We start from the raw sequence: 144179 nt of genomic DNA, 5'->3' as shown, positions 1-144179 counted from the left end.
TGAAAAAAAATATTGAATCATGTATATACATGATTAAATAGTAAATTTAAGATATCATTGTACTTAGAACGTTAACATGATAAGAACTAGAATTGCAAACGTTGTCAGGAACTTTAACATGATCAAATAATTGCTGAGAAAACACAACTATACTAAATAAATAAAAATCAGGGACTATAATGTTTGCTCTCGACATTGAAGAACATGGCAGTGTTGATTGAATAAACTAATTAAAGCTTATTCATCAAAATTATAGATAACACAAACCATGTGAACCTTGATAACAACTCATGATCAGATAGGGGGAATAGGGAGACACCGCCCCCCCCCCCCCCAAAAAAAAAAAAACAATAATAATAAATAAATAAAATAAGAAATAAATAAATAAATAAAATAAATAAGAATAACAATAAAATGGAAATAACAATGTCAATTAAAAATGAAATGAAAATATAAATAAAAGGGAAATGATTTCGCAAATAGAAAGAAATGTACATCAATTAATCAATAAATTAATAAATAAGTAAATTAATCAATTAATTAATAGATGAATAAATGAATTAGGCAAGCTATCTGATCTAAATCCAAGAAGTTCAACAGGAAGAAATGGGTAAAGATAAAGAAAAAGGGAACAAAAAAGCGGAATCGGTTAGAATATGGAATTGTATTCTCGATACAATGTAAAAATTAATCAGAAAATAAGAGTTAATTTTGAAAAACGTTTAATTTTTCGCTCGATCAAAACTTTCAAGAAAAAAAATCTTTAAAAATAAGAAGAAAATTTGCCCCATCATCTTCCCCTTCTGTTCTTTCTTTATCACTTGTGCCATTGAGCCCACTCAAACTTCAAAGTCATCTTCATAATGTTTAATTGCTTTATTATCTCCTATAGCAGACACAGACCCAGCCGTTGGAGAAAGAGGTGCATGGGGTTGAACGCAACTAAAAAAAAAATCAAATTTAAAAATCCCAATCGCCCGCTTATGACTGGTTGAAAATGAAGTTGCGGATGATCTAGTCTCACTACTTCAGACTCTGTATTATGCACGATGCGAACTGCGAACATCAAAGGTCTTTGCCTGCAGACTAATAGCCACCGCACATCAGATTTTATGACTGGTCTACGATCCAATTTTGGAACAAATCTCACTTTGATCAACTTCTTGAAAATATGAATGAAAAGTATCTTTTTAGTTGAGGTTCAAATTGATTACAAGAATACTCATAAAACAATTTTGGATTATTACAAGCCTTTATTTTTAGTGAAGGGCAAACGAGTTCCAAATCGTTGCCAATCGTAGTAGTATGACGTCATTGTACGACTACATATTAAATTCGCTTTTATTCTAATACGGATGATAGCATATTCAAAAATTTAAACGTACATTGTTAAAAATGATTTAAACAACGCTGTTACCTATGTGAATCGCAAAGTGATTTTTTTTCAACATTTTAAACAAGTGTTTAAAACAAGTGGTTAAAATATCAAAGTTTATTCCAATATTTAATTATCAATAATGTAAGCATGGTTGTTTAAGATTTCATACATTTGTTTAAACTGTTTGAACAACTATTGTGCTGTTCACATATCGGACAGCGTTGTGTTAAATTATTCTTAACAGTGTAGATATCCGTAAGATGATTTAGAACATTACACAGTGAGATATTCCATGTCTTAATATTAGCGTCAAAATCCTGGTGCCGCGAAACGGTTTTCAAGGGGGGGGGGGGGCTGAGCAAAAAGTGTGGGGGCTGACCATGCAAACATCACAATCATACGGTCATTTTTTTTTATGTCAAGTCAATGCATAACATTATACATAATATACAAACAAATCTCCAATGTTTGGGTATAAAACAGATCAATGAAAATTAAAATATATACACGCAATTCAAATTATTTGAAAAAAAAAAAATAATAATAATAACAATACGGTCATTTTTTACGTTTTTGTACACGGTTTTGGAAAAAAAAGTGGGGCTGCAGCCCCTCCAGCCCCCGCATTGCAAAAACTGCGGTGTTGATTTAACACCAGCCCGGAATCTATATTATGTCCACATCAGAGAAGTGTTAAACAACACCAGTTTCGTTTTGGTCTAACACCAGAAAGTTGTTTACACAACACCAATTAGTATTAAAACAGCATCGGTTTGATTCCAAACTGGTGTTGTTTCAATACTTCTCTGGTGTGGACATAAATATAGATTCCGAACTGGTGTTAAATCAATACCGGAGTTTTTGCAGTGCGGCGGCTTCCGCGGCCCTTCAATTCTATATACATTTTATGCTCGAATCGGGTCGCAGACCCATCGTATAAGGTGTGCGGTGGGCTTTATTTGCATAGATCGCATTATTGCACATTTGTTATTTGTCTTTGTGAAACTATTACGGAACTTCCGTATCTCCTGAAACCACAACTCCCTCTGCTGTAAAACCATATATTCCCACCATAGAGAGATACAAAGTGTGTCCCACAAAAAGGAACCCAGTTTTCAGAGATAGATTTCACAATTATAAAATGTGTTTTTACTATGAATTTGCTACGTATATGCCTATGGTAAAAATCTCATCTTTAATTTGAGACCAACAGCTCATGCAGCAAATCATTCATGCATGTCAGATTACAAACAAATATTGAGGCCTATCAGAAACGAGTTGTGCAGAAGCCCACATGTTAATCTGAATCAACTCTCATTTCAGATTTCAGTGAGAGAAACTTAACCAACAAATCAAAAGAAATGCTGATGAGCCAATCGTCGAATAAGCACAGGTGTTGTATCAAGAACCAATCTTGTCCTATTTGTCTGCGCAACCTTCTTCTTCTCATAAAGTACTGCAGTCCATCGACTGGTGTATTTTCGTACTATATTTGGCAGGTCTTGCTCATTAATACATGAAGTGTTCGTCACAGATTACATGTATTAGATATCAAAATGTAGAGGAATATTTTTTGTTGATGGTGTAAATGAAATATCATAATTAATTTGCCTTTGAAGAAAAAATGTGGGAATCCCGGTTTCCTTTTTTCTGGGACGCTCTGTATAGGCCTATTTGTCATAATTATATCATAACAAACAACCCCACACGTGATATTCATTATAATTGTTCAATATACACCCGATGAGTCGTGATCATTGAACTGTACTCTGCAGACCTCCCAAATGAATAGCATTCAAACTTATTGTATCAATATACGAATTCGGGGTTATTGTGCATCCAGCGACCACAACAGTTACAGATCAAACTGGATTCTAAACTGACTGAAAATGGCGTTATTGGTCCCACATGTGTTGTTTTCGTGTATGGTCTTGATATTGAGTTTGTCGGCGTCTGTTGACGGGGTTGATTATTTCAGGAGACGTCCCCCATGCCACTGTTCTGATGCGACATTGTGTGATCCAATCAAAACTACTCCGAAGAAAGAGGTAAAGTCTTAGCTACGCAGGACGATTTGTCAACATATGAAAGAGAATATAGTAAAATTGAAGCCTAAATGTACCACCCAGATCTTCAGATGATCATCTTGTTTATGTCTAGGCCTATAGCTACATCCTTTAAAAATGACCCGATGACGAGATTTCGGATCTTGTCATGTGTACATCGTTTTAGAGTGTGTCGCCAAGATCTCGGATCTCGTCCTGTTTACATCATGTGGGAGAGAATTCAATTCAATTCAATTCAAAATGGTTTATTAAAAATACTTTCTTTGCGGCAAAAGCCGAATTACAAAAGTTTACATTTCAAACAAAATCATCAATAACAAGGTAAAAATAACTTATAGTACTACGGACAAATCTCAATATAGACATATATGTAACAAAGTATATAATAAATAAATTTAAATCGATGCTCACTGATCAAATAGGAAAATATGCAAAGTACATGTAAATATACCAGATGTGTTACAATGATCATTTTAGATTTTCTCGTTTGTAAGAAATATGTCAATTTAAACCTGATATTAGATTGTAAAAAATAATACAAGAATATGGGTTTAAGTGGGTGTGTTTGTAAAGAGAGACAGATAGAGCTGATAAATGGAATGTGAGATGTAGAAGAAAAAGAGAAAAGCAAGAAAAAGGAAGGAAGAGGGAGAGAGAGAGGGAGGATCACACCTGGTTATGCTGAACAATGTCTTAATGATTTGTGTGACAAATGGCAAGATGTCACACTGAGAAGACTGAGAAGATCTCGGATCCATGATTGTGTCATCTGATCATCTATTTTAAAAGATGTAGACATGACGAGATACGAGATCATGGTATGTCGAGATCCAAGATCTTGTCATCTCACCATATCTCAATTTTAATCGACAGTTATGTATATACAAACAAATAAATTGAATCGCTATAATAATACTGACCAGATGATGCGAGTAGCGCTTAATCACCATCATCATTATCATCATCACCATAATGGTAGATTGGAGATTAGTTAGATAGTAGACCATGACACAACGTTGATAAAGCTGGAAACTAGTTAGATGGAAAGTTGTTGAACAACTGACACGGGCACAACGTTGGAAACTGGTAGGTTGGAGATCAGTAGGATAGTCGACGATGACACAACGTTGATAAAGCTGGAAACTAGTTAGATGGAAAGTTGTTGAACAACTGACAATGGCACAACGTTGGAAACTGGTAGGTTGGAGATCAGTAGGATAGTCGACGATGACACAACGTTGATAAAGCTGGAAACTAGTTAGATGGAAAGTTGTTGAACAACTGACAATGGCACAACGTTGGAAACTGGTAGGTTGGAGATCAGTAGGATAGTCGACGATGACATTCTTTTAAGCCTATATGTATTTCTTGGTCACTATGTCTGCGCAAGCCATGTTTAAAAATAATTAGAAAGGTGTGATATTTCAAGTTTTGCTGAGGCCTGTTATCACAAAATGATTAAGCGCTACTCGCATCATCTGGTCAGTATTATTATTCAGAGAAGCTATGCTGTTGCAAACGCAATGTTACAAAATTAATGTAAATTTAATTGTGACCAATCACCAATTTATAAAGAGTGGACCCTTTGTCTTTTTAGATTCACGTATTTTCTGTCGATGGCCCGAACTGGAAAGACTACTTCTGGGACAATATCACAACAGTAGCTGTCCAAGAAGGCTTCGACCCTGAGTTGTTATGCCACGCCCATTCCAAAGGTGTTCGGGTCACCGTATGGGGTAAATACAATATTGGGTGTGGTAAGACTGACCACGCCCATTCCAAATGTGTTGGTTTACTGCATGGGGGAAATACAATATTGGGTGAGGGAAGAATGACTCCACCTATTTTAACGGTGTTCTAACGCTGTATGGGGTAAATACCAGTTGGGTGTGGTAAGAATGACCACGCCCATGTTAAGGATGTTCTTACACTGTATGGGGGTAAATACTATGTTTGGTGTGGTAAGAATAACCACGCCCATTTCAAGGATGTTCTCACACTGTTTGGGGTAAATACAACGTTGGGTGAGGGAAGAAGGACTCCACCTATTTTAACGGTGTTCTAACACTGTATGGGGTAAATACTGTGTTGGGTATTAGTTATGACCACGCCCATTTGAGGGTGTTCAGATCACTGTATGGGGTAAATACGAAGTTGGGTGTGGTAAGAATGACCACGCCCATTCCAAATGTGTTTGGTTCACTGTATGGGGTAAATACGAAGTTGGGTGAGGCAAGAATGACCACCGTCAATTTTAACGTTGTTCTAACACTGTATGGGGTAAATACTATTTGGGTGTGGTAAGAATTACCACGCCCATTTTAAGGATGTTCTTACACTGTATGGGGTAAATACTATGTTGGGTATAAGTGATGACCACGCCCATTTTGAGGGCGTTCAGATCACTGTATCGGGTAATACGAAGTTGGGTGAGGCATGAATGACCACCGTCAATTTTAACGTTGTTCTAACACTGTATATGGTGTAAGTACTATTTGGGTGAGGGAAGAATGACCACGCCCATTCTAACTGTGTTCGAATCACTGAATGCGGTAAATACAAGGTAGGATATGATAAGAATGACCACGCCCATTCTCAGGCAGTATGGATCGCTGAAAGAGGGTAAAATTATGTTGGGGCTACACACTTATGGATGCGCTGGTAAATACAGCCTATATACCATATCTTTAGCCAATGATTATCTCTTTGTGGTAACTCCGCACATGCTCAGCTATGAATGTAATTTGCAATACTTTTTTTTCATGACTTACATCTTATTTCGGGTTTTTTTCGTTGACATCAATCCCACGTTTAGGATACTTTTCCGTGCAAACCCTTTTCAACGAGAGCGCCCGCAATCGGTGGGTCGAGGATACCGTGAACTACGCAGTGAATAATTTCATCGATGGGTACAATATCGACTTTGAATTCCCTTTGCTGACGTCACAGGCACCAACTCTGACCGCAATGATCAAACAGACAAAAGATGCCTTCAAGAAAGCCCTGCCATACTCAGTAGTAAGTCATTCTTACCATCAACCCTCATCTGTTTGGCTAGTTTCGAATCAAATAAATGACAGGGGCGATACGAGGGTATTTTCGATATTATACCAACCAATCCGAAGTATTGAACAAGTACATTTCAGCCTTTTTATTTTCTAATCGCTGAAGGGGCAAAGTCAGGATATTTTGTTGGGGAGGGGGTCTTGTCGACGTGAATGTGACGTCATAGAAGCCTGGGTTGTAGTCTTGCAAAAAAAAATCCAAAAGAATGGTGTGCAATTATACTGTATTGTATTTTGTTTTGCCACATACTTTTCATGCTGCTTACACTACCACCGCCAGTACATCATCACAAATAATATTAGCATCATTAACATCATCATAATAATCAATATCAGGATCATCATCATCATCATCAGCATCATCATCACCATTATCATTATCATCATCACCATCACCGTCACCATTATCATCATTAGGCCTATCATCATCATCACCGTCGTCATTATAATAATCATCATCACCGCCATAATCATCACCATTATCATCATCAGAATCATCATCACCATCATTATCATCGTCATTATCACTATCGATCATCAACATCATCATCATTATCATCATCATCATCATCATCATCATCATCATCATCATCATGAACAGCATCATCATTATCGTCATCATCTTCATCATTTTCTCATCATAATCTCATCATCATCTCATCATCATCTCATCATCAACATCACCACAATCATCACCATCATTATCACTATCGATCATCAACATCATCTTCATTATCATTATTCATCATCATCATCATAATCCTCATCATCATCCTCCACCTCTTCCTCCTCCTCCTCATCGTCATCATTAATCACTTTTTGATACTCCGATTTCCTCACTTTAGGTTACGCTAGATTCGTCCTACTCCTCGAACTGCACCTTGTTTGGACGGTGCTACGACTACCTCGCCATCAGCAAGATCGTTGACTACATCGTAATCATGGCGTATGATGAGCTGGACCTCATTGGACTGAAAGGCATGGCCAATGCACCGCTGAATAGAACAAGACAAGGTGACAAGAAATAATGCAGTGTAATAAATGAATATTGTGTGTGTGTGTGTGTGGGTGTGTGTGAGGGGGTGTGTGAAGGTGTGTGTGTTTTTTCTTGTATTCTCAATATTGGTCAAGCTCTGCCGAGAGAGGGAGTATACGCAAAAAATATTAACTTGAAAGGTATACTGCTCAAGGTAATTAAAATCAAGAGAGAAAACAAACAGTTTCCAGTTTTTAATAGGACTATGTTTGAAGCATCAAAATTCCGTTCGAAAACCAAACTTCTTGCGGAGAAAGAATGTTAATACTGTACTTTTAAACAAATGCAATTAAAGGGGTGCTCCGGGCTGACAATATTTTTATCTAAATAAATGGAGTAAACTTCACAAAGCAAAATGCTGAAAATCTCATCAAAATCAGATAACAAATAACGAGGTAATTGGATTTGAAAGTTTAGTAATATATTTGAAAACATTTATATGCAAGTCGTCATGAATATTCATTAGATGGGCTGATGATGTCACATCCCATCTTTCCTGTTTCTTATGTTATTACATGAAATCATTATTGTTTCATTTTGTCATGTCATGTGTAAATGATGTGTCTTCATTATGATGAAACAAGTTGCAGCAATAAATAACTAAAGCACGTAATCAGTTGTCAATCCAATTGTTTTAGTTCTTTGTAGAAAAATGGTGAATAATCCTAATTTCATATAATAAAATACAGAAGAACAAGTGGGGATATGATATCATCAGCCCACCTAATATATATTCATGAAGATATGCCTGAACTGTTTCACCGGAATAATGCAATTCTTTTAAAATTTTGTAACCTTATTTTTTATCCAATATTGATCAAGTTTTAAGCATTTTGCTCTGTGAATTTTACTCTATTTATTAAAGTATTATTATCTTCAGCCTGGATCATCCCTTTAATCTTCAGTTTTCATTCATTCATGAATTGGGTATGTTTGAAGCATTAAGTATAAAAGCTCACAACTCCTATATACAAAATCAAACTTCGAGACGAAATTAAAAAAAAGCTTACTTCTAAAGCATTCCACATTTTAGTGATGATTTTGTTTATACTTTCAAAAACATATATTTTGCAGGTATTGATGACTTCCTGAAAGCCGGTGTTTCCCCTAGTAAGCTCGTTGTTGCCGTGCCCTGGTACGGATACGACTTTACTTGTGCAGTTTTAAATGAGGTGGGTTGAAAATAGGTTCCCCCCCCCCCGCCCCTCCCCAAGTTTGCTGTGTGATTACTCGAGGACTTGTGTGAATATGCAGCCTATCTTTCCTTGCAGCAGAAGGTCCCTCCCATTCAGTCAGCTCTATTTATTGTTAGCCTTGTGTGAAACTCCACTTTTTTATGTTTCAATCAGGGTCTGTGCCTACAGAATACCTCTTCCCGCTTCCATATCATCACCCGGTGGGTGTTTCATTAAGCTGTTCGTAAGTTAAGAGTGACTTTAAGAACGACTGGTGATCCTTTCTTGTGGGAAATGATATTGATCATTAATGTTCGTTGGTGATTATAGCGCGTAAGAAAGGTTCACCAATCGTTTTTAAAGTCGCTCTCAACTTACGAACGGTAATAAACGGTAGTAAACGGCCCCCTGGTCCCATGTATCGTATTTTCCTTTTAGTACATGATTTATTTGGCCAGCTTTATCATCTTAATTGGCATTTAATTTCAATATCTCCGATGTGTTTCATGAAGGTCTTTCACATCACAAATTTCGTGGTTTCTGTTCATTATTTTTGTACACTATACACTTTTACTGGTTTTATGCTCGCTGTTGCTATTTGAAGTGATAAAAGAGTTTTATTATTTGATCTTTACTGCTTATAATAAGGCGTAGTTGGAGTCTACATTCTACGCAAGCTCCCCCAATTTATGTTATCATAATCAATTTAATCATGATCATAGTAACCGGGAAATCTGAATCCTCATCACGTGATGTCATTGGTAGAATACTGGGTTACACTTCGTAATTCCGATGGTTCGTAATTCCGAAACACGTAAATTGCCTATACCTCGATGTTCGTTAATCCGAAAACATAAAAGGGTTCGTTAATCCGAACATTTGTGGCGTTATTCCGAAGGTTCGATAATCCGAAAACGAAATAAGGTTCGATGTTCCGAAGGTTCGATAATCCGAAAACGAAATAAGGTTCGTTGTTCCGAAGGTTCATTAATCCGAAAACGAAATAAGGTTCGTTGTTCCGAAGGTTCATTAATCCGAAAACGAAATCAGGTTTGTTAATCATTTCGTTTTCGGACTAACGAACCTTCGGAATTACGAACCTCATTTCGTTTTCGGACTAACGAATCTTCGGAATTACGAACCTTCGGAAATACGAACCTTCGGAATAACGAACCTTCGGAATATCCGAACCTTCGGAATAACGAAGCTTCGGAATTACGGATGTATGCGGAATAATGATGTGTTTTAGTTTACTTTGAATGTCTTTGGAATATAGGAGTCTACACTCTACAAGCTATCCCTTTCTAGGCAGCCCCTCCAATCCCAGCCTAGTTCATGATATATCTGCATTACAATCGTGATTAAATGTTAGACGTAAAAAACATGCAATATGTTTATTCTTTATTCATATGCACGTATCAAGATGCACGAAACCAAATGAAACTACATAATTGTTGGAAATGGAATTAAACCAAATCAGATGAAATTAGATATTTTTGAAGGCAGTAAAAGGTGACATCGTTTGTTTTTTACTGTTCATCTCAGGACGATATTTGTTACTACAAGTTGGGCGGTTGGAGAGAGCTGCAATACCGTAATATTATGAAACTCCTGGCAAATAATTCTACTACCGGTCGGAAGTGGAGCAAGGAATACGAGTCGCCGTATTTTGATTATAAGGTAAATATAGAAGCATGGCGTTGCGCATTTTTGTTCTTCTTCGGGGGGGGGGGGGTGCGAAAAAGCGAGGGAACGAGTAAGCATGTAGCTTGTTTTTGTCTTTGTTTTTTTTGTTTTTTTTTTGCTTTAGGTTTATGTAAGGTTAAGTTAAAGGACTGTGTGCACTCTTTTGGTGAATTTTGTGAAAATTTTCAGTGAAAAAATATAAGTTTGCCAAAATTCGGGGGGGGGGGGCAGTTTTGTCCTAATTATCAGCTACAGCTGACGAAAAATGACAAATAATCATGTCGTTTGTTCAGAACCAAGGATTTAACTGCTGCTTTATATTCACCAATTTTATACGAAGACTTATTTGTTGTTTATTGTCATGACGGGCATTCGACAAAATATTTTCTATGTTTTATTTTCGCTGAGTGAAAATTCTCTCTATAATGAATACACGGCGTTTTGTGGAAGGCACATCGCTCTTTTATCATTTATTCATAAGCGAGGATGCTTTAAGCATCATTCACATCAACATGTGCACGTGATTGAAACAAAATATATAAGAATATTAAAAAACCTATAGGCCTAATAGATTTTGCCTGTAGGGAGTGTGTTTTGCCGCAGTATGACTGTAAAATGAGCTGTTTATCACCTTTTCATCTCTTTCTCTTTTTTCAGGATATGGGTTCTGGCGAGACCCACCAGTTATGGTACGATGACCCGACTAGTCTCGCTCTACGGTACCAATTGGCAGCTGAAAAGCAGCTCTATGGCGTGTCTGTGTACCATGCGGATAATCTGGATTACAGCACCAACAAAACGGCTGTCAATGAGACTAATGCAATGTGGGATGCTTTTGTGAGAGAATATTAAGTCATTTCAAAGTCGACCGGCAAGCTGAACCGAAACTGTTAATTAAACATTCAAATTATGTTCCAATATCTGCAAGAACCGCCCAAACACAAAGATAAAAACTTTGAAGGCATATTGATTACTTTTCGATATTCAAACGAAAACACAGAACTATGGCAAATATTGTCTCTTTTTTTCCAAGACTCGAACTCAGTTGTTATATAGAGCACGATAGTGTTACGTGATATAAACATTGCTAATGGGCGTCGTAGCATTCATCGCCTTCCGGTGAACAATGGTACAATTTTAAACAAGGATATCTTAACGCATATCCGTGACATGAGTTATAAACCGAATTATCCGCGGACCCGGGACCGAGTTGGCTCACGGCTTCTGGATCGTGACACGTGTGTGGTGTAAATCTTTGTGTGCACTTGACCCTTTGGAGTACTTTTAAGTGCTTCCGGTGGTCTCAAAAGAGCGCGTTGTTCCTCTTTCCATTTATTTTTAAATCTCGATGGCTAAATCATCCGACAGTGTCTTTAAAGAAAAAAAATGTTTTATTAAAAGCTCCTGAGAGCATTTCATGAAACGTGATTTTCACTGATTATTTGTTATAAACTACTGAAATACCTATATCTGATTGGCTAAGAGGACACCTCTTGTTATCGTGACTGTTTGGTAATGCTTCTGCAATTATTCTTGTCTCGAGATAGAAGATCTACCATGTTTGCAAAGTGCAATCTATATATAGATGAATATTTTGTATTAGGTTGATTTATATATACTAAATCAGCGAATCTTTTCAATAAAATTAAACCATTATAAACAAAATTATACTTGTCATTTGGCTTTTGTTTGTTTAATATTTGTAATGATACATTATAGTTTTGGTCATGTTACCCGGCATCATAATCATCATGATCCTGAACAAGAATATATTGGTTAACATTTTGCTAAATTTTCGTGACTTCTTTAAAATAAGATAAAGAAACCAAAATAGCACATAATGTGACATCCTCAGTCATTGTTATGTCACCAACTTAAGACGATCGAAAGAGGGAATCCGGGAATTTGCAAATCTTGAGGATCGAACAACTTCCTCAGTTTCAGCCCAATGCTCTGGAGATGGCACATACATTGCTTTTAGACTGCAGGCGTGTAAGTCACGTTTTTTTTTATTCTTTTGAATGTATGGGTTATCACGTTCCCTTGGTAACAAACTGATATGGCAATAATTCAAGAAAACTTGGGCGAACTTCTTCCTCAGTTTTGACCCAATACCCTGGGACACTCATACACAGCAAAAACTGTGGTGTTAACCGGTGTACATAGAGGACCACACCAGTTATTTTACTCCAGTTTTAAATTGATGGTGTTAGTTTAACACCTATAGGTGTTATTACAACACCTTTGGTTGTTACATTTACACTCTTTGGTGTTATGTTCAATCTCTAGGGTGTAATTTTAACACCTCGGGGTGTGGTCCTCTATTAACACCAACTGGTGTCAGTTTTAACACCCCAGTTTTTACAGTGTACCCTTTTTACACACGCTAAAATTTCCTTAACCCCGTACTATAGGTGGGGCTAAATTGCCATTTAGCCCCACCATTTGGCCCCACCTATAGTACGGGGTTAAGCTTAGCCCACTTTCTTTTTACACAGCATTTTTGCAAAGTGGGCTAACCCCACCTTTAGTACGGGATTATTTGGCCCTGCAAAAAAGCAGGGTTATCCCAGCAATTGCGGCGCGAAGAGCGATAGTACGGGGTTAAGATCGCTAGTGTAAAACGAAAGTGGGCTAAGCGCTCCCATTCATGCCCCGCAACAGTGCCGGCCCTGTTGTCCAATCAGAGGTAAGCATAATAAATATTCATGAACAGCGAACACGGCGATGAGAATCAAGCAAATAACGTAATTAGGTCTATCGTATAGCCGGTAAACAATTCCGAGTGAAGTACTTGTACTACGAATGATCGACAAATGTATGACCCCTCAGTGCGCTCGTGAATATTCATGAGCTACCACTAGTCCGGGGTTAGCGAGTTTCGTGTGTGAAAAGCAAGCATTCCTTATCCGGGGTTAGCAATAACAATTTGGCATGTGTGAAAAGGAAAAAAAATAGTACGGGGTTAAGGATAGTACGGGGTTATCGATTGTCCGTCCGGGGCTAAGAAAATCCTGTGTAAAAAGGGTATCATAGGTCATGATGTGCCGACATTCCAGACACGTTATTAATTATCGAAAGTGGCCGGTACTGCATTGTTATGATATTGACATTATGGTAATAATTAAGGAAATTCTATTTTCTTGTATATGTATGATCCTCATATACTTGAATCCGTGGTGTGAAGACGTGGTGTTTCGCTAATCATGTTAATCACCTTCTTTTTAAACACTGATAAGTTTATTAAATCGAAATTCGATTTTCGACTGATACCTTGATACAGCCGGTCTTTATTTCAAATCCTTGAAATTGACGGAAGAGTGTATGTCGGTTTCTTTTTACAAAAAACAAAACAAAGAAGGCATGAAGGCACTTGACCAAGTTAATTTCAATTTGATTTCCGCGTCAATAATGGGCAATATCCATTGACAGCATCTCATTAATCAAACTATAGGCAACTGAAACTTTCAGGGTGCCATATTCTCCAATTAAGAATATATTTTGAAAGATAACAAATACATTCCTTCATCTTCCCCTATATCGTCCAATGCCAATTCGTCTACCATCATTTGGTCTACCATCGGTTCGTCCACTATCCACATGGTCTAATTGCCAATTTTGCACACTAATTCGTCTAATAACCAGTTATGTTTTGAAATATAACAATAACATTCTTTCATCTTCCCCTATATCGTCCAATGCCGATTCGTCTACCATCATTTGGTCTACCATCGGTTCGTCCACTATCCACATGGTCTAATTGCCAATTTTGTCCACTAATTCGTCTAATAACCAGTTGGCCCAATAGCCATTTAGTCCATATACCATTTGGTCTAATTGGACTAAGTGTTAAATCTGCAAAATGAATGAAAATGAAATGGATATTAGACCAACTGGTTATGAGACGAATTGGTCATAGACGAAATGGTGATTAGACGAAGTGATGATTGGACCAAATGATTGTTAGACGAAATACTGATGGGAGAAATGGCATTAGACCAAATTAAAGTAGACCATGTGATGAGTGGACGACTTGGCAATTTACCCTCCAAATCCCTTCTCATGACATCGTGTAAATTAATTGTGTGTGGAGGGGGTCAAAGATCACATCTTGAGCGGACACGCATCTCAATTGTTATCTATCGATAAAGAACTATTTAGTAGTAATTAGTAGACTCGCTTCCAGGCTTTGGATAAGACAAACAAATATTTAAACAATGTCAAGTGCCTCAGATCCATATTACTATGATAACCAATGCCTTGGATCACCATTTACAGTGACTAAATTTGAAGTGGGATCATTCAGACTGATATACACGATTTCATATATTTAGAGCGATCGAGCGAATCAATCAGTCAAATCAATCAGATGTAAATAGGATTGAAATCATGTTAGAATGAATTCAGTTAATCAATCAGTACAACTAATTCATTCAAGAATAAAGGAATTAAGGAAAGACGGACTGAATGAAAAAAAGTTTAATGCAATGGTGTACAGATGGGGGTGGGGCTTGAGGGCACTCACCCCAACAATTTCTCATGACCAAAATGGTGAAAATATATTACTTTTTATATGTCAAAATATATCACAAAATTTGATTTTTGTAATAAAAAGTGTTGAAATTGTGGTTCGCTCGCTTCGCTCCCTCACCCTCACAACTTCTTTTCTTTTATAGATTTCGCCCGATACGACAAAGATATATAGGGACGTTCACCCCTATGTAACGCTGCCCATATTTGATATTTCCGTTTTTAAGATATATATAATCAGGTAGACCCGAGCACATATCCTTCATGTCCTATACCAGATTGAAAATGAATACAAGTATCCGGTTGATCTTAATTATACCAGGGCCCCTTCTTACAAAGAGTTACGATTGATCAAATCAATTGTAACTCTATGGAAATCCACCAGTGTCATAATTTTTTTCTGCAGGACATTTGCACAGAGTCCTTTGTAAACCAGGAGAAGCACAGTGAATTTTCAAGAAAACAATGAATGCATGAATAGACATCATAGTTAGAAAATATTTTGAACAAACATGCATGATAAATGTTGACATTGCTGGCCGTCCATAGTTGTGATTGATCGGATCAATTGTAACTCTTTGTAGATGGGGCCCAGATCCTAAAGTGATTGTAAGCATGTATTCACCTGGTAATTAGATATATAACAATCGTAGCCTCGTGAGTAGATTAAATCGAGTTTAAAGTTGATAATCACAGCGTTTGATCTCTATTTAAGAGGTACCTAGTTGTATGGTTGACCTTACTCAAGTTTGGAACAAGGTTATCGAACAATATACGATATCGAGATAACTAGACATTCAGACATCGACAGAATTGCCCTCCGTGAGCTTGGCAAAGGAAGCTAGCAAATACAAAAGAGATACAGTATCAACGCTTCAGATAATATAATTGTCAACACTTTAGCTTCGATGTAGCTACAAGTACACATAATAGTGGAACGAGTTAGCATTAATCACAACCACTGAGACAACTAGTTCTCTAGTATCGACAAGTGTCCTGTGTACGCGCGATAGGGCTAAGGGGATCAAGTTTGAATTCTGGAGACGATCGCCTACATCTATATACATTTTGAACTTTGGTATAACTTTTTGTGTTTAGTGCAGGCTTATCGAAAACCATAATCCAACTAAGGCAGACTATCCTGGCGTAGACAAAACTGAAATCTGCCAAGTAAAACAAAAAAAAAAGAGATAAAGTGAATACCAATCGTCGTCTTTTGGTTTCCATTGCAGGAATCTCGACTCTTGAGAAAACAAGGACATTATACTGACATCGGCAAAATTTTTATGTATGCACGTCGAGTGTAGCCAAAAGAGATAACGTTTGAAATTTGTTGATCACCTCGATATGAGCTTTGATCTGTGAGATAGATCTCAGCGTTCATGCGAAAAAAAAACATAAGGCTACTGTATGCAGTATCGAATTTGGATGTGAATCTGAACGTAACCGCGACCTAGAATCATAGCGCAGCACTGCCAGAGAGAACAGTTCAACCTTGTGTCTTCGTCGTTCTTGCGTCTACATTGGTTTATCACGCGGTCGAGTGTTTCACAGGAGGTGAAGGGTTTGGGAGACGTTCCTGAAGATGACGGAGAAGATGGATATAGTGATTGTGAGAGACTGCTTCAAGGCAGCCAAGAAGGAGGATGGGACCATCAATATTGAAGACATCATGAGGGGATACGAAGAGATTGCAAGGTAAAAATAAGGGGATCTTTCCACGAAACAATTGGTCAGTAATTTTTCTCTGTCTGTTATAAGCTACTCAAATCGCTGCATCTGATTGGCTCAGAATAAATCAAGTGAAAATCATCATTTGTTTCGTGGAAAACTCCGCAGTGTTGCTGTAATGATTATATCATTGTATTAATTAGCTTTTGCATAATTATTTACGATTAGCGAAATTTAAATGATGTATTGCCGAAGTTTAAATAGGACTGTAGGCCTAGTGGTTGTGGTTGTAGAAATCTTATGGGCGGAATAATTATTTGTAGAGGTGGCAGATGCCTTAGTGGTGCCATGGGATTGCCCCCATCCCCTCAACTGTATCATTAAAGTGATTGAAAATTAACAAGAGATAAGTGGAGAAGAAAGATAAGTATCAAAAAGAGAAATATTCTCTTTCCTTTGAGAAAAATAAACGAAGACACTCAAACTACAATGTAACCGTAACCTTTATTGCCCCTTACCATTGCAGTTTTAGGTCAACACTCGAAGTTAGTGGAAGCAAAGGGGGGAGAAAACTGACAAAATTGGGGAAAAAACATAAAAACCTGGTTTTGGGGTCGTTTAACTTTATGTAACCCTTAAATATTAATTGAATATCTATGGTTAAAATCTAGTATTGGGTCGGTTAATTCTATGTTACCCTTAAATGTTTATAGAGGGAAAAATGACATCAACTTTATGTTGTTTTCGCCCCCCTCCCCCTCTATTCAAGGACCGTGGCATTGAGGATTGGGGGAAAAACCCTTAAAATCAACATCAGAAAGAGTTTTCATGGTCAGTCCCAACCGCGTTTAAAACAATTATGCGGCCCCTGTTGTGGCAACATTCCCTGGCGCCATCCCTGATGGTAGTGTCCCTTCCAAGTGTGGCGCTCTATGTTCACTCCAAGATATTTCAAATGCAAAATGGTACATGCATGCTAACAAGTAGGGCGATATATGTAGGTCCAAGACATGCCAGATGCAGACAGACGTACGACGTATCGGATGTATAAGCCATTTCGTAGTTCCATTCTGCGCATGATCATATGAAGGTCATTGGTACTAAAGTTACATGGTGGTTTAATATTTAATGAGATAAGCACCAACTTTGATGTCTTGATTATTCATATATTCTTTTATATTGTGCTGTTCTAGTCACCTGATCTATTCAATTTCTTCATCCTGCTATGTTTGGCATGGTTACATATATCTTGCTTTAAAATCTGCCTATCATAATGAACGAAATGAAAGGTCATTTGACCAAAATTGCCCATGAATGAACTACGAATTTGTCTTTTGACGCATAGTGTCGCAGCTGCGATGCTGTTGCGTCCTTAAAACGCTTAAAGAGTTGTGATCATGGCTTAGTGAAACGTTTTCATTTTTTTATCTTTTTGCAGACTCTACGACATGATGGGTTCCCTATTCACCTTCGTATCGAAGGACATGCGTTATCGCCTCAAAGCCTTGGAGACCCACCGCTCCGATGACACTCTCTCCGCCAACTACCAAACCGTCCAAGCCGTCCTCGACTACGAAACTGCGAACGGCATCAAACGGAAGTCCAAACGCGGCGGCTTGTCCGGTAACCGCGCCCTCCACGAGATGCACTTTGACATCGAGTTCTTCATCGAGATGTTCATCACCTTGGCAGCGGGCAACGACGAGAGCAAATGCTCCGAGCTGTCCCGCCAGGCCTTTGACAAAACGCTAAGCAATAACGTGAACTTCGCCGTGCGCCAGGCGGCGCGTCTGGCCATGAGGTGGTTGCCGACCCGGAAGGAGTTCATTGATAGTTATCTGAAACAGGACACTGCGCAGGCGCTGGAGCTGATCGAGCCAACCACTACTATCATGAAGCAGGTGTATGACGTCATGGAGTCGGGGTTTAAAAAGCACAATATAAAGAATTAACACTAATAGCCTAATTGTAGAGGAGTAAAATACTGAGAAGTAATTGTGAGTAAATTAACAAGAAAGTAAATGAACTAGTGTAGCAGATTTCACGGTACACCATGTATCTTTCTTGGGCAAGTGTTGGTCCCGAAAAGGACCACCCAAACTCTTGATCAAGAAAAATACATGTACCGTGAAACCTATTACACTATTCTTCTTCGCCATGGGAACCTTCAGAAGTTGCAAAGTAATGAACTTATATTAAATGACAAACAACTAATTTGGCGTCTGTTTGAAGATTTATTGAATCCTCCAACAGTAATGCAAATCACTTGTCCATTTCGTGTCTAATTACATGTATACATGCTAAACATTATATATGGTAAAATGTGTAATAAAAACGTGCTTTAATTGTTGTTATTGAAAAAAAATGCGGCTCATGAAATTGATTTGGGATTTATCAATCGCTTCCAGCTGCACAGTCACCTCGACTGAGAAGATATTTTACAACTCCCGTATGGCAATTAGCCGCTGCGAAATGTACAGGGGTGTTGACATCGTCATTGCCAGTCTCGATGTAGGCTTCTTGACTAGAAAGGTACCGCAGTAGGTCAAGATGGCCACCGAAATGATGCGAAGAGAATATTTCCGCTGTTGTTACTATATGGATAGGACCTACACACCCATTTACCAGATGCTGGCCAATATCTAGATGGCTGTTGATTGCTGCATGGAGAAGTGGCGTCAGTCCGTCATCATCTTTGCTGAGAAGTTTGGCCCCTCTGTTGACCAGTTGGCGAACTATTTCTAGGTGAACTCATTGCATGCCACGAGTGCCGCTGTCGTACCGCATTCGTCGATCTTACCAGGCGGTGCCCTTTATCTAGGAGATATCCAACATGATGCGACATGGAGAGGCGTCATCTAGGTGCTATCACCCTTCTCAAGAAGTGCACCTTGACTTTCGAGAAACCTGACAACATCCAGGTGCCCAAGCTTGGAAGCGCAATGTAATGGGCTAGGGACATCATTGTGGTCAACATTTTCAAATTTGGCTCCCTTGCTTACGAGATACTGGACAACTTTGAGATGACCTCTGGCGGATGCGCAGTGAAGGGCAGTTAGTCCTTTACTGTCACCTTTGTCAAGTTGCGCTTGTTGACACACGAGAAGTACGACAATGTCCAGGTGGCCATTGAAAGATGCCTTCTGCAGAGGTGTGATGCCGTCTTTATCACCTTCATCCTTTTGTGCTCCTTTTAGGATGAGTAGGCGGACAACACCAAGATGGCCATTGGATGCGGCTTTGTGAAGAGCTGTTTCACCAGCATCATCCACTCGTTCAAGGTCAAGTCCTTCACCAATGAAATACCTAACGACATCGAGACGACCTTCTGCAGCTGCAAAGTGAAGAGGGGTCACACCAGTCGTGCTTCCTTTCTCGGTCTCTGCTCCTGTGTCTACAAGAAACCTGGTAACTTCGGTATTGCCATTGGCTGATGCATAATGAAGCGGCGTCAAACCATCTTTGTCCACCTTATCAGGCTGTGACCCTTTACTAACGAGATATTGAACCACGTCAAGGTACCCTTTGGATGAAGCAAAATGCAGTGGTGACATGTCTTTGATATTGACTGCATCGAGGTTGGCTCCATTATCTACCAGGTACTTTATCACAGGAAGATCACCGCTGCATGTTGCCTTAATGAGAGGGGTTACACCATCCCTTTTAGGTTTCTCAAGCGTTGCTCCCTTGTCAAGAAGACACTGAACGGTGTCCAGGTGGGCATTGAGTGATGCATAGTAGAGAGGTGTTCGGCCATCTTTATCCTCTATCTCCAGCTGTGCCTCTTTGTCAAGGAGATACTCGACAACTTTCAGGTGACCATTGATGGATGCTTCTAGCAATGCCGTTCGTCCTTTGTCATCCATTTTCTCCACCTCTGCTCCTTTCGTCATGAGATACTGAACAGTGTTTACGTGACCATTGGACGAAGCCTCTAGGAGAGGAGTCCGACCATGATTATCTGCTACATCTAGCTGTGCCCTCTGACTGATAAGATACCAAACCACAGCACCGCGACCATAGCAAGATGCGTAGTGAAGAGGCGTCCTCCCGTCCTTTTGTGCAGCCTCAATCTCAGCTCCTTCGCTGATAAGGTAACGAGCAACATCTAGATGACCTTTAGATGCAGCGCAGTGAAGCGCCCTCACGCGATTCACATCACACTTTTCAATATCCGCGCCCTTGCTTAAGAGATACTGCACCACATCCAATTGGCCACACGACGAAGCATAATGTAGAGCTGTATTGCCGTACCTGTCTCCTTGGTCCAAGTCAGCTCCTCGATTGACAAGGAACTTCACAATTTCGGTATGGCCATCCTGCGAAGCAACGTGGATAAGGAATTGACCTTCTTCATTTGGTAGATGTATGCTGATTTCTCTAGTGTCAATACCGGCTCTGCCTTCGAAGATGGCTTTCAGATTGTCCAGCTTGCCAGAGCTCGCTGCACGAAAGATACGATCCATTTTATACTGTTTCAATACCTTTACAGCACATTAAAAAGAAGACGAAAAACCCATGGATGTTAAACTGTGCCGACTCAGCTCTACGAAATTTTAACCGACATGTATCAAGTGGTATAGATGAGTTATCCAGACGTTTTGTTTTGGCAAGCTTATTCCTTCATATAGACAGTGTGCACAACAGTGCACGACGGTGCCAGAGTGCCATTGAAAATATACAATACAGTGGTGATCGATGTTTGAATATTTGATCAGGCACTACGCTGTCACTTTCAACAGTTCAAGGGCGGAAAGGTAGGGGGGACCAGGGGCTGGAAAATTTGTCAAGCACAAAAAAAAGTAATCACCCAAAAAGTAAGCTCATTTCGACCAAATTAATTTTACAAGCAAGCAAAAAAAAAAGAGTAATCACACAAAAAGTAACGTCATCTCGTACAAAATACCTGTTTTATTTCGATTTTGAATGATGTATTTCTTTCCAACAAAAGTATTAGGGGGGTGTGTCCCCACTACTATTTTGGGTAAGGGGGACGCGTCCCCCTCTTGGTTTTCCGCCCATGGTCTCTTTCATACCAAGAACCAACAGGGCAAATTCGACTTTCTGTTGACACAAAGCTCCAGCCAAAATTATCCATGACACTTTCCTCCGTACAAAATGTTTAAGTTTTAAAATATTGTTCAAATCCGTCGCACAAAACAATTGAGTCAATAGACACTATATTGCGTTTTCTACACATTTGCACTAGACAAATAACCTGGAAGACATGCAGTTTATGCAGTGTCATTTAGTATTTGTATTACTACAAGTTTATCACTATATACATGAATAGGCATATAGAAGTGCATTTGTGTCACACAACTCATAGGGGAGTTGGGTGGGGGGTCTTAGAAATACTGACATTGTATATGGTAGAAAATGAACACTTCAGTTATTTGACACCTCCGCCTCCCGCCCCCCCCCCCCCCCACAAAAAGGGGGAAAATACATATTCAGGGGCTCCACCCCCAACATGACAGTACTTATTGACATTGTAAAAGAAAATGAACACTTCGATGAACTGCATATGACCCCCCCCCCCCCCGCCAGTCTCCGAAAATGGGCCGGGGGCAACGCATTTATCAGGGGCGCCATTTCAACCTTCTTCAGAGATATTGTTCAAAATGCGTTGGTGATTATTAAAAATCCACCCCAACAAAAATTTGAATTGAATAAAAAGAGAAAAATCCAACAAGCATAACACTGAAAATTTCATCTAAATCAAATGTAAAATAAGAAAGATACCGTATGACATTTAAAAGTTTCGTGGTCGGTATACAAATGAGGAGACTGATGACATCATCCACTCACTATTCGTTTTGTATTTTAATTAAATGAAATATGAAATATTCCAATTTTCTCCTCATTGTCAAGTGAAACAACGATTAGTTCCTCCCTGAACATGTGGAAGTAGCATTGTTTGATGTTTTATGGTTCAGTCAAGTTGGTCCTTATTGTCAAATGTGTAAAAAAATGAAATATGTTTTAATTCAAACAATAAAAAAAAATGAAAGAAATAGTAAGTGAGGGACATCATCGACTGTCTCATTTGCAAGTCACTGAGTTGTGTGTATCACTGTTTTGTGAAAAATAAGCGAAACTTAAAAAAAATTAAATATTTTTTAATTCAAACAATAAAAAAAAAATGAAAGAAATAGTGAGTGAGGGACATCATCGACTGTCTCATTTGCATGTCACAGAGTTGTGCATATCACTGTTTTGTGACAAATAAGCGAAACTTTAAAATGTCATAATTTTCTAATTTTACATCCGATTTTGATGAAATTTTCAGCGTTATGCCAGTTTGATTTATTCAAATCAACATTTTCTGGGGTGGACTTGACCTTTAAGAAAAGAAGGGAGTAAGACATTAAGAAAGAGAAGCATGATAAACAGAGTACTAACGATATAGAACAGTTATATTAGAGAGAGGGAGAGAGTAAGAAAGAGAGAAAAGAAACACATTCAAGAGGCAATGCACATCCATCTCTCCTCTAACCTAGCCGGTCTCTAAAGGCTAATATTTGACCCCCCCCCCCCCCCCCCCATCATGTTTGCCATTTTTAGAATCAATACAGTGTGCAAACATAATAATCATTAAGTAAATACGAAACTTATTGTTGAGCTGTATATGAAGTTCAAAGGTGAATATGCAAATTACAATAATGGGAACAATTTCCCTGGTATGAATTGATAATCATATTAGGTTTGTCATATTACATGTTGAGCTTTGTGTGGTATCGACCCGCTGTGTATTTACTCCGCGACACCACATGGAGTTCAGGGATCGAAATAACAGATGCAAATATACGGTGAACAGAGTAGAATTCTAAAATCATCTCGCACGACAACTTCTACCTCACAAGACCATACGTCATTCTGCGATAGTATCGTCATGAATAGGGAATAGTGCTGGCAATCTAATATCAGCAACACTGAATCAGCCTCGATCGGTCTTTAATTGATTATATTGGTATGTTTAGGACATTCCATTTATTCAAAGATTTTTTTTCTGGAAAATCTTGAGCAAGGATAATGCAACTAATTTGACAGAGTGGTACTTGTAATGGTACCAAATAGTCCTACCAATCTTTGGCAGAGTGCATTTGTCTAGAACTGTCCCTGATAGGCCAACGAGGCCCTGTGAAGTCGTGGTTTCTTATTGCACCAAGTTCACAGTACTCTGAAAGTCACCTTTCAAATCCGGATGGATCGAGTCTTACATTTTAGTGTTGATACTGAAATTGTCAGTATACTAACAACAGTCCGATTCGTGAATGAATTAAAGTAACTATATAGGCACAGTTCTAATTTTATAAAGAATCATTTTCACATACCGGATAAGTTTCAACCACTTTCCTTTACCCTTAAAATTTCTTTTCTGTTTTCTTCGTAGGCTGTGCTATCGAGTCGGTGAAGGACTACGCCAACTGCCATTTCACTCATTCGTTATTCAACGAAGAAGAGTAGGATGGCCATCTAGATACTAATGATTATACTGTCCTTAATCAGAGAATTTGTATAATCTGTGAATTAAAAAAGGGCTCTTTTAATTCGCAAGTGTTTAATGTACTGAACACCACAACTCCACCCAGGACCAAAATCCAATTGAAACCAGTTGGATTTCCAACTGGTTTCAATTGGTTTCAATTGGTTTCAACTGGTTTCAATTGGTTTTAACTGGAATTAATATAACAATTTCCAGTTGAAACCAATTGAAACCAGTTGGGCAACTGGAAATCCTAACTGGAACCCGTTGGGCAACTGGAAATCCTAACTGGAACCAGTTGGGTAACTGGAAATGACTTCCAACTGGAAATGATTTCTAACTGGAACCAGTTGGGTAACTGGAAATCCTAACTGGAACCAGTTGGGTAACTGGACATGACTTCCAACTGGAAATGATTTCTAACTGGAACCAGTTGGGTAACTGGAAATCCTAACTGGAACCAGTTGGGTAACTGGAAATGACTTCCAACTGGAAATGATTTCTAACTGGAACCAGTTGAGTAACTGGAAATCCTAACTGGAACCAGTTGGGTAACTGGAAATCCTAACTGGAACCAGTTAACTGGAAATGACTTCCAACTGGAAATGATTTCTAACTGGAACCAGTTGAGTAACTGGAAATCCTAACTGGAACCAGTTGGGTAACTGGAAATCCTAACTGGAACAAGTTGGGTAACTGGAAATCCTAATTGGAACCAGTTGGGTAACTGGAAATGACTTCCAACTGGAAATGATTTCTAACTGGAACCAGTTGGGTATCTGGAAATCCTAACTGGAACCAGTTGGGTAACTGGAAATCCTAACTGGATCCAGTTAGGTAACTGGAAATGACTTCCAATTGGTTTCCAATTGGAAATTTTCCAGTTACCCAACTGGTTCCAATTGAAACCAGTTAATTTGCATATTATCTGCCAGTGTGCACAGATTAATATTTTATGTGATTCATCATCATTTAAAATGTATCTATTTAATTCTTTTCTCTATTTCAAGTACCATACTTGTTTCAGATAAGTGTTTAGAATGCTTAGCAGTGAAAACCATGTTCATAAATGTTATAGATTATAATTAAAACAGATTATAAGATAATTAGTACACCACTAACTGTTACCAAATTACATCAAATACAAATACATATATTTGAAGATCTTTCATGTTAATATATATATATTATGAAAGTCTATTTTATCAATGCACTTTACAATAGTATTATAAACATATAGCACTGCTTCTTTGTTGGCATGAGCAATAGTTAGTGCAAAATCTAATTAATTTGTTACTAATTAAGTCATTCCAACTGGAAGTTCCAATTGGAACCAGTTGGAAACCAATTAGTTTCAACTGGTTCCAATTGAAACCAGTTGCCTCCAATTGGTTTCAACTGGAACCAATTGAAACCAGTTACCTCCAATTGGATTCAACTGGTTTTAATAGGGAAATTGGAACTGGAACCAATTGAAACCAGTTGCCAACTGGTTCCAGTTGCCCAATTGGTTTTAACTGGAACCAGTTGGCAACTGGTTTCCAATTGGTTCCAGTTGTTCCAATTTCCCTATTGAAACCAGTTGGCCAACTGGTTTCAATTGGTTTTGCTCTAATTGGTTTCAACTGGATTTTGGTCCTGGGCACGTTCTTTGGGGGTTTCTTTTGAATTTACACGTGACTAACACTGTTTTATCGATCGAACCATGAACCTGGTTTTTCAAGCCACAAGGGAAGGTGATCTCAAGCGACTGAATGACCTCTTCTGCGGGAAGGGCGCCGACCCACGTGAAGTATGTCTCAGCCTCCCCGACCCCGACGGCGAGAAGCTGATCCACATCTCCTCCCAAGGAGGTCACCTCGACATCGTGAAGTACCTGGTCCGCCACGGCGTCGAGATCGAGGACAAGGACCGTCGGGGTAATTCACCGTTGCATCACGCAGCCTACGGAGGTCATCTTGATGTCGTGGAGTACCTTGCCGGTCAGGGAGCGTTGGTTGAGAAGATCGACTGGCTCGGAAAGACACCGGTGCAGATCGCTTCGCCCGGTGGGCACCAGGATGTCGAAGAGTTCCTTCTGAGCAAAGGAGCGAAGCCTGCATAAAGATGACTTGTGTCTTAAAAGTTCCTTGTCAGCTAAGGAACGAAACCTGATGAGGCGTAGATAATGTAGTAGTCATTGATGATAAGCCCCCATCGCACTTATTACGAATCAAGCAGAATTGGCCGAAATGAAAGGTCTATTGTTCGACCACCAGTTGGTCATTTGAATCTACTTCAAACACCGTTCGAGAATACCCCTCGAATGTTTTGAACATGACCAAAACCTTCGGGACGGCCAAAAGAAAGGGAAAAAAATATTTCGAATGCAGTCAGAATATTTAGAATGCGCCTAAAATGTCCAAATGTGTAGCACGATCAATCTGACTCAATTGCGGTTCATTTTGACAAGTGTATGATGATTCACCTGGTCAATTTACTGAATTTCAACTCCAGTTTGGTGAATTCACAAGTTCCTCTCAAGAATTTCTAGATTTTTTAAAATATTTTTTTCGTTCCAGCTTCTGCTTGATTCCTGCTGATTCCGAATAAGACGTGTGATGGGGGCTTAGAGGGGTAAAGAGCTAGGATAGTGGCAAGTTACCGCCTTGCTTATGATAGGCATGGTGTCACCACATTCTTAAGAGATAACCTCTCTCTTAGTTATTTCTTGTCATATTTCCTCATAAAAAGTAATTTGCTTCATGGTGGGGGTGAGAGCCCATCCCTTTTTTATTGATGGTGTTGGCCAGATCGAAGATCTTGGATCTGCGCCTGGACCAAGTAGCATGGTGGATCGACATTATTCGACGGAGATTATAATTTTGTGCTTATAATGGAATCTATAAGGCCACTATAGGCCTAAAGCCTAATATAACTTACTTGCAAAGGCCTATTAATCTGGTGAACAGATTTTTACTTTACAAAAGAGGGTGTTAATCGAAGGTCTGTACTGGGAGACCTATTAGCCGGAATAATTGGGATTCCAAACCATGATTTGTGTCGTAAGGACTTTATGATATATATATATATATATATATATATATATATATATAATTGTAAATAATTCAGCATCATATTATATATATATAATATATATTTGAACACATATATATATATGATATATTTGAACATATAGATGATTGTCATAGAGCCGTTTTTTGTTGTTGGTGTTATAGTTTTTACCTTTACTCTTCCGTTGGAAAATCGTGGAAAATTTGAAATGAATTGGAGGAAACTGGATTATTGTGAAAAGAATACATCTGAGTATATGAATTAACGAAATCATAAAAATAAATGCATACATAAAAATGTCATCATATCCATTTGTGGAAGTTTTTTTGTGAGTGTGGTGTTTGTGTGTGTGTTGTTGTTGTTGTTATTGTGTCTTGTCTTACAAAGAGTTATGATTGATCTGATCAACCTCAAGTATATGGAAATCCATCAACGTCATATTTTTCTTCAGAAAATTTGCACAATTCATTTTCAAAACAAAAAGAAGCACGCTAAATTTTCAAGAAAACTATGAATGTACATGCATATACATCATATACATGATAGACTACTGCTTCTACTACTACTACTACTAATGATAATAACAGTAATAATGCGTTGCATTTATATATCTAGAGAACATTTTAAACAAACGTTATTTTGTTTTAGATGTTGACGTCGCTGGCTTTCCATAGTTGTGGTTGATTGGATCAATCGTGCATGGCAGTGGCGTACCTAGGAATTTCCACAGGGGGGGCAAAATCGGCCGCCAAAAAAATTGACAAGCAAAAAAAAAAAAAAAAAAAAAAAAGGTCTTCAAGCTCGTCAGGGGGGCAATAAAGGTCTTCAAGCTCGTCAGGGGGGGCAGGGATATGTATTTTGTATGGGTTGTGGCTCGTCAGGGAGGGGGGGCAGAGTGCCCCCCCCCCTGTCCCCCTCCCCACCCCCCCGTAGGTACGCTAGTGGTGCATGGGGAGTGTTTCATGAAATTGAAATTACTTGTCTGACGCTTTATCCGAGAATTGTCATAGTAACAGTGCTTCTCAGCCAATCAAAATTAAAGGGATGGTCCAGGCTGGAAATATTTATATCTCAATAAATATAGTAAAACTCACAGAGAAAAATGCTGAAAATTTGATCAAAATTGGATAACAAATAATGAAGTTATTGCATTTTAAAGATTTGCATTGTTCCGGTGAAACAGTTCTATAGGCATGTCTTCATGAATGTTCATTTAGGTTTTATAGGTACGTGGGCTGATGATGTCATATCCCCACTTGATCTTTTGTATTTTATTATATGAAATTAGGTTTATTCAAAAAAAAATCTATCGAGAGCTAAAACAATTGGATTGAAAACTGATTAAGTGCATTAATTATTTATTGCCACAGCTTATTTCATCATAATGGATTTCCATTGTATATATTGTTATTGGTTAATATGATTATCACGTTATTTAGTGTTTACCATAAACATTTATTTACTTTCTTCTTTAGTCATATTGCTTGCAATGTATATTCATTTGTATTGATTTGTACGGTTATCATTTTATATCTGTGTAATTATTCCTTATCTTGTATTGAGTTGAGAAATGAAATAAAACTTGAACTTGAACTTGAACACATCATTTATACATGTATGAAAAAAATGAAACAATTATGATTCATGTAATAACATAATAAGAAAAAGGAAAGTGGTTATGTGACATCATCAGCCCACCTAATGAATATTCATGACGATGTACATATAACTGTTTTTACAAAATATTGATGAAATTTAAAATTCAATAACTTCGTTATTTGTTATCCGATTTTGATGAAATTTTCAGCATTTTGCTATGTGAATTCTACTCTATTTGTTTAGATATGAATATTTTCAGCCCGGACTATCCCTTTGAGGAAAGTTGTCAGATATGACAACTTGTCGGATGAAATTTTTGATGAAACGCTCCCCTATGGGCATACCTTGCTTGACACTTAAAGATTGGGGGCCAGGGCCCCCAAAAGTTCAACGACCAAGAAAAAGAGAGAGAAAATAGGAGAAAAAGAAAGAAAAGGAAAGGGAGAGGGTTAAATAATTATGATGCTATTTTTGGAATATCATTAATTTCTTTTATATATATATCATTAGAATTTACTTTCTTTTTTTTTTCCTCGGGAAGAAATATGTCTTACGCCATGATGTGTCGCCCTCCCATATCTTTTTTTTTTAAATAAATAATCATTACGTTACTTATGCTTGTGTCAACCACTTGGATCTACCTCCTTACTTTCTACCTTCTCTCGATCAGGTCTACCGCCCTCTACCATTAGAAATCATATAATCTCCAGAATTAGCATTGGTACATCCTCTGCATGTTAATATTATATCTCTCCACCTCTCTATGATACCGATTAAGAAGGGGAAAATTAATATAGTAGTATAGAGATGGACGAATAATTAAAGGGGGATGTAGGGAATGGAGCGGGTGGGGGGGGGGGGGGTACATGCAGCCAGCGTAAATTTTGCCCCTCGATCTCCCAAGGCCCTTTGTTTTGAATAGGGGTGATGGTTTCGAAAAAAAATGACAAGCAAGCAAAAAAAAAAGCTGATTTTCAGGGTCATGAGATCCCCCCCCCCCCCCCGAGAGAAAAAAGTACATATAGATTTTAATAAAACCTACGGATCCAACCAAAATATCCAATATATTTATTAAGTAACAACGCCGTCCGGATTAATATTATTACCATTATTAAATTATATTGGGCCTACACTGTAAAAAAAAAAAATGAATCAGTAGTTAACACTTAATGTATTTAAGTAGAATTTACAATTTGTAATTATTTTTCGTTGTTTTTAAGTAGTTTCAACTTGTCTTTTAATTTACTTGATTTATTTGGGTTCAATATACATTTAAGAAAATTCACGTATTGATAGCTTGCTTTGATTGAGTAAATCTAACTCAATTAGGCAAAGATGATTATTACTTATAAAATCATGTTGAATGTACTTATATTTTAAATTAACGCCATATTTAAATAATGCATGAATATTCATTAGAGCAAGTAAATGTGTTTTTTTTTTATAACTGTCATTTCTATTTGTGTTTGAAATTGTTTTGGATAAGGGTGTGCTAACTATTGTATTCTTTTGTTGAATCAAAGAAAAGGCAACATTAAATAGTCATTTAGCAGAAAATTATTCTCACTGTTTTATTTGTAAGAATGAAACGATCGCGTATAAATATCAATGTCAGTACCTATACATGTACAGGTAAGTGACAATTCACAAAGTCTAATATTTGGATAAAACATGTATAAAATGAAAATGATGCCACCAAAAGTGGGACGATGGGGGAGCGGACTTTCGAATCACGAAAGTTCATCCACTCCCCCATTTGATATTTTCAAATATTTTAGTGATTGTTTTACTTAATTGAATTAAGTTATTGTAACTAAATCTTTTGAGTAAAATGGAAGCAAAGAAAATAAGTAAATTTTACTTAAAACTGCCAAAGTCATAAATACTTGAAAAAATTATGGCAAATTTTTGCCACAATTTTATTAAGTAATTTCTACTAATTTTTTTTACAGTGTACGTTATGAAGAAAAATCCACCAAAACGACTTTTTTTCTTAAAATCAAACAGGACAACACGTTCAAAAGAAGAAAAATGAAAGCCTTTCCAATTTAAAAACGATTAGAGGTTTATCTCCAGAGAGGTGAAAATGGTTTTGACTAAGGTTTAGGCGGGGGTTTAGGTGGCAACATGAGTATAGGGAAGGGGTGTGAGCATTAGCCCCCCCTCCCCCGGTTTTGAAAATTATATGAAAACATATAGTGAGGCTACTTGTATAGTATTAGGAAACAAATGCCAGAAGAAACAAAAATGAAAGCCTTTCCAATTTAAAAACGATATTATAGGGTTTATCTCCAGAGAGAAATGGTTTTGACTAAGGTTGTAGGTGGCAACAGGAGTATAGGGAAGGGGTGTGAGCATTAGCCCCCCCCCCCCTCCCCCGGTTTTGAAAATTATATGAAAACATATAGTGAGGCTACTTGTATAGTATTAGGAAACAAATGCCAGAAGAAACAAAAATGAAAGCCTTTCCAATTTAAAAACGATATTATAGGGTTTATCTCCAGAGAGAAATGGTTTTGACTAAGGTTGTAGGTGGCAACAGGAGTATAGGGAAGGGGTGTGAGCATTAGCCCCCCCTCCCCCGGTTTTGAAAATTATATGAAAACATATAGTGAGGCTACTTGTATAGTATTAGGAAACAAATGCCAGAAGAAACAAAAATGAAAGCCTTTCCAATTTAAAAACGATATTATAGGGTTTATCTCCAGAGAGAAATGGTTTTGACTAAGGTTGTAGGTGGCAACAGGAGTATAGGGAAGGGGTGTGAGCATTAGCCCCCCCTCCCCCGGTTTTGAAAATTATATGAAAACATATAGTGAGGCTACTTGTATAGTATTAGGAAACAAATGCCAGAAGAAACAAAAATGAAAGCCTTTCCAATTTAAAAACGATATTATAGGGTTTATCTCCAGAGAGAAATGGTTTTGACTAAGGTTGTAGGTGGCAACAGGAGTATAGGGAAGGGGTGTGAGCATTAGCCCCCCCTCCCCCGGTTTTGAAAATTATATGAAAACATATAGTGAGGCTACTTGTATAGTATTAGGAAACAAATGCCAGAAGAAACAAAAATGAAAGCCTTTCCAATTTAAAAACGATATTATAGGGTTTATCTCCAGAGAGAAATGGTTTTGACTAAGGTTGTAGGTGGCAACAGGAGTATAGGGAAGGGGTGTGAGCATTAGCCCCCCCTCCCCCGGTTTTGAAAATTATATGAAAACATATAGTGAGGCTACTTGTAGTATTAGGAAACAAATGCCGTCATAAGCATCCTTTTGTATGGCTACAGCATGTTATAAATTTGTATTTTGTTACACTCGTAGCTTGTATTGGAAAATTCTATCACGTTGTCTCTCATCGCTTCCTCATAAAGTATTATCTGCACCGGCGTACAGACGGAGGGGTCTTGGGGCCTTACATCATCCCCCATCTCCTTCATTTTAAACGGTCGACCAGCATTGGAATTTCCACCATAATTTTTACTTTGCTTATTAATTTTTTTTTACTCCATTAGGCCTTATCATCTAGGCCGGATTAAATTTCACTTTACTTTGTAATTTTTTTGTATAGGCCAAAATTCTTTATGAATGAATGAGTGAATGAATGAATGAATGAGTGAATCAATCAATCAATCAATCAGCGTAAAATTTGTCGACAATGCATAGCCGAACATTTAACAAGTAAGCAAAAAATACAGGGCATTGCATTGTCATAATTATGCCTACATACCCGTTCGCGAAAAAGCTATAGGCCTAACAAATTATTATTATTTTTTTTTTTTATGAGTATAAAGTAAGTCATGATACAAAATCCTGTCTTATGTATGTTTTCACACTGTGGTCTATCGCCCTCTCCTGTTGAGTGTCGATTATGCGAACGTCTATAGTGAATTTGGACAGCTAGTCACTCACCTGTCAGTGGAATAATAACTCGGATTTCTACCCTTTGATATTTTTTTTTGGTGAGTTGTAACCCTCATTCCCTTAAATAATATATAAAGAACGTTTGATTTGAGTTTTGATGGTTGATTTTGTGTGTCTATCTTGCAAAGAAGGCGGGATTATTGACCGATTTTGAGAGCGAGAGGTTGGCGTTGCCCGTGGTCGTGGAGTGCTGCGGAGCGGCAGCGCCGGGGTACCGTTAGGTGACCGTTACTACTAGTACTAGATCCGGGTTCGGGAAACCATACAATTTGTAATTTATTTTGGTGCGGTGGCGAGTTAGCAGGCTCGGCAGCTCCTAATCCAATATGTGTTTGTTTGTGTGTTATTTGATTGATGATTGATGCCGATTGATTTTTATGTTATTCATTTCAAGGCCCGAAGAATTTTCTATTTTTAAATTTAATGTTAAATTTGTCATCGCTTTGAATGTTTTCCAAACAGTATCGTCAGCAAAAATAAGTAGATCCTAGTCCTACCGCCGGTACGTTTTTTAAGTTATTGCATTTAATTGGTGTCTATGTTTGGCCTAGCCACTCACACGTATTGCGAGGTTAGTAATATTAAACTCACCTTGCATTACGAACGTGATTACACAATGTCAATTGATTTTTGAGTTGTCACTTAACATCACTTTATAACAGGATTCATGTTTGCCGAAACTCGTTCTGCTATTCAGTTCACTGTTCAACATAGAGCCTGGCAGCCGTCTGTTTCGAGGAGTTTTTTTATTTATTTTTATTTTTTTAATTTCTCCTCGTACACAGACGGCTCGCTATCGTGCAGCCACCATTAGGGGACTTACAGTGCAAAATCCCCCCGTCGGGGCTCTTCAATTTTTGTCTTTAATGAATGAAACTTTTTAAAATTAACGCGTCCGAAATGCAAATTAATATTCCCTCTTGGCATTAATTGCCAAAGAACGGGGAAAAATCAAGTTAAAAGGAACAAAAACAGTGACTTACCTCGGCTGTCGCGCAACTTCACATCCCTGTTTTATCCGAACTTATATACATAAACATATATGGCCATTGAGTCCCCTGTACAGATCGCGCGAGAACTTCGGTCTCTGTATTTGGTGAGTGAAGCCAACGGAGTTCAGCTGAACAACCAACATAACAGAGACCAAAGCTTTTGCCTTGGTCTATGTTCACCAGGGCTTTTTCCGGCGACTGGCTATCCATTTTCAATTTTTAAATTATTTGTTGATAATAAACGCTTACCTCGGCATGGAAAGCGGCTTCGCATGTCTCTTCCACAGAAATAAAAGGAAGGTCATTGGTGGCGCTAATACATTTCACAACCTTAATTCAGCTCGTCAGTACTTTATCTAAATTCATTGTATGCGCAATTCCTATGATTGATGAAATATGGACACCAAACTTTAAAAAAATACTTTTAGATTATTTTTGCTAATGTTAAAACTTATTGGAAAACATTCAAAATGATGACACATGAAACAAAAAAATTATATGTGCCTTGAACGAAGCCAACAGTGCGAGCAACTGTTACGGCGAAAATAGTCATATTGACTTGTTGCCAAAAAAAAAGACCCCCCCCCGTTCGTTTGTCAACAAACGTTCCACCAAAGTCTATACAATAAACAGATTGGACACTTTGCAGACTTCGCGTATTGCTTTGCATCGATTTACGCGTGTACATGAAATACTTGAAGTGCGTAGTCTTTCCCTTGTAGTGTGTTTGATATGAACATGAATCTCGCGCCCTCTTTACTTTAGATGAAAAAATCGGGAAATGCGAGTTAACTCCATAATTCGTCAACGAGAAGAGAAATAAGCACTTAAATGTAGTATTTCAAGAAAATAAGCAGAAATTTGATTCATATCGTTCAGTAAGTTTTGTAGAATAATGTTATTCTAGTTAAAATCTAAGAAATATATTCTTTAAATTTGCGCGATCCAGTGCAAGTGTTGCATGTGCTGTACCTGCGATTTTCCTGTACACGGCGGCATGTACATGTAATGCACCCTGTATTTTAGAATATTTTTACTTTAATATACTTTAACAACACAGAGCCTTGAAATGGTCCCCATACATTGCTTTTAATAATAAGCAAGACTTGTATAAAACACAGATGGATTTCCCTAACGAATCCATATTTAGAGGGTGAAATCGGTTTGTTTCTCTTGATTTTATTTATCTGTAAACTTTTATACGCCTAATGCTAATGAAGGGGTAAAAAATATGTTAGTATGAATATGAAAAATGAGAGGTTTCTTACCAGACCAATCTCATGTAGATCCCTCGATCCATTCGTAAACACCACAAATACAATAGGCTTGACCCTTGAACCGCTTCGATATGACGTAGCTTCGATGAGCTATGTTACGAAGTGCCGTATTGAAGAACATTTCATATATTAAAATTATATATTGAAATTTGAATATTGATTGTAAATACATGTAGTTATTATAAAATAATAATTTACAATCAATATTCAAATTTTATTATTTAATAAAATTTTGTTTTACAATGAGTCTGCATGGGTAGACTATGGCTGCGTTTATGCGACCTCAAGTCAGAATCATGATTTGAATCATGATTTGAATCATGATTCAAAACACAAACATGAATCACGATATCACAGAATCAGCGTTTAGACGACCTTCATTCCAATGCTGTTTCTCCTCAGATTCGGGCCAATCCAGTGCGCATCACTAGTGCGCAGTTTGACAGAGGAAGTTTTTCGCACGTGTTTCGGCTCTCGAAAAATCTTTTGCTTCCAGAATTCAGTCTATACCTAATTTTGTGTACTTCTATCATATAGGGTCCATATGCTTCTATTCATCTTGTTAGTTTATCCAAAATGGTGTTCGGAAGTGAATTTCAGCGTAGATCCAATTTAATATTGACACTCTATACTCAACAACAACTGAGATCATTGTCTGTCCAGTTGATTCATTTACTAGAACTTGAAGTTGAAGACATGACCAAAAAATTAAAAGTAGTGGACGATGCGATGACCAACACAGAACTTGAACATGACAAGTAATGCATGCAGAGTAAGCATGTACATACAATGAGCATATAGAGAGACTTGAGCTTGGCAAGAGTCAAACCGAAAGTAGCCCGACACAGTGAGGTCATATAATCATGATTCAAATCACGATATCGTTTATTCGAACATTTTCGTACGTGATTCTGCAGAAACGTCTTTCCAAACGCCCCTTTTTTCGTGTTTCATGTTTGTGATTCTAATCATGATTATATTCAATTTCGACTAAACGCAATCGTGATTCTGCAGAATCATGATTTGAATCATGATTCAGATCATGATTCTAGGGTGAAAAAGTGGCGGATAAATGCACCCTATATCTAGTCTAGCTCTCTGAAACACCTCTTAAATCAAAGCCTATAAATTCAAACGTCCCATGGGGTAGATTACATTTCATATTGATCATGCCTCAGGAATGTCTCAATTAGTCTCCTTTCAAGTTCAAGAAATCTAATTTCTTGACAAATCTGGGCAAGTTTGTGTATTAAATCTACACCCTACATGTACATGTACATGTAGGGTCCTACCCTGCACATGTACATGTAGATATCTACTGGTACATTGTACATGTACATACAGTGTACAATGTAGTCTACATTTTCAGTGTAAAAATTGAATTCATTTTGAATCCGTCTATTGTGTTCAGATATTTTAATGCACTATGACGTGTGGGCAGAAATATTATTTGACAGTGGCTCATTTCTCATTTATATGTAGGCTTTTAAAAAAATTTAGGGACTTATCGCTTGCCCTTTATACATACATGTACATGTACATGTAGCCCGTCTTCTTTTTTTTCACATGTATAAATCATAGGCCTACACATGTAATGTCTGCATTGTACATCATGTAAATGTAGACCTACATAGGAAGAGTCTTTCTCTCATACACTATGTATTTGTTCAAGTTGTCTGCAGTTATTCTCATGACATTTTGAAACGAGAATGAACCATGACTGACAAAGGCAGTAAACATTCTCTACATTTTTGGGTGACACTCTAGTAGCCTGTAGAACACTGTCTTGAGGAGAATGAAATTGAGCTGCTGTCAGACCCGTCTGTTTGAGATTTTCAGTTTAAAAACTGAAGTGATAGTAGGCCTACATGTACAGTCTACAACATACATGTACATACTGTAGAAATGGACTGAAATAGCTTTAATAGACATTATACGTAAACATTTAAATGTCCATAGGCATACTCGCAAAGCCTACAAAACGTCTCTTTGATTTCAATTACTAGTACAACTTTCATAATTGTCTTTTCTTTGTATTTCATTTACAAATGTACTGTATGTACACGTACATACAGTACATGTACATGAGTATGTACATGATGTGTTTATTTTTGTATTGTTTTTTTTAGGCGGGTGGTGTGTATATTTTTTTCAGACTGTCACCAATCTTCCCTATTAGAATTTGCTGTTATTTCTTTGAGAAAAAAAAAGAAGAAGCAAACTTGCAATTGGTTGAATGAATGATAACCCCTTGGTTGAATTCAATCTTCACCTTCATACAGTTGAAACATTAAACTATGGATCCTACTAGAACTGATAACTTTTATAATAGGGTCCATTAATATGATTAAAGTGACTCCTGAAGCAAGAGTGAAATCCTCAAGTCCCCATACCTAAAGAAAGCTCTTTGACTTTCTTTTTAAATAATTAAAAAAAGTTTCATATTCTTTGACTGATTTGTATTACTTTTCTGCTACATGTATTTGTACAATAAAAATTTTGTCAGGGTAGACTTCCCTTTAAGGACGTTCCACAGTTATATTTGTGCGCATTATGATCTGCGCATAGTTTACACTCTGCGCGCTGACGTCACAATGGATGAACAGGTATTAATTAGCTGCGGGTATTAGCTGATTTTTCTCATCTTCTGCACTTTAACTGCAGATCCGATGCGTTATTTCATGAAGCTAAAAAATTGAATTATTCCATGGACCATTCAAAAAAATATTCTCTACAATTTCAAAATACTTTACTCTGCAGTGCTGCCAAGAATCACGAATATTAGCCCGAGTTTGAATAAATGGTAGAGTGGTTTTGATTTTTTCTTCACATAGATACTAAGCATTCGGCCCATTTTTGGTGTTTTTTAAAAAGCACATTTGCTCTAATAAAAATGCTGATAGTTTAAAAACAAGCACATGAACCCCTATTTTTTAATGTTTGTACCTTTTAGATATACCTTTCTCTACAACTCTGCACATTTTGGTGAAAATGACATGGATTTTGAATAAAGTGCAGCATTTATTGTACGTTTGTAGTTTGTTACTGAAATTTTACATTTTTCAGATTGGGATTTTGTTATCTTTTACGCCATTTTTAAGAACTGACAGTGCTGTTAAACTTAAAATTGCAAACAAATAGCACTATTAATAGATTCTCCATTCTAACGATACAATTATTAACTCTCTCGCGAAATTTGATGACTTTTTCATGTATTTTGACTGAGTAATACAGGTTTAAACTCAATGTAGTAATCTTGGGCGGTCTAAAAATGCCAAATTCTTTTGAATGCGCAATTCCTAAGAACATAAATTTGGGTGAACTTTGAAGCTCTATAGCAAAAAATCAAGCACATGGACCTATGTTAATTTTTGCATATTTCAAATATTAAGGTTCTAAATTATCTATGTGCAAAGTTTGGTGAAAATGACATGGATTTCACTTTAACTGTGGAACGTCCTTAAATGCCAGCTTTTTCGTGACGGATCAGGTACTTATGAAAGCGTTGAGATTCCACCTTCAGTAGCCTATAGATATTTTGCAGGTCAAGGGATTCAATTACACAAAATACAGTCCTCTTCTACAAATAGCTGTATGTTTATAGAACTGAGGGGTTTGAGCCCAACAAACTGGCTGCCAAAATACCTTGAAGTATCGTGTCAAAAGATCGCCCCAATATCTTTAAGAATATGGGTCAAGTGAATTTGACCTCTGACCTTGCACTGCCTTCTGAAATTCCATGCCTCATAAATTCTGATTTTTGTCATGAATTGAAAGGGACATACAAGTGCATCTTTTTACAAGTTGAATTCCGATGATGTCAGATTGGTGTACACACTATTGTAATTGGTCAATAATCAGGTTGCTTAACTATTAAAAGTTAATTTAAATTTTCACTTTGTCTGAGAAAAAAGGCCTAAAATTAGAGCAACTTGATGTACACGTGCATTGTTATGTAAAGCATTTTTTTTCCCCTTCACTTTGTAATACAGACTTTCACTACTGAAGATTCAATTGGAAATTTCAGCAAGGAGACTGCCTGTTTGATTCTTTCCCACATTTTCAATCGAAGGATCATTCTACCAAAGGACGGCAAACATCTTGAAGATTTCTTTTTAGCCTGTGAGGTAAGTTTTCTCAATCCTTCAAAATTCAAATCACGAAAGTCTACATGTATGATGTAGTCGGATATATATGTACATGTAGATTCGTATTTCGGTTGCAGGATGAGGAATGCAGATCTACATCGGCCTATACAATGTACAGTAGTATGGTTTGGTATAAAAAAGAGTCGTGCATGTGACTGTTATTAATATGTAGGCCTCATGTACATGTACATACAGGCCTGTATGTACATGTACATACATGTACATGTGCTATGCATGTATGGGCCTACATTATTAATCTTTGTTTCTCTTTTGAGTTTAATACATCTGGGCCTGATGAAGGTCTAAATTATATACATGTACATCTACATGTATGGTACACACTAATAGGGACAGTGATTTTCCGCGATCGCGGAAAACGGACGGAATTCACGGAATCGGCCTTTTGAAACGGAAAATGGCTTTTCAAACGGAAAATCACGGAAAACTTGTTTTTTCTCAAAATGCACAAAATATCAACAAAAATTAATCCCAAATCCTCAACAAAATACGAATATCAATTGAAAAAAACACGATCTCACTTTGCAACAACAATCATGACAATCAACACATCGTAACTACACTCGAGCCCCTCCATCACTCGATCGTATCTAAATTAGTTTACACTGACGTCCGCATATAAGGCAGAATACGGCCGTGTGTTGCTGCCCCCTGCGTTCGGTCATAATACAATGATCACGGTGATTCAACATATCCAACATGGCGGATAAGCGGAAGTCGTCGACTGCTCAAAACGATGTCCGAAAAGTCCCCAAATCAGCAATAAAATCCCATGTAACCATAAAATAATGCTAATAATATGAAAGGTGAGGATGTATTAATGTTGATTATGTTTCTCTAAATAGTTTTTTAGCTCGAATCTCTTCGATTAAAATGGATTTTAAAGCGATTTTAGTACATCGGTGGCTGCAAATTTTGACCAGCGCTAGCATTTTGACATCGCGCTACTCATTGCGTATTGGTTTTCTATGTAAACGGAATTGTCACTTTTTCATGTACACAAAGTCTATGGGGAAACGGAATTTCCGTTTTCAGACATGCTGAAACGGAATTGGAGATTTTCTGAAACGGAAAAGGCAATTTTTAGAAACGGAAAATCACTGTCCCTACACTAATTTTGTATGAATTGGTAATATTGTTTGCCTACACGTAGGCCTACATATAATGTTACATATAATGTACACAGACCTACATGTGTACACAATAAAGTGCCTTTTTACAGACATTACATATATACATGTACATGGATACCAGTAGGCCTGCAATAAATGCATTTTATTGTGTGCACAGATATTGGGCTCAGTCAAGGATAGCATTTTTTTGAAAACAGACAATCTTGTTTCTTTCTTTCTTTTTTTTTATTGACCCCATTGAGTCAGTGAGAAACCTGTGGTCCTATTGATTTTTCGTACCCTTAAAGCCTTAATCTTGTTGTTTGTGTCTCTGCTGAAAAAAGGGCCGTCTGCACCATCCCGAGTTTTCAAATTAGCGCGCTATTTCTGATCCGGCAAATTATCCCGATCTGAAAAATCTCGAGATAGTTGGCGGTGCAGACGCAATTATCGCGCTAGTTCGTAGGATTAATCTCGAGATTGCAATCCCAAGTCAACTCGGGTTTATTTGCAAAATAGCGCGCTATTTTACGAATTATCCCGCTAATTCGTCGGTGCAGACGCACTCGAGATTGGACTCGGGGTAATTTATTCATGACGTCAGTCCATAATGCAATTCGCGTTCCACTTCCGCCTTGGTCAAAACATAAACACGTGCGGAAGTCAACTTTATACATGCGAATAGCGTTCATAAGCAACGATGGTGTCCCACCAGTGAATGGATTTTGGGAGAGACCATACCGAAGGGGGAGGCGCTCATCGACGATGGTCATATTCAATAACAACACTGACAGCAGTGTTGTCTTCCTTCGCAAAATGTGAGCAAATAGCATTTCTTTCCTCCTTCTCTCCCCCTCTCTCTCTCTGTCGTTGCCTCCTACTCCGCCATCATATTTAACGAAGAATACACCACTTCTTCACTCGCTGAGCTGAGAGGATTGTTGCATAACACCGGTTGAATTCGGCGAAAGTGCTAGTGAAAGGAGTACATTGCTTGCATATCGCGGGAAGTTATTCAAAAGCGCGGGCCGTTGAAACTCCAAGATCCGAAAGTGCGCATGCTCGTAATATCGGGCTTGTTGCCTCGCTCGAGCAGGAATCGCTCTTCGTGGGATGGTGCAGACGGGGTTTCTTGAATCTCGAGATTAATCGCGAAGAGGGCTGATCGGGCTAAAATCTCGAGATTGAGCAAACTCGGGATGGTGCAGCACCGCCTAAAGGGTTGTTTGTGCCTAATGGCCTTTCCTATTAAGGAACTAGATGGGACTTAAAATGTCATCAGAGAAAAAGGCAAGGTAGCGTGCACGACTGCAAGTCCCTCACATGTTTATTGCCATTATTGCAGAGGGAAAGTACACTATAGTGTACACGTGAAGAGTTTTGTTCCAAAAGGAGCTACATGTAGATCCACTTTTGGTGTTTTTCTGTAAATCCAGGTTTCTTAATTCACCACTTTCCCTTTTAATAGCCACTGCTGTTCTATTAATATGATAGTACTATCATCTTAGATTATATTTAAATCATGATTTCAAAAATCTAGCATTCATTATCAATTTGTAAAGAATTTTTGAAATGTTATTTTTCATGGATTTAGCTCCTTTTGGAGCAGAACTCAAATTTGCAATCAATTTTTAATACCAACCTTTCCAATTTTTTTTCAAATGCGATATGTTGCATTTGATTCCAACGTCTAAGATACATATATATATTTCTGTCAGAAAATCAATTTGGGTCAAAAGTGGATTTAGCACCTTTTGGAATCAAGCTCTTCATGTATAGCCCTACTGTAGGCTGGAGGGGAATTAGAGGGGAAATTTCATATTTAAAAGTTAAAACAACATGAACCTGGCTACATCTAGGGCCTGATGATTTTGATGGATCTTTAATAAGTAATACATACATGTACTGTACATGCAGTACACTGCAAATCCTGAATCAGTTGGTTCTCTTTGAAGTAATGAAATACATCATACATGTACATGTACAATGTAGGCCTACATTTATTTCTATTTTTTCCAAACATTTTAATATGCGCATTTCTCTACTATTTAGAGAAAAAAGGACCTCAGTATCACAATATGTATGACATTGAGTCCCAAATGAATTAAATGTGTACAGTAAAAAGAATGCTGTGGTCAGATTCCTAATCCAGAATATTGTTCACTGACCTTTACACAGCATGGGGGGAAAATTAATGAATAATTCCTCCTTTTTGAGGACAAAAAGTAAACAGGCCTCTTTCTCTTTGACGGATTTATTGCCTACTGTGCCAAGCCTAGTAGAACTTTCAGTTTTCATTCCCCCTAAACACCACGCTGAGAGTTGATATTTTTCTGTTTATTGTTGTGAATTCCTCCGATTTCGTATTTTTAAATGAAAATTTCAATTATCAGGAGAGATGAGCACAATTTTCTGAGAGTCCCTACAGGTATGCTCTGCACACTCACAGTACTTACACGTACTGTACCTGAGTGCATGTTTAGGCCTACATGTACATTTGTCGTTTACATTACATGTTTGTGTAAACTACAATATACCTGTACATGTACATGTACATGTACATTCTGAAATTTACATTTGTTTCAAGTCATGTACAAGTATGAAGGCTACAGCACTTCTTTAATAAACCAAAATTGTGAAATTTACACTTCATGTTGTGTGGGCGTGAGCTTGAACAAGCATGAATCCTGCAAGGCTTTGTTTATTGAGATGACAGGTTGAACTGTCATGGCAGAAGAATTCTCCCATTGTGGGCGGCGAGACACTAGAGTTCAGTGTTTTTTTATGTCCTGACTTGGGAGTGAGGGGGGGGTGGGATGATCATCTCTTTAGGTGGTTTCAGACCGCCTCGAAGTTCGCCAGTTCCAGGTATTCTCTGATCGGGAAATTTACCCCGATCAGAAAATACCAGGTATTTTGGCGGTCTGAAAGCAAACTACGCGTAATATCCCCGAAAGAAAATACCCGATAAATAGTAGGTACTTGGCGAAATTACGAGAACTTTCGCGGGGATTTTTCCAAGGTCGTGGGTATTTTGGCGGTCTGAAAGCAAATTACGGGAACTTTTAGCCCAGCGTGTCGTTGGGTGCGGCGCCGTGCATGGGTTGCTGCTGGGCTTTTGATTTTGAATTTCGCGCCTTGCTGCTTATCAGACCATACTGCGCATGCTCGTAACTTCAGGAACTTATCCCGAAGGGTATGTTTCAGGGCGGTGTGAATGCAGGAATAATTAATGGGTATTTTTCAGCCTAAAAAAGTTCTCGTAATTTAACGGGGATTCTTGTGATCGAGGCGGTTTGAAACCACCTTTTGTGTCATGATAGAAGAATTCCTATTCAGGAACTACAAAATAATGAAGAGTATTTAAGACTACAGTTAGAGTTGGGGGTAATAACAGAGTTTCACTTTCAGAGGGGCTTTTGTATTGTCCTATTTTACATGTACACGTACATGTATACGTAGTAGTCATGTTGAATGTTAACATGATGACAGTTTCTGTCAATCATCTTCATGTATTAATGAACATGTACATTATGCAGGCCTTCATGTATCCCGGGGGGCCACTTACGTTGACGAGTGGATACCATGCGCGACCAAAAAAAAACATGTAAAAAGGATGTCTTTTTCAAGATAGGACACGTTACGTACATGTACGTAACGTGATAAGGGTGTCAAAAACACAAAAATAAGGAAAAAAGGGTATCTATTTCGCTAGGAAAAATATGTGTTTAGGGTTAAATTTGCGGAGATGATAAAACTAAATTAAAATATTTTAAGGATACATGTCCTTTTTGCCCCAACACTACGTGTTTAGAGTCCAATTTGGGCGAGGTGAGGAAGGTGGGGTCGTACTAAACCAAATGGTATGTAAAGGTGAAACCGACGAACGAAGGACTCGTGATACAACAATAAAATATTGCTGTACTGTTTAGGGGTTCATTTCAGGGAATACTTGCCAAGAATATCGTTTTGTTTCCAATACTCGTTAAGGGTAGGGTTGCAGACGCCAATACTTGTTAAGGGGGTGCATTTTCAGAATATGGAAAATACGTGTTTAGGGTGCTTTTCGAGACCCCATGGTCGCGCATGGTATCCACTCGTCAATGGAAGTGGCCCCCCCCCGGGACATGTATACAGCCCTACAGGCCCACATACATGTACATACAAACTGTGCATAGACCAACATTAAACCATGGATGTAGATCAAACTAAAAAATCAACAATAACATTGGAGACAATTATGTAGTACAAGGAGAGAGGCCTAGCCTGCATGTACATGTAGGCCAATATGTTTTTTTTTTTTATACGACCCACATAGAAAGCAACATGGTATCTCACAAATATAAAGTCAAATGGTGAACAACAACGCATGTATTATTATTAAAGCCAACTACTACAGCCTACATAAAATATGTACACTGTAGTTGTAGGCCAGACCTCAGTGTAGGCAGGCAGTGATGCTGGTCTGCATATGATGTTGTTGTATACAGCACTCTTTTTTTGAGTGAATGAGAAACGCTTTTTATATGCATGAGGTGAAGTGTCACTATTCACTCTTTTCTCCCCTTTACAATGCATTTCAATAGATGCGCTCAGCCATGTCAAACTTCCAAGGGTCATACACACTCAGACTGATTATGAATTTTGCTTCTGATTGTCTGAAAATGTGTGAAGGGGGGGAGTATGCTATCCATGTATTGAGTATCATTGCTAGCGTTTATAAATAAACAACCTTTGTCTGTTTGCAAAGCCCAATAAGGGCCATGATTGACAAGATGTACATAACATGTACATGTACATGTAGGCCTACCTGAAAAGTAAACAATACCGAGGCCTTTTTGCACTTTGCATTCTGTGTCCCAAATCAAGGGGTGAAAGGCATGTACATGTACATGAAGGCATACTGTACAGGTAGCCTACTGTAAATTTGTACCAACCAAAGGTGACAATGGCATTCCTTGTACAGCTACATTGTACATGTACATGTACATAACATTACTGTACATGTATCTATAGGCCTGTACATGTACATGTGTAGATGTGTACATGTATATTACTTTGCATTGGACATGCCGCCCTTTCACACAGTAAAAAAAAATTGTATTATAAAATTTGAATGATGATTCCAGTGAAAAACAAGGCTAATATTTTTTTTAATAACGAATATTTACATGTAGCACGTGTGAAACCAAACTACATGTAGAACATGATTGGAATCACGAATGCTAATCACAGTCACGATTACAATAGCAATTCTCATTTTATACTATGATGATTCAAGATTCACGTGCGAAAAGCCCATTGTGTACAATGACAGTAGGTGGTTTCAAACCGCCTCGATCACAAGAATCCCCGTTAAATTACGAGAACTTTTTTAGGCTGAAAAATACCCATTAATTATTCCTGCATTCACACCGCCCTGAAACATACCCTTCGGGATAAGTTCCTGAAGTTACGAGCATGCGCAGTATGGTCTGATAAGCAGCAAGGCGCGAAATTCAAAATCACTAGCCCAGCAGCAACCCATGCACGGCGCCGCACCCAACGACACGCTGGGCTAAAAGTTCCCGTAATTTGCTTTCAGACCGCCAAAATACCCACGACCTTGGAAAAATCCCCGCGAAAGTTCTCGTAATTTCGCCAAGTACCTACTATTTATCGGGTATTTTCTTTCGGGGATATTACGCGTAGTTTGCTTTCAGACCGCCAAAATACCTGGTATTTTCTGATCGGGGTAAATTTCCCGATCAGAGAATACCTGGAACTGACGAACTTCGAGGCGGTCTGAAACCACCTAGTGTATTTTATTCCTTCCTGAATCCTTCGATCTGAAATTCTGAATCAAATAAAATCTACAAAGCCCTCAAAGAATTTTATGTGAAGACTTTATACCCTACATGTTATTGTTCATAAGATGTGGGGCCTACAAAGCGGTAAATCCTGCTAATTCCTGAAAGAATTTCCCTTCATGCTGGGCTGAATAATGCAAAGCTGTATTGTGTGAATACGGTGTACATTCCTCTCTTCTGTTTGATTACAAAATGTACAGTATTGTATATAGTACAAATTATTCACACATGCACAAATTATTCTTTACAAGTGCATGAAAATGAAAGAAGGATTTGGTAATGCACACTATTAAAAAGAAAAAAATACCTGAAAATTTGACTTTAAAAGAACTGTACAATCATGGTTCACTTTAATTTAAAAGGCAAATTGAGGTTTTGTATGAGAAGGAAATGGTGCAAACTTTGGCTCCAATAATGCTATTTCTGTATCATACCGTGTATGTAGGCTGATATGTGTAACAACAAAGCTCCTTGGTGCATCCCAATGTGCATTAAAAAATACTGGATACAACCAGGGACGTGCCCTCTCATGTCCCTGATACAACTGATGTTATTTTGCCAAAAGGCTAGATACAATATGCTCGCAATGGGTGAATGATACATGTAGCTTTATATGTTAGTCTATAATGAACTTGATTCTCCCCTAAAACTAATTGTGGAGTGAGAGCATGGAGCTATAAAATAGAGACTTTTAGGAGCAGTGAACGAGAACTGCGTAGCAGTCGTCTGATCGTTCGAGTCAGCGTCGTCGTCTGCCCTTGTTCACTGCAGATGCGAATACTTTAGATTTCTCTCCACTTGTACGTGTACGTACAGTACGTCCACGTGAAACAGCGCAATAACCAGCGGGTCATGACACGGCTCGTACCAGTCGTCTATATGTCGACGTACGTTTCTAAAAGTGCTCATTGGTGAGAGGTTTCCTTCAAGAACTGTTAGTTCCATCATGGACCTACTACACATGGTTCCATGCATAGCTCCATGGTTTGTTCTAAAATGGTGTGTGCCTGTCTGTAACAGGTGTTGAACGACCAAAGGCATTATTTACCCAGTAAACTAGGATAAACTCAATACAGTCATCCCCACTGACCTCTGATGACCCCTGACCTCATCGGGTCAATGGGTTGTAACAAAAGCCACAGACATCCATTACTTGTCACTTGTCAAAAGCTTTAGTTATCAAGTTTGATATTACAAAATATTGAGTGATTCATTGGACATTTTTCTTCTTTATATAAATTTTCAAAGTATTTTCTTCCACCTTTTTGGCAGATGATGCAGTTTTAATATGCTTGTAATACAAGTTTCTTAATACCATTTTGAGAATAATTATGAATAAAGATTGAATTGAATTGTGCATTGACCTGCAGCATACTGCTACAGAGCATGATGAATACTAGGATTTGGTTTAATTTCCATAGGCTTTTGGTGGTCTCCTTATATAAATTGTGCAGTGTAAATGGAGCTCAGGTTTTGATGTACTTGTACATTTTAGGCCTACAATTCAATAGGGGAATTTTTTTTAATTGAAATTTTCATTTCAAGTTTTATCAATCAACACTTTGTTTTGTTGTGTTTGATTTGTGTGTGTGTTATTAACTTAATGCTTGAAAAAATGTGATTTGCATGTACATTTACTTGTACTTTTTAAGTCTTGTTTTGTTGTGTTTATTTTTTGTGCGTGCATGACATTATAAACTTTTGATTTGCATGTACTTTTCATATACATGTATACTGTTTATTGAACAGCACCTTGGTCTTTATCAAAGCTTGCGAAAGAGCCACGGCCGCTCTCGACCCTGCTCCAAATTTTGCCGTAAAACATCCTCCGCTACTTTCAGTAGCCAAAAAACAAAGTAAGTCTTGCTCCAAATTATTCCACATCAATACTTTCCATCAACATTTTTTATTCATCTCCTTTAATTTTGCCATTACAACCGAACTATTGCACATTTTCAATTCTTTTTTAAATTCATCTGTATATTAGCCTCTACACATGTGCATGCATTCATTTGTCTATTTTCGGCTTTTGCCATTACTAGCCAATACACTGTAGGCTTTAATACTGAATTGTAGTTGATTACAGGTACTTGATTTTATCAAAAAAGTGATTGTGTTTGTGAAGCCCATTTGGTTTGCTACATGTTGTATTCATACTTTATTGTACAGACCATACCCAAGTCATTCGTCAATCCTCCATACAGTGCGTCCCAGAAAAAACGAAACCGAGATTTAGCGATACTTATGTCCATTTCCGACATTTATGTTTCGTTCTGTACATATACCATAATTTTGATGAAGATGATATAATTGATGTGAGATACATTTTCAATATCCTTGGCTGTGAGTGTGCACAAACCGTACATGTAGCCTACATACATGTAGGTCCCATATCAAAATACATTGTATGCAAATTATCAATAGAGAGGTCTGGATATCAGACTATCCATCCATCACTCAGCAGTGAACTTCAATCCAAATACACCTTCCATCCATCTTGTATTGTACTCATGCTGATTCTTTACGTTGTTCGCAATTTATTGAATGGCGTTGGGGAGTCAGATGCGTTTCCAATATGGCCGGCCCACCATCATATGCATTTTCAATTCACCAGTCACAGCCGCAGCGCTCACCCCTGTGGCTGCATACAGGTTGCTGATAGCTGCTGAGTGCTAGTCTGCTGTGCAAACCCTTCACTCCAGTATCAAGGGTCTGAATTGCAGCCTACTCATGCCTTGTGTACTGAAGGCCCTCTCGCTCTGAATTGAAACAGCAAGTTTTGTATGTGCTAGTCTTTGCGTGGAGACACACTTGTTGATCAAAGTTTCAATCAGGGTCTGTGCCTGCAGACTAGCTGAGTGCTGAATTGACTGTAAACTCAGAAACATTTTGCCAGATTTCTTTTGAATGGGAAGCCAATTTGTATGGATTGTCATAATGTGTTTGCAGTCAGTCCGCAAGCCCCTGTGTTAATGAGCAAATGAGCAAGATTTATCCAAGTCCTCTCGTGGCTGAATTCATGTCCCTGCAAAATCTCGTGAATTGTGAGACTTTCTTTCTCAAAGAATTTAACCACTTTCTCCTTCAGTAATATTGATTATTTTTGTACCATGGGCAAGAGTAAATGTTACCCTTTTATATTGGTCATTTCTTTTGAATGAAATATTTTGATAAATAAGTGAATTTTTTACCTGAAAAGATGCATCAAACAGAATTTTCTTCCCCTGTTTTCACTTGCAAATTGTGCAACATTTTGTGTTTTAGGCACCAACATTATTTATATCATCAGAAAGCTCAAACTCTATACTTTCTTACAATGTCACTCTTGATATGTGGCATCTTTTAGATGGGTCAGCAGCCAGTTATATCCATCAAGATGCAAGACGAGATTTCTGAAATTTCTGAGTAACATAAAATCCAGAGTTCTGATTGGCTGAATACTGTTTTCAAAACAAACAGGCGCGGGTAATTCGAAGAGATTACCACATGGTGAGTGTGACCTTGCAGAGGCCCAGTGTGGGGAACATTGGAATTTGCGTGGGTGTGTGGTCTATGACCAATCAGAGCGCAGTATTCTTGTTTTTGAGCTGCAAAATGTACTTGGCCTATGAAAAGCTGGCTGCTGACCCATCTAAAATACATCTTCTTATAAAAATTATATCATATTAAAGCTTAGATCTTCAGCTTTATCATGATTTAAAAATCATTTGTGCCTAAACAGAAATTAAGTGTGAAAACAACAACTTTTGTTGCATGAAAAAAAATATTTTGTTTCATGTTTTAGATCAAAAGTTTTTCCTATATTACAACATTCTTTTAAAAATCCAAACACATGACCTAAAATATTAATTCTTCTTCTTTACAAAGATACCAAAAACATGAAATTTGGTCAATATTTAGAGCAGCAATGGCCGAATAAAAAGAGGTGTTTTGGTTCGCACCAAGCTCATTAACTATGCAAAAACCCTCTTGTCATGAATATCACTTGGATAAAAGAAGCTACTTTTTCAGGGCTTGCGGACTGACTGTTTGAATTACCTTTGCAATCTATTTTGATTGAGATTGGTGGAGAGGCTTTTCAACTTGATGAAGATGAATGTTACCTTTTTTACCTACAAAGTACAAAGTATAAAAAAGCTCATTTTTCAGAGACGGGAGAAGAGGGGTGGGGGGGGGGGGGTGTTGGTTTGTGCAGAATGTGTGTGTAATTAAAACCTGGCATTGAAGTACCCAAGTACTGTTCATGTACATGTACATTTTCACACTATCAGCCTACACATTGTAACATCTTCTATTTGTGTCAAAAATAAAATTGCACTTTGTACATTACATGATCTTGTAATTCACTATTTACAGTTTACATAAACTGGTGGTGCACAGTACAGGTTTCATATTAAAATAGTTGGAAAACCAAAAATTTATGTCAACATTTTATTTTGGCCTACAGCACATGCACAGTATGTTCATGTACATGTATATGAAGGCTTGTATATATTGTACATCCCATTAATACAATTTCCACTTCTATACATATTCAACGTCTGTACAATGTACATGTACATACACACGTATTTTTAAAAGTCCCTTTGTCCTGGTGTTGAGACTAAGACAGAGGCTCAGGTGTACAAGGTTCATGTGACTGTTTAGGCAAATTTGTTTTGGTTCAAATATCCCAGCCATTTGAAAATTAGATCTGCATGAAAGCTCAGTATTACATGTAAAAGACACTTGTTCAGCCACTAGAATGTCATGCAGTCTGACTTGTTTTCACTATTTTGTATCATACTGGTAATTTGAATAAAGCTTGATGCCTAAAAGGGTTCCTCAGCATTTTATGAGGTGAAGTCAATTTAATAATAATTACAATGAATTGTCGGATTGAATCCCAAAGATGGGTAGGGTATTCATTTTATTTTTCTTTCAAATTTTGAGGTCCAGCCTTGAAGAAATCAAAGACCTGATATAAAGTCATCATTCATGGTACCATTAGTAGTGAAGAGGCCAGTATGTGTACATGTAGCTACATGTACTCAAAAAACAAATTCTTTCAGAAATGTCAATTTTCATTTGTTCATTTGCTTCAATTTTGTCAGTGAGTGCAAGAAGAAGATATATCAATGGTTCCCCTTTTGCCACTGAATCATTCAAAAGGCCCCCCCCCCTCAAAAAAAAAAAAAATTCACTGCAATGTATCAAAGTTTTAATAGGCTGTAATGTATGTTGTGAAAAGGACATTTACTGCATGTAGCCAGGGAAAGTAAGAAACAAATATTTTTTGACTGACAGTAAGTATCAATATCATGTTCTTATTTGTATAGTTTTTGTTGTTTTCCTTGGGTGGGGAGGCACATCTTAACACTCGATTGAGCCATTATACTGTATGTACTATACATAAACATGAACAAATTTCTGTATTATGTCTCTGTTGACAAGCCAAGTTTTGTGTCAACAAACTAATATTTAACATTTGGCTTTTTAATCTGCCAATGGCATAGAAGAAGGTCTACTATCTTTTTAACAGCAATTTCATGATTGATACACGTAGCCATTCAGACATAATAAAACCTCATCCAATATTGTAAAAATAAAACAAAAACATTGAAAATCTATTAGTACGTTTATGGCAGGCAAAATATAATATTATAATTTTGGGGGCTACTTTTCCACTAACTGCCAAATTCTCATTGGATAAGCTCAGACATGGCAATGCATGGGGATATTCCAAGTCTCTTTTTGGCATTTCGAGGGGTGAAATTGCTCCGAACTCCTTGTAACCCCCCCAGTTCTTGGGTAGCGTACATGTACTAGCCTTCAGCGCCTCCCCCCAAGTTCTTGGGTAGCATACATACATATTACATTTTATGTACATACATTAGCCTACATACAGGCCTATCACTTTTGTTTAATAGGCATTTGAGCTGTCAATTGACAAGAGTCTGCACATGAATATGACTCTACATTGTGACAACATTCACAGCTTGCATGTTATTTGTATCACCCACATTTAATAGCAGTGTCCCTGACAAATTATTGATCATTTTGTGCTTTTTGCCAAGGTGCATTTAGATCTATATTTAAGCTTGACAATCATGCCATTGATAGCTCCTCTCCGCAATTCCGCTGCAGTGTGTGTGGAGATTGCTCACACTTGTGACTACTTTAAAAGTTTTCTATATTTGTTCAACAATCGGATTTTTGCATGGGTACAATAGGGGGAGGGGGGGTCTGATTTTTTAATACCGGAGCATGACTTTAATTCATTCATACATGTACATGTATCCACAGTCCAATAATATTCCACACAATTTCGCTCTTACCATATAGACTATTGTACATGTATGAGGAAGTGCATCATGTTGGCCTACATGTAGATGCGTGGACCCTATAATGAAAAAATGATTTTACATGTAAAGCTGTTGCTCAAGTATTATTATAGGCCTTCTTTTAATAGTGTAGTTATTTTTTGATAGTTTTGCAAATTATTCTGTCACGTTTTGCTTGTCTGAATGGTCCTGACTGAATCACATACAATTGTAGTCATTTAATATCCCCTGTATGGATTATTGATTTATACTCCATTACACAACAGTTTTACAGTGTCTGAAAATCAAATTGATTCACTAGACTCAACACATTGTAAAGAGTAAAGACTGTACATGTACATGTACATGCTTTCATGTCGATTCATGAACCTCATGGCCCATAAGAACAGGGCGTCCCACAAAAAGGAAGCACGTTTTCAGAGAAAGATTTCAGAATTATTAGATGTGTTTTTACTATAAATTTGATACTCATGGCAAGAGTGGAATCTCATCTCTGATTTGAAACCAAAATAGCAAATCGTTCAGGCATGACAGATTACAAACAATAAATACTGATGCATACAGGTATATATACTAGTATCAGAAACGATTTGCGCAGAAACTCGTGTGTGAATCTGAATCCACTCTCATTTGAGGGATCAGTGAGAGAAACAATAAAGAATACAAAACAAAGAAATACAAAAGAAATACAATCGTCATATAAGCATGTTCGTTGTATGACGAACCAATCTTGTCAAATTTTTCTGCGCAACCTAGTTTTGACATTAAAATTTCAAACTCACTTTGCTCATTAATGCCTGAAGTGTTTGTCACATATTACATGAAGGTATCAACATAAAGAGGAATAATTAAACTACATGTATATGATTAAATAGAATTAGATATCATATTTCATTTGCCTTTGAAGAAAAAAAGACATGGGAATCCCGGTTTCCTTTTTTCTGGGACGCACTGTATAAAAGGCAAAAGCCATGTTTAATCTGATAATGCATAGCGATTGATCGTTTGGCTGAATTTAACAACTGATCATGCATTTGTAATAATCAATGCAATTAATCATGTCAGTAGTAGGGCCTACCATGATCAGTCACGACAAAGCTTAATACATGTACAGTGCCCAATTGGGTGTTTATTATTAAATCAACGTTTGCCGTTTGATGAGTTCAAATCGGACAGTTCAGTTTTGAATGGCTTCGAAGTAGGCCTACAGGTGTCTGGTTTTATAACTGTTGAATAATGACATGAAAATTGTCATAGCTGATAACTTGCATGAAATGGTCCTTTGATCTCAAAATCTCACAAGTCACATTGCAGGATGTCATATGAAAAAAAAAACCACTGGAACAGGCACTATATATATATATTAAAAAAAACCTTTAACAAAATAAAGAGTCCTTTTCTCTTTCTGAATAAAAATCTTTTTGTTTTCTAATACATATTTTTGTCAAAACGCTATTAAACTTTGGCAAAAAGACTCGAGAGAGAGAGAGAGAAAATAATGAAACTACATATAAAAGTCAAATAAACTGGAAGAATTATTTGTTTCTCTCAGAATGTTGGCATATATGTGTACATTGTACATGAATTTTCCCTGTTTATACATGCGCATGTAGGAATGATTGATGATCGTTATGACAAGCCTTGCCAAAGTCAGTGTTATTGATGCATTTGCTGATTTGGTATTACCAAGGAGCTTCCTATTGCTGCCACCCATAATAAAACTTGTTGATGAATGGGATGCAGTTTTGAATATTTATGATAAAATATTGGGTGGCTCAGAATGGAATACCAGAAATATTCCAAGTGTTTGGGCAAATATTCCACGAATCGCAGGTGAGTGGAGTATTGGCCCTAACGAGTGGAATATTTCTGGAATTCCATGAAATAAAGCCATCCAATATAATCATCTATCCCAACCCCCCCCCCAAAAAAAAGAGGGAGAAATTTGGTTGAACAAGTCATATAATTTGATATGGCATCATCACTTCATTAGGATCAAGCTTGTCGTTGACATGCGACTTACGTGTACCGGTAGTTGATTATGACGTCATTGCGCTCTATACTGCGCATCACATTGCTTTCTTTGTTATACCCATTGTATATTTCACGCATTCGCGCATGCGCACTACACCTTTGAAAAAGTCTTATAAATTTCAATGGCAAATTTTGTACAGGAGCTATTCATCGGATTTCAGACCAAAATAATGCATCGCTAAAACGCTCTATAGGCGGTGCTGCACCAGCCCGAGTTTGTTCAATCTCGAGATTTTAGCTCAATCGGCCCTCTTTGCGATTAATTTCGAGATTCAAGAAACCCCGTCTCCACCATCGCAAGAAGAGCGATTCCTGCTCAAGCGAGGCATTGATGCATTATGGTCTGACGCCGTGAGTAAATAATCCCGAGTGCGTCTGCACCTGCGAATTAGTGGGATAATTCGTAAAATAGCACGCTTTTTTGCAAATAATCCCAAGTTGACTTAAGATTGCAATCTCGAGATTAATCCTACGAACTAGCGTGATAATTGCGTCTCCATTACAAATAATCTCGAGATTGTTCAGATCGGGATAATTTGCCGGATCAGAAATAGCGCGCTAATTTGAAAACTCGGGCTGGTGCAGACGACCCTTATACACTGTACATGTATGTATGTAGATGATGATAAAACATACTGTGTAGTCCATAGGCCAGGATATACTTCCAGCATTGGTCCTACCATTTTTTTCAAGGCTTTAGAATCGTCAGCTCTTCAGTATTCTGTTATGAACAATACATTTGACATACTTTACAATTTACAACCTTCTATGTATCAATCAATTTTAATATCCAATGTATACAATTGTGCCTTTCATTTTGTCCCTTTTCACTTCAAAATCTCTCCATTATTTCAACGTTTAATAGCTATGCATGCATTAACATCAGATAGAATACATGTTCTGCACACGTCTTCTTCGTTTCAAACCAAGTCATCCATGTAACGTTGCCATTCTCTCTCTCTCTGCTACTCTTCCACGATTCTTCGTTTGCATTGAATTTTCAAGAATTTAGAACTCTGTATTTGTTACACATTGTTAGGAGGTCTGACCACAAACTAATGGTTTTTGGTTTCTTGATAGTGGTATAATAGACCTCTATTTAATAATTGGCCTCGTCATTCAAAATTGTATTGCATGTACACCAGAATTACAACCGCAAAACATAGAAAAAAGTTTTCAACATTATCTCAGCTGAAATATTATTTTATGTAGGCCTCCATTGTGTCATTTTTCATCGGTATGTTTCCTCTAGATGTGGATTTGAATAGTGAACAGCATGTATTATTCATGAGGGGGATGGGGGGGGGGGTGGCCTATTCTGTTGGATAATGTCCACAAGTGGGCCTATATAATGTATCCATATCAACATTTTTAGTGATTCCATGGTTCAATACAATACTTTTGGGGGAATGATTTTATTATAAAAGTGTACAATGTAGGCCGAAAGGGCTTGAAGGTTTAATTTCTGAATTATGTAAACACTGCATTTTTATTGTCTACGCGACAGTACGTGGTAGTAATCAAAATCAAATGGAATAGAATTTAATTGAATTTTTCTTTTGATGAAATTTAATTAAAAACCTTAATTTATCCTTGATGCTAGACTAGAAGCTTGGCAGGTGAGGAACATCTTGTTTGCATTCCTTCCAAGAGCCCACAAACAAACGTCCTCAGACCAAATGTGTTTATGGAAGGGGAGAGCGTGGGAAAAACACTCAAATGTCAGCTACATGCAGTGACTTTGACTGTGATACTGTACATTGTATTCATGTAACATGTTCGATGTCATTAAAGTATGAGCCATTATGAATGTTTGATGTCACAACAGTATGAGACATTATTTGGGCAAGTATAATCAAGGATAATTATGGATATCCTATGTTTTGTCCAGACACAGTAAAAAAAAAGGGGCAAATGAATCGCAACCATATTCATTTATCTAGAATTCCAGGGTCCGGTAACACAAAGGTTAGCGATTGATCGTAGAACATTTTTTTTACGATTGATTCCATTGACTACAATGTACAATCAACCGTGAAAATCAAGTGTACGATCAATCGCTAAACTTTGTGTACGGGACCCTGATCATATCTGTCAGCAGGTATATTTCACGTAATATTGATGGCCAGCAAGAGTTTCTATAAAGTTCATAATGCATTCACTTGAAGGCCAAAAATGATACAGAACTTCCTGGTTTAGTTATTAAAATAATGAGAGAGAAAAAAATTGTATTGGACTTTAATACTAGTGATATAAATAATAAATGTATTACATATACACGTAGACCGGAAAATTGCAATTACATGTAGCCCAAGTCATTACCATTACCAAGTGAGGATAATGAAACAATTGACGATAGACAAATGGCTTTGTCATTTGGGAGCGTGACTTTAACAGTGCATGTACAGCTCTACATAATTCATACTGGATCGACTGGAAGTTTGTGGCACATATAGGTTTTGTCTCGACTGCTGTTCATGGTCACGTACTGATTTCAGAATCAGAATGTTTGACATCAGCGCAACATGCGGTCTTGGGTTCTTGGCATTATTCATGCTCATGGCATGACTGTGGCTTGACATTAGACTTCAAAACCGGCGGGGGGACGGGACCGATTTAGAACCAGTAGCAGTGTGTCTGGCGCTGGGCTGGGCCAGGGGGCATATTGGAATGGGGACGGGGGGGGGGGGAGGGGAGGGGAGGGGGAGGAAAGGTGAGGAGGGGACATTAGTGAGAGATGGATGATGTAGGTGATGTTAGAAAAGGGAGAGTTGGAGAAATGTCATTTTGGAGAGATAGAGTTATTAAAGACAGAGTTTCCAGATACATGTACATGTAATTCAGCACTACGTGTAGATCAAAGGAGATAGGAGAGGAGATATGTGTACAGTGTAAGGAGACTAGAGGAGGAGGGGGAGGGAAGGGTGGAATGAAAGAAGGACAAGTTTATTAAATAAGAAATGGAAATAAATTAAGAAAATGAGGCATAAGTGGATGTATAGCCTCAGGGAGGATGATGGTGTGCAAGAGTGCATGATTTATTATTGGGATATTGTGTGTTGAACCATGGATCCCTCTCATGTCCCTGCATGGACTATGGTTGATCCAGGTCTCCCTCTCGCAGTCCCGCTCTCAGCTCCCTGCTCTCACCTCCATGGTTGATCCAAGAGGAGGAGGTAGAGAAGGAATGGTCAAAGATGAGAAAAGTGATGGTGAAGGATAAAAACAAAAGAAGGCGGCTGAAGGCCTCCTTGAGGTAGAAGGAATTCACCTAATGGAAGGTGACCTGGGGCCCCATCTCACAGAGAGTGGCGATTGATCCAATCAATCTCAAGTTCTCAACTGTATGGAAATCCATCAATGTCAGAATTTTTCCACTGGAAATTGTCATTTGTAAGCAAAGAGAAGCACACTGAATTTTCAGGAAAATGATGGATGCATGAATATACATGTACATCATATGTAGAAAATATTTTGAACAAACGTGCATTTTAGATATTGACGTTGCTGGCTTTCCATAGCTGTGGATGATCAGATCAATCACAACTCTTTGTTAGACGGGGTCCTGATAGGATGATAGCCCTTCATGTATGAAAAAATAATATTCATATGTCGGGTTGAGGAGGAAGGATTATAAAGCCTCCATGGGAAAGGTCATAAAGATGATGAGAAGACGAGGATGATTGGACCTACTGAATATCATGAGAGAAGAATTGATTGCGAATCGGATGAAGGAGGAACGGGCAGAGACAACGGCAATCGACCATTTGAGCGTGAGTGACAGACAAGAACGTCTGCGGTATTGTGTTTCAAGAGTCGCAAGACAGACAGAAGTAGTACCAGCAGCAACGCCTGGAGCTTGTTAACCTATATCCGTGCTGAGAAGGGGATGAAAGAGAAAAACATCTCAAGGCAATTTGGAAGAGGGGGATGCGATCTTCAAGGCTATTCTGGTTTGTTTGAAAATGAACTTGTAGGAGAGTAAGGTAGGAGCAAGGGTGATGAGTCCAAAGTACATGTAGTCTGCAGGCACAGACCTTTAAGTTTCACATGTTATGCTGCATAAATGCAGAGTCTGAAGTAGTGAGACTAGATTCACTCATACATGTAAGTACTGAAGATATTTTTACCATGAAATGAGCTTCAAAGACAGAGTTTGGATTCAAGTCTTCACTCTCGACATGGCATAATTTTCTCATGTGTCAAATTTGAGTCTGTGCATGCAGACTAGGTCCCAACAGGTGAAGAGTAGTCTGCAAGCACAGACTCACATTTGACACTTCAACCAGTAAAAGATCTTGAGTGAAGACTAGACTCAAAGACCCTGTCTGTTGAGCCAGCCACAGTTACATACATGTACATAGTGAATCTAGTCTCACTAATTCAGACTCTGCATTATGCACTATGCGAATCGTGAAAACCAAGGGTCTGTCCTGCAGACTATTAAATGGAAAACAGGAAGGATAATGAAGGAAAAAACTTGTGGAAATTTAGGATAAGGGATGCTATTTCATAGGTCCTGGGGGCCGTTTCATAAAGCTGTTTGTATAAAGATAAGAGCGACTTTAAGGACGACTGGTGATCATTTCTTACACGCTAAACCATCGCCAATGAATATACCATTAATACCACAAGATAGGATCACCAGTCGTTCTTAAAGTCGCTCTTAACTTACGAACAGCTTTATGAAACACCCACCTGGGCTATTTTTGATTTGTTGAAAATAACCTCCAAAGAGGGATAAAATGAAACGGGAGGAACCCGCCATTATAAGGGAAGATGAGCATAACAAATTGATTATAAGGCCTACATACATGCAGTTGGCCCAGTTTCTGTTTCACGACATTCTCTGCACTCAAATCAGACTTTATTGAAAAGAGGGTAGATCAAAACAATTGAATGTTTATAGTCGGCCCAGTTTCTGCCTCAGTCCACCCCACCCCCAAATCAGACCTACTCTGGACATTCATTCTATCTGATTGTGTTGGGTTTTTAATAAAGCTGTTCGTATTATAAAGTTAAGAGTGACTTTAAGAACGAGTGGTATGCGCTATAAAAGTAAACCATCATCAATGAACATTTAATGGTGAATATCATTAATTTCAATATAATAATGGATATTTAGAGGCGCTAAAAACAAAAAGTACCATAGCGCGTACAATGTATGAAAATGTTTAAACATAAATTGCAATACTAACCACAATATTCAAGATGAAAAGGAAAATAATAATTTACCACAAGAAAGGATCACCGGTCGTTCTTAAAGTTGGTCTTATTAACTATATGAACAGCTTTATGAACTGTCCTCCAGAACTGTCAAATGTCAAGAACGCCTTTATATAAGAACGACTGGTAAACCTTTCTTTTGCACTAAACCATCGCCAATGAACATTTTGGTGTATACCATTTACTACCAGAAAGGATCACCAGTAGTTCTTAAAGTCCTCTAAACTTTTGAACAGCTTTACGAAATAGCTCCCAGAATGGTCAATAAGTGTCAAGAACGACTGGTAAACCTTTCTTTTGCACTAAACCATTGCCAATGAACATTTTGGTGTATACCATTTACTACATGTACAAAAAGAAAGGATCACCAGTTGTTCTTAAAGTCGCTCTTCACTTTATGTATGGCCCCAAAACTGTCAATAAGGGTCAAGAACGACTTTAAGAACGACTGGTCAACCTTTCTTTTGCACTATTAAAACCATCACCAATAAACATTTAATGGTGAATATCATTTTACCACAAGAAAGGATCACCAGTGAGTCGTTCTTAAAGTTGCTCTTAACTATACGAACAGCTTTATGAAACGGACCCACAGAACTGTCAATAATGTAAAACAGATATAGTACATGTATGTGGGTTACATTAGTGGTATTGATTAGTGTCCCATCATGCAGTGCTGGCTCATGGAACGAATACATCAAGAACAGGTGTAGACAAGGTGCGGTCCCATGGTGGAGAAATGCGGGTAGATTCAGACTTTTTTTTTAGGTCAATTTAACTTGCATTTTAATGGGGTTGATGTACAGAGCTGCCAATTAGAATTTTATCCTATTTACCCGTACGAGATTTAAGTTGAAACTTTTGAAAGTTCCCACAAAGTAGAATTTTCCCACCCACAAACATAGGATTTTTTTAACTTTTATTTATTAAAGACTTTAAGAGTGATGATTATGGCTATGTTTTTAAAGAAAAAATAGGATTTTACTGTACATGTAGTCTTGAAAATAGAGCCTGTGGGTGTTTCATATTAAAATCTGTTCGTGAGTAAAAAAAAAAAAAGACAAGAATTTTATAGACTACAGGGACTTTATATTTATAAACTTGTGGATGACACTATTTCAATGGAAATTCCTCAGAAAGAGCGGTCTGCCACAGTGTCATGCAAAATCAGCATTTCTTTTATTTTTGGTAAAATTTACACTTTCTCTTGATAATGTATGACCTACATGTACATGTACAGATATTGTTAGATCAATGTTGGTTTTATGTGAATTGAGCACAGTCGACACACCTAAAATGTTTCGTCTGTCGGTGCAGAAACGAACTTATCACCACACTTACGCGCATTAGTAGTGCACATTAGGGCATTGCATAAGGGCAACCGGTGAGGTTTGCGAAAGTGTGGTTGCTAAGGGCCTTCCTGCACCGACATGACTTTTGTGCCTTGAGATGTGACTCTGTCGATTGGGGTGATGATAATTCCTGTGAGATATATGTGGAGATGAAGCGTTGTAGCCTGCTTGCATCCTTTCATTGGGGGCCAAATAGCATCTCCTTACATAGCAATATGATAGGCGGGCCTCTCAAAACATCTTAACTCATGAATGTTTAACTTACACCAAGATGATGGGTCTGTTCACATTGCCAAGTGTCTCCTGAAGATGTTTGTATATTGTAGGTGGGAGGTAATGGTGGGGGGGGGGGATATGGGGGTAAAGCTATTTGTATGCATGAATACAGGCCTATACTGTAGATGAATTTCTCTTCAGAGTTCAGAGCATTGCAACTGATGTTGTGATGGTGGCATTAAACGAGGGGCGGGGGGGGGGGGGGCAGGGGTGGGATGGACTCCGAAAAACACGCCGTGTACACGTGCATAAAAAAAATGACTTTCAAAACGGGCCTAGGGTGGAGGGGGATCCAAAGATGAACAAAAGCACTTTCAAAGCAATTTGCTAATTAATGCTTTGCAAGGGGCCATGTCTTTTACTTTGTCAGCGGAAGTAGGATAAAGCTAACAAAGATATTTCAGCCCTCTTCATTTCATTGTATTTCATGACTGAACAATCAGGTCAGTGTGAAAAATGAAGGTCCACTTGTGAAGTAGGCCAATACGTTCTAACATGTTGATTATTGAAATAAAAAAACGCGGGAGGGGGCACTAAAAGTATTTGTTCAAGCAAGAGCCAACACATACATGTAGATTAGGGCATATTCATTCAGAACATTTATTTGGCAAAGAGCTAGAGGAAACTGAGAGAACAAAAATGAAAAGTACAACTGAAAATTAATGTACTCGGGTCAAGTTCAAAGGAAGGGGCTACGCCAAAGAAATGTCAATGTGAACAGCTTCTAGTCAAGCCAAGGGGATCGTGAATAGTAGCACTCATAAAGAGGCAATCATGGTGTGTTATTGCGGAGTGCTGTTGAAACGTTCATATCATCGTGTTCTTGAGGCGTAATGCCATTACATGTGACATATAAGCTGAGGAGTAGTTAATAGCTTGTTGATGTCTAGTATGAGTATGGACATCATTCCTTTTTGGATTGAGGGAGGGGTGCAGGGGAAAAAAATCGCTCATGGTCTCGGAAATTTCAACCCCCCCTCAAAAAAAAAGAATTAAATAAATTTAAAAAAATACCCTAAATGCTCAAAAGGGGCCTAGGAACTAAACAAGTACATGTAGCCTTGGACAATCCCCATTCATTGCAAAGTGAAAGCTTTCTAATGTTGCAGATGTAGGCAGTTAGTTGTGAGAAGTACCCACCCCCCTCCCATAAAGAAATATATATACATTTTTTTGCCTGCCCTCAACCCTTGGTTTTACTGAGAGTCAAGTGATGAATAACCTTTACATACATGAATGTACATAATGTACCTCCATCTCCATTATGACATCATCAAGGACCACATTCACACTACAGCAGGGCAATGCATGTCTACTGTACGTTTTGTAGTACCGGTATCAGGGTGCTACATAACTTTTTAGAAGCACTTGCCCAGTCGGGCAAGTAAATTTTTAAATAGTTGTGATATACTTGCCCGAAAATCTATTTCACTTGCCCGAAAAAAATCCTGAAAAAATATGTACCTCTTCAAAAGAAAGTACAAGTATTGTGGTTTTATAAACCATTGACCTTTTTCTCTCTTTTGACATGAACTGATCTACCTTGTTATTGCATTTCTTTTTCAAAAGTGATTTCATCTTGCTTGCCATGACCAAAATGAGGGTCAATATCATATCAAATCGACCCTAGTTTTTGTCATTTTACTGTGAGAATTTTGCTTGCCCAATTCGGGCAAGTAGTTTTGGTCTTTACTTCAAAACACTAGCCCGACTCTATCTTTTACTTGCCCCGGGGAATCAGGCAAGTGCTTATGTAGCACCCTGCCGGTATACCTTTTCTCGACAGTGGGAATGGGACTGACCTCTAATGGACATTTCATGATATGTCTGTTATAACATGTGGTGTCCAGACCAATTGACCTATACAGAGATATCCTTTACAATAACAGATCAACATCCATGATATCCCTATCATAGCAGTGGTCAAGTGCAAGTTCTCACCCATGATAAGTTCATTAGGCTTATATATTTCTGCACCAAACCAGTGGATGATCTTATGGTCGGCATTGAAATCTGGTGTTTTTGAAAAGTTTGGTGACAAAAGTAGGTGTTGCACTAGTTTACCTTGGGGTAATTTCATTGGATTCTGTTTGGAAGTCATTTCAAGATCGTTTTACCACAACTGGTATTTATCTCGAACTTGATGTCACCCAATCATCTTGGCATGTTAATAATGGCCTATGTCTTTGTCAAGACAAGGCTGATTAATTAATGAATGAACAAGGCGCTGCTGATTGATATTTCATCTGTCATTCTGAACAAAGGAATATCCCATTCAACTTCATACACATACACTGTACATGTCGCACACTCACTACTTTATAATGAATTATCAAATAAAAATATAACAGAAAAATATGCCTGTAACATTCAATTAAGTTTTAAAAAAAAAAGGATTTCACATATCCTTGGGAACTATGTTTTACATTGCAAGATGACAAAAATCAATACACTAATCCTTTTGCTCTCACTTTCACATATTTTTCTACATATCCATCCTCTTTTCATACTCCAAATTTTGAAAGAAGTTCAGCTACATGTACTGAGCCCCATTGCATAAAATTGACCATTATGGTATCCAATGGTAACTACCATGATATCTCGCTGATCAACAGCCAATCAAAATCAAGGATTCAATGCAAGTTACCATTGGATGGCAAAGTTACCGTATAATGGTAACTTTTCTGCAACCGGCCCCTGTAGACGGTTCCGTGACATTTGATCTGGCGACAATTGCTCTGCCATAAATTCCACTCACAAAAAGTATGACCAGCTTCAACCCTATCTTTAACCTATTAAACCCTAAACCTAAATTACCTGTTAAACATACATTTAAAACCCTATTGCAACCCAAATTCTGAAGTTAGGTGTAACTTAAACTCAGGTTTAAAGTTGTGGTTTAAGTATGGACAGCCAATTGTTACATAAATCACTAACGGTAGAGATATCATATTTCAACTCATTTGGCTCTTAAATCATTCATAATTGTATAGGAAGTATATTAATAGATGATTGTCTTCACAATCGATGAATCGGGAAAGAGCACAGTAAACATAAAGAAACATACAACTTAATACAAAATTTTGACACTTTTGGCTGCCCATAATTTTAGCACAGAGTAAGACCAAGGTTTAAGTTAAACCTTACCTCAGAATACAGGCCTATATCTTAGACAAAATAAAGCCTGGAACAATTGTCGCCGGAGCAAATGTCGTGTCGCCCTGCACACTATACAGTATGCAACACTGAGACAGTGAATTCTTTTGGAATGCAGGATGTTAGCCCAATGAACTCCCAAGCGTGAACATAAATTGGCTGATTGAATTATCTTGTCAGATCTGTGTTCATACCATTTTCTTTAAAAAGCTACAGTCAGGGTAATTGTAAACGCAGTGATAGTAAAATGGGCAGGAGGTCGGGAGGGGGGGGGGGGGGACAGGGGTCTTGCGAGCGGGGCTGGCGGCTTCTGAACTGAACTCTTGTCATTCGGAATATCTAGAGAACTGCAAATTAGGTCTGAAAAAGGGGGTCATCAAAGCGGCATGTCCCCGTACCACCAATACTCCCCGGACCAGGGGTGGAGTCTAGAACTCTAGATCTTCCTCATGGGTACAATTTGCCGGCCTTAGCGGCTTGCTTTTATTCTCATCCCATTTATTCATAAATGGCACAATATCCTGCAACAAAACTACATGATTCATTTGTATTGGTGCAGTATGAACCAGGCAATAATTGCTTGATTGAGTTATCTTATTTGACGGGAGATGGGTTGATCCAGGGGTAACAGATGTTTCGTCCTATCCCTGACAGTCATCCATCTCGACCAGTGCTTATACACGTTTGACAGTGAACATATAAACAAATGAAATTCATTGGGGTTCGGGAATAACATTATTGGAAGGTTGCTGGGAGGGTAAAGCACATTGCAGGTTTGGTAGCCGAATGACATTTGGTCAGAATGTGATGAAATAGTCTGTGTAGTGTCACATTATATTATTAATTATGCACAAAGTCACCACATTCCACTCGTGATATTGAGATAAGAAAATATTTTTTTTCATTTATTCAGTAATTCTACTACATATCATAATGTTAATTCACTCATTTTAATACTAATTTATAATTATTTTGTTCATTTTCACATTCATTCATCTTCCAAACATTCATCCATTCATTCATCCATTCATTCATTCATTCATCCATTCATAAATTCATTCATGTAAATTCATAAATTTCACCACATTCCACTCATGATATAGAGATATTTTTTTTTATTCATTTAGAGTTAGTAATTCTATTCGATCATGATATTAATTCACTCATTTACTAATTCATAATTGTTTTGTTCATTATCACTTTCATTCATTCATTCATTCATTCACTCACTCGTTCGTTCGTTCGTTCGTTCGTTCGTTCGTTCGTTCGTTCGTTCGTTCGTTCATTCATTCATTCATTCATTCATTCATTCATTCATTCACTCACTCACTCACTCACTCACTCACTCACTCACTCACTCACTCACTCACTCACTCACTCACTCACTCACTCACTCACTCACTCACTCACTCACTCACTCACTCACTCACTCATCCATCCATCCATCCATCCATCCATCCATCCATCCATCCATCCATCCATCCATCCATCCATCCATCCATCCATCCATCCATCCATCCATCCATCCATCCATCCATCCATCCATCCATCCATCCATCCATCCATCCATCCATCCATCCATCCATCCATCCATCCATCCATCCATCCATCCATCCATCCATCCATCCATCCATCCATCCATCCATCCATCCATCCATCCATCCATCCATCCATCCATCCATCCATCCATCCATCCATCCATCCATCCATCCATCCATCCATCCATCCATCCATCCATCCATCCATCCATCCATCCATCCATCCATCCATCCATCCATCCATCCATCCATCCATCCATCCATCCATCCATCCATCCATCCATCCATCCATCCATCCATCCATCCATCCATCCATCCATCCATCCATCCATCCATCCATCCATCCATCCATCCATCCATCCATCCATTTATTAATTAACCATTTATTAATTCATCCATTCATTTATTTAATAATTCATTCATATAAATTCATTAATGTGCTTTCATGTATGAAAATTTATTCATTCATAAATTTATTTTATCATTTTATTCGGTAAATTAATTGATTATTAAATCAATCTATAATTGATAATTTGATTATTCATTTGTTCATTCATTCATTTATTCAATTATTTTTTTCAAAAGTGTATTCGTTCATCCATTTGGTCATACATGTACTACATAGTACATGTATTTGTTTCTTTTATATTTATATATCTTTTAACTTCTTTTTTGCAATTTAAAATCATATGCTGTGAAACTGCTGCCTGATCTTTAGTCATGTTTTACCATCTTTATCACTTTCTACATATTTTTATATAATAATTATTTATTATATCTTTATATATCTTCTCTTCAGTTTGCTGCTCCCAGAACTGTACTCTGATTTCGACACAATTCTATAATGCCCGGGTGGGACGATGGGAACGACCAAACTCTGACTTACTCGTCGCAGAAAGGCCACGATTATAGCTCGGACTACCCAAATACCATTCTGAAATCGGTCAAAGAACAGGTAGGAATTAATTTTTACATTTTTTTTTCTTTTTTTAATTTGCATTTGCCACACTCCGCCAAGTTTAAAGTGATCATTTCACTTTGTTCTGGTTTAAAAAATTCTCATTTTGTTTCTTAATAATGGGCTAAACAAATCAAATCAATACAAATTACATAATACATCATACATTTTGCATAACATTATAAAAGAAATAGTATTAAAAGATATAATAAAGGATAACAAAATTATTTGTTTATTTGTTTATAGCTACAGCTTAGGATAATCACAAAATTTATAATTAATAAATGACAAGATGTGGGGTTTGCCATTGAGATTCCCCCCCCCCCCAAAAAAAAAAGTACTAAAATTTGTTATGAATTTTAAAGTATTATTTGCATGCAATCAATCACCTCTTTATCTCCTTTCATAAAATTTTCAACATATTCTAGGAAGCCCAGTTTGCCCAGCTCACCAGAGAATTTGAGGCTGACAAGTTAATTGCGGCCAACCAGATTAACCGTAGCAGAGTCGACTCGGACACTGCTACTCTGAATAGTATCAGGTAAGGTATTGACCAATCAGGTGAACCGTTTCATTCGCTTAAATTGCAATAAGATCCCGTTAGACCAATCAGAGTTTGCCACACAACTGATTAAATGCCAGAATAGCAGGAATCAATATATGAGCTGTTTCAAATAGTAGTGGTGTTTAATTTAATATATTTCAATCAATTTTACCACACCTAAGTGTGACGTCATAGATTTTCACTTTTTGCATTTCATCGCTTTTTATACCATTATTTGGTAGGACATGATGAAAAATCCCCACAACCCAAATTTGGTGGGAATCAGTCCATGGGGCCCCAAGATATGACCTGATGAATACATAATTAGCCAAATTGAAGTCAATGTATTATTGGCCTGGTTCCTAACTTTTAGGAGGAATCAGTATATGAGCTGTTTTAAATGGCAACAGTGCTTAATTTTACTGACCAAGCTATTCTACTATTTTTACACGAAATTGTGCTACAGTTGGTTGTCCAAATAGAAGGATTTATTTTATAATTGATTTTTTATCAGCCCAACCGGTACTGAGAAGGAATAGATAGCTCAGAGTCAAGTTCCATTCATAAAAACTAGTTTGGACGATTAATCAGCAGATTATACCTGTATTTAATCAGAATTAATAATAGACATTCAGTGGTGCTCAAAAGTTAGTGAGCCCCACCAGAAAATGAACATATTTGAAAGTGTTCAAGTTCTGCCATACTGTGTTTTTTAGAGATATAGATAATTATAGATAATATATATAGATAGATATAGATAATATATTTTATAGATAATTGTGAAGTCAAGGTGATAAACTATTACATTCAATAAAGTTTATTTCTCTGGGCTCTCCAACCATCAGTGTTGTTGTCTACATTCAACACTCAGAATGGAGGAGTGCAATTTGTTATCGGGTTCACTATTAAACTTTTGAGCACAACTGTATATGTATTTAATGTACGATTACTAGTATTAGAACTTCCAATATGTTTTGTTGTAATGCCTTTGCTATTGTTTGCTTGCTTTTATAATACCTCAGTTTATCATGGCATGTATTCTTTTATTATTTGCTTTATTCTGTGACTTGTATATGACCCTTTGCATATAAGTTCATGAATGTATTTCAGTCTTGCACGTTCGTTCGTTCGTAAGCATGAAAGGAATGGAATGTGTACTGCATGAACTGGTATTTGTAAGGATTATTCATTTAACCCTAAAAAATTTGGACGGAATTTGTATGTGTTTCATGGTGTAACAGGCCCTTTTACAATATACTAAAAAAAGGTGTATTTTAATTTCAAATTCCTATATATATATATTCATACTTGCTTTAATATCAGCAAAGGAAACTCTAATGTTAACATCGATCTAACAATCAGTGAAATTGTATGTACATAAATGGATAAATAATTGATTACTGGGGTATGCAAGGAAGACTAATTCTACACTCTCCTCGTTATCAAGTCGGCATTCCTTCAAACTGGCGGCAAATTAGTTGTTAGAAAATAGACCTTGATGCAGCACTTCTTCTGGAAGAAGAAAATAGCCCCCCCCCAAAAAAAAAAAAAAAAAAAATAGAACAAAATAATGAAAAGAAAAGAACTTATTATTGAAGCTTTCAATTTTCTTCTTTGCAAAACTTCTGACCAAGTCTTTTGACCACACTACATGTATTTTCTTTTCTATGTCAAGGAGGAAAACAATTCAGACTTTTCAAATGTTTTTTTACCACAGAAAACCAATTTTCTGTGTAGAAAAAGTCCCATTCTTGATATTTACATGGGTCTTTTTTTCTATTCTAAATGGTATCCTTGATACTTGATATTATTTTCCTTTTTTCTTGATATTTGTACTGGTTCTAGAAGTTGTGATATAATTGAGCAAAAGCGGGCTAAAGCTACTTTCTATTAGCATACAGGACAATGTTTCATTTTGTGTACTGATGACGGTCTACATGGACTTGTATAATTTAACCCTTTATTTCACTATGGGCCTTTTAAAGGGGAAGTTCACCCTGACAAAGTTTATTGTACAAATTGCAGAAAAAAAAATATTTCAGAAGGTTTGAGAAAAATCCATCAAAGATAAAAAAGTTTTTAGATTTTTAATTACTTGATTTGTGAGGTCAGAATGGTAAAAAAATCAATGAAATGTCATTTTCTCAGAAAATTAAAAATAGTTTTTACTGTACCTTGAGTACAACAATAGACAAATCATTTCGCACCCGTTCGTAAAAGAAAACATAAAGTCATCATGAAACATAAAAAAATTGAAATTTATGGATTTTATATTTATACATAACATATGGGGCAGCTGCTCATTTATGATGTCACAAATCAAAACGTCAAATTCTAATAACGTTCTTTATAATCTTTAATGGATTTTCCTCAAAACCTTCACCAATATTATTATCTCTCTGCTTTTTTACAACTAACTTTTCTTCAGGGTGAACTTCCTCTTTAAACCACTATTATTTACCTGCATGCTTTGCTCTATATAACCTCTTTCCTATTACCTTGCCCTCCCCTCCCCCCTCCCCCCCGGGTCACAACCTTCCCATGATGCTTCAATCACTACAGCGAGACAAACGATTCGTTCTCCTGGCGGCGCTCTGCCGGCCAGACGGAGTCTCACATGGACGAAGGCAGTAGCTTCGTGGTGGACGTGCCTTCCACTAATCTGCTTGATTCTTGTTTGTAAGTGGTGTGGTTGTCATGGTTACTTGATAATTTCATTTTCATTCTTTGGAATTCTTTCTAATACTTAGTATAGTCCATTAACTCTTTGTATAAAGCTTCACTGTAGAAATGCTGTTTAAAATTTTAAGCACATTAATATGCCCATCACTCTATTACAACTATTATTTACACTTTTTAAACAACTGTTTAAACAACTTTTTAAACAACTGTTAAAACTTTTTAAACAACTGTTTAATCTTTTTAAACAACTGTTTAATCTTTTTAAACATGTTTAAAAAGTTTAAGCAATTCCAAAAAGTTTAAACAACTTGTTGTTAGAGTGACAGGCTTAAACAACGTGCTATTTTTTGTTTACTGTGTTGTGTGACATTTTTTTCAGCATGCACTTGTAACAACCTTTGTTTGAACAGTCATTATTACATACATGTTTTGTAGGTTGGGTTTCGCTTTCAGTTTCAATGACTTGTGTTTGCATGCCATTCATGTACATGTATGTGTACATTGCTTCATTGCTTGCTTCACAAATATGAAATAAAATGATATAAAAGATTGAAATCATATTAAAAGGAAATAGCGTACATGTAGTGCACAATATAACACAACAAAACGCAATACAACAAAGCAACAAGATAATACATAACATAAAGATAAACGAAAATTATCACAAGACAAAATATGTTCAATCCAACATTAACGTCTGACAAGAATCACAGAACTAAAGAAAAAAATACAAAGTTATAGAATCAGTATGAGTAAAAAAAGATAAGGCATACAAATTATGCAAAATAAATGAACTAAAAATGACCAGATTGTGTGCAATTAAAGACTATGGTAAATTGAAAAAGAATACACAAGAGATGCACACCAATGAATATTACACAAGGTCTTAAAAAGTTTTGTAGTTGGTTTGGACTTAGTTTTGTAGTTGTTTTTTGGTAGTATATATATGGGGTCTTGGGGGTCTTAGGTCTTTGTTTTGTAGACACCCCAAAAGCAAGGAGAAAAAGGACAAAGAGAAAACGAAACAGAAGAGCAAGTAGATTTAGAAAGAAAAATAAACAGGAAGAGCAATTGCATAATAAAGAAGATGCTGTAACTGATCAATTGTGGGAACAATGAATAATGGGGGGGGGGGGGATAGAATGTTTTGTTTTTAAAAGCTCTTTGTGTGTGAAATGGGAAAAGACTACATGTATATCAGCATCTACATGTGTATATGCATTGCAGTCTTGTTTTTCTGCATATAATAAACTGTTTGGAAACTGCTTGACCTTTCAAACAACCTTCCCCCATTCAAATTTGGAACGAAACCCCACAAAACAGATATTCGCAAATTATCCGCTTTCATGACCTCACCTTCCCATTCAAATGATGCACCAATTATACACCTGTGAGCGGTTTATATTCCATCGGTGTAAAACATGACTATTTGCGTTTTGTGTGCATTGTAGCATGTTGTGTTTACCTTGCATATTTGCAGAGTGAGGTGGCCTCATTCAAAGCCACATTTATTGGCCTTTTCGTCAATAAAGGCTTCATGCATTGGCCTTGTTCATATTTGGTATTGTTTGTCTCTGGTTGTATTAAAGTGTGAATACCCCATTGTGCGTACAGTATGTAAACCTTGTTCACATTAGCATGCTATTTGTGTTTCAGTGTGCGGTATTGCTATAGATAATGGGCAGGCTTATTTATTTATTTATTTATTTTGTTTTATTTATTTTATACTGCAGGGTAGGCCTGTTCAGTTCTTAAAACTGCTTTACAAAGGCGCCCTGCAGTTTAAAATACATGTCAAGATAACTATGAACAACAACAACAAACAACATCAAAAATACAAAATATCTAACATCAGAAACAATTAACAGCAAAATATAGAGTGGGAAGTGACAATTTAAACATACATAGCATTGTAAATCAATGGAATATCATTTCGCTCTTTATCAATTCGTATGAAAGGCTTTGCATAATTTTTTAAAAACTAACAAGGAGGTACAAACTTGTAAATTTGAAGGAAGTGCATTAAATAATTTGGGTCCGACATATGCGAAAGATTTTCTTTTATGTTCAATTCTAGCTTTGGGAAGCTGAAGGGGGCATCGTAAAAGAATACCGTGTCCTGTATTTCACGGGCCGTTTACATACTAAAGGTTTTAAATAATTTGGAACTAAATCATTCATTATTTTATATAGAAGAACACAATACTGATATTTTATACGCTGATCTACTGATTGCCACTTCAGTGACTGCAACAAAGAAATTTGTGATGTATTATAATTTTTTTTCAAAAGCATTCTGGCATATTTATTTTGAAGTTTTTGTATCTTATCTAAATGTATTTTTGCACTGCTTCCCCAAGATGTAATACAGTAATCAATGTAAGGTAAAATCATAGAAAAGTACAGCTTCTTCATAATATCAAAGGACAGTAAGTGCTTAATCCGCTTATGTATAAAATGTTACCCTGTTCCCATAAACCCTGTCATGTGCCATGCTGCTTTAAAAGGACAAGTCCAACCTAACAAAAAGTAGATTTGAATAAAAAGAAAAAAATCCAACAAGCATAACATAGAAAATTTCATCAAAATCGGATGTAAAATAAGAAAGTTATGACATTTTAAAGTTTGGCTTTAATAATAAAAAAAAACAGTGATATGCACATTCTGGTCGGTATGCAAATGAGGAGACTGATGACGTCATCCACTCGCTGTTTCTTTTGTATTTCATTGTATGAAATATGAAATGTTCTAATTTTCTCCTCATTGTCAAGTGATACAACGATTAATTCCTCCCTGTACATGTGGAATTAGCATTGTTTAATACTATATGGTTCAGTTTAGTACATGTACATGTAGGTCCTTATTGTCAAATCTATAAAAATGAAATATTGTATAATTCAAACAATAAAAAACAAAAGAAATAGTGAGTGATGGTCATCATCGACTGACTCACCAAGTTGTGCATTCACTGTTTTTGTGAAAAATAAGCAAAACTTTAAAATGTCATAACTTTCTTTATTTTACATCCGATTTTGATGAAATTTTCAGCACTATGCTAGTTTGATTTTTCTCTATTAATATATATATTCAAGTCAGTATTTTACTGGGGTGGACTTGACCTTTAAAAGTTTTTTTTTATATTTAGAAATATTTTTAAATTAAGTGTGAATGATGAGTTTTTGTTTTTTAGAAGAAATTCAATGACCTTTCTCTTTGTTGCTTTAATTGAATAATTATCACTTTCTTGTTTTGAATTTGCATGTTATCATTATTATGCATCAGCTATCAAATATAAATTGGGAGAGAGCATATGTTTGTAAAACAAGATCATTGACCCTTGTTTGAAATGTGAATGGAGGGGGGGCGGGGTGTTGGGGGTATCATGGTCATCAAAATATTAGGCTTATCTTCGAGTCAAGAAAACAAAAAATATTCTCTCCATCTTATTTTTTACAATATAACTGCAATTATAAAGTTTTCTCAGTAGGTTTGAAACAGTTTAAGGGCCAAATATCTTCAGGATTTCATATAAACCTTAATAATTTCACATTATTTTTTATTCCCACGGCATATTAGTCAGAATTTCAAAAGAGGGGACCTTGCCTTGTTCATGTAATAATAATCTGTAATTTGCTTTATTAGAGATTATTTCTTGTATGAACACATCAATCATACTTCAGCTGTCAGCTAAAGAGGGGTTAGTCTTGCACTATTATGTCATTGAATGGCCTTGTTCATATTGATAGTTAATCCTTGAATAAAGTTAGTCCAGGACTTCAATGCATTATCCTGTATAATGAGAATCAGACAGGAATAACATTACGGTACCCTTGACATACACAATAGTCTGCATCACTCAACCTTTTGTGAGTTGGATAATTCTCTTTCAAAATTGAAGTATTTTCCAGATCCTTATACATATAGGCTTATTATAGATGCACAAAAAACAACAACAAGACAAGCAGACAAAAACACAAATATTTACGTCGTCTACATCTATGTTGAGTTTTGTCTCAAAAGTTGCGCAGATATCTGTTATGATGTTATCCTATTATTATTATTATCATTATTTATTTCGGCAATGAAAAGTATAAGAAATTGGTACAGTGTAGTACAGCAGATAATAAACATAACAGAGTATAGATTGAGCACCCACTGGACTGAAAGTTAACTGAATTACTGTAGTCAATAAAGACCATTTGACCCTATCCAGTGGGTGCTTACATAAAACTATTGAGAGGCTTCAAACTATTGAGAGGCTTCTAGTTGGCAGATTCATTGGTAACAGTAAATCTGTATCCCAGAAAGATCATTTTTCCTCTCATCCTCTAAGTTATGGTTTTTATCGAACAGCCTTCCCATAACAAAATAAAAAAAATTTAACTTAAAAAAACATGTAAAAACATTTCTGTTCAATTCTTTTATCTCCTTCAAAATTTCTTGAACAGCTCCTTGAGCACTCTACGGAGTGGAGTTGACATGAAACAAGTCCAATTTATTATCATCATTATCATCATCATATATTTCTTGATCTTCATAAAAACAGTAATCCATAGTGAAATAGTACCTTCTATAAAAATATAAAGTCCTATTACTTTATGGCAAAATATTCCAGTGAGCCTCTTTCTTTTTTTTATTTTCAGCTTTTGACCCTTGAACCCCCTTCTCAAATACCTTTAATATGGCATGTTTGCTCTTACCAATGAGCAAACAAAATGTGAATGAGCAAACGAAACTTAAATGGACATGATGCCATGATTGATGTGGCTGTCATAAGCTAATATTATTGATTGCTAATATTAAGTTTTCTTTAAATATGCGCAAGTGTATATTAGCCCGTAAAAAAGAGACTTGAATGTAAGTCTGCCTGTAAAAATACAGGATTGATACTGATGCACCACAAATTTCATTTCTTTTGGCAACTTTATAAATCATTTACTTATTGAATGCAGCCCAATTATATTTTTGTATCTTATTGTCGGGATATATGCAAGCAGAGACGTGCAGAGATGATATGAGAAAAGGTAGTTTGTGAAGTCAATTTTTCAAATGATAAACTGTCAATGCTAGAATTACTAGACCTATTAGGCCAACAACATGTAAATATGGGCAAATGAAAATGACAGAGTTTATTGAGTACTCATTATAGGGAAAACATACATTTTCTTGTGCCCGTATACTAGTCTGCTGAGCAAACCCTTCACTCGAGTTTAAGGGTCTGAATGTGCAGCCTACTCATGCCTTGTGTACTGAAGGCCCTCTCGCTCAGGAATTGAAACAGCAAGTTTTGTATGTGCTAGTCTTTGCTTGGAGACCCACTCTTTGATCAAAGTTTCAATTAGGGTCTGTGCCTGCGGACTACCCGTATACAGATTAACAATAGGGACTGCCATGAACAGATTTTCAACAATGGCTATTACTTTTCAATGACTTTTGTTTTACTACTTACTCATCATTACAAAGTTCAAAGTTTGAAAAACATTCTACTGTTTTCATTTCTAAGAATACGTAAAATGGTGTGCAAAAGTCAGTTTTCTAAAAGGGGAAGCATTATTGTTCTAGCATGAGGGTAAATTCCTTTGCAAAAATAGAAAAATGCTATACAAAGTTGAGCAATTGTTTATATTGTTAAAGATCTTGTTTTGAGAGAATGTTTGCCATTACTTTTATAGCCTACACATCGATAGTCGATATTATCTGTTCATAGATGGAAAATGTCTTGCACCAAAATTTCAACTGTGACCTATGAACAGTTTATATCCTTGTTAATCAAAGTAAAGATACAATGTTACAAAATATTTTTTTATCACCAGCTGTTTCTCAGGAGAAGCAGACATGTACAAGAAAATGTTTTGCAGATATTTGAGCGGTCCTTCTCCTTGTGAAGTATAGCCTCTTTTATAATCACCATTTAGAGTAGCTTGTAAAATATCAATAACATTTTTTTAGCCCAAAGTTAAACATTCACAAAGATCTACATCTGAGAAAAACAAATTTGCAAGATATTTCGTCTCCTTTATAAGTTGAAGGAGCAGCAATGAAACTGAAAACCCCAAATCATATCCTCCCCCTTATAGAAGCATGCCCAAGATACAAAATATCTTTTGCAGAACTTTGAATTTCAGCACTCACAAAATTTACAAATTATACATTGTTGAGACACAAACTCATAATGTGCTTCATTACCTTTAGTCGTAGAAGCAATCAAAATCAATAACCGTTTGGTGCCACCCCCCACCCTCCTTTCCAGTCCTCAAATTATGAAATAATTATATATATCTACGAAATGTTTTCAAGAAGTTTAATAGAATTTAAACATTCATGTGAACCTTCAATTTTCCATGTAGGTTTTTATCATTGAGGTACACACATATGTACATTTTATAGGCCTACACTACATATTTACACAATTTTTTGTTACCCGGAATTTTGAGGAACTATAAAAATCATTCTTGCTGTGCCCCTCCCCTCCATAAAAAAATCATTACTTCAATTAAAATATAAAGAGTGCTTTGCAGTTATAAACAAAGACACACTTGTACATCTACAAGTCGTTGAAAGTTACAAAATATTATGTCACCTTCTAGAAGTAGCAAGGTAACGAGGAAAATGTTTTGTCTTGTAGTCCCTCTAGGAATGAACTTTCTCATGATCCCTGTGCAGTCGTTATGTGAGCCGCACATTCTTGAGACATGACTGCTTGTATAAGGTTGAGTCAGATAGATAAATATACAAAGATGAAAATCTACGTGTGCTATTACAGGGCCCTGTCTTACAAAGAGTTATGATTGATTCGTTCAACAACTATGGAAAGCCAGCAACGTCAACATCTAAAAATACATGCTTGTTCAATATATTTTCTAGATATGATTCATATTCATACATTCACTGTTTTCTTGACACTTCAGTATGCTTCTCTTTGTTTACTATAAAGGAGATCGTGCAAATTTCCTAAAGAAAAACATATATTGATGGATTTCCATATATATCTTCTAGAGGTTGACCGGATCAATCTTTACTCTATGGAAATCCATCAGTGTCATAATTTTTATCAACAGGAAATTTGCACAATGTTCTTTCGAAAACAAAGAGAAGCATACTGAATTGTCAAGAAAGCGGTGAATGTATGAATATACATCAAATCTAGAAAATATTTTGAACAAACATGCATTTTATATGTTGACGTTGCTGGCCGTCCACAGTTGTGATTAATCGGATCAATCACAACTCGTTGTAAGACAGGGCACAGGTGTACCCTTGTCCTTTTGATATGCCAATCGCAGAATTCTAAAGGACAAAGCAACAGAGTATGATACTTTTGGTTATTACTTCATCTGCACATCAACGCATGATATGTCTGTGAAAGTGCAACTTGTCTGTTCTAATAGGTGTGAAAATAGGCCTTCCGGACTACTTGGTACATGTACATGCATGTATTTTTTGCTGATTATAAACACTCAGATAGCAGTACAAACTGATGTTTATTCATTTGTTGTTTTGTATTGTAATCTCGATTACTGTACTTTTTTGTGTCTCGGCTTTTCATGTTATTTCAGTTTGTTCTGTTCAGTACGTGAACACCGCATGCCATGTTCATCCCATGCACAGTATTTACAAATACAATACATTTTCATGCTTTGTTTTTCATGTTTATTTTCAGCCCTTTTTCACGTTTATTTTCAGCCTTTAAAAAAATGATTTATGATTTTCATGCATAGTCAGTGACTGTCGGTACCACAAGTATAATGAGTTATTCATCAAGCATAAACTCTCATTCAATTTAGTTCAATTCATTTCAGTATTTATTCGATTCCAGTAAAACAGATTTACACCATATTAGAACATCCATGAGTAAAATGTAGCAATTCACAATGCAAAATATGAAATAATAAAACACCATATTTACATGTACATGTATATTATTCATACTCATGAATCCTGCCATCAGCGTTCTATTAGCAAAGTTGTATTGCATGCTACAATACTTGTACTTCCATGATGTTCATAAACTGTGACATGCTGTGATCCTAACAACTTTAATAAGCACTAACCTTATATTAAATGTTCAGTTATTCTTTGGTTTTTCACAATTTTTGCATGCCTTACAGTGCTGCTTTCGAAATTTTGTGTCAATATTTTCTTTTATTGCATGTTTCATAGTTTGGATAATTATTTTGTCTAATTTTTTTCTTCAAAACATGTGCACATATCGGTATCAATCAATGCATGTGACATTTTCAGTTAATATTTGATGTAAATATAACAATGCATTGTATGTTAAATGTAGTACTCAAGGACAGAAGGCCTGCACCGTGAATTGAACCCCTAGCTTGCTTTACTTCATATGCGTAGTTTAATAGGCACCCACAATTTCAACTAAATTTGTTTTGTATTTTGTATCTCGCAGAAGAGAATTAGGAGAGAGGAACGTTGAAGATCCCAACATGGAATCACTACAGTATTCAGATCGTAAGTACTTCAAATTGGCAACGCGCTGGAATCCTGGTTTAGTGTTTCATAAAGCTGTTCACAAGTTACGAGCGACTTAACAAACGACTGGTGACCCTTAAAATCAATGTTAATGGAAATCAGGTGTGTACCACTTGCCTTAAGAAAGGATCACCAGCCGTTACTTAAGTCGCTTGTAACTTTACCAGACCTGCCAACCAGTACGTTTTAGGCGTATTTAGTACGTTTTTGCAACCAAAATACGGCAGTACATGTATGTCTTTTCTTTAAAAAATATGTTTTTGTAAAAAAAAATATATACAGTATATATATATACATGTATATATAATTTTTTTTTACAAAATCGTAATTTATTGAAAAAAATCATCTCTATATGTCTCTATTTCATAAAACGTACAGAAATGTGGTTATTAGATCAATGTAATTTCAGGTAACTTGTTTTTTATTTCAATCATATTGTTAAAACCAGGGTGAAGTTATACACATGTTTCAATGTTTTTTTTTCATCTGCAAGAGCAGTGCGCATTTTAGCTTGCATGCAGCTTGAGCGCTGCGATATGCGAGTGCGCCAAGCATTTTATTATGAAATACATTTTTTTGGGGAAAAATACAGTTTTTTTAATCACAGAATACAGTTTTTCATTCCCAGAGGTTGGCAGGTCTGCTTTACGAACAGCTTTATGACATACCCGTCTGGGGTATTTTATTTTTTAATCGCACGTGATAATAGTTAATAATATTTAATATTTCTATGAAATCGGGGTAGACAAAAATTAAGATGGAGTGACGAGCTCAAAAAGTTTATTGGCTCAAGGTGGATTACATCAGCACAAGACAAGCACCTTTGGCACCAACTTGGGAAGGCCTTCGCCTTGCAGTGGGCTGATAATGGCTGATGATGATGATGAGTTGATGTTTTCTCAGTGCATTTTCAACGAAATAACAAAGCGCTGTGAGATGCCATCCTTGGGACCTGTCTTACAGGTATTTGCGATTGATCCGATCAATAACAACTATGGAAGGCCAGCAACGTCAACATTATGCATGTTCAAAATATTTCCTAACTATGATGTATATTCATGCATTCATTGTTTTCTGGAAAATTCACTGTGCTTCTCTTAGTTTACAAAGGACATTGTGCATATTACCAGTAGAAAAATTTATGACACTGATTGATTTCCATAGAGTTACGATTGATTGGATCCATCATAACTATTTGTAAGACGGGGCCCTAGTCAGCATAGGATACTTAATACTACATGTATAAACTGTGTATAAGTTGCCCCACTATGAGTCCAATAAAAGCCTTGATTCAAAGCATTTTTTTCATGCCTGGATGCCGTTACATAAAAGTTACTATTACGGTAACTTTGCAATCTACATGTAATTGCATCTACCATGGTAACGATGATCAACAGCCAATCAGAATCAAGGATTCCATGCAAGCTACCAGTGGATGATTTCTGCGTATACTGATTTCCTAAATATTCATCAATCCTATGTGGTATCACTGATCGAACATTCTTATTCTAAAACTCACTTTTTTCACTCAGATATCAAACTTTTGTTTTGTTTTGCAATAATTAACTAAATAAATTTGATATTCTCTTTTGATATATATTTTTATCCAGTGCTTATTGTTTCATAAGAACACATTTTTAATATTTCATCCGTTTTTCTGATTGTCTTTTGTGTCTTTACAGCATACGCCAGCCCATACGGCAACACAACCAGATCACTGTCACATGACCCGTATGGGGGCGGAGACTATGCTCCTCACCCGTACGATGCAGGAGTAAGTATGTTTTATAAGTGCCTGGGCCTGTATATGATTCAGATGATGACTACTTGTCAAAGTCAAGCTCATTTCTTAGCCACCGTTCTCACTACGTTCCTAAAACTAGTACTGGAAACTAATTTGGTAGAATTTTAACGCGTAGTGAGAACGGTCGAAGCGGTCTTGGAAGCGATCTTCCAAACCAGTTCGGAAAACCACCTCGCGATGTAGTTTTTAAGATCGCTTTGCCTCGGTAAACACAGCAGGGGAGCGGTTGCATCAACGTTTTTGCCCAACAACTTGTCAGATCTGACAACTTTTCTGGATTTTGATTGGCTGTGAAGCACTGTTACTATGAGGACTGTCGAATAAAATGGGACGTGTCGGATAAAACGTCCAACAAGTCCTTTCATGAAACGCTCCCCTGAATGACGCATTGTCACCTGTGCGGCCATCATTGTTGTACCTTGATGGGGTTACAATGTTAAGAATTCATTGAAGGGCAAGTCCACCCCAACAGAACATTGATTTGAATAAAAAGAGAAAAATCCAACAAGCATAAAACTGAAAATTTCATCAAAATCGGATGTAAAATAAGAAAGTTATGACATTTTAAAGTTGCACTTAATTTCACAAAACAGTTATATGCACATCCTAGTCGGTATGCAAATGAGGAATTTGATGACGTCATCCACTCACTATTTCTTTTGTATTTTATTATATGAAAGATGGCATATTCTAATTTTCTCCTCATTGTCAAGTGAAACAACAATTAATTACTCCCTGAACATGTGGAATTAGCATTATTTGATAGTACATGTACATGGTTCAGTCAAGTTGGTCCATTATTGTCAAATCTATCAAAAAATGCAATATTGTATAATTCAAACAATAAAAAATAAAATAAATAGTGAGTAAAGGGACATCATCGACTGTCTCATTTGCATGTCACTGAATTGTGCATATCACTGTTTTGTGAAAAATAATGGAAACTTTAAAATGTCATAACCTTCTTATACATCCAATTATGATGAAATTTTGAGCGTTATACTAGTTTGATTTTTCTCTTTTTATTCAAATCAACATTTTTCTGGGGTGGACCTGACCTTTAAATATGAGCATAAAGTTCATTTGTTATCTTGCATTTTGTTGTCAAATACTTTTGATACTGTGGCGTAACCGGGCCCTGTCGGGGGTAGCGTTCTGCCGTCTCGCAGTCTCCAGAACCCGGTCCACGCTTCTCCTCACTTTTATATCTCTTTTTGGGGCAGGTTCGTTCACAAAAGTATATTGTGCAACGTGGTACACTCTCTCGCTCCTCTGAAATACACCGGATCACCCGCTCACTCACCCTAAATCATGCAAATGAAGCAACTTGGGAGATATTCAGTATACAGTTCAACTTGATTTATTCGGAGCTTACATCTTACAACCGCACGCCACCGCAGCTCCCAGCGAACTGACGTACTTCTCCAATAATCGTAAAGCATATCACTACATGAAAATATCGCCCTCTACGACTTAACTATGAAATACATCTTAAAGGCATAACTCATTATGCTACACAGCCCCTCCCCAAGTCTGGGCTGTCCTCGGACCAGGTATTAACAACAAAGCATAAAAATGAATTTCTTTGAACGTTATCTCGCTCTTCCCATGAAGAAAAGAAAACATTAAAACATCGTTAAAAATATACAGGTATATACATTGGCATAGTACATAAAGGGAAGTAACGTTCTTACATTAACAACCCAAAACAATATATATACAGAAATAGATAGAAAGAGCAAACAGAGTTGTATTGAGATCAGAAAATGTCAAGATGAGAATGACATACGAAAGGTTAGAAAAGAGGAAAAGGAAAACATGGAAGCAAAAATATTAAGCATACATCAAGGCATAAAACAACATTTTGAATACAAAATCAAATGCATCAGAGTCTGACTGTTTCTGGCACAAAGTAATATATAGCGAAAGTTCTGTCCAATATCTATTCTGCGGATTTCTATTATAGTGCTAGAGGATTCCTTCTTGGGAGTTTCTTCAAGGCGCATGTTTAGAACTACTTTTCATCATCTCGATCTCTCTCTACAAAGACTTCTTTGGAGGCCAAGGCGTTACCCTGTCGTAACAATCAGCGGATGTGCATCCAACGCAATTCCTTCGAACTATCTATCTGAAGAACAACATCACATGCCAGGTTACATTCCGACCTTGGTCACACTCCTACTTCCTGTAGAGTATGTCTTGCTTCATCTCTAGCTGCGCATCCTCCAATAGGACTTCTCCACACTAGACTTTGAAGCCACCTTTGACCAATCGGGCCGGTCGACTGACTGATGCTCTGCTTCCAAGATCTACCTGATCGAAGGTTCTTTCTGTTGGTAACTGCTCATTGCTGATGTCAAATTCCACGGCAACCATCCTTGCCTCTGCAAAGATCCAACCAAGTGCCCGATGATCCGTCCTGATCTCCGCCCATAGAAGTTCTGTTGCAGCTCCGAAATACTACCATGGCCCATGACTCCTTTTGAGCCCCATAGTAGTTTTTTCTCTGCTTTCTGAATGCAGTACCCCACTAGCATAGGATATGACTTGCTCCTTCCCAACATAGGACAGCTCCAGTTCCCTCGTTGCTAGTATCTGCATATCCAACAAGTACTTCTCTTCGACGTTCAGAGATCCCCATCTCCACGCTGCACTTATCCTGCAAGGAATTCCAGATCTATTCTTCATAGCCACTCGTCGTAGGCGCTATACATTTACATGTATAGGCGCTATCCACGCTGTCGTCTACACACCGACTCAATAGGCGCTATCTCCGCCACACACACTCAAGGCGCCATCTCCGCCACACAAACTCGAGGCGCTATTCACCAACGTGCATAGGCGCTACCTCCGCCACACACACTCAATACGCCATTCCCCAACGTGTGTAGGCGCTATCTCCGCCACACACACTCAAGGCGCTATTCACCAACGCGTGTAGGCACCATCTCCGCCACACACACCCAGGGCGCTATTCACCATCGTGTGTAGGCGCTATCTCCGCCACACACACTCAGGGCGCTATTCACCAACGTGCATAGGCGCTACCTCCGCCACACACACTCAATACGCCATTCACCAACGTGTGTAGGCACTATCTCCGCCACAGACACTCCGGGCGCTATTCACCAACGTGCATAGGCGCTCTCTTCTTGCCTCTCTCCAGGCACCCTTCCTCGGCGCTCTCCACGCTGTCGCCAACACACACACCCAAGGCGCCATTCACCAACGTGTGTAGGCGCTATCTCCGCCACACACACTCAGGGCGCTGTTCACCAGGGTGCATAGACGCTACCTCCGCCACACACATTCAAGGCGCCATTCACCAACGTGTGTAGGCACTATCTCCGCCACACACACCCAGGGCGCTATTCACCAACGTGTGTAGGAGCTACCTCCGCCACGCACACTCAGGGCGCTATTCACCAACGTGTGTAGGCACTATCTCCGCCACACACACACAGGGCGCTATTCACCAACGTGCATAGGCGCTCTCTTCTTGCCTCTCTCCAGGCACTCTTCCTAGCCGCTATACATTAACGTGCATGGGCGCTACCTCCGCCACGCACACTCAGGGCGCTATTCACCAACGTGTGTAGGCACTATCTCCGCCACACACACACAGGGCGCTATTCACCAACGTGTATAGGCGCTCTCTTCTTTCCTCTCTCCAGGCTCTTCCTCGGCGCTATCCACGCTGTCGCCAACACACACACTCCGGGTGCTATTCACCAACGTGCATAGGCGCTCTCTTCTTGCCTCTCTCCAGGCTCCCGTTCCTCGGCGCTATCCACGCTGTCGCCAACACACACACTCCGGGTGCTATTCACCAACGTGCATAGGCGCTCTCTTCTTGCCTCTCTCCAGGCTTCCTTCCTCGGCGCTCTCTTTACCCCTCTCTCCTGGCGATCTTCATAGGTGATATACATGGCGCTCCCTGTAATACAGGCGCCTATATAAGTTGTCTGAGCTTCCAACACCACGTTGTTCAATCCCACCGCGGCCACCAGTGTGGCGTAACCGGGCCCTGTCGGGGGTAGCGTTCTGCCGTCTCGCAGTCTCCAGAACCCGGTCCACGCTTCTCCTCACTTTTATATCTCTTTTTGGGGCAGGTTCGTTCACAAAAGTATATTGTGCAACGTGGTACACTCTCTCGCTCCTCTGAAATACACCGGATCACCCGCTCACTCACCCTAAATCATGCAAATGAAGCAACTTGGGAGATATTCAGTATACAGTTCAACTTGATTTATTCGGAGCTTACATCTTACAACCGCACGCCACCGCAGCTCCCAGCGAACTGACGTACTTCTCCAATAATCGTAAAGCATATCACTACATGAAAATATCGCCCTCTACGACTTAACTATGAAATACATCTTAAAGGCATAACTCATTATGCTACAATACTAATTAAATGTCTCAAATCAGTAATCATTGTCTCAAAACAGTAATCAGTAGCTCAGTCAATAGAGCGTGGGTTTCGTATTCCGCTGACCGGGGTTCGATTCCCACTTGGTGCGCTAGTGCGCTTTGGTAAAGCGTTAATCCTCATTACCCAGTCCCATGGAGAGGACCACAAGCCGTCGGTCCTTTGGTTGCTTGCTTACAAGCATTTGTGTTTTCTTAGCAATCGGGTAAAAAAAAGTCTTTACCATTTACATCAGGCAAACATTTGTAGTGTTACATGTACATTTAATAGTAGTATTCGGCGATTGTTGGTAAGCTGATCAAATGTATTGATTGTTTAAGTTTTACTCCCAGACCTTTATAATTTTCACAGTAATGGACTCATGTTTTCATATTCATACTCTTTCTCATTTGCAGTCACAAGGCTATGAAAGACAATCGGATTACGGAAGCCCGCATCACTCCAACTACCAGGAATACCCTCCGTCAGAGAGCGGGCAGGGGGGCTATGGGTACGCAGACCCCCCTCCACCTTCTAATGATGATTATAATGGCTACAGCAGTGACACCAAACCAAGGGATAGTTTTAGAGAGGTGGACCCGAGGGTGGTGGAGATGGAAGATCCCTACGGTACCAGGGATAGGTGAGGAGATGGTGGAGCAGTAGAGGGAATAGGGGGAGGAGGAGGATGATGATGATGATGGTGGTGATGATGATGATGATGATGATGGTGATGATGATGATGGTGGTGGTGGTGACGATGATGATGATGGTGAAAATGGTCATGATGATGATGACGATTATGATGATGGAGATGGTGATGATGGTGGTGATGATGATGGTGATGACGATGATGATGACGATGATGATGGTGATGATGATGGAGATGATGATGATGGTGATGGTGATGATGATGGTGTTGATCATGGTTGTGGTGGTGATGTTAATGATGACAAAGGTACTGTTTAGGTTAGCGGTTGGTGATTGTACAGTAGAATATTTTCAAAATTGCGTTGATGATGATGGTAAGGGCAGCTGTAATCATGATAATGACCATTGTGACTATTATGATGATGATTTTGGTAGTGGTGAAGGAGATGACAGGAGATGTAGAGGATGATGGAGATGGTGACGATGATGATGATAACAACGGTGATGATAATTATGTTGAATAAAAACAGCAGCATTTAAATACTCCTCTTCAAATTGTCACCATAAATTGTATGTTTTTTCGACAAATAACCAATATCTTTTTATTTTTTCCCTTTGTTTAGATTTGATGGTGCTGGTGATGATGTGCCCTACCGTGCTCCCTCCCCCATCGGACCGGATCCTTACAGCTCACTGCCAAAGACAGAGGAACCCTACCAGTCATCATCAGGATACAGGGAGTACGCCCACACCCCTCCACCAGCAGGTATGCCACGCCCACTTTTCCATACCCCTTTCCATCCCCCTCACCCCTTCCTCGATATGATCCCTTGTACCTTCGTTTCCTCTTCCCCTTTCCCCCTTCGCTTCTCTTCTATTCATTCTTCCCTTCCCGTCTCCCTTTTCCTATCATTCCCTTTCCTTCGCCCTTCCCTTGATCTTCCCAAGTATTTCCGCACCCCCTTGTTCTTTCCTTTCTTCTCTTCCCCTGTACCGCCATTCCCCATTCCCTTCTTCCCTTGCCTTCTTTTCATGCCCCCTCTTCTTCCTTGTGCCTTCCCTCCCCCCTCCCTTTCCATCCCCTTCCGTTTCCTCAATCTTCCCAATTCTTCTCTCCCCTTGCACTTTCTCTTTTCCCTTCCCCTGTTCCGCCATTCTTACCTTCTTTCTTCACCTTCTTTCCATTCCCCTTCACGTTTCGCCTGCCTTCCTCCCTCTTCCTTCCCTTTCCACCCCCAACTGTTGCCTCGATCATCTCAATTCTTTCCTGCCCCCCCTCGTCCTTTCCATTTTCCCCTTCCCCTGTACCGGCATTCCCCATTCCTTTACACCTTCTACATGTACCTATTCTTACATGTACCTTCTCCCTTTCGCCTTCCTTCCTTTCCCTTTCCATCCCCTATCCATTGCCACTATCTTCCCAATTCTTTCGGCCCCCCCCCCCTGTCCCCCTGTAACATGAATCAAAGCACAATGTTTTGTTGTAATGTATTAGGAGGGCCTTTTTTTTTTACTTAGCATAAATCAGTGATTGCCATCTTGATATCTTGATATATATCTGCTTTCATATTAAATACCTGATTATCCTTGCCTGCTTTGAACTCCAATTTAGCAGTCCATAATCTGCATGATATGTGTTTGTCTTATGCAATCCTCAATGACCTGCTAACCTATTTTCCTTTCCATATTCATCTTCTTGCATGCTCTCCTACCATCCCTCCCTCCCAGTCATCTCCCCAATCCAACCCACCCCTCCCTCGGGGGTCGATGACTACGGTAACCCCTGGGACGATTACCCCTTGACCTCTGACCCCGAGGTCGCCCCAAGCGATGCCGGCCAGGAAGCCTCGGGGGTCAACCCCCGCGATAACTACGACCATCCCCGTCCTGCGACCAGCCCGGGCCCAAGTATGAGTATGTGTGGTGTGTGTGAATGTGGGGCACGTTTGCAGTTCAGTGATAATCACCAAATATGTGTTTTAAGAACCTTTTGATATTCCCATGTATGTCCACTAGTGGATGTGGCGTGAGTACATCAAACTGCCCAGCATTGGCAAAGGAAGCAAGTGACACATCAGTCAAATTTGAGCTATTGTTGTTTCCGAAAAACACCCTTTGTATGTTGCACGTTCAGGCAAAATTTGGGGAAGAAATGATCGTGCCATGGAAAGACATTGAAGAAAATATACTGTTAAATTGCATTGACGCCTTTGTAAATGATGAACACACGTTGCTCATTTACAACAAATGATACTTTCATAACTTGCTTCCTTTTGCCAAAGTACGGCAGCATAGATAAGAATGCGGTGGCACTATGTGTGACAACATAATTGATTTTGCCCTAATCATGTGGACAGGTAGTGTGTGCTTTCGTGTGCATACCCTGTGTAACACAGATCTTCATTCCACTGACTTGGCAGGCCATGAATGCATAACAGGCCATTATGACATACTCATATTGTTCATCGCATCAACTAGTGAATGTCCACATAAAAAAATCCTCGAAAGGTCAAATCCACACCAGAAAAAATGTTGAGTTGAATCAATAGAGAAAAATCAAGCAAGCATAACTCTAAAAATATCATAACTTTCTTATTTTAAATCCGATTTCGATGAAATTTCCAGTGTTATGTTTGTTGAATTTTTCTTTAATATTGTTAGGGTGGACTTGCCCATTAGTATTACGTGTATGACTAACCAACTACGGTCTCCGTCTTGATGAATAAACCAATGGAATTCTGAATAATTCTACATTCAAAGGCTAGATCCCATAGATGTGTACAAACTGTTTGAAGGTTTGCACTATTCTGTGTTCATTCTTCAGTCGACAATGCTTACACAGTTCTCAGCTTCTCTTAGACAAGTATAATCCGAATATAAATTATGCATGTTCGGTTGTGTTCAAAAGTTAGTGAACCCCACCACAAAATGCACTCCTTCATGCCGCGTGTTGAATGCAAACAACAACGCTACAAAATGTTCGGCAAGCCCAGAGAAACAATTACTATTCAATGTAATCTCTTATCACCTACATGTAACTTCACAATTAAATAAGCATGGCAGAACTTAAACCCTTTTAGGCCCGTATTCTGAGGTCAGGTTTTTTGGTTTATTTTTTTTTTTTTTGGTTTATTTTTTTTTTATTTTCATATCTCATAAAATATCAAATACATTGTACAATTTAACGTCCATCGAAAGACAGTAAATCATTGATAATAACATAATACAATACATCACCATAATTCATAATAAATCAGACAAATGTTATACAATTGAACGTTTGGATTGGAGACAGATATATCAATAAGATGAGAATATGAAGGGCAAACTATTTAAAAAGCAGAGCTTGTAATTTATAGTTTCCCTAATAATTAAATATAAGTAATTGTCAACTTGTTTTAATATCAATATGTGAAGAAAAAAAATAATAAAAAAAAAAAAAAAAAAAAAAAAAAAAAAAAAAAAAAAAAAAAAAAAAAAAAAAAAAAAAAAAAAAAAAAAAAAAAAAAAACGAGAAAAAGAAGGAGACAAAAAGAAAAAAATACAAAGGGAGGTGGACTAACAATAGTTAAGAGGAACATTTGTCTAGGGAGCCGATGAATTGTCATTTAGATATTTGTTTAAAATATAAATTTTCAATTTACGTTTAAAAGTATATATAGAATTGCAATCTTTGAAGTCTGTTAGTAGTTCATTCCAAAATAATGGACCTGTGACAATAATTGTTTTATGTGAAAAAGCTGTACGAGTACGTGGAAGATGATAATAATGACTTTGACGAGTAGGATAACTGTGAATCTCGTCATTTCTTCTAAATAGAGAAGATACGGTAATAGGTAATTCTTTTCTTGAGAGTTGAAACATAAATATTCCAAGGTTAAATGCATAAAGATCATAAATTTGTAGAACATTACATGAATAAAAGAGTGGCATAGAATGAGCCCGGTAACTTGCATTATTAATAATTCTTATTAGTCTTTTTTGGATAAGTAAAATTTTATTGATATGAAGTTTTGAACTGTTCCCCCAAGAAAGGATACCGTAATTTAAATACGGCAAAATTAGGGTGGAGTATAAACATAACAAGACACGTGTTGGAAAAGATGACTTAAGTTTGCAGATGACACCAGTATTTCTGGATATAATTTTACTAATGTGATTAATGTGGGCTTTCCAAGTTAATTTACTGTCGATATATACGCCAAGAAACTTTGTTGTGTCAACCTTTACAAGAGGTGTGTTGTTTAAAAATACAGGTCCGGGTAAGTTAGCGATCGTATTACTGAATAAGATATAATTTGATTTATTGATATTTAGTGACAATTTATTGGAATGTATCCAGTTAAGAACAAAAATCAGTTCATGATTTAGTGTTTGTAAGAGAGATTGGGGATTTTTGTGAGAGATAAATATGTTGGAGTCATCTGCAAACAGAAGGAATGAAAGAATATTGGAACAATTTTGAAAGTCATTAATGTAAATGAGAAATAATAAAGGGCCTAGTAAAGACCCCTGTGGCACTCCACATGTAATAAGTTTTTTATGAGATTCTTGATTTTTAATACATACGAACTGCTGACGATTAGATAGATAACTTCTGAACCACTCCAAGGCCTTTCCACGTATTCCATAATGTGATAATTTGAAAATAAGAATATCATGATTAATTGTATCAAAGGCCTTGGAGAAGTCCAGAAATAAACCAACAGTATGAGAAAAAGCGTCTATAGATGTAGCTATTTTATCTATAAACATTAATAATGCATGGGTTGTTGAATGTTTCTTTCTAAAACCAAATTGAACCTTCGATAAAATATTATATTTATTTAGAAAATTAACAGTGCGGGAGTATATTAATTTTTCGAGAATTTTGGAAAAAGAGCTTAAGAGCGAAATGGGACGATAATTTCCAATATCATGTTTATTACCTTTCTTATGTATCGGTATGACCTTTGATATTTTCATTTTTTCTGGTACTACCCCTGTTATTAAAGATAAATTGAATAAATAAGTTAGCGGTTGTACTATTTCATTTATAGTCTTCTTCAATAGAAAATTTGTGATGTTATCATACCCAGAGCTTTTTTTAGTTTTCAAATCTTTAACAATGATCATAATTTCACGAGAAGTAATAGGAGTAAAAAATATAGATTGACCGTTCGGTTCTTTTAAAAACGATCGAAAATCAACATCGGAATTGGGAATGTCGCGGGCAAGATTTGGGCCAATATTTATGAAATAATCATTAAATGTTTCAGCAATCAACATTGGATTTCTATTTTCGGAGCTGTTAATCATAATTGTAGAAATAGATAGTGATTTTGGTTTTTTATTTAGAACATTGTTTATAACCTTCCACGTACTTGAGACATCATATTTGTTTTCTTCAAATTGTCTAGAAAAATAATTCTTTTTAGCGGTCCGAAGTAAAGTAGTAAGGGTATTACGATATGAAGAGTATCGACGTTTACTTTGATCTGATTTAACTTTTTTGTACTTATAAAAGAGACGATTTTTCCGGTTAATACAACGAAGAAGAGACATAGTGATCCAGGGAGATCTCGGAGTTTTTTTGTAGTTCCAGGATGAAGATTTCAATGGAATGTTGGTATTATACAAATTAAGAAACCTGTTAACAAAAATATTATATGCTTCATTAGGGTCGGAATTTGTGTACACCTGGGACCAGTCGGCTTGTGCTAAACATTCTCTAAATTTGCATAAATTGTCTTCAGAATAGTTACGGGTCATAGACCTTGAGCAGTTTATGATATGGTCGGGGGTTGGGGAAAAAGTAAATACGGGGAAGTGATCAGACATATCACTGATAATAATTCCGGAACTTAAGCATTGATCAACATTTGTAAAAATATTATCTATAAGGGTTGAAGATACATCAGATATTCGAGTGGGCTTATTAATTAAAGGTAAAAACGATTTTGAAAGCATTATATCATAAAATTGTTGACATACATTACACGAGTTACATTTCAAGAGGTCTAGGTTAAAATCTCCCATGATAAAGCATACTTTATTTTGTAGAGTTGGTGCAGATAAAAGACCCTCAAGTAATTCAAAAAAATCAAGAGGATTTGCTTGAGGTGGTTTATAAATTTCCCCGATGACAATATTTTTCCCTCTTGGGACAATAATTTCAACAAAAACAGTTTCAGCAAGGTCTGACATTTGATTTAATTCCTCTAAAGACTTCGTTTGAAACTGGTTTAAGACGTACAATCCCACACCTCCACCGGTTTTGTTTTTTCTATTATTCCCAAAGTATGAATACATATCTAAAAGATGTAATGGATAATTTCCATCTGTCAGCCAGGTTTCGCATAATCCAATAACAGAGAAATCAAAAGATAATGTGTCAAGAAATGATTTGAAATTGTCCAGATTTTTTGAGAGGCTTCTGATATTAAACTGGAAGAAAGACATATCTTTTTTAAAGGCGGAATATTCTTTAACAAATTTATTTTCAGTCAAGTATTTAGATTCAGATATTGGAGATAAAAGGTCGTTAGGATCGATTGTTACGGAAAGAGATTGCATTTCATGATTTAGCTGTTCAGAAATACTTTCTTCAAAGTTATCTGCACCATCTCCGTGACTAGGAAGAAACTGGGTATGTGAATTGTTAAACAAAGAAGTAAATTCATTCTCATCTAAAGAATGCATTGGGAAAACATCCATACTCATCGGCATAGCACAAAGATTCGGAAGAATGCAAATGTAAATGCATACATAGCAGAGACTATAAATGTTTTCTTTAGTAGAACATTGCAACTGATCAAAATCAACGTATAACGATATGTGAATCCATTGTAACAAAAGGAACATCTAGAAAATTTAGGCCTATTACATAATGTTACGGAATGTCTACACGGCTCCTGAATAATGTACCAAAGTTTAAAGCATTCTGAATGATATGCTCCTGCATACAAAGACAAGAAAAAGTTAAAGGCAAAAGTTACCACCAAAAGGTAAAATACAAACATGTAAAGCAATGTCGCTGAAAGACACAATAAAAAGCTAACGAATAAAACATCACTGTGTGCCAGTTTCATTGCCATTGCGTTCTTCATGCCACCATTAAAATGATTCGATAGAACAGGTCTATGCTTTTTTATCTTTTGAATAAGGTGTACAGAAAAAAGGTAAAAAAAACTCGCAATATACAGACTGGGCATATTTTTATGCAAGCGATAATATTTACAGGTTGTTTAATGTACGTAGGCGAAAGGAAAAGAGCATTACGAAAATAATTCAGATAGCATAGGACATGATAGATAAATAAAATATGCTAAAGGATAAACCTTTTAAGCTATTCCTTTTTTTCAGTCCAACGCATCTTCAAAACATCATCTTTCTTCAATTTTAAGCATCTTGTAATGAAAAAAAAGCAAAACATATTTGTACGCAGATTTGAAAAATGTTGAATGCAGAAAATGCAATATATTTTTTTTTTAATTCTCGATCTTCTTTTCTTTTATCATTCTTCATACAGAAGAAACATAATTTTACTCTTCTTTTATCACGCAAATCTTGCATAATTTTTTTATATTTTAAGAATAAAACAACAAGGATTTTTATTTCGTTTCATTCAAGATGCGAACAAATTAAAAAATCTATTGATTCAAATTATTTTATTTTTTGTTTTTCGTACAAAAGAAATTGATATACGTTTCTTTGTTCGATTATTAAAAAAGCTATGCAGTGGGAAAATGCAGTATAATGAAGAAATGAAAAACACATTAAAACGTGTTATGCTTCTGAAAACTGAGTGGATATATATTCTTCAGTGAAATAAACCTAAAACAGTTTACTTTTTAACAAAGTTTCAAATTCATGAATTAACCTGTTTTTAGCAAGCAAATGCTATTAAGTGATATGACATTCCAATTACGCAAGGTATATATCACTTGTTTTGCATATATCATCAAGATCATTCTGTTCATCAAAAGAACCTTTTATTTTCTCCTCTTATTCATGAGTCATTTCTCAAAAAAAGTTCATTTTCCATTCGGTTTTCCATGCTATAAACCACTTGTACTATTTTCATTTACTCTATTTTGTATGAAAAAAGTAGAGATTTAAAAAATCACATACAAACATTCCTTTGCAAGTATCTATGATAAGTAAAGCATGATAAGGAGAAAGCTACAGTGCATTCGCAATGTGACAAAACCAAAGCCATAGTTGTGTCAACTAGCTTCCTGCATGTTTTTGAAAATAATAATTCAGACCTAGTCTTTACGTGCTCATTTGTATATGACAAGATAGATTCATTGATATTTTCAAAAAAGGAAAAAAATTGTTTTGAGCACGTGATTCACATGCCAAAAAGTTCATCTATAATTTGGCTTCCAAGAAGATAAGCATCTTTATTTGCTGTAATCATCATTGTTTATGACAATAAAATATTTAAAAATTATTGGAGTATCATTATTTTGGCATGAGCAAACTTTTAAAAGAGAAAATGTCTGCGCATTCGCAATACATCAAAGCAAAAACCATATTTGTATTAACTTGCTACCTTCTTAGAAATAATTATATTGTTTGTTTTGACAATCACTAAAAACTTACTTTCGTATTATTTTAGAGTACATTGGATCTACCGAGATGCACATGAAAATAAATAAATCAACATTTTTGCATCTGTAATAACAAAGTAAAGATCATTTATGTTCATCAAAAGGAAAGTGTTTTTGTATTGATGGGTCAAGTCCCAAACAGTTAACCTTTAATTTGATTTGATTTCCCAAGCAGGAAAGCAGTCTTTTTATCTACTCTATTTTGTACTTGAAAAGAGGTAGAAGTAAGTTTGAGTAGTTTAGTATTTATTAATAAAATGTATGGATAATGAGGAAATATTTTTAGTGCGTTGGCAGTATAAAGCAAACCATTAACTAATATTTATATATACTTGCTTTATATCTGAGAAAAGGAAGATCAAAATTCAAGTTAGTCTCTGTAGATGTTCCATTTAGTGGTATTTTTTTCTTTCCACTGTAGTTGCACTGTTGGTCCGATAACGACGATCTTTGTCGAGACGCCTTTCGTTTTCCTAAGGTTGTAGGCAATTTTCGCTAAGGCGCCGCGTTTCGCTTTGAGTATCGGCGGGAGGTCGGTGCGGACAGTGATTTTATCTCCGACTGTGTCTGCGTCCCGTCGTCGCTGGCTGTTCTCAAACGTAGAGAGAATGCGATTTCGGTCCCCCATGAACAAGAACTTTGCGATGATCGGGTTCGGAGCCTGAGAACGGGTGGAATTTGCTTGAACACCGTGTACTCTTCGGGGAAGTCGATGAGCGATTGCGATTTTTATATCTGATGAATCCTCAACTCCAAGGTCGACAAAGGTTTTTTGAAGAACATCATACACATTCTCGTCGCGGGTTTCCTTCACGCCGTAGAAAAGAAGGTTTCCTCGTCTACTGTAGATCTCCATTTCCATGATTTTCCCTTCTAGTTGAGCGATTTTCTTTTCCATTTCCTTTTCCAGGTTAGGGAGCTTTTCCTTATGCAAAAATGCAATTTCATCAGAGTTATTTTTAAGGGCCTCCTCAAACTCGTCTTGTTTACGTTTAATTGAAGCTATTTCTGTCGTGAGTATATCCAGTTTACGATTTGTAGAAGCGGAACTGGACAGGATAGTTTCACGAATTTCACTAAGCGTTGGTTCCCGTGGCGGTTTGGGATCGTCCTGCTGCTGGGGCGGGTCCCTCGATTTCGGGTCTTTCGGTATAGCACCCGTTGTAGAGTAAGAACGTAGCCTAGTAGTCATGCTGTCCTTCTGCATCGTGAATTTTTGACGATTTTTTTACGAAAAACCGGGTCAAAAACGTGGGTAAATCCGTCAAGATAGTCCAGAAGTGATCAGTATAATCCAATCAGTACAGAATATATTCCCATATGTAATCAAAAAGCATAAATATGGGTGTATAAAATAATGGTGGCAGAGAGAGCTAAGAGACGTGTCAGTCCTGTTTACGTGGCATCATGTCCCAAAAAAAAGGTTTAATTTAGACTCTGGTTTAAAGTTGTGGTTTAACTATGGGAAGCCAGTTGTGGCATAATTCTGAAACAAAAGAGGTTGAATATATCAGCTCATTTAGTCTCAAATAATTCTTAATTGTCTGGGAAGAATGAATAAGATAGTTGCCTTCACCATAAAAAAATTAAGAAAGAGCACAGGGAACATTAGAAGCATTCAATGAAAACGTAATTTTGACATATTTGGCTTCCCATAATTTTAGCACAGAGTTAGACCATGGTCTAAGTTAAACCTGACTTCAGAATATGGGCCTTACTGTTTATCTTCTGGTGGATTTCACTGATAAAGAATGATCAAAACTTACAATACCTCATAACAAGTTGCTACTTGACATTGAATAGCCATTTTATTTGCTGACATTGCATAACCAAAGCTGGTATTGTGATGATGTACATGTATAGCACTGGTACGAGAATTGTGAACCTTTTGCAATGAAAAAAAAAAAGATCAAATCGAAAAGCAAATTAAAATAAAAGACGAAATTCCAACGAAAAAAAGGAATTACTAGTGAAACGAGGCCCTTAAAACCAAACCTACCAACTTTTCGGAATGAGAAACTGTATTCTGAAACAATGACCTACACATTACCTTTGATTACATACATGTACATTGTACATCCAATTACCTAAATTTGTTTAAGTTTTATGAATTAGAGATATAATAGAGACAATATTTCTCAATAGGATACAATTTTGGAAAAATAAATGCTGTAATTTGGTAGCAAAAATGGTACTAATTGTAATGTATTGAAGTTCATTTTTAGATAGTGAATAATTTTTTTATTACTGTTTCCTTAACAAGCATATCTTGTTATTTCGGATATAAACAGTTTTGTGTAATTTACAAAATAATGAAAATTATAACAATAATCAAGCAAACAGAAATAAATATCCCACACTCATTTTCTTGTTTTTGACATTTGATTATTATCTACCAATGTATTTGCATTATAGAAACTTCTCTCACAGCCTTTTTCATTCCATTGTTATCTATTAGGTCTTGTTATTATTATTGAAAGTCCGTACCTAAAAAAAGAATCATGCCTGGTTGCACGTACATGTAATGCACATCCTGGTTAGACAAAAGTGATTCTCATTTAGTGACAAAATATTGTTCAAATATAACAAATACTCAATTTGGCATTGTCACTTTTTTTAATATGTGAACCATTTTTCAACTTGTGCAGCGAGGTGGAATTCCTTTTAGTTTCACTCATGCCTGAGACATTCATTTGGTAGTTTCATTTTAATGTCATTTCTATTTGTAGATCCTGTATATTTGTTTATTGGGTTTGTTTTCGGGAATTCATCTTGAACCTTGGACTATTCGCATTTATGATGACATTGACATAATTTACATTTAACAGGGGGTCATTCTCACTGATGAAAACAAAATGAATTAAAGATGCAGTGTTATATAAGTACTGCATGAATGTACCTGGAGACATGTTTTGATATCTGATGTAGTGAATATATTCAGAGCTGCCAACCAGTACGTCTTGGCGTAATTAGTACGTTTTTGCAGCCAAAATACGATAGTACATTTTTTCTTGTAAAAATACAATTGAGAAAAATCATCTCTATATATATCTACTTCTTAAAACTTACACAAATATTGTTATTGGATCAATGTAATTTCTGCTACCTTTTTTTTTTTCAATCGTTTTGTTAAAACCAGGGTGAGATATACACATTTTCAATGTTTTTTTTTTTCATCTGCAAGAGCAGTGCGCATTTTAGCTTGCATGCAGCTTGAGCGCCGCTATGAGCGTGCGCGCCAAACATTTTATTATGAAATACAGTTTTTTGGGGAAAAATACATTTTTTTTAAATCACAGAATACAATTTGTCATTCCCAGAGGTTAGCAGGTCTGTATATTGGGACAAAACAACTCAAATGAATTGAAATAGTTTGTTAAATGAAGATATTGGGCAAAAAATAAAGAAAAAAAAAACAATGTCAAAAAGTATCAATTTCAAAATATCCATATTTAAAAAAAAATCAATTAAAAGTGAATCATCAAGAATAAAGAATTATATCAAAATACCTACAGTTTTGTATTAAAGGAAGTGAATCAAAAGATTTATTAATTAAGTTGTGAATTATTTAAAAATGTAAATTTATTATTTTTTATAAGAGGTACTGTAGAGTTCCCATCTATTTCATATATTGTGAACAGGGCCTTCATGTTTTCATCCCATTCCTATTTATATACCAACACAAATATGACGCAGCCATTTACAGTCTTTGTGATGATACATGACGGTCGCCAACCCACATTATACTTCAATTATTTTTCAATCACATTCATAGAAAGAGAAATGCATGTATTCACGTATAGACCTTCACAGTTCAAAGGTGTGTTTACACAGATAGAAGATTCCCATACAAGTACACAGTTAACACATTAAATGCCCTGGCTGATTAGATGCCATCTGAACACAAGTGCCCAGTCATATTGTCCAAGGCTGTATGGGTTAACCAAATATGTGAGGGACATTACTTGGGAAAAAAATTATGATGTCATACAGTAGCTTAGTGTGTGTTTATCTAATTACACATAATAGATATATTCATACATTGTAGCTATTCAGCATACAGACATGAGTCCGGTACAGGTATATTATTTCATAATTATACACAGAAGGTTGTAACACCTTGCAGCTGTTTCATATGCGGATACAAATTATAGTATTATTGATTGTGCTAACTATCTGTCCTGAAACATCGTACGCTTTGAAGGGCGATTATCATTAAGAATCAGCGATAATTCGGATATGTGTCTATGATATGGTGATGATCAACTCTTGTCCGCCATTTATTTTTCAAATATCACTTTTGGTTGTTGATCAGTCTGTGCGCTCAGCCATGCCACTTGCACTTTATTGTAATGGATTAATGTACATGTAATGGACTACAGGTACTAATTTCGTAGAGTTCCGTTTGTTCTTGGAGGAGAAATTCCCCGCTTTTTTTACATTGAGGTGGATTTTTACACAACATACTTGTATTATCTGGAATATTGTTTTGCTTTGTTTTACTATCACCAAAGCTTCTGCTTCTTCTTTTCTGACAAAAAAATGATAAAATTCTGAATTGATCTTTTGGTTGTTTCTGTTGCTCATTTTTCTTTTTTTTTTCCTTATAGGGTCAAATTTGGAAAGCGATGTTTTTCTATCAGTTTTGGAACGAGGTTCAAACATTTTGACTCAGTCTTTGTTTAACAATTGGTCATCCGGTTTATGTTTGTTTAAAAGACATTTCTTATCACTGGAGACATTTCAGCATGTTACTACTTTAATTCGGGTGCAACATTTGAGGGAATAGTAGAAGCTCTTTGGTAGAATCAGATGATAGTGAATTCTTAGTGTATGTACATTTGAGCTTACAAGACCAACTGAATACATGCAAGAGCTTTGTCCCATTTTTAAACTGGAATCGGTAATAGACAAAGATGTGTCTGACGGTTCAGTAGCCAGACAATGTCCGCTGGTTTAATTACCAACGATTATGTTCAAATTTTTTGATTCATTCCTAGTTGATTATTTTATTATTATTATTTATTTGGCCATAAAAAACATACAAAAATTGTACAATGTAAATGATGGACAGATGGACATTTAATATTTGCCATATAAATGCATATCTACTGGAAATATTTCTTTTTTTTCTTCTAAAATAGGATAAGTCCACTTGAGAATATTGAAATAAATTCTTTAAATAATTCCTGGTTTATGTATATTTGAGCTTACAAGACCAACTGAATCCATGTTTGAGCTTTGTCCGATTTTTTAACTGGAATCGGTTTAATAGACAAAGATGTGTCTGACGGTTCAGTAGTCAACATTGTTTTTTGTTTTTCATGTAATTACCAATGATGGCATTCAAATATTTTTATTCATCCCTAGTTGACGAACAGATGGACATTTAATGTTTGCCATAAATGCATTTCTTATCACTGGAAATATTTCTTCGCGTTACCCCTTGATAATTAGGATGAGTCCAATTGGGAATATTGAAATAAAGTGATTAATTCCTGGTTTTATGTACATTTGAGCTTACAAGACCAGCTGAATCCATGTACGAGCGTTGTCCGATTTTTGAACTGGAATCGGTAATAGACAAATATTCGTCTTTGGTTCAATAGCCCGACAATGTCTGCTTATAATTGCCCACGCTTGCGTTCAAATGTTTTGATTCATCCCTAGTTGATAGACAGATGGACATTTAATGTTTGCCATAAATGCAATTCTTTTCACTGGAAATATTTCTACTTTTTCTCCTTTGAAATTAGGATAAGTCCACTTGAGAATATTGGAATCAAATCTTTAAATGATTCCTGGTTTATGTACATTCGAGCTTACAAGATCAACTGAATACATGTAGGAGCCTTTTCCGATTTCTTAACTGGTTTAATAGCCAAACATGTGTCTGCCAGTTCAATAGCCTACAATGTCTGCTGGTTTAATTTGCCAACGATATGCTCGCCTTGATGAGAAAACCACTGATCCTGTATTCAAGGTTTTATTGTGTGAAGTGATCATCGGCATGACAGATTGTTATAACGAGCTTGTAATTGGATGGAAAGGAGATTTTCAAGTATTAAAGCACAGTGAAAGGAACCACCAGGTGCGCTTCACACCATTTTTATTTCAGCAAAACACTGCGCAATTGTGGCATCGATTTTCCTTGTACATGTAGTATCGTGGAATGCATAAAAATTGCATACGTTTCTTCTACTATGTATTTGTGGACGTTTGCTTGGAAAGATTCAGTACTACATGTATGAACATGTGGAAATATCGTTCATCATTGATGCAGGGAATAATTTTGCTTTACAAATTTGAATAGCACTTTTGGTCGTAAGAGGAAAGCTCTCAACTAAATAATGAACAGTCCTATGTAAAAATATGCTATACGAAAGACTTCATGCATGGCAGTCTGTTGAAAAATGTGGAGCAAATTGCGATGCGATACCAGGAAAATTATTCCCTGTTGATGCATCATTTATGCCTTAAGAGCCTGTCGAATCGATCTTGGGTAGTGACTTGTTATGGAATATTCATGTGCTGATACGTGTATTTTTTCTATTGGAATCTATTCTTTGTACTACCCTTTGTGGTACTACTATGTGTGCTTGAAAATATACTAGGAACATTTGGAACATCATTTGTTGAACTACAAACTTTTATATCATTGTTCCAAAGAAGTTTTACTGTCGTTTGAGCCTCATTACAACCCTGGCACTTGGCTTGCGACTTGAAATGGAATATCCATGAATGCACTCAGTGATATTTTCTCTGGAGCAAAGGAGAATTTTTCAAACATTCTTGCTACTCTTTAACGAGGGAGTTTGCTCAGAAATGTACTAGGAATATTTGGAATATCATTTGATAAACGACAAACTTGTACATCATTGATTCAAAGAATACTGTCTTTCGAGCCTCTCTACAACTCTCGCACCTGGCTTGAGACTTGTACTGGAATATCCATACATGTATACTCTGTGATATTTTCAAGATCAGCAGTTGACTCCTTATAGGAGCCGTACATGTGATAAATCAGCAGGGAACCGAGGACCTATGGCTTTACACCTTTTCCAAGGAACTTTATGATGTGCACTTTATAGATCACATTTTCCTGGGAACATATTACAAAGTTTTACAATGCACATACTCAAGTAGAAGACAAACCAAATATACCACATTTTGGTGAATATACTGCATGCAGGCTGACCTCCTATCGCAGTCTTACAAATTAAAACTCAATCATGACTATATGAGATTGAAGAACTGAATACTCCATGAAGATCTTGAATGTTAAGATGGATAAAGTGAGTGCATGGTTCGCCCCTCTGCAGAAGACGCAGAGTCTGGATGATCTCCTGGAAGGCACGTACCGCTTGACTATTAGAGAATACATGTAGTTCACTTTTTTTTTAAGGACAAGTCCACTCAAACAAAATGTTGATTTGAATAAAAAGAGAAACATCCAACAAGCATAACACTGAAAATTTCATCAAAATCGGATGTAAAATGAGAAAGTTATGACATTTTAAATTTTTGCTTAATTTCACCAAACAGTTATATGCACATCCTGGCTGGTATGCAAATGAAGAGACTTTGATGTCATCCACTCAATATTTGTTTTGTATTTTTTTTATTACATGAAATATGAAATATTATAATTTTCTACTTGTTGTCAAGTGATACACCGATTAATTCCTCCCTGAACATGTGGAATTAGCATTGTTTAATACTATATGTTTCTGTCAAGTTGGTCCTTATTGTCAAATCTTTAAACAAAAATGAAATATTGTATAATTCAAACAATAAAAAACAAAAGAAATAGTGAGTGATGGACATCATCGACTCACTGTTTTGTGAAAAATAAGCGAAACTTTAAAATGTCATAACTTTCTTATTTTACATCTGATTTTGATGAAATTTTCAGCACTATGCTAGTTTGATTTTTCTCTATTTATTCAAGTCGGCATTTTCCTAGGGTGGATCTGACCTTTAAATATCAAATGATGCACTTTCTTGTGTTGTTTTGTATATTGTTTTGTATGCACCATATTTTGCCGTGTTTCACGTGTGCGGTCCCACCTCCCATTCAAACTGTTCATGTACCTTCTCTCTCTCTCTCAAAAAAATAATTTTCAAGCATTGTAATTACTAATCTGTATAATCCATATCATAGCCTTTGCTATGTGTAGTCAATTTAACATTTACTTTTAATACCTAATGCATTATCCATCTAAAGGGTTGATTTTGTCTTCATGTTTTGTACCTACATGTAGATCGACATCAAGAATATGTCAATTTTCACTGATATACATGTACAGTAGTACTTTTGTTCCTGATTGCGGGGAAATTTTGATGACTTCAGCCACGAAATTCAATGTTTTCCTAGTACTGTAATCACCCCCCCCCCCCTCCCCTCCCTCGTGAAATGAACCGTTTTCTATTCCTTTTCTTCTTTATCATCACCTTTTTAACTTTTGTTGAAATAGAAGAGGACCCGTACGTGTCGTCACGGCAGCCTTACGATGATTATGACACCGACAACAGAGGTCACGACCCTGACCTTAACGACAGGTCGCCGGCCGGTACACTCGATAGGACGCCCTCACATGATCCGTTCATACCCCCAGAAAAAGGTCAGTTGTTAGAAATGCATTGTGGGTATGTATTTCTTATTTTTGTTTTTAACACATTTTTCCCTATGCGACAAAAAACATGACCTAGGGTCTATTGGAAATCTATGTACCATTGAAATCCGTTGGTATTGAAAGGGTTAGTAAGTCGGTGGATGGGTTGGAGGAACCAACTCATCTACACGTATTTACTATTATCATCCAAATTTACTAGAAAATATATTAAAGAATAGGGAAGACTGGGGCAACTCATCTATTTGCTTTTATCATTGCTATGTATTTGAACCTTATAGGCCGGGGCAGAGTGACGTCACATCCAGTTTAACGACGACAGCACTGACCTTAGTGCGATAAGAAGAAAGTATTAGAATAATGTCCGAAACAGCACTGAAAATTCCAAAAAGATTTGTGAACTAGAAAACGAAATGGGTAGACCCGATTATTATGACGTTCAGCACAAAGTATGAATGCGATGTTTGTGTATCGTGCATTCTAGTCATGCCAAAACGCCGCACTGCTGTACGGGTCGCTAGTGCATTGTTTTCATCGGCCGGTCAGTTGCTAGGGCTTGAGATGAAAGACGCCCCGGCCTATTTTCAAAATTTACTAGAAAATACAAAATAGGATAACACGTTCATGTGTAAGAAAATATAACAGGTCTTTGTTTGCTTTTTAAGGCACATATATATTTTTTTTTTCTGAGGGGAGTCCTCAGGTTTTAAATCGCCAGTACCTTCCTGGCTACATGCATTCATTAAAGCTTCTTTCTGAATCTTTTAATATACTATCAGCAAATCTAAGCCTCCAAAATGCTCACTGTGAATATAAAAAGAATAAGTAAATAATAGATCTGGCGATGGCCGAGCTGTATTGTAGTCAGTTTATAAAATCACTAACAATGCATAGTAAATTTGTATGTATACTTTATGGTAGCAGCACAATAAAGATAGCTTTCCAAAATCTCAAAACTAGCCTCAAATTCTCAAAGCTGAATTTTGTTTGAAGCTTCTTTCTGCATCTTTTATAAATGCGTACCCCAAAATGATCACTGTGACCTCAACAAAAAATGAATAAATTAAAAGATCTGATGATGCGGAGGTATGTTGAAGTCAGATTAAAAAAAAAAATCACTAACAATGCAGACCGGTAGTTAATTTGTGTATTTAGACTAATAGCATACATGAAGAGATCTTTATCACTTTATTTTACCATATATTCAAGTTCTTGTAGCTGAATTTGTGGAAAACCAACAGAGTGAATTTGAGCCTGACAGCCAAGGTATCCTCTTTAAGATACTCAGTAAATGTGTTCTAGCCTTACCATCCACATGAAAAACATTTGTTGCAGTCATAACCATGATGGTGTCTTTAAAAGAAAATTATGCTCATAACATTTGTTGTTCATGTCATCAAAGATACATATCCTGTGTGAATGAATATGTAACTGTATATTAGATGTTTGAAAAAGTTATTCTCCATCTCCAGGCTGTACTATCATTTAAAATTTTGGAAAGTTATAACTTTTGAAGTGAGCTTGCAAGGAAATATTTTGGCATATATAAATATGTTTAGATTTCAATTTTTTTATGGTAAGTTTGTGATCATATGGTGATCATTTCATTTATGTTCATGAACGAATAAAATTTCTTTACAAATAAAACTTTATTTGAATTGTGAAAGGCAAGTGAGCTTGCAAGGAATTATGGCATATATAAATAGGTCAGATTTTAATATTTTTTTATTAGTTCGTGATCATATGGCGAACATTTTTATATCACATTTATGTTCATATGAGCAAATAGAATTTCTTAATAGGCTTTCCAACATGCACATGTAATTATTGTTGTTTTTTATTGAATATTTATGTCTCTTTAATCTTACATGTGTATCTCTTGCATTCATTTACATACTAATTATTGACATTCATTAAAGGAGAATGAAACTCTCGGAGCAAGTTAGCTTTTGTGAAAGCAGAAAAATCAAAGAATAAGATCAAAAAAATTTTGAGTAAAATAGGACTAGCAGTAGAAGAGTTATGAGCATTTGAATGTCGAGATCACTAATGCTATAGAGATCCTCCTATTGGCAATGCGACCAAGATCTATGATGTCACAGATGAACAACTCTCCCCTTTTGGACACTGAAAATATACCCCAAAACATCTCTTTTTGCTCATTCTAATCATATGACAAACGATTCATCAATGATATAATGTTGTGAAACCTCTGTACTTGTCCTCTCATAAAGAGAACACCTCACCTTGTGATAGACTCTATAAAAGTGAGAATATAAGTGAAATAAGTACTAAAGTAATGAGGGAGTTGTACGTGTGTGACATCACAGATCTTGGTCGCATTGCCAATTGGAGGATCTACATGGCATTAGTGATTTCAATATTCAAATGCTCATAACTTTCTTATTATTCATTCAATCTTCCTCAAACTTTCAACAATATGTTTCTTTGATTTTTCTCTTTGATATGGATTCAGCTGGTTTCAAGGGTTTCATTCTCCTTTAAGATGTTTCTGTAAATGTGAACATGGTTCAGGATTAACTTTCATATGTGAACTGTTCTTCTATTTCTAACCCAATCTAACACTGTAACTTCCATTCCCCTTTCACACTTGCTCTCTTTATATCTCTTCCTAACATGCAATTTCCTTCTTACACGCAACCTAACATCAGCGCAACTCATTTTCCGGCCCTCCAAATACCTTTCTGGCCACTATCACCACCACCTCCCAACCTATCAAGACCTCTTATCAAGAAAGTCTTCTCGGTCATCTTTGAGTAGTTTTGGTGAGAAACTTCTCTACAAAATGTCCCCTGTTCATATCTTAAGCCAGTCACACACTTACACATGTACCTCAGTCATATTTGCTCTACGGCAGCGTTACCGAGAGTCAAAAACAGCCAGTGATTTTTCGTTTAAAAAAATTGTCTTTTCCATTTCTGAAAATCTGTAATTCCGTTTCAACTTGATCTAAAAAGAGAAATTCTGTTTTGTCACTGAAAATGTACACAGCAAAAACCTGAATTCCGTTTTGCAAAGGTGAATTCCATGAATTTGTACATGAAATGTATAAGAACCAAACGGAATTTCCGTTTTATTTACCGGTAAAACGGAAAATCACTGTCCCTATCAGCTACATATAGGTGGTTTGAATACAAATGATTGAAACCCGCTGTTTTCGACTTGCCGTAGGGGAAATGAGACTGTACATAGCATTAGTGATCCATTTTCCATCCAATTTGGGGAAAAAAATTGATGGCATATTATCAAAATTCTAACCTATAAAATTTCAATCATCAAAGTTCCAAAGATATGGTATAAAATGAAGACTATTATTGAAATTTCAGGCTGTATTCTGTAATTTCTAGCAAGCTTATCTGGAGGAATAAATGCACATTTGTTTACAAATTGCAGTGACGTCAAAGCAAAATTCCCCTCCACTGCAGTTTGAAGCCGATTTTGACTTTGCACCAACCACTAGGCTTCAAGTGGAAGTCTGAATTTAGAATTCTGAGCATTCTTTCAAATTCAAATACAAGAATAAAAATAATTCCGCTTTTTAAACTTATATTTAATGCAAAGTATGATATGATTTGTTCAATAATTGGGTCATAATTGGATCACAATTTGGATCACAATTGGATCGCGTAGTGTGAGACAGATACTAGTATACAATGTACAGTACTCACGATGTCTACACTTGCATGCTATGTTAAATCTTGTTTATGTATTTCAATTTTTATGTATAGTTTCATGGTGGTGGTGTTGTTGTTACTGTTTTCACTAAATATCCCAAGAGATCAAAATCCATTCAATTTTTTTGTTGTTGAAAAATGATCCTCAAGATAGACTGTTCGTCTGTCACAGTCTCACTCAATTCCTAAAAGACCTGGACACACCCGGGGAGCGTCTCATCAATATCTGTCGTCTGTAAAATTCATCAGATCTGCCACACTTTCCTTCATTTTTATTGGCTGCTGAGAAGCACAATTCATATGGTAACTGTTGGATGAATCATCCAATGAAACATCTGACAAGTCTTTGAATAGGGGATGACATGGCAAGAAGAGATGAAGAAGCTATAAAGTATTCCCTCGTGTACCAATATGCATGGAAATGAATTATGCTCAATCAATTTTTTTTGGGGGGGGCGGAGTGGGCAAATTGCTATTTACATGTCGATTAATATTGGAAGAGTCCTTGATCCCAAACTTTTAAAATATGAGACTAAATGTACCAAATTATGGACACAGTGAATTCTTGAGTTGCCATTTTGTGTTTTTTTTTTGTGATCATGCATGTGTCTCAGCTTTTCAATATTTAAAAAACTAATGCAATTTTATTTTCATGCTTTATCATTCTTTATGTTCCTAATGTATATGTATTTCAAGTAACAGTGATTTGTCTTTATATGCTCTATCTTGTCATTAATCAATTTACATTTGTTGGTTGCAAGCCTGTGGTCGTTCCTTGATCTTGTCATGTTATGTCTTGTAAAGATTTATTTCAACTTGAATATCACTGCATGAAATAGTGCACATTTATAATGTTTTACCTCATATGTATACACATGTACACTGTATACTGTTTGGTGATATTATAACTTTGATTAAAAAAAAAACATTTTCATTTTTATTTTCATAGTAAAACTTAACAACATTGCAATGTTAGATTTGCTGTCCTTATAAGGAATACCAAATACACATACATGTACCTCAAAGGCAATCTCAAATATAAGTTGGTACCAGTGTTATAGCTACAGTGGACGGCAGTGGTCGGGCCCAACCAGCACAGAAGATTTCTGACCACTACTCACATAAACACTGCTTCCAGTCCACTACTAGTTTCAAATGAAAAGTGTTTCAAAACTAACTCCTTGAAAAGAGGAATTGCTCTTGCGTTCATATTTGTTTATTTTCAAAGATTTGCCAATGTCAGATTGTTATTACTTGATGTTCCTTCACTTTTGGCTTTAAGACCACTAACTCGTCCTGAAACGAAAAACTTGGTAATGCCGTGAAATAGCAGCCACTGGTCACTAGGTCTAGCTAGAACACTGGTTGGTACCGAATTCATCACTTTATATATATTTTTTCTGAAAATTGTCTGCTTTCATTTGAAGTTTAACCAGCTCACTTTATTGGCACTGTATGTGTGTTCCAAGACAACTGATCAACTGTTATGTGTTTGAATTAATGCTCCTCTGTACGACCAAGTGTATTTCCCCATTTTAAGACACATCTCTATTCTACTGCACAAATTTTCAAATTTTTCCAATTTCCAATTTTTCAAATTTTCCAATAAAAAAAAGTGGAAAACCAAATCTCCAATGACAATGGGTGAGGTATGTCAACAGGGCAGTCCCCCCCCTTTACTTCAAGCCCAGGAATAACTTAAAAAGAGAGAGAAAAAACCCCAATAATTTGGTGACCCTTTTTTTCTTTTTCTTTGACCTTTGTAGGTGATGGCAAATGGAGGGCCCCTGACCTACAGGAAGTGATTGATTACCTGGGTCATCCTAACCAGTCCATTGTGGCACACGCAGCAGGCTACATACAGCATCTCTCCTACCAGAACGATGACATCAAAAGAAAGACAAGGTATCCATCCAGTATTATATGTACAGTGGTGTTAACAAGTTTAGTGAACCCCACCAGAAAATGAACATATTTAAGGTGTTAAAGTTCCGCCATGTTATAGATTTTTAATTGTGAAGTCAGGGGATAGAATATTACATTCAATAAAGATTGTTTCTCTGGGCTCCCCAACCATTGTAAACTCCTCAAAAAAAGTTTGGAAATCTGGCTTTGATCGATAATCCCTCCTCGGTTTTAGTGAATATTGTCCAAATGGAAAGATTTATTTTATGATTGTTTTTTATCAGCCTTAACCCGTACCGACAAGGAATAGACAGCTCAAAGTCAAGTTTTCTTCATGAAAACTAGTTGGGACGATTATTCAGCAAATTACATGCATACCTGTATTTAATCAGAATTAATTATTCAGTGGTGCTCAAAAGTTAGTGAACCCCACCAGAAAATGAACGCATTTAAAGTGTTAAGGTTCCGCCATGTTTTAGATATTTAATTGTGAAGTCAGGTGATAAAATATTCCATTCAATAGAGTTTGTTTCTCTGGGCTCGCCGGACATTGAAGCGTGATAGTCTACATACAACACTCAGCATGTACATTTTGTAGGAGTGCATTTTGTGGTGGGGTTCACTAACTTTTTTATTTAATATATTTTTCCAAGTCGACTTATAAAAATCTACATATGGTCATGGCAAGATACATGTAGGTTGTAGATAATAACGGCGTAACTTGCCGTGATGACAGTCGTTATAAGCTACTGTAAATCCTTGCATCTCATTGGGCGAAGAGCAAATAACTGTCAGATAGGAAATAGCCTTATAATGGTAACATGGCGAGATATGTTATCTTGCCGATGGTATTTTGTACGTTTAATTTCAACACTAATTACATGTACTTAAAACATGATGATTGTGTAGTGAAATGATATTCGTCCTTCTTCTCTCTACAGGGAAATGGGTGGTATCCAACCTTTGGTCGGGTTGCTTGGCAACCCCGTACCCGAGATCCACCGCACAGCGTGTGGCTCGTTGAGGAACCTTAGCTACGGGAAAAAACACGAAGAGAACAAAGTCAAGATCAAAGCTAACGGTGGGATACCGGCCCTTGCCAGGCTGCTAAGAACGTCTTCAGATACAGAGGTGAGGAGAAGGGATGCTGGGGTCGATGATGGTGGTGGTGGTGATGATGATGGTGATGGTGGTGATGATGGTGGTGGTGGTGATGATGGTGATGGTGGTGATGATGGTGATGGTGGTGATGATGGTGGTGATGGTGGTGATGATGGTGATGATGGTGATGATGGTGATGATGGTGATGATGGTGATGGTGGTGATGATGGTGGTGGTGGTGATGATGGTGGTGATGGTGGTGATGATGGTGATGGTGATGATGGTGGTGATGATGGTGATGGTGGTGATGATGGTGGTGATGGTGATGGTGGTGATGATGGTGGTGATGATGATGGTGATGGTGATGATGATGGTGATGATGGTGATGATAGTGGTGATGGTGGTGATGATGGTGATGGTGGTGATGATGATGGTGGTGATGATGGTGATGGTGATGATGGTGATGATAGTGGTGATGGTGGTGATGATGGTGATGGTGATGATGGTGGTGATGATGGTGGTGGTGGTGATGATGATGATGATGATGGTGATGATGTTGATGATGGTGATGATGATGATGGTGATGATGGTGATGAGGATGATGGTGATGATGATGATGGTGGTGGTGGTGGTGGTGGTGGTGATGATGATGATGGTGGTGATGATGGTGGTGGAGGTGATGATGATGTTGATGATGGTGATGATGGTGATGGTGGTGATGATGGTGGTGGTGGTGATGATGGTGGTGATGGTGGTGATGATGGTGATGGTGATGATGGTGGTGATGATGGTGATGGTGGTGATGATGGTGGTGATGGTGATGGTGGTGATGATGGTGGTGATGATGATGGTGATGGTGATGATGATGGTGATGATGGTGATGATAGTGGTGATGGTGGTGATGATGGTGATGGTGGTGATGATGATGGTGGTGATGATGGTGATGGTGATGATGGTGATGATAGTGGTGATGGTGGTGATGATGGTGATGATAGTGGTGATGGTGGTGATGATGGTAATGATGATGATGATGATGATGATGATGATGATGATGGTGATGATGATGATGATGATAATGATGATGGTGATGATGATGATGATGACGATGGTGATGATGATGATGATGATGGTGGTGATGGTGATGATGGTGATGATGGTGATGGTGATGATGGTGATGATGGTGGTGGTAGTGATGATGATGATGATGGTGATGATGGTGATGGTAATGATAACGATAATCATAATGATGATGATGGTGATGATGATGGTGGTGATGGTGATGATGGTGATGATGGTGATGGTGATGATGGTGGTGGTAGTGATGATGATGATGATGATGATGATGATGGTGATGACAATGATTATATTAATGTTGACATTGATGTTGATCTTTATGATGGTGGTGATGATGGTGGTGGTAGTGATGGTGATGATGATGATGATGATGGTGATGGTGATGATGATGATGATGATGATGATGAAGATGGTGATCATGATGATAATGTTGATAATTGAGATTGTGGTGATGATGATGATGAAATGTTTATCTTTTCTAAATTCAATTTCATTTTATCTCTTTCGATTAGACCAAAGATCTTGCTGCAGGAACGTTATGGAATCTAAGCTCTTCTGAGGTGAGATCACCGTTACTCTTTGTATTTCTCAACAATTTAAATATTGGATGTCTCAGACGGCAAAGGAGTGGAATATTGGCCCTAACGAGTAGAATATTTCTGCTTTTTCATGAAAAAAATCCATCCAATACAATTATCATCTATCCCATCCCCCCTCCCCCCCCCCAAAAAAAAAAATAGGGATAAGTTTGATTGAACAAGTCATGTCACTTTATATGGCATCATTACTTTATAAGATCAAATTTGGTCATTGGCACGCAACTTCTATGTACATGTAGTTCATTATGACGTCATTGAGTATCATTTTGGAGCGTTGTGGCCCAGTGGATTAGTCTTCGGACTTTGAAACAGAGGGTCGTGGGTTCGAATCCCAGCCATGGCGTAATTTCCTTCGGCAAGAAACTGATCCACAATGTGCTGCACTCAACCCAGGTGAGGTAAATGGGTACCGGTAGGAAGTAATTCCTTAAAATGCTGTGTGCGCTATGAACGCCTAGCTTAGCCGGGTAATATAGGAGCGCCTTGAGCACCTAACAAGGTGGATATGTGCGCAATATAAATACCCTATATTATTATTATTATTATTATTTTGCTCTATGCTGTGCATCGTATTACTTTTTGTACGCGTTGTATATTTAATGCATTCGTGCATGGGCACTAGACTGTTGAATCCGGTCTCATATTCTTGTACAGGAGCCCATGTGATATTCGTCAGATTTCGGTCCTTTTAGGGATACACTAGTAGTGAAATAATAATAAATTTAATGTCTTGTATTTTATTAATCCCAACAGCCTTTGAAGAAGACTATCTTGGAGGATGCCCTGAGTGTCCTGGTGAACAATGTATTAATCCCAGAGTCTGGATGGAAGCCTAGCGGCAACAGTCCTTTCAAGCCCGCCGACGAGCCGTGGACTAAAACTTTCATCAATGCCACGGGCTGTTTGAGGTATGACATACGGATAGAATATTCCCCACCAGGGAGCGGAGTGTGTGCATACAGTGTATGAAAGGAGAATTGATAGCACGCAAAAGAAAATTACTTAATGAGCAAAGTATAAGTTCATAGGCATGACGCCAGGCATTAGATGAAAGCCTGTGATGTTCTGGTACAGTTTGCTTATTGGAGCAAATGTTAGACTCCTCAACCAGTCATTCTATTGCTTATTCATTGGGATTTTTAATTCTTTCTGTACTACAGGAATGTGAGTTCAGGTGGGATTGAGGCCAGGCATCCGATGAGAGAGTACGAGGGCCTGGTAGACAGTCTACTATATGTTCATGGATTAGACTACTTTACCAGTCACTCTATTGCATATTCAATACGATTATTAATTCTTTCTGTACTACAGGAATGTGAGTTCAGGGGCTCGTTGCAGATAGAGTTGCGTTTAAACGCAAGTCAAAAAATCGATCGCAAGTCCAAAATGCGCGCTGTTGATTGGTTGAAAATCAAGTTGCGCGTGATTTTTAGAGTTGCGTTTGATTGCAACTCTTTCTGCAACGGGCCTCAGGTGGGATTGAAGCCAGGCATCTGATGAGAGTTTGAGGGTCTGGTAGACAGTCTACTACATGTACAGGGATAAGACTACTTTACTAGTCACTCTATTGCATATTCAATACGATTATTAATTTCTTTCTGTACTACAGGAATGTGAGTTCAGGTGGGATTGAGGCCAGGCATCCGATGAGAGAGTTTGAGGGTCTGGTAGACAGTCTACTACATGTACAGGGATAAGACTACTTTACTAGTCACTCTATTGCATATTCAATACGATTATTAATTCTTTCTGTACTACAGGAATGTGAGTTCAGGTGGGATTGAAGCCAGGCATCCGATGAGAGAGTTTGAGGGTCTGGTAGACAGTCTACTACATGTACAGGGATAAGACTACTATACCAGTCACTCTATTGCATATTCAATACGATTATTAATTTCTTTTTGTACTACAGGAATGTGAGTTCAGGTGGGATTGAAGCCAGGCATCGGATGAGAGAGTGTGAGGGTCTGGTAGACAGTCTACTCCACGTACTCAGCTCGTCAATGAGGAACAATGACATGGATAATCAAGTTAGTATTAAAAGGATTTTTTTTGGCATTATTGTTGTCAATGTTGTCGTCCTCATCTTCGTTGTCATCATCATTGTCATCATCATCATTATTATCATCATCATCATTACCACCAACACCATCATCATCATCCTCATCATCACCATCATCACCATCATCATCATCACCATCATCACCATCATCATCATCATCATCATCACCATCATCATCATCATCACCATCATCATCATCATCACCATCATCATTACCATCATCATTACCATCACCATCATCATCATCATCACCACCACCATCATCATCATCATCATCACCATCATCACCATCATCATCATCACCACCGTCATCACCATCATCATTACCACCATCATCATTATCATCATCATCACCTTCATCATCATCACATCATCCTCATCACCATCATCCTCATCATTATCACATCATCATCACCATCATCACATCCTCATCATCAGTATAGTTAAATTATCGCCTTACCCCAAGCATTATTTCAGACCTGGGGAGTGTTTCATCAACATTTTCGTGTGACAAGTTGTCAGATCTGATGACTTTCCTTGATTCTGATTGGCTGAGAGGCACTGTTACTATGGTAACTGTCGGATAAAACAAGACTTGTAGGATAAAACAAGTCCTTTCATGAAACGCTCCCCAGAATACCTGTATGTATACAAAGCGTGTCTTATTTACGTTAAACAGGTTTTGGTGGTCCTGAAAGATTTGATTTCAGCAAAGTTACCTGTACCATCTATTTCCATGCTTTGTGTATTAACTACGGCCCATGGTATGCTCTTTAAGATTCTTTTATGTCACAAGTATTTCCCATCTGTCTTTCTGTCAGGTTGTGGAGAACACCCTCTGTATCCTGAGGAACCTGACGTTTCGTATAGCGAACGAGGCCAACCACCCGGACGCCATCCCCCTACGCAGCAACACATCGTCCAATTTCCCCGACACCATGCCCAAATCACAACAGAAGAAGAGTAAGTAAACCAACCATTACTACCAATTAGAGTGACCCAGGGGAGTGTTTCATCAACATTTTCATCCGACAAGTTACATCTTTGTCTGATGTTGATGTTACTATGGTAACTGTCGGATAAAATGGGACTTGTCGGATAAAACGTCCGACAAGTCCTTTCATGAAACGCCCCCCTGGACTAGCAGAGCCGCCAATTTGGTGGATTCACGATATGATGCGCCATCTATCAGTTGCAGTGGACAGGCCAATTTCTAACTTTGGGGTAGACATCAGGCAGTGACTATGATGCTTGAAAATGAAACCTTATGCCAAAGGCGGAAGAAGAATTCTCTGAAAACGTTTTTAATTTTGCAAGGAAATATGCAGCTAATTTCTCTCCCACCCCCTGGACCCTGGTGAACAGCATATAATATGCAAGCTGGTCGAGCTGCATCGGTCAACCCAGCATAATGGCGTACATGCACTTGCGCGCATAAAAGATGTCGACTTTTTCCCATGGGGCATTGCGAATTTCGGCCTGTATGCTGCATCCGATAGGTGGCGCACCGTATTTTGAATCCACCGAATTAGTAGGATTTTTAACGCGACAGTGACACTTTTCCTCCTAGAAGCTTGTAAGAATGATGGTTTATGGTATGTTTTTCAAAGTTTTTCATGAAAAATCGGATTTTAAGCTTGAAAATTGGATAAAAAAGAATAAAATTTTTTCACGATCAAGTTTCGTAGCTCTGGACTAACCTATACCGACTTTGGAGTCTGAAATGTCTCAAAGCTGTCCTATCTTTTTAAAGACCCTGACCGGACCCAAAATTGAAATTGACAAATCATACATCAATCCAAAGCTTATAAACTTCAAAACACAGCTGCAGTGTAAAAAAAGATTTACGCATATTCACCGCAGCGCTTGCCAGCCGAGTATTTAACTACAGAATAGCTCCAATTATCGGACTTCGAAAATGAGCTTTGTGCTTTTATCGGTCTCAGATCCATGACGTCATTCTGCAACGAAAGCGTTGTGATTCCGTAAGTTCGTGCACTGATAAACTCGGTGAGAATTTTGCTCTCCACTTCCCTGTTTCATAGAGACTTGTTATAATAACAAATGAACAGTTTCTATGACAAATTTCCCATCAGCCAATCGGATAGAAGGATTTCAGTAGCTTTTAACCGTTATAGTAAATTGGTTATATGCAGGCCTCTGATTCGTTGTTATCTGTTTTTGACCAGGTCCACAGAGCGGTTCGTTGATCTGTTTTGGTGGGAGTAAGAAGAAAGACGCCCAGCTAGCTTCGAATGGAACGGCAGGGTAAGTTTATCTCCAATCATTCAGATGACCTTTCTGGACCTTGGTCAGATATGATTTAAAATTTCAAACTCATTTCCGGGGGGGGGGGGGGGGGGATTTCACAAAGATTTAATTGCGACCTAAGAGCCACACTTTAACTCCTCGTTGTGTGCGGTATGAAAGGCATCACCGCATTGGTCAAATTCTGCCAAGAGGATGTGCAATGCTGCTTACCTATCACGATTTAGCATGGCATTGGTATTTCAAATTATACACCTGTTTCTGTCCTTGCAGCAAAACTGGCACCTGGAACCCGTCCCAGCCGATCCCTAACCTGAAGAAGGACGTCAAAGGTATGGAGAAGCTCTGGCAACCAAGTATCATCAACCCGTATCTCATTGTACTATCGGAGTGCTCTAGACCGGCCTCCTTGGAAGCAGCCGCTGGAACGATACAGAATGTGACAGCCGGAGAATGGCAGGTGAGTGTTGTGTAAGGGACTCCCCCCAGGTAAAGAACATTGCATCGTCAACCCGTTTCTCATCGTACTATCAGAGTGCTCCAAACCGGCCTCTTTGGAGGCAGCCGCTGGGACAATACAGAATGTAACAGCCGGAGAGTGGCAGGTGCGCGTTGTGGGGTAGGGGAAAATCCCCTGAATAATGAAGGGGATTCCCCTCAATTTCATTGGAGCTGTACGTTTGATTTCATTGTACTATCGAAGTGCTCCAAACCGGCCTCTTTGGAGGCAGCCGCTGGAGCAATACACAATGTAACAGCCACAGAGTGTTGTGGGGTAGGGGGGATTCCCCTGAATTACAGAAGGGGACTTCCCTCAATTTAAATTTGAGTAGGAACAATCCAGAATGTAAATGCTGGAGAATGGCAGTTGAGTGTTGTGGTGTAAGGGGATTTCCCTCGATTTCATTTGAGCTTGTTTATGATTCTTGAAATCTTTCTTCAATGGCCATTGTATATCCAGGCTTTTAGATTCATAAAGAGAAAGGTCTACCAATCATAGTGAATGCTCTAAGAATGAAGAATGGCCATGTATTGATAACAATTGCCTAATGGTCCTGTTTACTTTTATATTCTTCATTTCAATTGCATTTCTTGTTAATCCTTTTTGAGTGGGCAATGTATATTTGAGCTGAGATGATGAAAGCGGAAAGTCTACCTATTTTAGTGAAATTTTGTAACAATGAAGAATTATTGTGTTTTTTTTCTTCAATCTTTATAAGAACTATCTTTTTTAATAACCATTTCTCAATAATGAGTGGAGTGTCGTGGCCCAGTGGATTAGTCTCTGGACTTTGAAACAGAGGGTCTTGGGTTCAAATCCCAGCCATGGCGTAATTTCCTTCAGCAAGGAATTCATCCACAGTATGCTGCACTCAACCCAGGTGAGGTAAATGGGTACTGGCAGGAAGTAATTCCTCAAAAAAGCTGTGTGCACCTGTATAGGTAGCCTAGCTTAGCCGGGTAATAATAATAGCAAGGCCCACTGGGAGAACAGTTTTCGGAACTGAAGTGGCTACCCTGGGTAAATATGCCGCTATTATTATAATCCTTTCAACGTCTTCTAACTTTGTCAATTACAATTCTTCCTAAATTTTTTTTTCAGTGGGCAATGTATATCCGCGCTGAGATGAGGAAAGAGAAAGGTCTACCTATCCTTGTTGAGCTTCTGAGGATGAAGAATGACCGTGTGATGATCGCCGTTGCCAAGGCCCTCCGCAACCTCGCTATGGATCCAAGGAATAAAGATCTCATTGGTAAGCGGAGGATCTTTAACCCTAATTCTCCCAGGGGGGGCCATAATGGCCCCCCTCGATAATTTTCACGATATATCTGCTGCGCAAAATTTTTTGACCTTGCCGCTCACCGACTTTTTACTTTCAAGTCTCGCGCAAATTTTGAGACCAAATTTGTGACGCCCGCGTACGCGGTTACGACATTACGCAACATTATGTAAGTGCATGTCAGACCCCAAATTGCTCATAAACGTGATTTCATGTACAAATCCAATGCAGATTGTGTATTAGCCAAAATTCATAAATGTATCATTATTTCTACTTTTACTGATTAAACTTTATTAATTTTGTCTTGTTTATGATCAGAATTAAGTCTGGAACGATTTCCATCGAAAAAACAATGAAAAAACAAAAAGTAAAAAACAAAGAAATACACTGTACATAAGAAATAAAAAAAAACAATAAAATACATAAGAAATCGGTCTTGGTACCAGAATTTATTTCATTCACATTTGTTAGGAATGCTATAAAGAATATTTTCACCAAAAATTAGCATTCTAGGAGCTTTATTTAGTGAATCAGAGCAAAAAGTATGATTTCATGAATAAATTAGCATAATTAATTCATATAAAATATAAATATATCAGTGAAATTTACCAATGCAACTGCGTAGATTACGTCATTCTCTACCATCATGCAAATTTTCATTGTGATCGCGCAATCCGCGGCTGAGATCTTAATGGCCCCCTCCGGGAATGACAAGAATCAAAATACCCCAGGAGATTTAGGGTTAAAGGACAAGTCCACCCCAACAAAAAGTTGAATTGAATAAAAAGAGAAAAATCCAACAAGCATAACGCTGAAAATTTCATCAAAATCGGATGTTTGAATAAGAAAGTCATGATATTTTAAAGTTTCACTTAATTTCACAAAACAGTTATAGGCTTTCACACGACAGATTTTAGTGTTCCAGTGATGATTTGACATGTATGGAGTGGTCTCTATCTTATTATATCTGCCATAATAATCCAAACAGGTGATTGGTCTAAACCCAGTCATGTGACCAAAGATAGTTCCAACCAATGTCACGAAATTGGCAAGAATGCCAAGAATCCTGACATCGGACATCACATAATGGTAGAGTACCCTCAGCCATGACATCAGATGTACATGTTTCAAAAACTATTTACGGCTAAGTGCGGGGCTTAAACCAAACGCATGTGGGCACGTACAAAGCTAATCAATGAATTAATGAATTCTCTCACGAAGATTGTTATTCATTCAATTAGATGTACATTACTATCAGGGGCCTGTTTCATAAAGGACTTGCAACTGTTCCCATTATGGCAAATACCGTGGTTACCTTGATTTTGATTGGCTGCTGAGCCCTGTTGCCATGATTGTTGTCATAATGGCAAAGTCACAACAGTTGTAACTCTTTATGAAACGGGCCCCTGATGTGTTTAATTCCGATGATGGATATAAACCAAATATTTTCCCGCCTTCGATCGGAGGTTTGGTGAAAGTGTGATCCCCTCAGTGATGCGAATGCCACCATTTTCCTACCAGGTTGCGCCCCTCTGGAAAAAAAGTTGCATTCCGGTGGCACTTTGGTAACCATAGTCCCAACCACTTCCTCTGGTGGCCGTACATATTTGTTCACTTTCTTCTATTTCTTTCTGTTTTTTAGGCAAGTATGGTATGCAGGATCTTGTAGAACGTCTCCCAAGCTCCACCAGCAGTAGACGATCGGCCAAAGACATTTCTAATGAAGGCGTCGTCGCTGTCCTGAACACGATGACGGAACTGGTTACGAAGAACCAAGAAAATGCAAAGTAAGTAGAGTGAAACCTGTCAGCTATATCCCATTGATAGGGGCAGTTCCTATTTTTGGTGAAAGAAAAAAAGACTGAAAGATTGTTGCGGAGCTTTGTCACTTAGCTTTGCTGTACCATGTTTGAACAATCTTCACATGGCAACAATCCACACTTTGCCACTCTCCACCCAAGTGTTTAATGGGTACCCGGTAGGAAGCGAAAGCCTAATCATGTAATATGCCTCATACATGTAATTGAGCCTTTGAACTCTTGTTGGCATGCTCCCCAGGGAGTGGAGAAAGTGCATACATTGTATGGGGGCATGCCAGGATCCGATGACCGGGGTAATAATATATCTGTAAAGCGTTTAGAGACGTTGTTTTATTGTATTAAGCGCTACATGTATATAGAAGCGGATCATTATTATTTTTATTATTCAATGTGTATTTCTTATGTCTCTCATGATAATGATAATATCCAACATTTATATATCTGCAGATCCTTGCGGGGTGCATCGGGTATTGAGCGTCTGGTCTCTCTCACCAAAACCAACGGTGCTTACCCAGCGTCAGTCATCAAGGCTGCTTACCAGGTAGGTGTCTACGAATCTGGTGTCGATGGTACACCAGATACTACACTGAAAACAGAGCACTAAACAAAACTGCATGAGATTGAACCGAATGCAACACTGAAAGTCCAGTTATGGCACTGAACCGAAATTAAGCATAGACTGTTTATCATTGCTTCTTATCAGTTGTTGGTGTTAGAGCACAGCACTGAATTGAACACAACACTTCACTACCATTCACAATATTGACCTTGACATAACACCAATGGTACACAATCCTTATGATACACAACATGGAAGTCAACATAACACTTAGCAACCCAACCATCCATCACTGCAATCTAAACACAGCACCAATTGAACACAATGCTGAACTGAGCATAGCAATTAGCAGCAATCCACAACTGGGAACTAAACAAAACACCAATTTTAAACTGGAGACAATTCTGAACGACCAGCCAATGTAAAAATATCAAATAGGCATGTGTGCGTCGGGGCGAGATTTCGCACAAGGTGAAAGAAAGAAGCTCTATTGAATAGAGTGTCTCTTTCTTTCACCAAATGCAAAATGTCGCACCATTGTATGAATAAGAATATTTGTTATTTGTGTTGTACAACGCTTTCGGAAGTTAGCGAAAAATATGTCGAACAATGATCACATTTTCCTACATAAATCTATTAAAATAAATAAAATTTTGACAGTGATATTTTTATGGTGACGTTACCTTTTCCTGACCAGTGCAATGGTACATTGTGGACGGTACGCTTTGGGCGGTATGTGTGCAGGGGTACGAATGTTTGACATTCAGCCTCTCATTTGCTCGCATACAACAAGCTAAGTAAGTGTTGTACAATAAGGCTTGTTGCACTCTACCAAGTCGATAAATCCGTTGATGGCTTGCATCCTTTTAACACCGACACAGGTGCTACATGCCATGTGGGCTTATAAGGACATGCGTCCTCAGTACAAGAAGGACGGATGGGAAGAGAAGTTCTTCCACGCCTCCAGCACCTTCACGACGCTCCCCAGGAAAACGACAGTTGATGGGTCCCTGCCGCCGACGGCCAGCGAGAGCAAGAGCGAACCGACGAGCAGGACAAACACGGTCCAGAGGCATACTAGTAGTGAGTCACTTTGATGAGGAGGAGGATGGTGGTGGTGGCGGTGGTAATAAAGATGATGCTGATGGAGATGATGATGGTGGTGGATGTATTGGTGGTGGGAGTACTGATCGGATGAAGATGATGATAAATGAGAATGATGATGATATTGATGATGATGAAGATGATGATGATGGTGGTGGTAGTGGTGATGATGGTGGTGGTAGTGGTGATGATGATGATGATGATGATGATAATGATGATGATAATGATGATGTTGATGATGAAGATGATGATGATGGTGGTGGTAGTGGTGGTGGTGGTGGTGGTGGTGATGATGATGATGAAAGAGATGATGATTATAATGCTTATGATGGTAGTTGTATTGGTGGTGGGTGTACGGATGATGATATTGATGATGATCGAAATGGTGATGATGATGATGACGGTGATGATGATGATGTAGATGATGATTATGTTTATAATGATGATGATTGTGATGACGATGGTGATGGTGACGATGATACTGATGATGATTATGTTGATAATGATTTTGATGAAGATTGTAATGATGATGATGATGACGACGACGACGATGGTGATGATGATGATGAAGATGATGATGATGGTGATGAAGATGATGATGATGGTGATGATAATGATGATGATGAAGATGATGATGATGATGATGATGATGAAGATGATGATGATGATGATAATGATGATGATGAAGATGATGATGATGATGATGATGATGATGATGATGATGTTGGTGGTAGTGGTGATGATGATGATGATAATGATGAAGATGAAAGAGATGATAATTATAATGCTGATGATAGTAGTTGTATTAATGGTGGGTGTACGGATGATGAAGATGATGATATTGATGATGATCGAAATGGTGATGATGATGATGAAGATTATGTTTATAATGATGATGATTGTGATGACGATGGTGATGGTGACGATGATACTGATGATGATTATGTTGATAATGATTTTGATGAAGATTGTAATGATGATGATGATGACGATGACGATGATGGTGATGATGATGATGATGATTATGGTGATGATGATGATTATGGTGATGATGATTACAATGAACATTGTGACAGTGGTAGCCAAGGTTACCATGGTACTGTTATGTGGGAATACTCATCATCTCATCTGATTATGGTTATCCTAACAATAACAATCTTATTTGATTTCCTCCACCATCTGACTTCATCATTCCAGAAACCAACAGTTACGACATCAGCCAGCCCACGAGACCCGCCCCAGAGCTAAGCGACGCCCATCGCGATGAGGCTCCTCCCGCTTTTGACGACCCATACCCAATGAATACAGAGAATCAACCCATGTATGACGAACGATCCGTTGATAGGGACTTTGCTGCAGGTAAGAACGAACAAAAGCAATTTAAATCAATTTTTTTAATGTTTTCATAGTTATTGATCATTCTATAAAAAGCACCCTTTTTAAACAAAAACAAAAACAACGCTTGTTATCACAACACTGAACATACATGCTGCTAGAATTTATTCATGTTTGATAGTGCAAGCCCCTCATGATGAATATTTGTTTGTACTGGTATTCATAGTACGTGTATTAAGTTGTAGATGAAGTTACATGTATGCTTTCCCAAGTGAATCACCTGTTAGAAGGCCTCCTGGCAAGTCCATAAAATAATCAACCTTTTTATCCGTCCGACATACCCTTTTCTCAATTTTTACGTCATGACCTACGCAAGGCATGACAACGAGTGCATTATAATTGTTCATTTTTCATCCTCATATGGATGGCTTTTTGCGTGCATACTGTATGGCGTGGCCCCTAAAGTTTTGTAAAGAATCTGTAATGCAGCTCATTTTGTAGTAGTATTACCTTAACACATCAAATTGTCCAAAGTTAAAGAGAAATTCCAGTAGTTGCAGTAAACACTGATTTCATGAGAAAGTCTGTAAAACCAGGCTTAATTGTCAGTATGTCATCGAGGATCTAGATCTGGTACAGTTACATAAACTGAACTTTGTGAAATCTTGAAATCTACGCTGAATAATGTTCAGACTGAACTCCCCCAACACAGATAAGCGCACGTGGGACAGTGTATAATTATTGCTCTGAGCGTCGGGCCCGACGCTCTACCCGAATCCTGTGCTTATTTGCTGATTTCTCAGCAATTACACAATTTCTTCCAGAATCCTTTGGCACATGCGTTTTATTTATACAAACAGACACTTTGGTGGTCATTTCATTGGATTCTGTACGAACTCATTTTGATATCGTTACCAAAACTAGCATTTACCTTTAACAAGGCTCCACATTAACTTTTTTTGGTGGTGGCCCGTTTGGGCCACCAAAATCTTCAAATAATTTTTTTTGGTGGCCCGATATTAAAGTTTGGTAGCCCGAAAAAAAATATAAAAAAAACATTAATTAAAAATGAATAAAACAAACTTCTGAAATATTAATTCTGCAGCCACTACCACTAAGTTACTTTCACTTTGTAAATCTTGCTTGCTGTTATCTTACTTTGCTAACTGATTTGTGGTAATATATAAATTGTTCTATCATTGTAAATATGAAATGATTGAAAGAGAATAAAAGAATTGTATTGTTCCCAGGTTGTGTGGACTTTTTTCTTCCTTTTTTCTTCTTTTTAATCCTAAAAGATTATGCAGGCCCAAATCCAGTTTATTTTCTCTTCCAGCATATTATAGCAGGAGAAAATCACAGAAAAATATGCTGCAAATTTGAACAATGCATAAAAGGGAGAAACAAACAAAAATAATTTTTAGAATAGTATATTAAGAAAAGAAAAAAATAGTAAAATAAATAAGTGAAATAAAACACAAGAAAGAAAAAACAAAGAACAGGAAAAAAAAATTTAGAGAAAAAAACCAAAAGAAAATGAAAGAAAAATGAATAAAACAAAATTAATAAAAAATGGGGGAAATTATTATTATTATTTGTTTTTTAGTAGAAACATATTCTTTAATCAGGCATATTCAATGGGAAGGGGTATAAATGGTTTAACCACTATAAAAAAAAATGAAAGAAAAAAATAGAAAAAAATGGCAAAAGTTATATCTGGAAAAAACAGTGTGAGAAAAGTCCTTCCCTATATTTGCCAAAAAGCCTCGAAAAAAATTCACATTTCATATCAATGAAATGCCTTTCCAAAGTATTTACTTCCTCAAGAGTGGTTTAAGAAGTCATTTATAAACAAGAAAGAAAGAAACTGTCTGTTTATTTTTGGCTAGAAAAGACACAGCTTCGAAAGAAACCAAGTATCAACATACATACAAATGCACACGTGGGACTGTGATGTACTCACCTATGTGTTTTATGTGTATTAAATGCATTTGGAAATCGGTCTTTTTTAGTCAAAAGAGAGGTCATAATTCCCCTTTTTAATGCGTGCAAATAATCAGGTTACACCAGATTTTAGTAATATGGACTGTAGAAGGGCATTTCATTGGTGTAAAATGTGACTTTGACGTAGATTTACAAGGTTCTGTGGAAGATTTCTTAGCAGCAACATTTCGTATCGCAGCTCCCTGAGTCTGTCTACTACCGCACAGCTAGCTGCAGTGGTTTCACGCATGCAAATCTGTATGCTGTAGCGGTAGGCCTACATACTGTCATGACTATGCAATCTTTGTGTGTGTGTATTTGTGTGTAAATTAACAAAAAGGGCGCATGACGAATTGGCTTGCAATTTGAACTGTAGAAAGTTGATAAATGCGTGCAAAATCGGGAGAAAAATTGCGCTACTTTGAAAATTATTGGTTGCCCGATTCGGGCCACCAAAACTTAACATTTTTTCAATAATGGTTGCCCGAGGTGAATTTCTGGTGGCCCCGGGCCACCGGGCCACCGCTAATGTCGAGCCTTGCCTTTAATGAACTGTAGTATCCTTTCCCATATATAAGCTAAGTGCAAACATATCTATGTTATCTAGTATTCTTGTTAGTAAAGAACGATAATGTGTTCACTTTTGACTCCAGAAAAGAATCGATTAAAGGACGATCCGTATACAAATTATAGATTCAGATCTAAAGGTAACATTTGATTTATCATCCTTTTTACCTATGAAATAACTCTAAAGTAGCTCTATACTCTGAAATCTAATCCCGTTGAAAAATCTATTTATTGATATTCAAATATATATACTTGTAAACTCTATTTGAAGGTCACGTCCACCCCAACAAAAAGTTGGTTTGAATATAAAGAGAACAATCCAACAAGAATAACTCTGAAAATTTCATCAAAATCGGATGTAAAATAAGAAAGTTATGACATTTTAAAATTTCCCTTAATTTCACAAAACAGTTATATGCACATCCTGGTAGGTATGCAAATGAGGAGACTGATGACGTCATCCACTCACTATTTCTTTTGTATTTTATTATGTGAAATATGAAATATTCTAATTTTCTCTTCAATGATTTTTTTATATATATTCAAATCAACATTTTTCTGGGGTGGACTTGACCTTTAACATCATATGGAGAAATTATCACTGATCAATATTCATTCCCCTTCCTCAAACAAAGTGATAAAAACACATCTACCTTCTGAAAATACTAAACTGAACTTAATCCCCAAAATATTAGAAAAATTGCTCCTTTCCTTGAACACTATTAAGCATCACATGGATGAATCATAACTGATCTCTACTTATTCCTCTTCCCCAACAAACAAACTGCAAAAAAAAAAAAAAATCATCTACCTTCTAAAAACACTGATTTGAGCTTGTGAATCATTCTTTCTGAAATAAGCTCTGAAAATGTTGCTGTCTACCCTGAACACTATTTTAGCGATTGTAGAGATTATACCAGGGCCCCGTCTTTCAAAGAGTTACGATTGATCCAATCAATCAATCAATCAATCGTAACTCTATGGAAATCCATCAGTGTCTAACTCTATGGAGATCCATCTGTGTCATAATTTTTTTCTACAGGTCATTTGCAAAACGTCCTTTGTAAACAAAGGAGAACACACCAAATTATCAAGAAATCAATGAATTTATGGATATACATTCATACATGTATCTAGACAATTTTTGGAACAAACATGCATTTTATATGTTGACTTTGCTGGCTTTCCATAGTTGCGATTGATGGGATCAATCGCAACTCTTTGTACGATGGGCCCCTGATCCTCCTTCATTTTTCTTCCCCACACAACCTGAAAATACTATATAGCAAATTGAAAAGCCATACTAACATACAATGACTTAAATCATGGCAAGCATTTATTGGTATACACACAAGTGTACAATGAATTTATCATAACAAACACATGCATGTTATCTCATAAATGTATCTACTTACATGTAATAAATGACGAAGACAGTGACTGAAGGAGGAGAAAGATTCATTATTAAGACAGGATATGTTAAATGCAATGTGTTTTTTTTCTTCAAAATTCATTGAATTAAGGTGCCCTTCCTATTAATCATATTTTGAATAGACCCTTATGTATGGTGTGTGGGTTTGACTCTTTAGTTACAGTGTATACGTTGCATGTCATTAAAAAAGGGCTGTATTTCTATTTATCTCTTTAACATGCATTTCCTTTCCAAAGATTGCCCTTTAATATTTCTTCCTTCCATGCATGACTTTAAAGGAGAATGAAACTCTTGGAGCAAGTTAGCTTTTGTGAAAGCAGAAAAATCAAAGAATAAGATCAACAAAAGTTTGAGTAAAATGGGACTAGCAATAAAAGAGTTACATGTATGAGCATTTGAATGTCGAGATCACTAATGCTATGGAGATCCTCCAATTGGCAATGCGACCAAGATCTATGATGTCACAGATGAACAACTCTCCCCTTTTGGACACTGAAAATATACCCCAAAACATCTCTTTTTGCTCATTTTAATCATATGACAAACGATTCATCAATGATGTAATGTTGTGAAACCTCTGTACTTGTCCTCTCATAAAGAGAACACCTCACCTTGTGATAGACTCTACAAAAGTGAGAATATAAGTGAAATAAGTACTAAAGTAATGAGGGAGTTGTACGTGTGTGACATCACAGATCTTGGTCGCATTGCCAATGGGAGGATCTACATGGAATTAGTGATCTCAATATTCAAATGCTCATAACTTTCTTATTATTCATTCAATCTTCCTCAAACTTTCAACAATATGTTTCTTTGATTTTTCTCTTTGATATGGATTCAGCTGGTTTCAAGGGTTTCATTCTCCTTTAATATTTCTTCCTTCCATGCATGACTTTAATACTAAATGCTACTGTCAGGTCAGCGAAACCGACTCCAGACCGATCAAAGCTATTACATTATATCCAATGATTTCGTTGGTATGCCTGTAGCACAAGGGGGAGTTCACATAAGCATTCTTTAACGCTTTGCAATCGCTTTCCAATGTTTATTTTCCTTCTACATGTACATACACAGCTTTAAAATTCGATGAAGATGCATTTCTTCTGATCTGTTTTATCTTTATATCATATCACTGATGATTGTGTGCTTCCATAGGAAAACATGATCTTGCCAAATGATAGAAATTAGCAGTAGTTTCAGGCATGATTTTTCTCAGTGGATCTGTAAATTTCCACAGATTTTGAAACATTTTTTCCCATGATATTTTTCCTATAATATTTTGTGAAGAAGGCAGAGCGGGTATCTTCATGTACATGTATATTATATCCCCAGAATGTTATTCTAAAATGCACTAAAACATGATTTTTTTTTCATTAAAAAAATTGAAAAATTTATGGTGGAAGGGGGGATCCCATGTCCCCCTCCCCCCATAGGCCTACCAACTTCCAGGATGTGTGGTCACTGAGCTTGCTCACGAGGGGAAATTTTCTTTTTACTTGTAGTGCTCTATTTAGCTGGAAAGATTTAATGCAGTTGCTCTTTCTCAAGCTTGCCAGTTCACCATCTTCCATGTATATGCAGCAAATTACCCATAATTCTATTCAGCATTGTACTGGGTATATTTTCCGCTATTGTGCATCAAATCTGTCTAAATTGCAAGAACTTTAAATCATGACACTTATGCAATGCAACATAATGTGAACTCCCCTAAAATATTTGTTGCAACTATATTTTGTATTGCTAAAACGATATCAATTGCCCTTGTGCATGGGAAATTGGTAATTTATATTATATTTATTTGATTGTTGTAAGAACTTGGCTAAATTTAGTTATTATATCAATTTTTTATTAATTCCACTAACACCCCTAATTTTGAATGGAATGATCTAATTCCTGCATGCTCCTTTACATGTGGAATGTGCCATTATGCCTAACAGGGTGGCTCATAGCTGCAACATACTAATTTCCTAAACCATTTTGTATTTCTTCATTGCTTTTCTTCCCATGTCTGTGCTTCTCTTGCCCTGTGTGTGTGTATGTAGAGGATGATTTGATGCAGCGCCTAGAACCCTATGCTAGAGAAAGCATATCCACATACAATAGTCAAGGTAGGTGGCAAACACCCCTCTTTGGTGAGTGGAATAACCCCTTGCACTGTGTGGTAGCATTGCACCGAGATTGCACCATGTTTCTAAGGAGGGGTGCTAGAATTCTGTACAAAAGAAGTGTATCCACGTACAGTAGGATAGGTGGTAAACCCCCCTCTTTCATGAGTGGAATAACCCCTTGCACTGCATGGTAGAATTGCATCAAGATTCTTCCATGTAACTTGGAAGTGGGTGCGAGAACTCTATTGGAATAACCCATTGCACTGTGTTTTAGCACTGCATTAGAAGTACACTTTATTGTTTAGTGATGGTAGTACTCTTTATTAAAGCCCCTTTCACAATTGGTGGTGCAACTGCTTACAACCGTTGCGATTGTTTGCAACATATAATGTGAGTGCAAATGATTTCACAAGCAATTGTGAAAGCCCCTTAAAGAATGTTTTCAACATACAATATTCTAGATAGGGAGTACCCTCTGAATTGTGATGTAATAATAGAAAAAGAAAATTAGATAAAATAGAAATGTTGACATCTCTTAAAGAATTTCTCTGTTTCCATTAGTATTAATGCATGAATTAACATGAAATGATGTAAATATAACTCCACATTTCCGTAGTTTTACTTGAAAGACTGTATGGCCCGTATTCTGAAGTCGGGTTTAACTTAAACTCAGGTTTATTATTATTATTATTATTATTATTTGTTTGGCGTCAACTGTGCCTGGGAGGCGAAAAGCGAACTGAAACACTATGACCCGCAGGTCTCTCCTCCTTTAAAGTTGTGGTTTAAGTATGGATAGCCAATTGTTACATAAATCACTAATGGTAGAGATATCATATTTCAGCTCATTTGGCTCTGAATTCATTCATAATTGTCTAGGAAGTATAAATAGATGATTGTCCTCACCGTCTATGAATCAGGAAAGAGCACAGTTGAGTAAACATAAGAAACATAAAACTTAATAAAAATGTTGACACTTGTGACTTCCCATAATTTTAGCACAGAGTTAGACCATGGTCTAAGTTAAACCAGGGCCTCGTCTTACCAAGAGTTACGATTGATCCAATCAATCGTAACTCTATGGAAATCCACCAATGTCATATTTTTTTCTATAGGAAATTTGCACAATGTCCTTTGTAAGCAAAGAGAAGCACAGTGAATTTTCAAGATAACAATGAATGCATGAATATACATGTACATTCATATCTAGAATTTTTTTGAACAACCATGAGTAATACATGTTGATGTTGCTAGCCATCCATAGTTGAGATTGATCGGATCAATCGTAACTCTTTGGAAGACAGGGCCCTGACTTCAGAATACAGACCTACTGTATGTGTCCAAGTTCAGTTGAATTTGGGGTGTGACTGACTGTAATTTTAGGGGTGTGGCTAATCAGCCCCTCCCCCTCTTTCTCTCTCCCTTTCCCTCACTATTTTTATCCTCACTTTGACCTCTCTCTCCCTCTCTCCTCTCTGTGTTAACTTATTTAAATTCATGTTTATATTAATCATGAAGGTGTTCTAAACTAAAGGAAATAATCAATATTTACTATTATTTATAACTTCGTGCACATGCTCTGCTGTGGATTAAAAATCATGCTTAATTATACAACTTATTGATTATTTGAAGAATATCATGCAACTCCCAAATTTAAAAAAAAATCTATTAATAATGATTTGCATAGTATACATGTAAGTAGCATTGTGATTGTTGCATCTTTGATAAAAAAAGATTTAATTGAAATTTACATGTATATACTGTTATTTCTTTTTATGGTAAAGTATAAGACGAAATATTATTGTCAATTTCATGAATATCATAGGATCAGAGTTTTTATCATTGAAATAAATATATTGCAATGTGTTTTTTTTTTTATTTGGTTAAAAAATTACCATTATTGCCAATTGAAATAAATATTGCAATGTATTTTTTTTTCTTTGGTATAAAAATTACCATTATTGTTGCCAATTTGGTGATCAAATGAATCTCTTGTTTCTCATTTCCTTAGACCGATTAGCTGATAACATGATACCGGGAGAGGAGATTCCCATGCAGCCGCTCTCCTCAGATTACGCTGATAATCCTTACGCCAGCACGGGCCGGAAATCCGCACCTATCGGAGGAGTGTCTGTCTATGGAAGGGTGCGTACTATTTCAATTTTGTGGTTCTTTATAAGCCTGGGATGAATAATCTTTTTGCCATTTGATTGTTAGCCGTAGTAAACAGTCCAATAATTCGAACAATCAAGATTCCCTGATCAGGGTTCCCACAGAAATTTGAAAACAGAATTCCATGACTTTTCCGTGACCAAATTGCTGCTTTCCATGACGTCCCGGGAGTTATGTACAGAATTTGGGATGTCACGAAACTGGGGAAATTAAAATCATGAGCACCGATTATAATAGCAGAGTATGAGAGTTGCAAGCCATGACATACTGGAAAGCTGCCATAGCCAAGAGGTAAATGAATGCTGTGACTTTTCACAAATTTTCCAAATTCCCTGACTTTTCCCTGACTTTCCATGACCTCAAATTTTTCCAGGATTTTCCATGGCTGTGGGAACCCTGCTGATTATCAGAAATCACAAAAAGTTGACCTCTTTACATGACCAACCAGTGGTCACAGATAATGAGGTTGCATGCCACAGTTGCCAGCATGGCCGTCCTTATCAGGTCTTGATAGAGTTGAAATATCTCAAATTCCAAGGATAAGGCCAAGAACGTCTGTGAGATGCTGAACACTGTTCAATTGGCTTTGTCTCCCTGTTTTCCAGGGGGTGCTGCCTACGGTAAATAACAAACGCAGCGCCCCTGAAGAAATTGGCATCCCCGCTTCCCAAGGCCATGAGAAATGAGCCTCGATACTTGGATGTCCCATTCATGTTTTGCTTGTTGCTATGCCTGCTAACCTCAGGCAAGGTGTTATTGGCCTTGATTGCAATTTTGACTAATGATCATTGAGGGAACTATGTATACAAGAAAGGTTATTAGAGTTACGATTGATCCAATCAATCGTAACTCTGGAAATCCATCAGTGTCATAATTTTTTCTACAGGTAATTTACACAATGTCCTTTATAGTAAACAAAGAGAAGCACAGCAAATTTTCAAGAAAACATTGAATGCATGATTATACATGTACATCCTACTGTAGTTAGAAAATTATTATCACTTATTATAATTTGTGTCACTCTTTCGTTGTTACCTTTGATATTTTGTATAGCCTCCTTTTAAACTGTCTTCCGTCTCTCCTTTATATTATAGATTTGTAATATACGTACTGAAACTAAGTTACGGGGGCTTGCCTCTCATACAAGCTTTGCTTTTCTTGGCAAGCCCCTACGTTCTGTTTTATATAGTCATTATAGTCAAAGTTACTTAAGTTCGCATTAGTTCTCATTGTTTATACCTTATTCTGATTGATGTTGTACTTAAGTTTGACTATGTATTGTTTGATTTTGTTGTGCTTTGTGAACGGAAAATGAATAAATCTAATCTAAAATATTTTAGAACAAACATGCATAACAGATATTGACGTTGTTGACTTTCCATAGTTGTGATTGATTGGATCAATCACAACTCTTTGTATGACGGGGCCCTGTTTATTAAGCCCAGGGGCCCGTTGCATAAAACTTTTGCCATAAAAAAACTATGGTAAATAAACAAAAACTCTGGCAAACAAAATTATGCAATTGAAAATTACACTAAAAAACTGGCAAAATATTTGCCAGAGTTTTTTAAGGCAAAAGTTTTATGCAACGGGCCCCAGGTGTTAAAGTATCTTATGTTTTTTATTTAATTTCTGATTTTTTTGAAAAAAAAATCATATTTCCCTTTGTCTGCAGGCCCCAGAACCGCAAGTGGAGCATTCAAACTATGCCTCGGTGAACCAGTCGATGAGCCATGACTCCTACGACCGCAGCAAAGACTACGGTGATTACAGTACTGCTCAGCACGTTCAGCTCCAGGCCCAGGACGAACCGGCAGGTGACTCATGGGTGTAAGACCGCACCCCTCCACCGACCACGCCCCCCTTTTTTGTTTACCCCATCAAGGATTGGCACTTTCTACTTTAATAGCAGACCTATATTGAGATGTTGATGTCAGATTAAGAATAGTGTATAGATCGGATTACTGCTTAACATCCCAAGCCCAAGATAAACAGACAGGGGACTAATGGGTGTAAAAGTACACCCCTCCATTGACCACGCCCTTTCTATATCCCAAGATGGATTGGTATTTTCTACTCTGGCGTATTTCAGTCAGCTGTGGTCCATGACCGATGAACAATTTGGAAAGCAAGGAAGTTGAATTTCATCGAGCTGAATATAACTATGAATGTAGGATTTATTAAACATGTACTTGAAGTACAGTGAAACCTGTTTACAGTGACCATCCGAGGGGAACACAAAATCTTGCCTTTATAGCCAGATGGCTGCTATAGACAGGTTCTTATACACACAATCTATCTCCATGGGAATCGGTTTTAATGGTCACTATAGGTAGGTGGCTGCTATAGACAGGTTCTTATATAGAAAATTTGCCTCCATGGGAATCGGTGTTATTGGTCACAATAGCCAGATGGCTGCTATAGACAGGTTCTTATACACACAATCTGTCTCCATGGGAATCAGTTTTAGTGGTCACTATAGGCAGGTGGCTACTATAGACAGGTTCTTACGCACACAATGTGCATCCATGGGAATCAGTTTTATTGGTCGCTATAGACAGGTGGCTGCTATAGACAGGTTCTTATACACGCAATCTGTCTCCATGGGAATTGGTTTTAGTGGTCACTATAGGTAGATTGCTGCTATAGACAGGTTCTTACACACACAATCTGCCTCCATGGGAATCGGTTTTAGTGGTCACTATAGGCAGGTGGCTGCTAACACAAGTTTGACTGTACATGTACTTACAAAGTTGTATGCTTAAATGACCCGTATTCAGTTTATCATTTGTGTAGAGTTTGAAATTTTGAGGAAAATAATTTGACGATTGACAGTTTTCTGTACACTAATACATGTATATCAAGGTGGACATTTCTTCCTGCCATGAATGTATATAATGTATTCAGGAGTGGTTCCCGGAACTGCTCATAATAGGAATAAATTTTGACAGCAAATATAATTACATCAGATTTGAAAATTCAGAATGGGAATTACTGTCACTGCTCATCAAATTATGACCGTGTTTTCCCAGTCTGTAAGCACTGACTCGAATATAACACTTTAACCAATTATGCATGTACAATTCACTTCTTGTCCTATGCTGAAATACATGTATAATATTGTATTCAATTCATAATAAATAGCCCATTGTGGTCTAGTGGTTCGGACTCTCGCCTTTGAAACAGAGGGTCATGGGTTCAAATCCCAGCCATGGCGTGTTTTCCTTCAGCAAGAAATTTATCCACACTGTGCTGCACTCGACCCAGGTGAGGTGAATGGGTACCCGGCAGGAGTAATTCCTTGCATGCACTGAGCGCCGGTGATGGTAGCTCGAGCTAAAGCCGGGGTAATAGTAGCAGCGCTTTGTATCCTCAGGCAAAAGCACTTTATAAATCCAGCTATTATTATTATTATTATATGGATGGGTATTATATAACTGCTGCTATGTAGGTTCTTATCCAATTCTGAGGAGTCTATTAAGTTCCGCTGTGCATGTATTTTAAGGAATTCCATTTTCCAAAGCCCCTTCAATCTTTCAAAGTTCGAGTTTAGCAAAAAACAATCACTAATATTACTTTGAATTTTTGAATGACCGTCGTTCAAATCATGGCCTGGTTATATCTACGTGTATATTAATGATCCATAAGGTTTATATAGTCTAGTATGGTGCACATGCTTGTCAACGTATAGAGCTGTTTTAGTTCTCCTATGATCAATGCTTCCAGCACTTGAAAGTATTTTAAAAAAAGAAGATGTCTCGAGGCCAATGCTAAATGATATCTTACTTCTTTTGTTAGGTCATAGGCATTCACTGTCTTCAACTTTTTTTCAGTAATGTGTGGATTTTACATATGTATTTTTGCTTCTTTTGGGAGTAAATGCCCCTTTCCACCATGCAATCATGATTGTTTTCATTTTTTGGTTTTCGCACGTTATAGAGATCGATATGTAATAATCTACAAGCTAAATCATGCTCATCACTTTGCTCGTTAAAAAAAATGGATATGCCAAATTGCCCCATCAAGGGACTTGCACTCTTTGTTAAGAACTTAGAACACTGGAGCGTTGTGGCCCAGTGGATTAGTCTTCGGACTTTGAAACAGAGGGTCGTGGGTTCGAATCCCAGCCATGGCGTAATTTCTTTCAGCAAGAAATTTATCCACACTGTGCTGCACTCAACCCAGGTGAGATGAATGGGTACCCGGTAGGAAGAAATTCCTTGAATGCTTTGAGCGCCTAGGCAGCCCAGCTAAAGCCGGGGTAATAATAATAGCAGGGCCCGCTGGGAGAACAGTTTTCGGAACTGAAGCGGCTTCCCTGGGTAAATATACCTGTATTATTATTATTATTATTATAATAATTTACTATTTTTAATTTTTTTGAAAATTTCACCACTGGGAGTATTCCCTTTGTGAGATACCCGTTATAACATCATGAAAATATACTACCATTAATTTTCCCTCTTCAAATCAAAATCGCAAAATGAAGTTTAGGCATAGAATAATTATCAATATACTGTTGCCTGTCCTGATCTGTCGCATCAAAGTTTTGACTCTGACATCAAACTTTTTCAGTATTTAGATCACCGATACAAAATTACCGTATATGATCATTATGGAGTGTTAAGAATAGTGGTGACGAAGGAAAAAAGACATCAACGCTTTTCAGAACTGAATGTTTCCCATTGTCTTAGTTCGAAGCTGTTTTTTGTCGAACTGGGCCCCCATCTTATAAAGAGTTCTGAATGATCGGTTCAACCTCAACTACATGTATATGGAAATCCATCATTGTCATAATTTTTCCTACAGGAAATTTTTTACATTGTCCTTTTGTGAACAAAGGGGGACATACTGAATTATGAAAAAAACAATGAATGTATGAATATTCATAAAACATGACTTTTTTATGTTGAGATTGCTGGCTTTCCATAGTTTTGTTTGATGGGATCAATCTCAACTCTTTGTAATACGGGACCCTCATGTTACCTTGCTTGACAAGCTTAAATGAAAAAGGTTGTGAAAAATTGCTTTCAGACTTGTAGAAAATGAAAGATATTTGTTCGCAGATTATTTCATTACCAATACCAGTAGCACAATATTTTTCATTAATTTCTTCCTAAAATCATACACTTTTGCAATTTGCACTCTCATAGAAACAGTAGGTTTTAAATCGTTTTCATTCATTATTATACTTCCATTCTCTAAAAATAATGAAATGTAATTCAAATAATTTGAAGACTTCCTTTGTAAAGAGTTAAGGTGTAACACCCTTGAATTAACTTTCCATAAAAAATATGTACTTCCTTTTTAGTGAATATACAAATTTGTATCTTTTTTAATTCTTGTTCGTTTCCATGTTGAGTGCATTTACAAAATGATATCTCACTTTGTTGTGCACCATAAATTTTAACATTAATGCCAAGTTCTTATTGACAGCTTTCAAAGGCCACAAATCAATCAATCATTCATATCTTTTATCTGTATTCATACGTTAAATGTATTCAGCTTAAAAAATTGTACTTAGAATTCTTAAGAACTTTAGGTTTGGGATCAGTAATGTGGAGTCTCCTACTATGGCTAGACCTGTAATTACATTTTATGGGATTATCAATCATATAAGATTTTTTTAGAGAGAAATATATTTGAGGGGAGGTATTTTTGTAGGGATGTAGTCGCGGCCGCATGTTGCCGACCCTTGCCTCGGCCTCGGACCAAGTCTCATTCAAAAAATCTACAGGAGAAGGTTATCTCCAGTTGCCTTGTTTCTTGGAACTGCAAGCCTAGACTACCCTCCCTGCTGTTTTATTAAGGACAGACAATTATGGTTTCTTAAAGGTAAAAGAGAGTAGTTGCAGCAACAATTAGTTCACGAGAACGTCTTTTTAAAATCAAGGTCAATTACCACCATATTATCATAGATCTAGATCTGGTACATTGAAATCAACGTTGATTTTACTGTCCTTATCTTTGTGAAATCATGGAATTTGAGCCGAAAACCGATAATTCTGATGATCACTGACACAAAAAGGCATATGTGGGAGAGTGTATTAATATCACTTGAAAAAAGACCTAACATTTTATGGAAGTGTGTGTTTATATTGCTCATTTTTCAGCAACTACACATTTTTTCCAAGATTCACATATTTTTATTTATACATACAGTATATACAAACACTTGGGTGGCGATTTGATTGGATTCTATTCGAACTCAATTTGAGGTTGTTACCAAAACTGGCATTCGTCTTTAACCATAATGTCATTATATCTATTACCATGGTAACTGAGCTCAGCAGCCACTGACAATCAAGGTTTCGATCGTAGTCACCATGATAGCAAAGTTACCATAATTGTAAGTCATATATGCGTGAAAAAACACATATATCTACTAACTTTTTTATTCAATTTCTCCTCATCGCAATGGACGAAAGAATTGTGACAATACCCGCATGCATGCATGTCTTCATCAACAGTAACAAAGATACGTGTATGTGGATTGTACATTATGTTGATCAAAGCTTAAGAAAATATTCTTTTCATTTTTTTGTCAAGTTCAACTAGAAAAAAAGATGGAAATATTTTTGTGGAGAAAATGCCTTACATTTTGGTCTTGTACAAAGAATAATTGGTCAGAAATTCATTAAGTTTGTATGTTCTTGTTGATGATGATGATGATGATGATGATGATGATGATGATATGATGATGATGATGATTATGGTGCCGGTAATGATAATGATGACAAAAGTGATAATGATGATTTTCTAAGATTGTTTGCATTGCTCACTTTATGTATTCAGGTTACAAATATGCTCTCCTAGTAAATTCAAAGTTTTTGTGAAAATATAAAAAAATATATTTGTAATAAAATTGAGATTTGGAGTGATATACAGTATTTTATCACATCTCTCTCCCTCTCTCTGTTTCTATTTCTCTTTATTCTATATCCCTTCACTGTATGTTTTATGAGATTATTTATTCATTAGAATTTTGTTGCTTTTGAAGATTTTGTTGTTTTTTCATCTCATTTTAGTCTTCATCATTGAGTCTGTTTGCCCAAAGTCAATGTTCATCATTGATATACACTTGCAATTTATGTTATATTAACCGTACTGTACATAATTAAGTTTTCATTCATTTGGGCCTACATGTATGTATAGATCCATATACACATGGGTGCATACAAAGCTTTGTAAAAGTCACCCCTTTTGAAATGAATGGAACTTCCCAAAGCACAGCAGCATATTGCATATTGAGGGGCTGGTCGATTGTTATAGATGGGGGTGCTTGAACGATTGATGTTTGAGGGAAAAGTATTGCCATTTGAAAGTACTTGTACAATTTAATAAATGCTAGTGATAAATGCTACAGATTGTATCGTCTAAACATGATTGGAGGTAGAAGGACATTGGCCATGTATGTAACATGAATTACTTAATATGTAGATAATGCCTTTTAACTACCAATAGATAGTATTCTAAAGTCCAGTTTAACTTAGGCCATGGTCTAAATCTCTACTAAGATTATGAGAAGCTACGAGGTTCAAGATATTGTTAACGCCGCAATTCTTATTATTTTAATTTCTTGTCTTTACTGGTATCTTTCCAATAATGAGGAAGAAAACTGTTGTATTTATCATTTCGAGAATTATGTTAATAATTTGAATGCCAAATATGATGATAAAAGATTGATCACCTAATTCTAGGTATTGATGCCCCCGTTTGGCTTCCCGTAGTAACAATCCTAACTTTTGTCTTCAGACCATGGTTTACGTTAAACCAGAGTACAGAATATGGGCATATGTGGATTGTATGCATAAATGCCCTTACGTGTAAATTGTGATGTGTAATACACAGAAGATATGTGATTTATGGCGTGAATTATGTCAGAAATCTAGGAAAAGGGAAGGAAATGAATGTCATTTACCCCAGAAGGACTGATTATAAACCAAATAGAATTTGAATCGAAGTTAAATGAATAAGGTACTATATTGTGTAGATTATTGTAAAAGTTTTGAAATCCTAAACTGTACAGCCACGCACCATTTTCTATTTATTATTCACAAATTGTATTCATAAAAAATGTAAAATAAGAAGACAAAAAATAAGTTCATGTACATGTTAAAAGAGGTATAGCAGAAGGTGTTTATGACTTCAATTAGAAATGTCTTTGCTTCTTTATATATTTCTTGCTGCGTTCATACAAAGAGATTGTTTGTTATTGTTGTGTACATTCAGGTGTCCGATTGCTTTATCGGTTTTTAATCCACCGGTTAGAAAGCAGAGGGAACTAGCTAGTAAGTCCTGGAACTAGTTATAAGTTGAGAGAGCGAGAGAAAGGTTGAGGTTAGAAGTTAGTAGGTTGAGGAACGAGAACGACTTACAGATAAGAATGTCACGTTATGTCATGACCTTAGGGGCTCTCTGCATCATTCAAAGAAATTTAAGAAAAAATGTCACATCATATCAGACATGCCAACCGTTCCCTTTATAGAGTATTGGTTCCTCTTTTTTGCTATGAATACACCAATACTTGTTTTGTATGATTTGTTGCTTTTTTTTTCTAATTTTCGATCATGGAGTATGTGTTACACACGGTAACAAGGGCGTGACACTAGCGCCGGTCCGACAGTCCCAGACCAGTAAAAATCACTGTCGGGCCAGTAACTTGTTGCATGAAAAGAACATGTAAATTCTTGCCTACGAGCACATGTTTAAAATGGTTTTCAAGTAGAGTCATTTCACATGTTTTTTTTTCACCGATCTCACTACAACAGACTGGCGATTGTAACATTGAGACAAATTTTTAAAAATACTATTTTTTTTTTCAATAGATACTTTTTTTTCGTTCTAAGAATACTTTTTTTTGTTGTAGAAGGTTGGCAGGTCTGCGTTATGGGCTGAATATTCAAAGCGAACGTGTGTGACCCATCTGGAAATACATGTATGTACTCCACCACAAAAAAAAAAAACATTAATAAAGAAAAGTGTTTATTCTTGCAGTAAAATCGTGAGCCAGACTTGCAAATGTATTATTCAAAGAAGGGCATTGTATTCAACATTTGAGGATTCATAAAAAGGAGATAATTTTGATGATGTTTCTAAAACATTTAACACATTCGATGTAAGGTATTCATGATTGTAATTGGCAGAAGTCGCCTGTTTTCTTTGACTTCCGATTGACGTTATCATGTCGACGTTGCGTTACTTCATGACGAGAAACGCTATGTTTTATAAGTGTAAACACTTTGTTTTGTAAAGTTCAACTTGCATTGGAAAAAAAGCATGTATATATTTTGTGCACTTGCATTTGAAGAAAAGAAACATTAATATGTGAGATTCAAGCTAGAGTTTTCAAAGAAAATACATGTAACTTAAGCAGATCCTATGTTCATCATAGCGACTTCAATAATATTCTTCCGTATGTTAGCTTTGAAAGAACTTATTTTGTTAGTGTTTTTGTAATGTTTACGATAATGGACTAAATACAGAGAACATTGTTTGTGTTCATTGAAGGTTGATTTAAATCAATAAAAATACAAACTTGCAAGATTTGATTTATCTTTGTGTTTTTTTTGTCCTCTTCTGTATTTTGATTACGATGGCTTTGATATTTCTTCCCTGGTGACGGGAAATTTGTTCCTGCAACAATTGCTCCAGGCTTTGATTCATGATGATGTAGGATTAGGGTTGCAATAGAGTTCCAAAGTGATGACATCACAAATTTTTTTTTAGCATTTTAGCGTTTTTGATACCAAGTTTTGGTAAGGCATGATGAAAAACCCGCACTTCCAAAATTTGATGCGAATCGGTCCATGGGGGCCTGAGATATGACCTCATGAATACATAATTAGCCCCATTGAAGTCAGTGTATAATTAGACTGGTTCTCAATGTTAGGAACAAGGCCAATAATGCATTGACTTCAGTACTCTACTAGGGTTGCAAGCTAAGTTTAGGGTTCGGGTTTTGGGTAGGGTAAGTAACTAAAGTTAGTTATTTGATTAGTGAGTGAAATTCATAGAGCTAGAGCAATCGTCGCCAGAGCAAATGTTATGGAACCATCTACCCGTTCCTTTTTCTAACTTTCGGTCTATCTCACTCATTCTCTCATATAATTTTCTTCCTTTCTTTCTCTCTCTCTTTTGTTCATTCATTTGTTCTTTTCTTTCTTTCTTTGACTTTCTCTTTCTCTCTCTTTCTTTCTTTCTTCATTCCTTCCTTTCTCTCTCTCTTTCTTTCTATCACTCTTTCTCACCTTCACTTGCTTCCTCTCTGCCCACTAATAACCATTGCATTTGTTTTCACCCCATTATTATACCACTATTTCATTGTGCACAATTTATTTCCTTGTTGTGATACCTTAGAAATTTGGTATGTACCGTCTTCTGAATTCCATTATTAAAATGAATCTGATGATTGCTACCCTGTTATAACCATGGAAACATAATAAAAATTGACAAAAGTGGCAATTTTCATGGAATCAAAACATTGTAAAATTACTATTGGCAACCGCGCTGACACAAAAAAAATGCAAAGCTTATTCAATAATTCAGAAGTATTGAATAGGAAATTTAAAAAATGATCCTAATCCTGGAAATTCATTAGTAATTTGTTTCTATTTCTTGTCTGTCAAGGTCGCCAGACTTTGTGTTATACATTCTGTAGGCCTACCTAATACAAAATCAATGATATGCATTGAGCTACATGTACAAAGCTGAGCTGTACACACTCCTGAACTGAAACCGAAGGCAAATTTAAAAAAACCCTCATTTAGCTACTTGTACATGTAGAGTACCAGTATTAAATCAAATTCCAAATCTGCCATGTAATAAATGAGGTCAGGGGTTCAAGAGGATTGCTGAGATTTCCATTGCAACAAAACAGGGGCGGATCCAGGATTTTCCAAAAGGGGGGGGGGGGCAAATTTTTCGGAGGAAAATTTTGACAAGCCCCAAAAAACACGATTTTTAACCACAAATTAAGGATATTTCGTACCAGAACAAATTTGACAAGCAACAAAAAAAATATAAAAAAAAGGTTTTCAACCACAAATTCAGGATATTTCGTACCCGATTAAAAAAAAAAATCTTCTCAAGAGGGGGCACGTGCCCTCCCCCCTCTTGAGAAGAAAAATTAAAATGCCCCCTGTGCCACCCCCCCCCCTGGATCCGCGCCTGCAACAAAATGTTGGAAAATGTGTAGAGTATAGTTTTTTAAAAGCATATATACATGTAGAACACAATATACATAATATGAATCTATTATAAACCTGTCATAATTATGAACAATATAAACCAATACAAAGTAATTTGTGAGAGTATGAGTGGGTTGGGGTGTCTAGCAAAAATAGAGTGACAACAGAAGATGATTTAAAGTGAAATTTTCGCCAAGTTTTAGATTTTGCAAGAGGTTTTGTGCTTAAAGGAGAATGAATTAAACCCTTGAAACCAGCTGAATCCATATCAAAAAGAAAAATCAAAGAAACAAAGATTGAATGAATAATAAGAAAGTTATGAGCATTTGAATATTGAGATCACTAATGCCATGTAGATCCTCCCATTGGCAATGCGACCAAGATCTGCGATGTCACACACGTACAACTCCCTAATTACTTTAGTACTTATTTCACTTATATTCTCACTTTTATAGAGTCTATCACAAGGTGAGGTGTTCTCTTTATCAGAGGACAAGTACAGAGGTTTCACAACATTATATCATTGATGAATCGTTTGTCATATGATTAGAATGAGCAAAAAGAGATGTTTTGGGGTATATCGATCTTCAGTGTCCAAAAGGGGAGAGTTGTTCATCTGTGACATCATAGATCTTGGTCGCATTGCCAATGGGAGGATCTCCATAGCATTAGTGATCTCGACATTCAAATGCTCATAACTCTTCTATTGCTAGTCCTATTTTACTCAAACTTTTGTTGATCTTATTCTTTGATTTTTCTGCTTTCACAAAAGCTAACTTGCTCCAAGAGTTTCATTCTCCTTTAATACACAGAGTAGAAATACAAGGTGGAACTGTATAACACAGCAAATGAACTTCATGTAGCATCTTAGTTGTTTTTATTATTTTTCAAAGATTTTAAAGATTTGATTTTTCATATTTGTGTCAGGCATTCATAATATCACTGTTTCCTACCCCATCTCGTTTTCTCCCTATACTACCGTGTGGGTTAAAAAAAAACTTGACACCTCTCAAATCCCCAATTTTAAGAAAAAATATGTCATGAACGCATAATTATTATATATGGCCTGAAAGAGTATGTTCTCCCAAATAAAATGATACCACATTTATGGGGTACATGTATGTGTTAACGCTTGGATGAACAAGAGGTATTCTTTGCAGTGATATAAATTTTGATGTGTGCCAAAGTAAGGCATGACTGCAATGAATGAATCCAGATGTCAATGATGTCATAATCCTAAAAGGGTTGCATTAAAATCTATTGAAAAACGCATGCAGGATTGAGACATCATTGGCATCTGGATTCATTCATTGCAGTCATGCCTTAATTTGGCGGAAGTCAAAACTAACATCGCTGCAAAGAACACCGTCATCGAAGCATTAACACATACATGTACTACACAAATATGGTATCAAATTATTTGGGAGAACATACTATTATAGTAGTTATGTGTTTATTTTTTTCCCCGCAAAATCAGGGATTTTTAAGGTGCCAAATTTTAAGTGGGGGGGGGGGGGAGTAACACGGTATAGCTTCTCGGCTCTATCTCTCTCTTCTCCTTCATTGTCAATCTCTTCACTCTCTCTCTCTCGGTTCCTCTGCAGTTTAATATTCTAAACTGTATGTTCACAAAAAGTCATTCATTTAAAAAAAAAAAAAATGTATCGCTTTTCAGTTGCCATTCAGCTTGACCTGTCTACATGTAAATAAATTCCAGGTCTATTGCTGGTAAAATATTGAGAAACTTGTTTTTTTTAGTTCTATTTATTCATCCATTCATTCATCCACCATCCATCAATTTATTAATCCATTCATTTATTCTGTCTGTCAGTTATTTATTCATTCAATCATTTATTCTGTCAGTCATTCATTTTATTTTATTCTTTTTAATTTCGGGGGGGGGGTGCTAAGGTTCTTTGCCCACCTACAAACAATTACAATATCGATTCATACCCACACGTAGCCCCTTGAAAGTTATAACTACACCATCGACTGTGCATCATCATTCCATTCATCAAACAGATCAGTAGCACCATGCAAATTGGCAACATATACATGTAAAACTGACTCACAATACCAGTATAAAGTACAGGTAAATACACGTACACACAATTAAGGTTATACATTGTGATGAAGTTTGTACCGGTACTTCTTTTATTTCTAAATATATTTACTGTATCATAGAATGCAAGATAAAGCAGCATATAAAATGTACATAATGTATAATAAACACACATAATAAAGGTACAATAAATTCAACAATATTCATTGGACTTTCAGCTACTTGTAGTATAGTGCAGTTCAATAGATGACATCATTATACATCGAGGGAAAGTCCCTGATATGAAAGGGGGAAGTTTGAACGGTTTCATATAATTGTATTGTATTCCAGCCATTGTAATACGAACTATTATGTTTTGCTAGATTGGGCAAAGAAATGGATTCAGCCACATTTTAATGATACATGTATTTTGTGGCCTGGGCCCCGTCGTACAAAAAGTTGCGATTGATCCGATTAACCATAACTATGGATGAAAAGCAGTGTCAACATCTAAAATGCAAATTTGTTCCAAAAATATTTACTAGATATTATACATTCATACATTTATTGATCTCTTGAAGTATCAGAGTGATTCTCTTTGTTTACTTGGGAGATTGTATAAATTTCTTGTAGAAAAAAATTAC

At 37.1% G+C, this 144179-nt stretch overlaps 6 protein-coding genes across 6 annotated transcripts in view; 4 read left to right on the top strand and 2 right to left on the bottom strand.

Moving 5' to 3' along the window:
• Positions 1-2699: 2699 nt before the first annotated feature.
• LOC129263023 (di-N-acetylchitobiase-like) lies at positions 2700-12067 on the top strand. The gene is made up of 7 exons (XM_054900961.2): positions 2700-3426; positions 5042-5180; positions 6260-6462; positions 7355-7523; positions 8620-8717; positions 10266-10400; positions 11064-12067. The coding sequence occupies exons 1-7, from the start codon at positions 3268-3270 to the stop codon at positions 11256-11258; spliced, it is 1098 nt and encodes a 365-aa protein (XP_054756936.2). The 5' UTR covers positions 2700-3267; the 3' UTR covers positions 11259-12067.
• A 3610-nt stretch (positions 12068-15677) lies between these two features.
• On the top strand, positions 15678-22606 carry LOC129263024 (ceramide-1-phosphate transfer protein-like). The gene is made up of 2 exons (XM_054900962.2): positions 15678-16634; positions 18046-22606. Exons 1-2 carry the CDS (start codon positions 16522-16524, stop codon positions 18557-18559), a joined length of 627 nt encoding a protein of 208 aa, XP_054756937.2. The 5' UTR covers positions 15678-16521; the 3' UTR covers positions 18560-22606.
• On the bottom strand, positions 18146-21073 carry LOC129263025 (ankyrin repeat domain-containing protein 50-like). Its single transcript, XM_054900963.2, has one exon. The coding sequence runs from the start codon at positions 21071-21073 to the stop codon at positions 19466-19468; it is 1608 nt and encodes a 535-aa protein (XP_054756938.2). The 3' UTR covers positions 18146-19465.
• Positions 22607-25801: 3195 nt separating the features above from the next.
• On the top strand, positions 25802-26200 carry LOC129263529 (ankyrin repeat domain-containing protein 65-like). Its single transcript, XM_054901435.2, has one exon. It carries the CDS (start codon positions 25802-25804, stop codon positions 26198-26200), a length of 399 nt encoding a protein of 132 aa, XP_054757410.2.
• Positions 26201-32602: 6402 nt separating this feature from the next.
• LOC129263896 (splicing regulator ARVCF-like) lies at positions 32603-134351 on the top strand. Its single transcript, XM_064100748.1, has 30 exons — positions 32603-32707; positions 38931-39065; positions 47815-47921; positions 66770-66925; positions 67357-67469; positions 70035-70151; positions 78562-78623; positions 80327-80418; positions 85276-85502; positions 86134-86276; positions 87239-87418; positions 102585-102731; positions 103950-104006; positions 108202-108340; positions 109282-109471; positions 111028-111075; positions 111868-112022; positions 113027-113144; positions 113998-114139; positions 115366-115444; positions 115718-115904; positions 117048-117198; positions 118868-119012; positions 119493-119586; positions 120486-120687; positions 121906-122067; positions 128068-128133; positions 130145-130278; positions 131981-132791; positions 132867-134351. The coding sequence occupies exons 4-29, from the start codon at positions 66815-66817 to the stop codon at positions 132137-132139; spliced, it is 3420 nt and encodes a 1139-aa protein (XP_063956818.1). The 5' UTR covers positions 32603-32707; positions 38931-39065; positions 47815-47921; positions 66770-66814; the 3' UTR covers positions 132140-132791; positions 132867-134351.
• Positions 134352-143612: 9261 nt separating this feature from the next.
• LOC129263897 (ceramide-1-phosphate transfer protein-like) overlaps positions 143613-144179 on the bottom strand; it is a 9826-nt gene continuing 9259 nt past the window's right edge. The window contains exon 2 of the mRNA XM_054901813.2: positions 143613-144179. This exon is cut by the window's right edge and continues 5337 nt beyond it. The gene's annotated coding sequence lies outside the window, so the exon portion shown is untranslated.

The sequence above is a fragment of the Lytechinus pictus genome, chromosome 6, assembly GCF_037042905.1.
Source record: "Lytechinus pictus isolate F3 Inbred chromosome 6, Lp3.0, whole genome shotgun sequence".
NCBI classification, from domain to species: domain Eukaryota; kingdom Metazoa; phylum Echinodermata; class Echinoidea; order Temnopleuroida; family Toxopneustidae; genus Lytechinus; species Lytechinus pictus.
This window is presented reverse-complemented; position numbering and strand designations above follow the sequence as displayed.

Bases quoted from the DNA above. Each gene is read 5' to 3' on its own strand.
- LOC129263025 (XM_054900963.2), bottom strand. From the start codon at position 21,073: ATGGATCGTATCTTTCGTGCAGCGAGCTCTGGCAAGCTGGACAATCTG.
- LOC129263896 (XM_064100748.1), top strand. From the start codon at position 66,815: ATGCCCGGGTGGGACGATGGGAACGACCAAACTCTGACTTACTCGTCG. The intron at 86,277-87,238 runs GTATGCCACGCC...CCTCCCTCCCAG, and splicing joins CCACACCCCTCCACCAGCAG to TCATCTCCCCAATCCAACCC. The intron at 119,587-120,485 runs GTAGGTGTCTAC...ACACCGACACAG, and splicing joins TCATCAAGGCTGCTTACCAG to GTGCTACATGCCATGTGGGC.
- LOC129263023 (XM_054900961.2), top strand. From the start codon at position 3,268: ATGGCGTTATTGGTCCCACATGTGTTGTTTTCGTGTATGGTCTTGATA. The intron at 5,181-6,259 runs GTAAATACAATA...TCCCACGTTTAG, and splicing joins TGTTCGGGTCACCGTATGGG to GATACTTTTCCGTGCAAACC. The intron at 8,718-10,265 runs GTGGGTTGAAAA...TGTTCATCTCAG, and splicing joins CTTGTGCAGTTTTAAATGAG to GACGATATTTGTTACTACAA.
- LOC129263024 (XM_054900962.2), top strand. From the start codon at position 16,522: ATGACGGAGAAGATGGATATAGTGATTGTGAGAGACTGCTTCAAGGCA. The intron at 16,635-18,045 runs GTAAAAATAAGG...ATCTTTTTGCAG, and splicing joins GGATACGAAGAGATTGCAAG to ACTCTACGACATGATGGGTT.
- LOC129263529 (XM_054901435.2), top strand. From the start codon at position 25,802: ATGAACCTGGTTTTTCAAGCCACAAGGGAAGGTGATCTCAAGCGACTG.